General features: G+C 29.9%; 7 protein-coding genes, 1 non-coding gene and 1 pseudogene across 13 annotated transcripts in view; 7 read left to right on the top strand and 2 right to left on the bottom strand.

Moving 5' to 3' along the window:
* The window catches only part of LOC137821222 (4/1 protein short form protein), a 4,597-nt gene extending 497 nt beyond the window's left edge, over positions 1–4,100 (top strand). Inside the window, exons 4-8 of the mRNA XM_068625709.2 lie at positions 48–125; positions 242–315; positions 1,361–1,494; positions 1,620–1,715; positions 1,837–4,100. Of these exons, the coding sequence (XP_068481810.2) occupies positions 48–125; positions 242–315; positions 1,361–1,494; positions 1,620–1,715; positions 1,837–1,985 (531 nt within the window). The 3' untranslated portion in view covers positions 1,986–4,100. The remainder of the gene's footprint in view (positions 1–47; positions 126–241; positions 316–1,360; positions 1,495–1,619; positions 1,716–1,836) is intronic.
* Positions 4,101–35,110: 31,010 nt separating this feature from the next.
* LOC137821678 (protein SMAX1-LIKE 4) lies at positions 35,111–39,670 on the top strand. Its single transcript, XM_068626387.2, has 3 exons — positions 35,111–36,669; positions 37,331–37,541; positions 37,954–39,670. The coding sequence occupies exons 1-3, from the start codon at positions 35,396–35,398 to the stop codon at positions 39,544–39,546; spliced, it is 3,078 nt and encodes a 1,025-aa protein (XP_068482488.2). The 5' UTR covers positions 35,111–35,395; the 3' UTR covers positions 39,547–39,670.
* Positions 39,671–44,940: 5,270 nt separating this feature from the next.
* On the bottom strand, positions 44,941–60,244 carry LOC137820278 (protein TRANSPARENT TESTA 9). Of its 3 annotated transcripts, none has more exons than XM_068624262.2 (21): positions 59,938–60,244; positions 58,990–59,041; positions 58,827–58,903; positions 58,617–58,750; positions 58,410–58,506; positions 58,201–58,258; positions 57,177–57,285; positions 56,907–57,030; positions 56,638–56,824; positions 56,169–56,491; positions 55,803–55,891; positions 55,657–55,727; positions 53,431–53,541; positions 52,147–52,212; positions 50,805–50,942; positions 50,106–50,211; positions 49,947–50,018; positions 49,784–49,842; positions 49,503–49,662; positions 45,817–45,983; positions 44,941–45,566 (listed from the first exon to the last, which is right to left on the bottom strand). In XM_068624262.2, the coding sequence occupies exons 1-21, from the start codon at positions 59,988–59,990 to the stop codon at positions 45,231–45,233; spliced, it is 2,589 nt and encodes an 862-aa protein (XP_068480363.1). In that variant the 5' UTR covers positions 59,991–60,244; the 3' UTR covers positions 44,941–45,230. The 3 variants fall into 3 exon arrangements, 2 of the variants coding, with proteins under 2 accessions (XP_068480363.1, XP_090151206.1); XM_090295080.1 differs by having other exon boundaries at positions 56,169–56,357; positions 59,938–60,212; XR_016515480.1 differs by lacking the exon at positions 49,503–49,662 and having other exon boundaries at positions 59,938–60,234.
* Positions 60,245–64,004: 3,760 nt separating this feature from the next.
* LOC137821196 (uncharacterized) lies at positions 64,005–64,590 on the top strand. The gene is made up of 3 exons (XR_016515851.1): positions 64,005–64,136; positions 64,224–64,284; positions 64,459–64,590. It is a non-coding gene; the product is annotated as an uncharacterized LOC137821196 (transcript).
* Positions 64,591–65,049: 459 nt separating this feature from the next.
* Positions 65,050–72,557, top strand: LOC150025301 (uncharacterized). The gene is made up of 6 exons (XM_090295902.1): positions 65,050–68,571; positions 68,659–68,864; positions 69,064–69,237; positions 69,528–69,578; positions 70,353–70,526; positions 72,246–72,557. The coding sequence occupies exons 3-6, from the start codon at positions 69,106–69,108 to the stop codon at positions 72,252–72,254; spliced, it is 366 nt and encodes a 121-aa protein (XP_090152028.1). The 5' UTR covers positions 65,050–68,571; positions 68,659–68,864; positions 69,064–69,105; the 3' UTR covers positions 72,255–72,557.
* On the top strand, positions 65,174–67,960 carry LOC150025302 (pentatricopeptide repeat-containing protein At2g13600 pseudogene; annotated as a pseudogene). The gene has a single exon (XR_016515850.1). The product of XR_016515850.1 is annotated as a pentatricopeptide repeat-containing protein At2g13600 pseudogene (transcript).
* A 10,211-nt stretch (positions 72,558–82,768) lies between the features above and the next one.
* LOC137822581 (uncharacterized) lies at positions 82,769–83,410 on the top strand. Its single transcript, XM_068627490.2, has one exon. The coding sequence runs from the start codon at positions 82,918–82,920 to the stop codon at positions 83,119–83,121; it is 204 nt and encodes a 67-aa protein (XP_068483591.1). The 5' UTR covers positions 82,769–82,917; the 3' UTR covers positions 83,122–83,410.
* An 11,041-nt stretch (positions 83,411–94,451) lies between these two features.
* On the bottom strand, positions 94,452–97,305 carry LOC137820191 (large ribosomal subunit protein uL30w). The gene is made up of 7 exons (XM_068624113.2): positions 97,168–97,305; positions 96,833–97,013; positions 96,648–96,745; positions 96,479–96,536; positions 95,189–95,268; positions 95,004–95,106; positions 94,452–94,916 (listed from the first exon to the last, which is right to left on the bottom strand). The coding sequence occupies exons 2-7, from the start codon at positions 97,010–97,012 to the stop codon at positions 94,701–94,703; spliced, it is 735 nt and encodes a 244-aa protein (XP_068480214.1). The 5' UTR covers position 97,013; positions 97,168–97,305; the 3' UTR covers positions 94,452–94,700.
* Positions 97,306–115,141: 17,836 nt separating this feature from the next.
* Positions 115,142–139,887, top strand: ACA8 (autoinhibited Ca2+ -ATPase). 3 transcript variants are annotated; one of them, XM_068625664.2, is made up of 35 exons: positions 115,142–115,318; positions 115,416–115,510; positions 118,600–118,788; positions 122,958–123,074; positions 123,157–123,199; positions 126,133–126,245; positions 126,335–126,466; positions 126,579–126,668; positions 127,353–127,422; positions 127,652–127,722; positions 127,825–127,908; positions 127,996–128,073; positions 128,150–128,221; positions 129,518–129,601; positions 129,681–129,763; positions 129,859–129,967; positions 130,081–130,136; positions 130,519–130,561; positions 130,647–130,730; positions 131,057–131,188; positions 131,273–131,338; positions 131,441–131,539; positions 131,742–131,852; positions 132,409–132,579; positions 132,947–133,006; positions 134,390–134,554; positions 134,652–134,768; positions 135,026–135,124; positions 135,343–135,480; positions 135,604–135,704; positions 136,457–136,502; positions 136,647–136,781; positions 138,950–139,057; positions 139,144–139,235; positions 139,426–139,887. In XM_068625664.2, exons 3-35 carry the CDS (start codon positions 118,618–118,620, stop codon positions 139,532–139,534), a joined length of 3,249 nt encoding a protein of 1,082 aa, XP_068481765.1. In that variant the 5' UTR covers positions 115,142–115,318; positions 115,416–115,510; positions 118,600–118,617; the 3' UTR covers positions 139,535–139,887. The 3 variants fall into 3 exon arrangements, with proteins under 3 accessions (XP_068481765.1, XP_068481763.1, XP_068481764.1); XM_068625662.2 differs by lacking the exons at positions 115,142–115,318; positions 115,416–115,510 and adding an exon at positions 117,178–117,289; XM_068625663.2 differs by lacking the exons at positions 115,142–115,318; positions 115,416–115,510 and adding an exon at positions 117,892–118,044.
* The last annotated feature ends 4,292 nt before the right edge of the window (positions 139,888–144,179 follow it).

Below are 144,179 nucleotides of genomic sequence, written 5' to 3'. Positions count from 1 at the left end.
TTTTCTGAAATTTTTTATTTAAAATTGAGCATGTTGTGACGCTACAGCTTGATTACCGTACAAAATGCCTGAATTTGAAAGAAGAATTGGAGAGAGCGAAAAATGAAGTTTCGCTTAAAGAAGACGTGAGTTGCTTCCGAGTTTTTGTTTTTATCTTCTGCTCTGTGATTTGATTGTGAAAGAGAATATTAGCAACGCGGTTGTGTGATATGTTATGGTTCGGATTTTGTGTTTGGAGCAGGGACATAGGAAGGATACGGAATTGCTTAAGCGAGAATACGAACAACAAATTGCGTGTTTGGAAGCTCAAGTTAAGTGAGTATATTTTGCAGATTCAGTAAAATTTTAATGGTTAGTCAATTATTTTTTCAAAGATATATTAGTCCGTGAAGGATGAAAAATTACATATATGGTATCTATATTTCCATGTTGAAGCGGGATTTGATATACTCATGCAATAAATAAATTACAATCATTAAATAGAGTATATGAAGTTTCATTTTTAATTCGTTTTATTTATACATGTTTAATAGATATTAATATTTTAAGATACTTCACCAACACACTCAATGGACTATCAAAACATATAAACACTAATACTTTTATTTATTTCCCTCGTCAAATATATATGATAAAATATTCAACCTTTAAATCATTTATATGCAAAAAAAAAAGTTATTAACCCTAAACCACGTAAGTATTTGATATAGAAATATATAATTATTGTTGCTTCATAAACTAAAGGGTAAAATTGTTCTTTATGAATTATTTTAAAAAGTACAGAAATTGATAGTGTTATTCTTATGTGTAAATAATAAAAAGTAATGCATAACAATAATAATTTATAATTCTCATTTGGACAATATCTGAAAATATGATTTTAATTTAGATTTTTACAATTATAATTATATACTTATTATATTTTTAATTTTTAATATATTATTAGAAATCGAATCATTGTATCATATAGGCTTATCATATCCGAGCACAAATAAGTCATATTTGGCGTACATCGAATTTATCCAAATAAAATATGCATTGTTTGATCTTCACATCCAATGATTCTAATTTGCTGACGTATAAGTGAGTGAAATTTTTGTCTTCAAATTGAGAAGTTGCAAAGTCGTAAGACAATCGAACATGGTTAATTGTCGAACTCAAATTATTCATAGAGATTCACGACATCATTGATATGGGGATTAATTTAACTGAATAAATGCACATACGTGGCCTTAGATATAATTTGCAGTGTTCAGGGACTATATACTTTCAACCACTAATTTATTTATTCGGAAAAATATGCCAATCACTGAACTTAAATGTTTTGTTCTGTTGATGGTCATTGGGTGACCTCTTTCAGGGAATCTCTACATGAGAAAGCAACATATGAAGCAACTATAAGCCAACTCCATGGAGATTTAGCTGCACATAAAAGTCATATGCAGGTTCTAGCAATGAGATTGGACCAACTGCATGTTGAAGTGGAATCAAAATGTAAGGCATTTTGTTTACCAGTAAAATGCATGGATTTTCTTTGCCTCAAGTTTCTGATATATCTTTATGTTAGGTCATGTGGGCTGAAGATTTGTTTGTTTTGCTCATCATTAATCATCTGACAGATAATTCTGAGGTTCAGGACTTGAAGGAATGTCTTTCGGTTGAACAGGAAGAAAAAAACGAATTAAACAGAAAAATCCAAAATCTGGAAAAGGAATGTAAGGCTGATTTTATTCCCATGTCTGTATTCTGTTCAATAGCAATTTATTGTTATATTTTGAGCATAGTTTCGTCTTATTATTCCTAAAAATAAATGGGAAGCTTTTCTGAACCCTGCAGTACTGATTTGTAAAGGAAAGCTGGTGGACCAGCAGCAAGAAATGACCGCAAATTGGCATGTAGAAACGCTTAAACAGAAAATCATGAAACTGAGAAAGGAAAACGAGGTCCTGAAAAGAAAGTTATCCCATTCAGAGGAGGGCATGTAATGTAGGGAAACTGAAGCTAACGAGCAACTTTGAGTTCACAAGGACAAGGTATCTGATGCTAATTGGGTACCGTACTTTCTAAGTAACAAAGATTTACTCTTAGGGTTTCACAATTAATATATAGGAAAAATAAAAAAACTATTTTTTTGTTTTATGAGTTCAACTCAAGGCTAGTCGAGAGGTCAATACGATTAATCGTACTTGTCAAATCTCAATATAGTTAACCTAAAATTTGATTAATTTTAACATAATTAAATTGTGAAAGCTTAAAACCACTGAGTAAGTTAAGATAGTCTCTAACTAATTAATGTAAGTGCTTAGTGATCATTAAATTTCTTAACAAAATTTTATGTTTTAAAAAAATTAAATTATATTTTAGAGAGATTTATAAAATAATAAATTGGACTTGATTCTTTGTATTTGAAAAGAAAAATTATGGAAATAATTTATTTTGTGGTACAACCAATAAAATTCTTATTAAACAATGTGCAAAGTTTTTATATTTTGCTAGAGCGCAGTGTAATTTGGAGTTAAATATTGAATAAAAGTTAATAAAATAAATAATATATAAAGAAAAAATTCAGTAATTAATCATTTTATTTTTTTAAGTTGAAAGTATGTTATGTTATAATAAACAGTTAAGCAATTCTTCATATAACAAAATGTGTTGTCTTTTATTAATAATTGTAAAATATTTGTTCTTGTTTTATACATATGGGAAAAATAGTATCATTACAAATAATAAAATGAAATTATAATTATAAATAAAGCAAATATGAGGAGATAACAATTTTCATATGAATAATATCTTAATTTTTTTTTCTTTAATTCACGATAGAATGTTATAACATGTACATACTTGATTATATCAATTTAACTATGTCATTTTCTTTTCATGTACTCAAGATCTATGCAATTTGTTTTGAAAAAAGTATTGATTTGACAGAAAAAATATAATATTTCAAAAATGATATTACGAATAATATAATTCATAAAGTTCAAATATATCTACCTTAATTTCTACGGTAACTTTTTGACATTACTGGGAGAAGGCATAGTCCATATATCACATCAAGAAATTAACCCTATGATCGATGTTTGACAATTGACACGATGGATGATGTGAGGTTTGTGAAGAAAACTCACAAAAACATTTTGGGAATATGATGGTCGATGTTCAGTGTGTGTCACGACCCAAAGCAGCATATGCATAAAAGTGTCATCTTAATGGGTGTCAAAAGCTGAGGCCCAAAGCAGAAGTTTTATCACCACACCAAACTGAAGCCCAGAAAAGTTCGTAACTTCTTCTCAGGTATACTACACCAACTGCTATTGCAAACATTTCTAATTAATTAGGTTTTGGAATTTTAGGTATTCAGATTAAATCATGCTTCAGATGTACATTTAAAACTACACCTGAGTAAATGATGTACATTGAAGGAGTTTAGTTCCATGTCTCACTGCATATTAATATTTTTTAAGTTACACTCAGACACAATATCCAAAAAGTCCCAACTGCTATGGGAACAGGGTTTATTTATAATTGAGTATTACAAAATTCAACTTTATACATGCTCTTAAACCTATGCCATAACAGGAGGAATATTTCATTAGAACCTAAGCCTAGTATTTTATTACTTTTTTCATGTTTGTGATTATAATCATTTTAACAAGTTTAGAAAGTTTTATTATTATTTTTCTTTCTTAAACATCTATGCAAAAGAGAGTAACTTCCCCCTAGTTTCTTATGGATACAAAGTTAAGTATATATAAGCTTAGAAGTTGGTTTCATTCCAAATTGCAGGTTTGTTTTCTCCTGTATATAAAATACCAAAAATAACGAAAACACACCCTTGCCTACTTGGAATATCCTTTCGTATGAGAAGACAAACCCAAAAGAAGTATACACAATTTTATAATCTTACCATAATTAATGAAATTTTAAGTAATTATTGTAATCAAAATAAAAGCATGTGTTTATTTTTTTAACATGGCTACATATCTTTCCTCTATTATTATTGAACTGTGAAAAAAGAGAATCTAAATTGGCACCGTGCCCATCCATCCGAATAGACGACGACAACGATAACAGTTGTCATGGTTACTGTTGTGTCGATTATTAACGCTGCAAAACGTACGTTTGAAGACAGACACAGCAGATTTGGAGCAATCACTAAAACCATTATTGCTGTTCACTCTTCCTTTTAGCCTTGATTATCCACAGTTAATGTGGCTTAAGACTAATGCACGTGCCCTTGTTGTTGATTGTGCATTAATTAACCATTCTTAAAATTTGCCACTGTTCTCACAGTCAAAGTGTGGGAAAGTGGTGGCACAAGGGCTGAGTGAGAATGAATGAATGAATGAATAAAGAAAGAGAAATATAGAAGGTGATGAAGCAAAGGAATTCCTTCATTCCTACCAAAAAAGAATAAACAAAGTCGATATGAAAGGGTGTTAAAGCAACCCATGCATGCCCACCAACTCAGCTGCAATGATGGCACTAAGAGTGGAAGTGGAGTCTTTTAAAAGGGAAAAAGCTTCTATCATTAATTCAATACCATCTCTGCTTTCTTAAATTTTTCATGCAAATCAGAAAGCAGACACCATTATTCATATTATATGCTTCTTCAAATATTTCCCCATTCACCAACAACCCTAGTTGCTTGGTTTAAACCACAGATTTTTTCTTCTTCCTTTTTATCTCTTTTCTATAGTTAAATAAAACTATTATTGCATACCCAACTAGCAATATTTGTTCACTTGATTAATCCATTTGGGGATGATGAAGTGGTGGTAGCTAGCTAGTTGTAGTTCCATAACTTCTATGGTAATTTTTTACCTTGTCAAGCTTATGAAATAAAGTGATTCTTCTAATTCGTGAACGACTCCAAAATCACTTTTATTCCTCGAAAGAGTATATTCGTCTAGAAATGTTTATTTGCTTGTGAAATTAAACATTTTCCAATTGAAAGTTAGAAACTAATTTCTGAAAGTACTGATATTTATTTGGAAGAACCATTATTCTAACAGTTCAACATACAAATGGTTTTGACAACAGAGAAACAGAACTGAATGACCAATCTGAAACTTGCAGCAGCAAAAGAAGCTGGTTTCTTTTAAAGGAGAAACATCTGAGTTAAAAGAAGTTTATAAACGGAAGATAAACCTAATGAACACTGATGAGTTAATGACAGTAATTTTTTTATTAACAAAAATAAATAAATAAATATCAACCATTTCATTTCAAATGTGTTACAATCCTTATCAAAAAATAATCCTTGATCACCTCCAAAACTGGATAAAAACCTCATTCAAACAAGTAATAAACACATCTGACTAAACTGATACACACACCTACTATAACGTAATAGATGAAGTAAACCTAATGAAGAGTGATGAATTAATGGCAGTGTAAGTTGTGAATACGAGGATGTTAAGGCAAAAAGAAATGGTTTGGTGAGGAATGTAGGTTTTAAAGATGACGATAGGAGCAAAAAGTGTGAAAGTAGAATCTAGTCCTATCTCTTGAGAGAAGTGATGGGTTTGGCACTGCAAAGAGAATCCATGTTGGGGAGAACTTGAAAAGGCGAGCCACAAGGAGGGGTTGGTGTCGGGCACGCCTTCTTCAAACTTCAAAGGAAAACTTGTTTCTTTCTTCTCTCTTTCTTCATGCATCAGACATACCCAAATTTTTAGTGGGCGGTGACCATTGGCTTCATTCCCTTTGGCGTTTTCCCATGTTCCCTTAAGTCAGACCTTATTCTCTTCTTCTCTCTCTCCAAAATATGTTTCAGTGTGCATGCAGTGATCTTTCGGGTATTAACACTCAATTCTATGACATCTACACCAAAACCTTCCCTTCCTATCACCCCTTTTGCCCATTCTTTCATTTTATCTGCGTAAATATCATGCATGCGCATATCTATGATGCATAAAGAAGGATCAGAGAGCTAGAATATTGAGTTTTCTTACATATATGTATTCATATATATAGTATAGGGTATTATTAAAGACATCAAAATGTGAAGATACGAAAGGCTTTTTCCTGATTTGATCCTCAAACCAATGATTTAAATAATTACACAGCATTTGTTATTACTGAATAAAGCGGGTTCAAAAAAAGGTGTAAAAGGGAAATGAAACTTTTTGACCATAATAGTGGGTGTGTACACCTTCAACTTTATGTTGTTAATCTCACAAAATATTGTGGCTGCTAAGCTTTTGCCTCGAAGTTATTATATTGCGTACATAAAAGTGCTGCTTGTTGATCAGGTCCATAACGACTCAAATGGATCCTTTTTTCTTTTCAAGGCTAAGACTACACTGCACTTTATGTGGACCATTTTTTTAAGCATTTTAATTTGTACTCACCAGATTGAGACTTCAAAATAACAGTAACTAAACTCCGAGGCACAATGAACTGTTCTTTTCAAACTTCAAGTTTTTCGCTTAAAGGGAGTTTCACACCTTTCTCACACACCCAGTTGCATTGCACATTGCAAAATCCAATTGCATCTTATCAAAACTTGAGCTTCCTCTCCTCACACCTTCCCCATTTTGGCATCAAATCAAGAAACGATGCATGTTAGCATGAGGAAAAAGCAAAAGGGGTTTTGTGAAATTGTGCAACCACTTTTTTTTTTCTTCTGCAATTTTATTACATGATTGAAAGAATAGGTACTATCAGAGCCTGTTTGGAACACAATTGGGTTTATAACATTGATTTTTACGTTTATTTGTTATGATTATTCTTTTGAAATAATAACTTTAAAAGTTGAACTTTTTATATATATATTTTTAATGTAATTCAGTATTTAGTTCTTGATAGTGGGTGTTGAATACCTCATGGGAGATCACTTTTGATTCTCATGATGAAATATATTTGGGCAGTTCTTAACAGTGACTTTTGTTCCACCAATTATGATGCCTATGATGTATGTGTATCCACCAGCTGTACATGTCTAAAGGAGCATAGTTTCAAAAGTATGAAAAATATGACTCAAATTATAAATGCTAAATAGTTTAATTTCTGTTAAATTAATGGTTTTAAATTTCTTATTGTTTAAGTTCTTTACAATCTTGTTCCAAAATAATATCCAAGTACATTTGAAAAGAAAATAAAAGTGTTTTTAAAGTTTTATATTTATGTGCCTCTCGACCCGTTCACAACAAGTAGTGGAAAGTCAGGTTAAAAATTTTAAATTCTAAATCCTAAACCTAAACTCTAAACTTTAGGGTTTAAGGGTTATTTGTTTGTTGTATTAATTAGGATGAGAGTTATTTGTGAGTTTTTGGTTGTTTTTAGGAGATGTTTCTTTTAAATTGCATTTGTTTTTGCTTGCAGTTGGAAGGTAGTTAGGGCCTTATGAGGGATGATGTTATTATGGTTTGGTGTGAGCCTATCTTCTTATATTCTGTATGTTCTATGTTAATTAGGGGTTGAACAGTTTGACCTTGGTGTTTTCTTTTGTATAATGATTGGGATATTACTGAAGTCTCTCATTTTATTTTATTTATTCTCTGTTGATAAAAAAATAAAAAAGTTCCAATTCTAAAATAATTGCAAATATAACTATTTCGGTATGCCTAATATATTCCTACATTATTTAGGAGTCGATATCAAAGACAATTTATACACACATTCCTCTTCTATTTTTTTGACACGTGAAAAAAATAGTGATGGAAGCATACAATATCTCAGATGTGGTGATTGAACCTAATGATGTTATTTCAATGGGCTTGAGGTCAAAACATTGACATTGTTTATGAGAGTCGAAAACGCGTTTCCTTAGCCCTCAACTACGAGACATGTTTTAGTACATCCAATATAGTCTTACATTACTTAGAAATCGAGACCAATAACAAATTTTTATACACCTTCATCTCTTAACATTTAAATGTGTCTTTTAAGAATAAAACCATGACGGAACTTCAGACTCTAAAGCGATCAATACCTGAAAATGTAATGATTGACCATACCATAATGATATTTGGACCATCCTTGAAGTGATTTTCCCATTTATTTATTTTTTATTACTGATAAAAAGAATAACGATATTGTCTCAACAAAATTAAAATTAGAATAAAAACTAAGAATATAACTAGTTTTAATTCCGATTTCTCAATCCTTTGGACCCGTATAAAAGAAATTGGTTAACCCTTAATCATCACATAAAACTAATATTCCATCATATCGAAATTCTAAAAAACGATAGTCTACTAGCCAACCGACATAAACACCCAAAACAAAACTGTAGAGAAGTTTTAAGAAAAACAATTGCAAAAGACCTGCATAAACTGTTTTTGAAAATCTTAACGAATGTGTTACGTAAACTTAACCCTATGCATGATTTAGATGGTTGGAGAAAGCATAAAAAAGATGATTGAGTTAGAATGGAGAAAAGTGAGAGACAAATTGAAACTTACATCAAGTCTCAATTGTTGTCTATGTCAGTGAGTTGAAATAGTTGCAGACATTCATTTGTACCATTGCTTACATATTCTTATTCTCTCTGTCCTATTCATATATTGAATTCAAGTGAATAATATATACGGAATCTTTCAGAGATTTCATTCTCATCCTCAACACACTTTTTCTCTTCTCCATTCTTCATACTTTCCTTTCACAATTTTCATTCAGAGATCAAAACAAAGTTACAGTCTAACATTTGTGGCACATTTCACCATTTCTTAAAACTTCTCCTAATTTGGTTCTTCAGCTACAAACGGATAAGCTCATATGTCTTTCAACACATGCATTCTAGGGTTTCTTACTTAGTACGAAAATCATAAAGTTGAAACTAATTTTAGAAAAAAAAAATTAGTTACTATAGTGATTAAATTAGAGACATTTTAGATAAAAAAAAATGTTTGGTTTTTAAATTAATTTATATTATTGTTAAATAGTTTCTAAATTGATATCTAATTAATAACCAAGTTTTTCTACCAAATTTAGAATCTAAATAATTGGTAGTTAAAACCTTGGTAAACTAATTAGATATCAATTTAGAAACGATTTAGCAAGAATATAAACTAATTTAGAAACCAAACATTTTTTTTAGTTTCTAAAATGGTATCTAATTTAGTCATTATTAGCAACTAATTATTTTTTATTTCTAAAATTAATTTCTATTTCATGATTTTCTTGTAATGATCCGTCGTGGAATTATTTTATTTTCCTCAAAAGAAACTTTCTAACTATATATTATATATATATATTAGCTGGTTAAAACCAGAATCCATTAATTTGTTGATTAATATTTTTAATTAGATCAATTAAAATGACCATTATCATGTTAAATTACTTCATTATAATTAATAATTAACATTTAATTTTTCGTTGTTAATGATTTAATTTATAATATTATTTTATAGTTACATCTTTCAAATAATATAATATATAAAAAATTAATCTTTTAATTTCTTTTTTTTAAGAATTTTCTCCATCCTGCCTTTAAAATTCAAAATAGATTAACGAGTTTAAAATACCAACTCAACTCACTACTAAGAGAATAATAATCCTTTGTCATTCCTTAATATTGACGTATGTATGTTTTCTTAAATTTGATTAGGGCTCTTTCTATAAGTATTAGTATAAGAATAATAACTTCTACACAATAATGTAATATTGTAAAGAAATTAGTTTATATCATCTTCCATTTACAATTTTGTTAGTTTTTTTTTTTAACAATTATTTAGATTCTAAATTTTGTAACACAACTAATTAGATATCAATTTAGAAACCATTTAACAATAATAAAAACTAATTTAGAAACCATTTTTTTAATTCTAAAATGATCTCTATTTTAATTACTATTGCATCTAATTATTTTTTGTTTTTAAAATTGATTTTCTTGTAGAGATATTTTAGAATTTTTTTTCTTTTAAATGTATTCATTGCACATGAATAAAAAAAATGTCAAACTAAATGATCCCAATTTAATTTCTTTTCCATCATTTTATAATTATCTTTCAAAATTGAACTTCTTTAAAAATAAAACGATTGTCTTCAAATTTTTGCCTAAACTTAATGGCACATAGTTAAAAGATGACTTTTTGTTTTACTTTTACTAATGTATAAGTAGTATATTCCCTTTTTCATTGCTGATAAAAAAAAAAAAAATTCCTTTTTCATTTATTTTTTTACATTGATTGATAAGCAAGTATCTTCCTTCTTTAAATATTGATTTTGAATGTCCCTTGTCACTATTTTAATGCTTTTAACATTACATGTTTAATAGCCATTAAAAGTTAATATTGAATATAGGGAATAACAAAGTGTGTGCCTTATGTATAGTGAAAGAAGAAGAGACACAACACCTTTTGTGGGTTGGGCTTACAACAATTACACAATCATATATCTCAACATTTTCACCAATTTCAAATGTCTCACCTAAATAATAAAGAAAATACGATATGGAAAACAATGTAAACAGTGTTAATGAGAGGAATTTGGGAGCGTAATGTTTAGAGACTAAAAATATTATTGATAAATAATTTTTAAATTAGTATTTAATTAGTTAGCAAAGTTTTAACTACCAACTTTAGAATCTAAGGTAGCTAAAACCTTGATAGCCAATTAGATATCAATTTATAAACTATTTATCAATAGTAGAAGTTAATTTAGATATCAATAATTTTTTTAGTTTATAAAATAGTATCTAATTTACTCAATATAACAACTAATTATTTTTTGTCTCAAAGATTGATTTCTATGTAATGATTTTTTAGTAGTGATAGTATTACTTGTTGAAATGAGATTGTTATACAAGTTCAGGAACTTCAACAAATATTTTTTTTTTACAAACATTTGTGTCAGCCCAAAGTCCACGTACATCTTAAATATTTTTTTATTATTTTTCAAAATTCCTTTTTTGTGTCGTTCATGTAGATGGTAGTGCGTCCCCATCTACATCGGTATGACCCAGACAATTTCATTGCTTTTCGTAGGTTTATCGTGCGCTTGGCTCACACAAATAACTTCCATTTTAAAAACGACGCGAATAAACTTTGCTTCCAAAGGTTTAACGTCAATTGCTTAACCCATACAACCTCAACGTTTAGTCATCAATTTTTTCATATTCGTGTTCGTTTTTTGCCAACGATAATGCATGATTTTCGTGTACTAATTGGAAAAATTGAAAAACCACTAAAAGAAAATCATTAAAAAAAAACTAATTTTAAAGATCAAAATAATTAATTACTATTTGACTTAATTATACCATTTATAAACTAAAAATTTATTAATATCTAAGGTAGTTTCTATTATTAATAAAAGTTTAGAAAATAATTTTTAAATTGATATCAAATTATCAAGATTTTAACTACTTACTATCTAAATTAATCTTTTAGAGACTAATTGATACCCCTCCACTCCATAGGTCCTTCTCACACAATTAAAATAGGTGACATGTACATAAAATAATGACAGAAATATGTGAGAATATATTATAATTATAATTTATAATTAAATTATTAAAATATATAAGTCTTTTCCTCCTTCTGAATTAAGTTTGACCATGAATTGGGTTGTCCACCTATTATTCTTGTCTCATATGCTAGCTCATTCATCTTTACATCCTTTCACAAAAAAATCATCAATCATTCTCATTGTCCTTCTTCAACGTTTTAGTATTTCTAGATGAGAGTGTTTCTTGTCATAGCAACGCAATCCTTGTCCTCACACTAAGAACTTGTTCTCACAAAAGCTGCTTATCCCGTTGGAACTATGTTCATATTATTCCTTTTTTTTTCTTAACTTTTGTGGTAGTAATTTTAATTAATGTGTACAGTCGGAACCGAAACCGGACGAAAACCCAGAAGTTTCGTTACTCAGTTCTGATCGAACGACATGTCCAAAATGTATTAAGACCAAAAGAGGATTAACGAGCCTAAGTACGAAAACACTAGGTAATATGTTCTTAATCTTAATCCAAATCTTAATTCAGCCCAATAATATGAATTCATGATAAACATATAAAATAGTCACAACTTTTGAAAAAAAGATATGTCATTATCGCGTATTAATTACATCAAACATCAAATACCGAATACTTACTTGAGCGTTGGAGCACTTGTAGGTGTCCTCTGACAAAGAGCCTACGAAGAAAGGAGAGCTTGACTGGAATAAATAAGCAACATTAGAGAAAGATGAAGTGAAGCAGTTAATTAGAAAAGAGAAAAAACAAGTAATATGACCGATCAAAGCTATAGCAGGTAGAAGTTCTCTTAGTCTTATTTTCTTACTAGAACATAACGTTCTTGTATTGATTCTACACTTGAATTAAGTACATATAACAAGTACTTATCTCAATCTATCAACGACTAATTTTCTTGTAATTACCGTTTATTTCAGAGATTTTTATACATATGAAGTTTCTCCTTAAAAAGATTATTTTTTTATATACGAATACAAAATTTCACTAACACCTTGTTCATTCCTATTAAGTATATTCCTACTTAAAACATGTGTTCTAACCACGTACTAAGGTTCATTCTCATACCTTATAGTTCAAATTTGTTTGCAGACAGTGTTTTATGCTAACTAACATATAAACCCTTGGTGGGTGCAATCTCTCCAATACCAATAGATTATAAAAGCTATTACAGGTCATTTTTTCATGTTACTTGAATGAATTTATTAAACCCTATGGTAACTATCAGAGAAGATTTACAAACTGTTTCACATATACAAAAAGTGCTTCCCAGATCTAATCTAAAAGAGGGCAAATGAGAAAAAGAAAAGAAAAGAAAAAACATAGGAAATAATTGAAAAAAAAATTATCAACAAAAAATAATATATACATATGAACCACTTTAGGATGATCCAACTTATATACAGAAAATTAAAACTAACATACATTTAGGTATGTATAAGGGTTGAACCACCCCTTAACTGGTTCCTATTATTCAATCCTCATTGCTGATAAAAAATTAAAACTAACATACAACACAACACCTTTTAAACAACTACACACCAAACCCCACCCAACTAACACAAGCGCAAACAAATTAAATAAAAAAAAAGGAAATTCAAAGAATTAACACACCAATCAAGATATCAAGATAAGAGAAACATGCAGATCAAAATTTAGAATAATAGGAAGGTTGGTGAATGGTCATTTAAAACTGGCCATGAAGACATGATGATTATATATGCAAGAAGAAGAAAGCAGGTAAGAGATTGGTCTATTCAAAATCCAGCATTGAGTGAACACAAACACATTATTTCTGAAGAGTGTTTGGTGCATCTAACCTCAGGATATATGTATTTTTTTCTTTTTGAAAGGTCTATTTTCATCCCAGTAAAGGCAGATGCAGAGTTTGTTTGTTGTGAGTAGTCTCTGACATATTTTATAGAGTTGTTTGTTTTGTTGTGTTGCTCTTATTATATCCATGCTGTGCCAATGTGTCTATCAATCATGTTATGCACAACTGAGCCCAGAGAATGCTTTTTGTACATCAATTATCACCACACTGCATACTTCTTTCTCAGACCATCTTTGTGCTACAATTTTCTTTATGCATCTGTCAGACCAAAAGCTTCCACAACTCTTAACCCTAAACACAATTTAACTCTCTCTCTGCTTTCATTCTTTCCTTTCACTATAATCACATTACTTCAACTTTTTTTTAATCTAATTGTTAAAAATATAAACTACCCCTTAAAAAATACAGAAAATAAAAGACAAAGACAAAGACAATTTTATTTTTTGAAGTTGTATATCACTGTTAGGTTAATTTCTTAAGCTAAGGAAAACTTAAATAAGCTTTTGAATTTTTGTAGGGTTTCACTAAGTTCTTACAATTATCGGTTTATTTCTTGATAAAATTGGATAGAGTTGGGTCCATTATGTCTTTATATAGATGTCATAATTTGAAAACTTTTGAAGATGCAGAACTTTGTGTAAAACAATAACATTAGAACCAATATGTGTGGCACTTTGATAGACATGTAGGTAATTTTTGATTGGTCGGTGCTCATATCATTACAAGAAAATCATAAAATGAAAACCAATTTTTATAGAAAAAAAAAATAATTAGTTGTTATAGTGATTAAGTTAGAGACTGTTTTAGAAACTAAAATGAAATTGATTTTTAAATTAGTTTCTATTATTATTAAATGGTTTCTAAATTGGTGTCTAATTAACAGTCAAAATTTTTACTACCAAATTTAGAATCTAAATAATTGGTAGCAACAACTTTGATTGTTAATTAAACACCAATTTAAAAACCATTTAACAATAATAGAAACTAATTTAAAATTTAATTTTTTTTAATCTCTAGAATAGTCTATAATTTAGTTACTATAACAACTAATTATTTTTTGTCTCTAAACAAAATTTCTATTTCATGATTTTATTGTACATCCATAAAATTATGAGATTTGTTGTATTTGAAAAGTTACGTGTATGATGTTATATTTTATATAAGAGTTTGATCACTTCTTAAATAAATTATATATATATATTTTTGTTTTCCATAAAAAAAAATAGTTGATAGACCTGTAACATTTTTTTTATCGAAAATAAATGTTGGTTCAGCATAAGATAAATATTAATTTCTGATTCTTATTCTTTGGGGTGTGAGCCCTAATAATATGTTCCAATCAGAGATTCACACAAATGATTCATAACTACATTTTCAGCTGCAATGATAAAAGTCATTGGTTCTCACTGTAATTATATATCACTTTTATGTGCAGTGTGCTTTTTTTTTATTGTGATACTGGAAAAACGTGTTGATATGTTGATAAAACTACATTATATTACAGTTGGAAAAAATATTTTTTTTATTTAAAATAAAATGATTTTAAAATTGTATTAACGAAATCAAGTTGTTGTACACTATGTTATTTATTTCTACAGTATTTTATATAATTATTCTTTTGTTTATCTCTTTTTTCCTTCACTTGTTTAGGTGTATATTTGGCATTTCTCATTAGGCATAGCTAATGCAACTAAAATCTTTTATCAATATAATGAAACTTTAAGTTATATTTGATGACAGAAGATGCAACACAATATCCTTTTTAAGATATGATTTGTTGATTAAATAATGTTTTTACTTTCTCAAATTTACAGTATAAATTGAATTTTGTTCCTTAAATTTGAAAAAAAGAGGATAATTTTAAATATTTTAATTAAAAATAAATACAATTTTAAATCTTCAAATTTATGATTTAGGACTTAAAATAATTAAAAAAATATTTCCTCAAATTTAGTGTAAATACTATTGTTTGAAATTTGAGAAACTAAATATTTTTTAATTTAAGACACCAAAACTAAATTTACATCAAATTTTATATATAAGTATACTTTTCTGTTATTATACTATAAAAACAAAAATAATAATATTTGGATGCTTCACAAAAATAATCTGTGATTGAAAAGTAATTAATTATCATGTTATATAAAAGTATTTAAATTAAACTAATGTTTTTCCCATTCCATTTTTAAAAGCCTCTCCTTCTGTTCCCATAAAACCTCTAATCTATTGAAATTCAAAATAATTTATCTTAAATTTATACATTTTTTAAATTTATTTCTAATATTAATGCACATATTTCAAATTTTTGTTTAAAATTTTATGTTTTATTTTTAACCTCTTTCATTAATTATTAATATTATTTATTCATTTAATCTTTATTATTTATTTATATAAATAATCAAATTTAAACTCAAAACACTCTTTGTACAAGACAAAATTACACTCCCAGATAACCTAAAATATTAATCTTTTTTGCAAACTATTTATTAAACTTGGAAAATAAACCAAAGTTTTAATATGGACCTTGTATAAAAATTGTAGCTTAGGGTGATGTGAAGCATACAACATATATCCATTAACAAAAAAATATATGCTTTTTATAGTTTTATTTTATATGAAAAAGAAAATAGAAAAGGGAAAAGTATTAAGGTGTGTATCTCATCAAGGAATTAGAACCATCCATTCTTTCTATTGATATTTTTAGATAACTTTTTTAATTAATTATCATGACTTTTGATATTTATGTATATATTTTGAGGTAAAAGGGTGTATAAAAAAGATAAAGGAAGAGAGTGATGAGATTTTTATAGGGATTAGTGAGGCATTTCCCTTTTCTGTGTGTTTGGTTCACTTTCTTTACTTTACTGTCACCACTTTAATCACTCTCTTAGAATTCAGTAACAAAAGCTTCTTCCTCTTTTTTCCTTTACCTCAGCTTTTACTCTTCATTCATCTCTCTGTTTCTACAACAACCACTGTTTAAATCTTCATTTCAATTATGGATTAATGCAATTATTTATTTTTCTTATTTGTTATGCTTTTATAATTTTTATCTACTATTATTTATTCTTTTTTAAAGGGTATTACTTGAGAAAATAAATAAATAAAAACATTTTTTGTTCAAAAGTTACAGCACTCTTTCTCATTTATTATTCATTGTAGTTCAACTTGGCTTTTCTCATTTATTGTTGATTAATAACTTAGTTAGGTATAGAAAACTTAGTGTGTAAGTAAATATATTGACTTTAGGAGTGATTGATATATATATTTTTTTCTCAGTATAAACACTGCAAGAAAATTATTAATTAGAAATCACTTTTAAGACAAAAAATAATTAATTGTTATATTAACTAAATTAGAGATATTTTAAAGACTAAATAAACTTTTGATTTCTAAATTAGTTTATATTATTGTTAAATAGTTTCTAAATTGATATCTAATTAGCTACCAAGATTTTAACTACTAATTATTTATATTTTAAATTTAGTAACAAAAACATTGATCGCTAAATAGATACTAATTTAGAAACTATTTAACAATAATAGAAAATAATTTAGAAACTATATTTTTTTTAGTTTTTAAAGTAGTTTCTATTTTAGTCAATATATTAACTAATTGTTTTTTGTCTAAATGAATTTTTATTTAATAATTTTCTTATAGTGAATCTTATATTGTCATATAATAAATACACAAAGTTACATTAAATTTTAAAAAACAATACAATCATAATCATGTATTAAAAAATATATTATTGTTATTATTAATACACTACATACAAAGATTATTTCAATAAATAAATTTTAGATAAATAAAAAATAATATAATAAAAATCCTAACACACAGACCTTAAAATACATTTATTTTTGCTAGTGTAAAAAGAATATTTCATAAGATTTCTACACACTTTTATGAAAAAAAAAGTGAAAAACCTAATTAAAAAATTATTCGTTGAAATGTTAGGTCCTAAATTTGATTTTTAAAAAGGTTAAATAGGGGTGAAATTTAAAAGGGTTAAATTTGTTTTTCTGTTATTTCTGTATTATAACACGAAATTGATTTTTGTCTTGATTCAAACTTTAAACCATATAGATGCTTGTAGCATAGAAATGATTGAAATATGTTCTTTTGTGGGTGAAATTAATTCAATTTGAGGTTTCACTTCATCAACCCATTGAAAGTATTTATAGTAAACATCAGTCTGCAATTAAAACAATAACGAATTTAAAAAAAAATTAACAATCATTTCAGATATAGAATGATTCATTCCAATATTTTGATATTATAGATACCTGAATGATTTAAAGTTTGAACCAGAAACGAATATCAATTTCATATTATAATACAAGGACAAAAAATATATTTAATCCTTTTTAAAATACCCATATAAAAGAAATCTAACATTCTCAAGCTACTATTTTTAAGAAACTTAGTGCTTTATCTGATAAGAAGATAAGTGAAAGGAGTTATATAAGATTAATTGTTTATCACACAATCCTGGTTAGATAAATTTTAAGAAATATGTAGATAATGTAAAAGAACTCCAAAAGAAATGGATTATTTGTACATGACTAACTTCAGAAACATACACAAATCTAAATCCCAAAACATGTATTGATTAAAGAAATTATCAATTATATATATACTCACAACAGATTATATTATTATACACCGACTTAATAGCAAAACAATTTCGAATACATATGCTAATTACGTGTTTTCATTTTCTTTTGACTTAGGGGATGCATATTAGCAGGTGTTTATGCCTCGCTTATGTTACTTTTTATTGAAACTGTTTGTTATTTTTGGGCAAATTTTATTTGGATCTTGTGGATCATATGTAATGTGATTAGATCTTATATTGAAATATCCTTAAATATTTTTATTTATTTATTTTATTATTGATAAAAAATAAATCATTATAAAAAAATTATTAAATAATAACTAATTATAAAGACAAAAAAATTTATTGATTAAGTTAAATATTATTTTATAAACTAAAAAATTATTACTATTTAGAATAATTTTTATTATTAATAAAATTTATAAAATAAATTTTAAATTGATATCTAACATTAGTTACCAAAATTTTAACTATTAACTATCTTAAATTCTAAATTAACCATTAATAGTTAGTAGTTAAATTACCAAGGTTTCAACTTGGCTTTCTCATTTATTATTGATTAATAACTTAGTTAGGTCTAGAAAACTTACCGTGTAAGTAAATATATTGACTTTAGGAGTGGTAGATATATTTTTTTCTCATGTTCAAGAATCATGTTATTTTGCCATATAATAAATAAACAAAGTTACATAAAGTTTTAAAAAACAATACAACATAATCATATATGTATTAAAAAATAACAGAAATTATTTCAATAAATAAATTTTAGAAAAGTAAAAAATAATATAAAGAATTTTGTAAATAGGAGTACTAGAATACTCTAAGTATAAAATTGCATAATCAAATAATCCTAAATATTACATAATTTTGTATCTATACTTTGGCTTTACAACTTCAGATCTACTTTGTACAAAAATTTCATTCTACACAACTTCATATCTACTTTGTACAAAAATTTCATTCTACACAAGATTTTACCTAAACTGTAAGTTAAGTCATAACAGATATGTCTAAACTAATTGAAACATAAAAAATATAACACAATTTTTTCGTAACACAAATAAAAGTGAAAGACTTGAGTTAAGTCTCAAATCACCCGTACTAAACTTATCACACAAATAATATATTTAGAGATAAAAAAATTATTAATATCTAAATTAATTTTTATTATTGATAAATAATTTTTAAATTGATATATAATTAATTATCAATATTCTAACTATTAACTTTAAAATCTAAATAATTAATAGTTAATTATATACCATTACATATTGGATGCACATGACCTTGATAAAATGTAAAAGTAGAAGAAGCCATGTTTTAAACGTGTTTGCTACACTTGTAAACAATAGATGCCTACTGGTTTCAACACAAATAGCAAATACTTGAAAACCTTTTTTAAGCATATTATCTATTGAAGCCATTTATTTAGTAAAATGTATCAACATAATGAATTCTTAATTATAATATCTAACAATTAATGAATTTAGAAATACTACAAAATTTCAATTTAAATTAGAAATTGTAGTCCACTCCAATTTGGGCCACAATCAAATTCCAACTTCGTGCCACTTTCTGCGAAATCTTTCGTCTTTTAATTTTCAGAACTTGGATCTCAGAATTGCCACCCCAACTCTTTAAACAGATACAAAGAGTTGTGATTTATTTTATTTAAACTCTACATAATACAATTACTTTTTTATTTACAGAATAAATTACTTTCCCGCAAAAATAAAAACTCTACATAATAAAATTACTTTTTTATTTACAGAATAAATTACTTTCTCATTTTTTTTAGGGATGAAGTATTTGTATTATGATGTGATCATATCTATATCCCCTTTGTCATGTCTATATCATTCTGATTGATGTTTTGTAGAGTATGTTGGATACTCAGTTGGTTGATGTTTGTAAAGTATGTTGGATATCCAGTTGGTTGAGTGTTAAGAAGTTTAGTATGAAAGTTTTTTTATATCAAGGTTGGTATACCTTTAAAATGTCTCATTTTATTTATTTATTCTTTAGTGATAAAAAAAAAATTTCCTTCAAAATTTATATGCGCATTGCACATATCTAATAACAATATAATAAACTTATATTATTATTCTTATTATTAAAGTTTTAGGTCAATATTTTAAAATTATATATTTATTAATTTATGAATTAAAAATATTTTAAATTTCTATATTAAGAGAAAATATTAATTTCATTTTTTAGATTTTAAAAAATTTAATCTCATCCTTTTTTTTTTAAATTCAATTTGATCATAATTTTTTATAAAATAGTTTAATATGTTCAACATTGACGTCAGATTGTATGTTAGTCCGACATAAATTTCGAGTTTTACGTTAGGCCCCTAATAGTCCAACGTAAAACTATTTAAATTAGGGATCTCGACTTCTTCTTCCTCGTAATTCTGATACGATTTATCCCACTTCCTTCTTGTTTTCTTTCTTTGATGGCAATTGCAAGGAATGTTAGCGTACATTTTTTATGTCATTTTTGTAGTAACTAAATGAAGGAAATAAGAGAAGACAAAAGATTGTAGCAACTGATTGAATGTAATTGCACAAAATTGCAAAATTGATCTTATTCATTTTGATTCACTCAATCATATATATAATAATTACAATTACTGGAAGCTATGAACTAGAAATACTAACAGACCTGTAAATTGACTATTAATGCAATATAACGGTAAAATAGTTTAAGGGTAATAAAATCTGAATTAATAACCAACATCCTCCCTTAATTCTGATTTTGGAACAACCTTTCCAATTTGAGTCATGATATTGTTTTTCTCAATCGCCATCAATTCTTCATTCATAGCCATTTGCCATTTGGTGTGTTGAATGACATCGGCAAGTCTGACAGGTTCTGATTCTGCAAGAGAAGCAAAGTGAACCAAATCTCCATTGTCATCAACTTCATCATCAAGATTTACTTTGCAATCTTGAAGATGTACAGGTTGTCGTTGTTGCCTTCTTGGTCACTCCATCATAGTTGCAATTGGAGTTGCAACTTCAGGTTGAATTACAACTTCAGGTTGAACTGCATGTGCTTCAAGAGTGACTCTATCTTCCACATCATCGTTCAAAACATAAATATATCGTTTTTTCGAATCCATTTCAGCTGTTGCATTCCATTGTCATTCCTCATCTTCGGCAAATGTAACATCACGACTAACAATCACCTTCTTTGTCATTGGATTGTACAATTTGTATCCCCCATGCTTATATCCAATGAAAATGGTCTTCACTGCCTTATCATCCAACTTTGATCTTGTTGCATTGGGAACATGAGCATAAGTAATTGCACATTGGGTTTGAATCCACTCCATGCCTCAATCGGAGTTGTGTTAGGAACACTCCGAGTGGGTGATCTGTTTATCAAATATACCGCACATGTTACGGCTTCAGCCCAAAAATAATTTGGCATACCTTTCGCTTTAAGCATGCTCCTCGCCATGTCCATGATTATTCTATTCTTTCTCTCAGCAACTCCATTGTGTTGAGATGTGTAGGGGCAAGTTATGTTATGTTGCAACCCAAGTTCTTCACAGTGCCTCTTGAATTCATTAGACTTGTACTCACCTCCTCCATCACTATGCACCATCTTAATTTTTCTGTCACTCTCTCTTTCAACAAATGCTTTAAATATTTTAAAGCAGTGGAATACCTCATCCTTGCTTTTCAATACATAAATCCAGGTTTTCCTTGAAAAATCATCAATAAAGGTTAAAAAATACTTATTACCTCCAACTGATGATATGTTCATCGGGCCACAAACATTTGTATGAACAAGCTCCAAAGGAAATTTTGCACGTCAAGACTCCTTAACAAATGATGTTCTGTTATTCTTTCAAAAAATGCAAGCCTCACACAATTGATCAGGGTGATGAATATGGGGTAAACCATTCACTAAATTTCTTTTGGAAAGATTTTCCAAACTCTAAAAATTTAAATGCCCAAAGCGTAAATGCCATAACCACGATTCATTATTCACTATTGCATTCAAGCACTTGAAATCACCCATTTGAATATCTACTGGAAACATACGATTTTTTGATAAAAAGGTTTTAAGAATCAAATTACCTTTTTTTTTATCAAAAATTGATAATTTATTTTCAACTGTGCATCTCATAACTCATGATAATTAAACAAAACTATCATTTGCACACACCACCGATTGTAATTTTTTCCATCAAGGATAGAGAATGATAATTGGGTAGAGTTCATGGTAACAGACTAGCTCTGATAACAGTTGTAGTAACTAAATGAAGGAAATAAGAGAAGACAAAAGATTGTAGCAACTGATTGAATGTAATTGCACAAAATTGCAAAACTGATCTTATTCATTTTAATTCACTCAATCATATATATAATAATTACAATTACTGGAAGCTATAAACTAGAAATACTAACAGACCTGTAAATTGACCATTAATGCAATATAACGGTAAAATAGTTTAAGGGTAATAAAATATGAATTAATAATAATAAAATCTGAATTAATAACCAACAATTTTTGTGATATGAATCAATGGTTGTAGGTGTTTCATAGTGATGGACAATTTTCTCTTATTACATTTAAACTTTTTGTGCTTCCAAGTGTATATAGGGTTACACATGTTTATGGGTAAGGAGGTGCGTTGGAAATTCAACATCGACTAGAAATAAGACCAATTTACAATTTATAAGTGAATTACAAACTAAGTTTTTTTATGATGAGTTATACTTAAACTCACTTCTTAATATAACTTTTTTTTTTCATTCAAGTAATGATTTGTGCCATTTTTAAATAAAATTTTTATTATTTTTTTTGTATAAATCTTGTCCATTAATTGCATAAAAAAAAAGTACTTGTGTGAGATACAAGTGAATGGTTAGTAAAAGAAAATTATGTTTTAGAAATTTAAACCAATACAAAATGCAACCTAAATACTTATTATTTTTTAAAAAATAATTATCTACTATATGAAATATCTCATCATCAGAATAGATGATACAAGAAAATGATTGAATATTAATTAATTTAATAATAAAAAATAATTAGTTATTGATTAAATAAAATATTATTTTATAGATCAAGAAATAATTAGTATTTAAAATAAATAATATTACATATCAATTTGAAAACTATTTTATAATTTTTTATAGGTTTAATTATCTTTTTCGTCCCTATATTTATAGCTATAGTCAATTTGGTACAGTGGTTTTTAAAAAATTCAATTTGGTCCCTAAGTTTTTTAAAATGTATTCAAAATGGTCCTTTCGGTTAAATATCACCAAACGACATTAAGTGGTGCTTACGTGGCAGACACGTGTAAATTACGTGGATGGTGCTTACATTACTTTAGTGAATACTGAATTAGGGTTTAGGTTATTCAAATTGGGGATTTCGAATTTCTGATTTAGGGTTTCTAATAGGAGGATTGCTCTCTCGTTGGATTCTGTGGTATGCTTCCCTACTTCGATTTCATTCGGAGGTGTGCTCCCCTCGATTTTGTGGTGCGAGTGAATTCGGAGGTGCAATCTTGTAGTTTGTGATTCATTCGTGGGTGTAGTTCCGTTTGTGGTGGAAATGTGTGCATATAGATCTGCATTTGTATCATCATGTAGCTGTATCATCAAGTGAAGAAAATCTGTTTGTGCTTTATCTTCTAATGTATTACATATCTTTTGTATTACTTTTACATATTTTACCTTTATATTATTATAACATCACAATTTTCCTTTATTTATTTAGTCTTTGATGAGATTGGCTTCTGCTAATTGCTCTGAATTTTCTTGCTGTGTTGTCCAAATCAGAGTTCTTAATTGTCCACGTAACTTACACGTGTCTGCCACATAAACACCATTTAACGTCGTTTGGTGATATTTAACATAAAGGACCATTTTGAATACATTTTAAAAAACTTAGGGACCAAATTGAATTTTTTAAAAACCACAATACCAAATTGACTATTGACTATAAATATAGGGACGGAAAAGGTAATTAAACCTTTTTTATAATAAAAATTATTTTAAATATTAATATTTTTTAATTTATAAAATAATATCTAATTTATTTAATATAATAAATAATTATTTTTTATTTTTAAATTATTTAATATTTAATAATTTTAAATAATTATTTTTTATTTTTAAATTATTTAATATTTAATAATTTTAAATAATTATTTTTTATTTTTAAATTATTTAATATTTAATAAATTTTTTTACAAGTGAAAAATATAGAAATTAAAGAATTTTATTTAGAGAGAAAGCATTGTCTCTCTACCTATCTGAAAAAGAAAAACTTTAGGAGTCCATGTATGTATTGTGGTCACTACATGTTTAGGAAAAGGGCCCACACTTTGGTCATTGTTACTTTTTACGAGTTTGTTTGTAAACAACACAAAACTGTTACTGTCAATAAAATAAATGAAAAAAATAAGAGTTTTTTTTTTATTTATAATTTTTTTTATTTATTTTTTAGTTTACATAAATTTTTATTTATTTATCATATTTTATTAACTTTTTATTTTTTCACTTATTATTTTTTAGTTTCTGTACTTATTTTTCTACTGTTAATGTTTCATTACATAATATTATATATAAAAATTACATATAATAAAATTGTAAAGAAGATTAATGTGACAATAATTAAATTATGAAATTAAAAATTTATTTTTTAAAAATAAATAAATAAATATTTAATTTAATTAATATTCATAAGATCCACTAGTTCAAATATATATATATATATATATATATAAATTTTAAAAAAATAAAAGTATTAAAAAATTTCTTCATCAATTAATTTTCATTTACTATAATTTATATAATTATTTTTTTGTACTGGTGAGAGTCGTACGACCGATGCCATGTCTCGGCCCATCAACGGATCGTCCGACATCACAAATTCAATTACGCTTAAGCAGAGTTAGTAAAGCTAATCATCAATCAAGAACTAGGTAATACACTTCTAAACATGACTCATGCTCTCTAATCTGGCTCAACAAGAAATGCCCACTAAAATAATATAAATAGCACAAATTCATATAACTAGGTACGTCATTGAACAATACTTAGATAACCGAGTGTCAAATACTAAAACTAACTTAAGCGTCGGAGTGCCTTCTGTAGGTACCATTCGAGTCTGAGCTAGGAGAAGACATAGAGGTGGAACATGTAAAGGAGAGGAAGGAGCTTCCAAGGGGAGGAATCGAAGTGCAATCCGACCGACCAAGGGAGTGGAAGAGCAACTTCAATAGTTCTCTAGGACCCAATCCCGTTCGAGAACAATTGGCGCCCACCGTGGGGCTGAGAGAATTTGTGTTAAGAAGAAAGTAGATGGTATCAACCCGAAACATGGCTAGCAAGAGAATGTCCGAAGCTGAGCAGATGACACTGTTAATGTCTTTGCAGAGGGAGATGGTTGAGATGAGAAGAAGGAATGGTGAAGCCGCTCGAAAGAATGAGAATGAGATCCTAGCTCTCCGAAAGGAGAATGAAAAGATGAAAAGGAAGCTCAGTGGATGGAGACTGTCTGTTGGACTGACTAACCTTGTCGGTAGGTCCTTCACCACCCCCACCGGCTTTAAGACAGTTGAGGAGCCGAAGGACAAGATCCACACCCAAGAGGTGGATGAGAGTCCTACCCGAACAAGTTGACCCCAACGACTGGAACCCTCGATTCGGTCCGTCGACATCCTTTTACCGATTCCATAATTGAGGTACCACTTCCAGACAAGTGGAAAGGCTTTAACAGGTAGCGGTACGATGGCACAACCGACTTGGATCGAGCACATGGATGTGTACGCCACGCATATGAGCCTTTACACCTCGGAAGACGCGGTCCTCTGCCGAGTGTTCCCCACGTTGTTGAAGGGAGGAACCTTGAGTTGGTTTACCAAACTCCCTCTCAACTCTGTTGATAGCTTCACAACGTTGTTGTCCATGTTTGAGACATAGTTTTCCACCAGTCGACTGCACCACCTTACCTCTATCTCCCTGGTTGGTATCCGACAGGAGAAGGGAAAGTCCCTAAGGAAGTTCATTGACAGGTTCGAAAAAGTAGCTATAAGCATCCAAAACCTGAGCCCTGATGTGCCATGCACCACATGCTAACGGCCTTGCGACCGATACTGTTAATAACCTTTGCATGCAGCCTTCCACCAACCTAGATGAGCTTAGGAGAAGAGCCGCCAAGTTCATGCAGTTGGAGGAGCTGAGAGAGTTCCGCAACCAGGCCCGAGTGGAGGCCAGTGGAGAAAAAGGAAGGAGGAGAAAGAGCGCCAAGGCTGATCATCTTTTGGTCGAGGAGATAGACGCAAAGACAACCGGGGGAGCCGGTTCACAAGGTATACCCCCTTGACCACCGACAGGGGAAGGATCCTGGACGAAGCCCTAAATGTCGAGTTGATTCCACCACCAATGAAGGCTACAAGCCCTGACAATGCCGACTGTACCCGCAGGTGTCGGTACCATCAGAATAGTGGGCACACCACCGAAGAGTGTCAGGTCCTGAAAGATAAGATTGAAGAAATTATCTTGGTCAAACACCTACACCGATTTTTTCAAGGGGGGCGAAGTGCAAAGCGGTCCCCCGAATGGATGAACTAGCAAAACAGAGGGACTACTCCCCTCCAAGGGCACGAGAAGATGACTACCGACCCGAGCGTCGATAAAGAAGAGATGACCCTCCAAGAAGAGGAGAACCCCCAAGAAGGAACGAGAAAAGAGGTGACCGAGAGGTCATCAACACGATAGTTGGGAGATTTGCTGGCGAAGGCAGCTCCAACAATGTCTGAAAGAAGCACCTAAGAGCAATGCATCAGGTGAACACGATGTCACTCCGACTAAGGATGTCACCCATCACCTTCACCGACGAAGACTTTAGGGGTGTCGACCCTTCGCAGGACGACCCCATGGTGGTATCGGTCGACATCGACAGATTCACCATCATGAAAACGTGGATAGACCAGGGAAGTTCGGTGGATATCCTCTACTGGAAAACTTTCAAACAAATGAGGATACCCGAGGCAGAGATGACACCGTATGACGATCATGTGGTCAACTTCTCGGGTGAGAGGGTTAGTACTAGAGGCTACATCGAACTCTACTACCTTCAACAAGGGAAAGACAAGCAAAACATTCAAGATTCTATAATTTGTGATCGACACCAACACCTCATACAACATCCTGTTGGGACGACCGTCCATTAACCAGCTGAGAGCAATCGTCTTAACATCCCACCTAGCGATGAAGTTCATGTCGATGTTGAGAGACATTCTGACGGTGCATGTAGATGAGAAGCTTGCGCGGAAATGTTCATCAATATAATTAAAAAAATGTATAGTGCATGTCTTTCATTTACTATGCCTCATCTTTAAACATTAGGCAAAAAAATGAAGCATACAATAACTAAACCTATATGGAGAGAGAACACCAATACACACTCTTGATACTCTCAAACTTTTATAGTATGAACTGATTTGTGTTTAAATGTCTTAATAACCTATTTTTAGAGGTTAGTGAAACTTAAACTTCTTTAATTGAAACCAATGTAGATTCGAATAAGATCCAATTGGTAAAAAGTTTATTGTGTCATCTTTCTTCTTCTATTATTCTTTTTTTATTATTTTTTGTTACTCAAAATTTATTAACTTTATTTTTCAAAAGCTATTTCTTCTTAGTCAAATATTATTAACTTTGTTTCTCAAAACTTGTTGTTTGAATTATAAATAAAAAAATCAAATTTAAAAATATATTTTTTAATATGTCATTTCATCATTTTATGGATAATATAATTAAATTTTTTAAAATTTCATTTTTTTTTATGTAATTGTTATGATTCTTGTGAAAATGATTTGTAAACATTGACAAACAATTCTTTTATTTATTTATTATTTTCTTTATTTGTAAATTTTTATTTAGATTATTAAAGAATTTTCTTACAATGAAAAAACACAATCCTCTTACCTAGCTTTAAAATCTAAAGCATCAATGTTATCCAAGTGAATTTCTATACCATCATTTCCTGTTAATATTTTTTTTGAAAATATTATGAAGTGGACTTTAAGTCGTGCGTGGGACAACATATTACGAGTGATCCGATAACAGGTGACAAGATAGACCCAACAAACACTCGCTAGGATAGGCTTTAAAATGACTCCGATATCATATTATGAAGTGGACTTTAAACCTAACCCAACTCCATAAAACCGGCTCATAGGGTGAGGTTTGCACTCACTTTTACAATGAAATATTCTTATCTCTAGTCGATGTGGGATATACAACAAAAAATATTCTTTCATTGCTGCTTCCTTAACTACCATAGGTTCCTCTACCCACTGAACCCATGATACCCCTTTGATTTCATTTTAGTGCTTCTCCATTTCACCATTAAGTGAAAATATTTTGAATTTGAATCCCCTGATGTAGCCATTTAGCTATAGATTTCTGTTTCATAATCATTTCTTGTTTATAGTATAAGAGTTTAAGGTTAGCTAGGAGCTCTATCCTTTCAAATTTCCAACCTCCTCTGTGATATTCATCGACTCTAAAGTAAATCTTACCACTAAAAAAAATCATTAAATAAAAACCAATTTTAAAGACAAAAAATAATTAATCTAATTTAGAAACTAAAAAATTATCGGTATCTAAAGTAATTTCTAAATTTATAAACTAGTTTCAAAATTGGTATTTAATTAACTACAAAGATTTTACCTAACAATAATCAATAGGTGAAACCTGGGTAGCTGATTAGATAATTAACTTTTTACATACCAATTTAGAAACTACTTTAAATACTAATAATTTTTTTAGTTTCTAAAATAGTATATAATTTTATCAATGTAGTGATTAATTATTTTTTGTTTAAAATTTTTCAAGAAGTGTACCGTTATTAAGTTATAAGCTGATCAATTTGACCATTATATCACTTCTAATCAACATTCAATAGGAATGGATGAAAATTTAACAAACCAGGAGAAAAGTATTGAAGAGATGAAACAATTTCTAAAACCTTAAACCCACATTTAGAAAATATTATTTTTACTTTTGAAAAAGTGGGTTAAAATAGCTTAGTTAATCATTTAAAATTGATTTCAATCTCCTGTATCCAAATAAATTTTATTTTAAGGTTTAAGTTTAAAAATCAAAACCTTAAAACACAAACCCAACCTTAATTTTGGAGCCATTATAAACTAGTTTGTATTGGAAACCTACTAACCAACTTGTATCCTTGCACAATGTCACCATCTTGAAAAAAAGAATAAACATCTAAGAATGAATGACAATTCAACATGTTATTAAAAAACCTATTTCTTATTTCCTTTTTAGCTCATCAACACCCAAAAAGAAAATGATCACAAACATTTTTTTGTGTGTGGTAGGATCATATGCCTTTTTTGGGTATGATCGCTTCTCTTTTTGGAACATAAAAATATTGAGTATGACCACTTTTCTAAATTTCCCTCTTTCTTTGACCGTTCTTATATATCTCTTATGCTTCCAATAACATTCATAATTTTTGAGTCGTTGTACTACAAATTCTAAATCATAGTTAACAAACACAATGAAAAACGAGTTTTGTGTAGTGCCACACCTTTATGAAAAGAAGTAATGTATTTGAGCCACGAGGAAATTTGAAGCACAAAGCATCCATTCCAATAACCATTTTATTAATTACCATTATCATATTCATGGTTTAAAAGAAAAAAAGCATTAATTTTTTTTATTCAGAAAAAAATAAATAAATTAAAAGAAATACTTTAAAAGTGTCTCAACCTTTTTTTTCAATAAACACATACAGAAAGTATTCTAATAACCATTTTGTTAATTATCATTATCGTATCCATGACTTAAAAGAAACATTGATTTTTTTTTATCAGCAAAGAATAATTGAATTAAAGGAACACTTTCAGAGATGTTTTAATCTTTTTACAGTAAACACGTAGAAAAAGAAGCATCGATGATGATAAAGATTTTTGTAAACTTAATTATTAAAGCATGAGTTTAATCCTATAATGGTTAAGAAAGTGAATCGAAATAGGGATATTTAAAATTTGTTTAGTTAAGAAATAGGTGGAGGTAGGTTTAGAAAGCACATTGTCCAAGGAGAAGGAGAAGGAGAAGGTAGCTAGGGTTTGGAATATGCAAATGAGAGTGGAAAAGCAAAAGAGTAGTGAATGAGAGAATAGTGTGTGTTTCTGGGGACATTTATTGTATAAAGTAGCATGCTACCTCTTCTTTTCACCTCCCCAAAAATCTTTCATTCTAACTTTTTGAGTGAGGTGTGACTGGGAAATTCCTCAGTTTTGAAGAATAAGAATTTCCGAAAATCAAAGACTCTCATTGCAAACTTTGTGGGTTCCACACCCTACATTCCCTCTTTTCTTCCTTTCTTTCTTTCTTTTAAATTCCCACTCAGAAACCTATGAATGAATGAATGAATAGTTATGAATCATTTTTTTTATCCAATAGTACTTGTTTGTGCATTATCCTCCGTATACCAACCTTTTTGCTACATGATCAGTGATCATAGAGCCCCCATTAATACCTACCTTTCTCATTTCTATACAATTCATTTATATCTCATCAAACTTTTCCAACTCAGATCAATTGCTAAAGGAATCAAATCCAATGAGTGTTCTTAGTTCACTCAGGGGACCCAATAGGTGAATCAAATTAACTTGTACTTTCACAAATCATACTTCTTACATATTCATCATACTACATCTTAATCATTTTACTCATTGGTGTTGCAAGAGTTTTTTATATGTACATGTTGTTTCAAGTTTTCTTTTTCAATAGTTGGATCTCACATCAGTTAAAAGTATAATAAAATGTCTAAAAGTCTATTAATTTTTTAAGACTAATTAAACAAATTTCTTTCTCAGTGACATTTGTTCATACATATTCTTGTGAAGATTCGTTTGATCATAGGTACCATTGCTGCTATCTGCTACCTTCTGTCATTCAAAAGATGAAATGAAAAAGAAACTTACACCTAATTAACGTCTTTTAATTCTTCCTTTTCAGTTAAATTAATTACCAAAATAAGAGTATAATCTCATTCTGCGCATGTATATGAAGATACAGTATATTCATACTTTATTTTATGGAGCTCTTCAATAATGGACACAATATTTTGAAGAAGAAAAAAATCTGACTGAAACATTTTATAAGCATTTTCATAAGACTCTCATTCATACCAACTAACTTTCCAACCATTATTCTCTTCAAAAATTATTCTTTATTAAAAGGGTATTTTGTTCACAATTATACCCACTTTATGTTTGGATTCTTACAAGTTTAAATAAGGGATCATATTAATATAAGAAATCAAATCGTGCTTATTAATTCCACCCTTCTTGATATTTGAGCTTCTTAATCATTCTTTTTTATCAGATTTGTTCTTTTGACTAATGCATCCTAAAGATTATCCTGCTACTACTCTAATTATAAACAGAAAAGTATTGTTGACACATTGACACTGTTTATAATAATATAATAATATTTTTAAATTAAGGGTGTTAATATATCAGTATCTAATAATAACCCTAAACCCCAAAGAATGAAGTGATCAATATTGATTATACTCATCAGAATCACTGAGTTTTAAGTTTCTGATTCATTTAGATTATTAACTCTTATAAAATGAATCATTCACTTTAAAGAGTAAAGCAGTGAATAGTTGCTTAATGTCAAGATCAACTGCAGTGAAAACAGGTTCATAATTTACCATATAAATGTACATGCATTTAATCATAGTTTAATTAATAGTTAATTTTGTAATTATTAGTTATAACTTTTCACTTTACCTTTAGGGAGAATTTGACAATTGTGTTGACAGAAATTGAATTTTATATAAGCATCATTTAAGCATGTCTTTAATTTTGTTGTTTTGTTTGTTGTTTGTAATCATAGTTTAAGATAAGTGTTCCCACCAGCTGTAAATAAGTGCTGGGGTATACAAAACTTGGTGGAGCCGTTTATGCTAAATGTCTTCATGTGCTACTTTTATTTTCCTTTGTGGTCCCCTTTTTTCACACAATATTCAAGTTGTGAAGTTGTAAGTTTTGGAATTTTTTGGTTTTTTAATCCAAGTTTGTGATTAAAACTGATCCACTTCACATTTGTCTTACACTTCTCTTGAAGTAAAACATGTTTTGTTACGTAAGTGGGCCTGATCTGTCTGAGTTAATGAAGCCTCAGAGTTTTCACTTTCCTTCTTTGTTGAAAATATGTTAGGGAATATGCTAACCAAATCATTTGATCAGTCCATAGATGTAGCAGGATTCATTAGATCACAATGAAAAAAACTGCACATTCACAAACAATGAATGCATGCATAAAGGGATCCTTTTCTTCCAAGTAGAGAAATCCTATTGTCTTCACCACTTTTCAAACTTTCAAATATAATGTTCCAATGATTTGGGCACTCCCTTCCAATCAAAACCACATCCTTTTTAAAGGGTTGGGGGCATTGATGACCCCAAAATGAGCCAGACTCTGATTATATATCTACTTAGGGTGCTTCATTTTGAATAATATGAAAAGGATAAAAAGAGTGCTCAAAGAACAAACATACATGCCCCCACCTGATCACATCTTATGATATAGCTCATTTGTTTTAGCTTTTTTATCTTTTCACAGTAAGCTATCTGATCATACATATGCACCATTCAATCATGAGAGAAGTGTAAAAACGACAACAGACATTAAACTCAAAAGGGCATGTTAATTAGATCATCTATTCCATAAATAAGCTTTTCAGAAAAGTAATATGCTGTAGCATTGAATTTGACTGCAAAAGAGGGCCTAATTAGTTTTACTTAATCTCTCAAAAGTTTAAACGTCACAGGAACTGCTCAGTTGCATATATTTCTTCTGATATCTAATACTTTTTTAGAATTATTCTCTGTTCAATCATCCCTATGGTACTTCTTTTGTTTGATAGCTTTAGTATAATTTGAGTGTTCTTTCCACACCCTTTCAACTGAAGCACTTCCTTTGTTACATAGGGCATTAATTAAGTAGCAGATTCTTTTTTGGCTCTTTTAATGCACTGGAGAATAAGAAAGGTGCATAATGAGAATATATGTTTATTCTATATCTTTTTTCTCTCCTTTAGTTACCTTTAATTCTCCAAATATACCTTAAACTCTTAAACAGATCCTAACCTTGGAAACCACGCTATATATATACTTCCAAAATCAAGCTCTCTCCACAGGAGTTAATTTTTTATCTTCCCATTTTCTCTTAAAAAAGTGTTAAATTTAAAAGTAAAGTTTCATAATGATCAAATTCTGATCATGCTTCGAATCTTGCAAGGTCAGATTAATGTGACTACGTGAGGACCCATATGCTTTCCTTATTATTCAGCTGGTCAAAGAACTGTCTAATCGTTAGTAAAACTTCATATTAAGTGTATATGAGTACAGATAGAAAGGTATATAAGAAACTGATCAATTATAGCAACCATGTCATTAACTAGACTCTGTATCTTTGTCCTTAGTTTCACTTTCTTGCTTTAATTTAATTACCAACTTTGGTTTTCTTCATTACTGAAGTTAATTACATACATATTCCAATGAAACAAAATTTATCTGCATTATAATTAAGGCTATGTGTTTAAGTATGAAACTTAATTAAGTAATTATATGCATGCTTTGTACTATCTCAAGATCTCAAGAGATCCTAGTTACCTTTCATGCATCTCGACGAGAATCTGTTATAATGAGGATAAAATAAATATTCTTTCTCACACCCCAAAAAAAAGAATGAAGAAAAGCAAGAGATGAGGGTAATATACACTTAAAGAAATAGTAAATATGTATAATGTTGAAGTAATACTAAAGGGTAAAAACATGTTAGGAAAGTAGTCAAAAAAGTTACATATATAGCTGAAAGTTGATAATAAAACTCTTACAGAAATGTTTTCTGGCTTCCAAGAAAAAACAAATGAAGCCTCAGTGTTTGTATAATCGAAATGGGAACACAAATGAGTATGCATAATAACAGTATATTTCAGTTCTGCTTCCTTTTTTTGGTAACACAAAAGGTTTTTTTAAGTGGGTTGTTGGAAATTAGATGAGATTAATAGAAAAAGGTGATTGCAGTGTGCAGGAGGAGAGAGGAGAGAGACTGAAAAAGATCCAATAATGCTGTGAAGGATAGCAGACAGAGAGTTGCTTTTCGGGTACTTGGGGAATAAAATGCTGTCTCTCTACGAGGATTGGCGTGAAGAGAGAGAGTGCTCCTTTTATTTTACTACTATCTCTTTTCACAACATGCTCAATCAAATTCTAACTTTACATATTCATATATAAATGACAGAAAAAAAGATTATATGATGAAATATACTACATACTTGTATAACAACTGCATAGATTTAGATGACATATCAGAAAATGAAATGATTATTAATGTGATGAAAAGAAATGGTAGCTTAGTTTTGTAAGAACATTACATGAAATATGAACTATATATATATAATCTATAACTTTCTTTTCAGTTTTTATCTCTTTTCACCTTCCCAACTTTCTCCTTTAGTACTTTTTTTGAATTTCTGCTGGGGTTGTCTGGCTATTCAAAGGATGATGTGGAAGGAGGAAAGCTTTGTGACTCCAAGTAAGAATTTTGAACTGTGGGACCCTTGTACTCTCTAGCTTCTTACGCAACCTCATTTGCACAAAGACTACACATTGCACAAGAAAGAACATGTTAGTTTTTTTTAAGTATGCTATCATCTAATTAATCAATGGAATCAAATAGTTTCTCCACCCCTTTGTAATATGATCAACATGCATGCATATTGCGGTTGCAGCTATAGCAGATGACTGCACTCTACAGCTTTTCACCCTTTTATATGCATGACTTAAACAGCTAAAATTCAGCAACACTATATGTGCATTGGGCCAATGGTAATTTTTTGGGGTCCAAAAGAGTGTACTGTTACAAAACCGACATTCCAATTAAGAATAAGAGAATAAAAAACTGGTGCTCAAAAAATCAGAAAACACCTCATTACATGAATAACACATTTAGATTAGTATGGATGGACTGCACCTTTAACTGTAAACTGGAGAGAGAAAGAGGAAATAAAAAAGCCAAGAAAAAGCTGCTGCTTTAAGCTAAAACCGAAAGAGAATTAAGCAAAAGGAAAAGGAAAAAAAAAATATATAATATAATGAATAATGAGTGACAAGAAGTATAGTAGTATAAAGAAGCAATGAGGCCTAGTGTGGTGTTTCTAAAACTTAACCAGTTGCTCTCTCTCTCTTTCTCTCATTCTCTCATTCATTCTCATCTTTCAGAACTAGCTTTGAGTTAGTTCGAGGTTCCTCTGATCAGAAGAGGAGTAGCAGGAGGTAGGTTTTTTGTTAGGCCAAAACAGAAAGGAGGGGTGTTGGTGGTGGTGTTTGGAGAGAAATAGAAAGATAAGAGAAAGGGAAGAAGTGTGGTTGTGAAGAAAAGGTTTTGACACAAAGGGGGTGGTGTGGGGGAGGGGTTTTATTCAAGTGATGCGCTCAGGAGCTTGTACATTGCAACAGACCCTCACAGCGGAGGCTGCTTCAGTGTTGAAGCACTCTCTTGGGTTGGCACGCAGAAGGGGCCATGCACAGGTCACCCCTCTGCATGTGGCTGCAACTTTGCTGAGCCTAAGAGCCAGTTCCTTGAGAAGGGCTTGTCTCAAATCTCAGCCACACCAAACATCACACCCTCTTCAGTGCAGAGCCCTTGAGCTCTGCTTCAATGTGGCCCTCAACAGGCTCCCAACAACACCTGCTCCCTTGCTCCACACACAGCCTTCTCTCTCCAATGCTCTCATTGCTGCACTCAAGAGAGCACAGGCTCACCAGAGAAGAGGCTGCATTGAGCAGCAGCAGCAGCAGCCACTTCTCACCATCAAGGTGGAGCTTGAACAGCTCATTATATCTATCCTTGATGACCCTAGCGTTAGCAGGGTTATGAGAGAGGCTGGTTTCTCTAGCACTGCTGTTAAGACCAACATAGAGGACACTTCTTCAACACCTTCAGTTTTCCAGTGTTACAACACTTCTGGTGGTGTTTTCTCTTCTCCTTGTTCTCCTGCTCCCAGTGAGAACAACACAGCCAGTTCCTTCAGGCAGAACCATTTCTTGGCTTCTTACACTTCTCCTGAGTTCAGTGCTCCACTTCTGTTCTCTCCACAGAAGAAGGCCTCGGTGTTTCCCATCACTGAGTCACCACCACCCTCTTCCAAGGAGGATATCAAGGTGGTTATTGATGTCCTCTTGAGGAAGAAGAAGAAGAACACTGTGATAGTAGGTGACTCAGTGGCACTCACTGAAGGCCTTGTGGGAGAGCTAATGGGGAAGTTGGAAAGAGGAGATGTGCCTGATGAGTTGAAGTCAACACATTTCATCAAGTTTCAGCTTGCACCGGTTTCTCTGAGGTTCATGAAAAGGGAAGAAGTGGAGATGAGTCTCTCAGCACTGAAGAGGAAGGTGGATTCTGTTGCATCAGGAGGAGGAGCCATTTTCTATGTTGGAGACCTCAAGTGGACTGTGGAAGCAACAACTTCTAGTGAAAAGGAGGAAGGAGAAGTTTGTGGCTATAACCCAGTTGATCATCTACTTGCTGAAATAGGGAAGTTATTTTGTGATTCCAACACCAAGGTGTGGCTTATGGCCACAGCAAGTTATCAAACATACATGAGGTGCCAAATGAGGCAACCTCCTCTTGAGACTCAGTGGGCTCTTCAAGCTGTTCCTGTTCCATCAGGTGGACTTGGCTTGAGTCTCCATGCTTCCAGGTAATTATCTCTTGCTTAATCACTTTCATCAATTTAATACCAAAAACTCTAACTAATTGATATTTTCTTTAACAACTAGAGATTACATCATTCCATATATAAAAGTGAGTACAAACAACTTTAAGCTTAACTCAAGAGCAATACCAAAGTGAAGGAGAAAAGGAAAATTAAGTATACAATTAAAAGTTATTCAGTGATGATCATTCCTTAATTTGAGAGTTTAATTGGCTTTGCATTTGGTTGCTAAGTACGTACGGTCTCTGGACTATGCCAGAAGCCACTGTCAAAAGCATGGTTGGTTGGTAAGGTAGACGTGAAGCAGTGCCTTTCTGCTTCACTTTGTTTTGTCAGTAAACATAGAACCTCTTAGACATTACGGATTCACATGATATTGTGTAGAAGGAACCATATATACTTTACCAAAAGGAAAAGAAACAAGAAAGAAAGGGTTATATATATTCCTTATTGCAAACATTTCAGTTTCTCAAACATGATTTACAGTAACCTTTTGGAAGATAGCAAGAACGTGATAAAAAAAAATGTTACAAGAATATTAAAAAGTACACAAGCTGGCTTCTGATGCAGAATATATTCAAATCCCAAAAGTGTCTATTTGGTTACTATTGTTGAATGTTCATTGAATCTTGTGTACTAATTTCAGTGTTCACGATTCAAAGATGACAATCTCCCAGAATCCATCTTATATGCTGGAAACAAAGCTCTTCAGTAACAGCAAGGAGGAGCAGGATAAACTCAACTGCTGTGAAGAATGTGCCACCAATTATGAAAAAGAAGCTCAGTTGTTCAAACCAGGCCAGAAGAAACTGTTGCCTTCCTGGCTTCAGTCTCATACCACCGAAGCCCATCAAAAGGTAGCAAAACTTTTACTTTTTTCCCCTCTTGTACAAAAAAAAGAGACTAAAATTAACGCCTTAATCATTCATTAATACATTAAAACAAAGTTTACTTTACAAAATATTCCAATACTTGTGTCTTAATCTTCATCATTTATAACAAGTCTATTAATAAATACTTATTCATATTGAACTTATTAGTCTATTAGTTCCAAAATATGATAACAATTACATATTTTTCAGAAGTGTTTTAACAAATTCATGTCACAGGATTTAATAGCATATAAGTTTTTTTCTTAAACATCATAAATCTTCATTCAGACAGACACAAAATTATTGTATGAGAGATTGTGATTCAGTGAAATTATGCTATTTATTCTTGTTTGGGTTGGTTGAGAAAGTGGCTTATGAAGAAGTTCAATGTTTTCAGGATGAGTTGGTTCAGTTGAAAAGGAAATGGAACAGACTATGCCACTGTCTGCACCAGAGCAAACAGTCTGAAAACCATTGGAGCAACAGTTTACACGGCAATCAGAGTTCAAATGGGAAGATCTACCCTTACAACTCATCATATCCCTGGTGGCCAAACCAAGGCAGTGTCTTCACAGATTCAAGCTCAATATCTTTTGCTGATTCACCTGCCAAACCGGCTTATAGCTCCAACATTGTCCCTCGGTTTCGGCGCCAACAATCATGCACCATTGAGTTCAATTTCAGTGATGTGACTCAGAGAAAGCCATCCACAGCCTTGGATTCTCTCAAGGGCATGGAAGGTAATAATAACGAAGTAAAGATTACTCTTGCTCTTGGGAATTCAACATTCGGTGGTTCAGGGCAAACGGTGGAAAATATCATAACTACTGATAGAGCCCTGCGACAAGCTCATATTTGTAAGCTATTGCAGGAGAATGTGCCATGGCAATCTGAGACAGTTCCTTCCATAGCAGAGGCCTTGGTTGATTCCAAATCTGCAAAGCAAAGTGCCACTACTTGGTTGTTGTTGCAAGGAACTGACTCTATTGGGAAAACAAGGTTGGCGCGTGCCATTGCAGAATCAGTGTTTGGCTCAGTTTATGTGCTCCTTCACTTGGACATGCTGAAAAATTCAGCAACCCCATTTGCTGAAAGGGTGGCTGGAGCATTGAAAAGCCATGAGAAGCTTGTGATTCTTGTAGAAAATTTGGATTTTGCTGATGCCCAGTTCAGGAAGTTTCTTGCAGATGGGTTTGAAACTGGAAACTTTGGAAGTTTAAGTAGGAGTGAGGAGAGTTCAGGCCGAGCAGTGTTCATATTGACCAATGGTGACACCAGGGGCAATGAAGAGCAGAACAATAAGGAGTCAGTGATGAAGTTGGTGTTGCAGATAAGTGAAACCAAGCCTGATTTGGAGTCTTCATCATCACCTTGTTTGGGTCAGAAGAGAAGAGCTGAAGTGCTGGATTTATTTTCCAAGGTTAAGAATCCAAGGGTGGAGGAGAAGGAGGAGGGTAGGAAGGTGTTTTCTCGGCATTCAAGCTTCAACAATCTTGACCTGAACATGAAAGCTGATGAAGAGGATGATGTGGAAGAGAAAACAGGTGGAAGTAGTCCAATTTCAAGTGATTTGACAAGGGAAACTGTGGTGGATCCGTTGAGCTGGAATGGGGTTCTTGACTCAATTGAGAACAGGTTTGAGTTGAATGAAAGTCCAGAGAGGGAGAGGGAAGTGGGAGAGATGTTTGTGTCAAAGATGAAAGAGTCTTTTGAGGAGGTTTATGGGAAAGAATGTGTGGTGAAATTTACTGTAGAGAAGAGGGTGATAGATGAAATTGGTGTGGGGTGTGGAAATTTTACTAACAGCATGTTTGAGAAATGGCTGAAAGACATTTTTCAAAGCAGTTTACAGACAGTTAACTTTGGTGGGGAAGAGGGGGGTATAGGTTTTACACTTTGTTGGGGTGGTAAAGGTGATAGGACATGGGATAGTGGATTCATGGGTTCATGTTTGCCCAAGAATCTCAAAGTTAACTACTTCATGGATTGACTGACTTTGGATAGTGGGGGGGTTTCTTGTAAAATCATCCACAAGTTGTAAAATGCAAGTCATAGCCTTTGTGTAACCGCTAATTTTCATTATAGAATGTGTTTGTTTTTTCTTCTGTTTTCAACCACCTTGTTTAGCCACTTTCTTTTCATGTTTTTTCTTCAACCAGTCTTACGTTTATGCAGTACAAAATATCATGATGGAAACTACTTTTAAGACAATTATAAAGATCACATTCAATACCCTTTTAGAAGTAGGAAAGCTTTTTAGCACATAGACACTATTTTCATCTTGAATCCAATGGTTTCGTACTTTTATTCATCCATGTCTGTGGAGGAATATAGAAGGGCTCTGCAGTATTATTGTGTCTAGCTGTTTGATCCATGAATTGAAGATGTTGTTGAGTTCATGCTTTACTATTATGAGAAGAAGCATGTTTTGTTAACATGAATGAATTTGTAGTTTAAGGAGTGATGATGTGGTCAAAATAAGCAATGGAACACTTGTATCATATTGCAGATACTTGGACATGTCTCAGTAAGACACAGCTATATATATATATATATATATAAATGCAGACATGGCTCTTCTAAAATGAACCTATCTTAAATTTGCATTTTATATAATTTGAAATGTATTATTGTCTCAATTTCTTAAAATTTAATGTGGATGTAAATTTATTTGCTTATCTTAAGAGACCAGTTTTCTAAAGCTATAGTCCTCATGCTGCTGAATTAATCCCTCAATCCATGTTTAAAATTTTCAGGGGAGTATGAACATATTTTATCACATTTTTATTCTATAGTGTCATATAATATAAATTAAGTACTCAGAGTAAATCATATCAGCATTTAACCATAATATTAAGATTTTTTTTTAATTTTCATGACTGCAATTATGACCCTATTCTTCATTTTATCTACATTCTTTTACCATATCAGCTATCACAAAAAAATCACATAATCATAATTTAAAATCTTGCATCATGTGGTGATTTATATATCTATTTGTTTACATCAAACAATTTATCTATAATTTTATAGGTTCTGTTTTTTACATTTGATGAGAAAAGAGAAGTAAAGAGGGAGCAAATGGCGTGAAAGGAAAAACCAAAAAAACATGAAAGAGAAAACTACATATAACAACAATGAAACAACCATAAACAAAGATAATAGAGAGAAGAAGACAATGGACAGAAAAATACAAACAAAGAGAAAGACAACAACATAAAAAGAACTTTATATTTTCATAGAAGAAAAATAATACTTTGACATTCTTAAAAAAAATTATATCACTTTTTGTTGGAGAACTAAGAATAAGTAAACTTCGTCAATTTTATGGATTGAATTAGGTTTAAAATCAACTTCGTTATTCTAATAAGAGTTTGTTGGATTTATCGTGCCACCTCTATCGGACAGTTATCGAATCACTCATAATATATTGTAGAGTTGAATTAGACTTAAAGTTCACTTTGTAATAACTTTACAACCCACAATTTAATAATAAAATAATATATATTAAAATTAAAAAGAAAAACATTATTATGGTTTTGTTGGTTTGAATGGATGTCCTTGAATGAAAGGAAAAATAAGAATGGAGTAGAAGAAGAGATTGAGAGTTTGTGCTTCCATTGTTATTTGTTCAACATTATTTATGATTGCTTTGACCTTAAAGCTTGCATGATTGAACGGCGTAAGTGGGTCCTGTCTTCCCATCTCACAACACAATCATTCCTTTCATTCTCTTTTTTTATATTTCTTTACCCAAACCACTTCACTCTCTTCCTCTTTTCATTTTCTAAATCTTACCCTATCATACATCAATCATACATTTCCCTCACAATTATTTTAACAAACATATTTTAACACCACATTTTCTTCTACACCAAACATTCAACTTAACTAAATATATATATTCCCATCTCACAACACCATCCTATTTTACACTTCACAATGTTAATGTTAAGAAATATTCATATACATGATTTCATAGAAAAGTTGTACACTAAATTACTTTCATGTGACTAAAGTGAGTGCAAGCTGTGTATCATATAAAAGTAGATCACTCATACTTTTCTTCACATTAATAAAAGTAATCATTTCTTTACTTTTAAAAATTAGGATTAGTTAATCTTAACTAATTTTAAGAACCCAAATGTAAATATATGAGTCCTTTTTAATAGGAAGATGACTACAATTTTTTTTCTCAAGATTTTAAATTTAAGAATTAAATATGATTTAATGGTTAAATATATTTTTTGTTATTGTAATTTTGCTTAAAATTGGTTTTTTCAATTTTTTTAATATTTGTAAAAAAAATCTATTAAAATAATTTATTGTTCAGTTTTTTTTAATGTGAAATAAGATATTAAAATATTTTATGTTGATTTATCATTTAGATACGAAGGTTATTAGAAATATATATATATATATATATATATATATATATATAAAATTGACATGAGAGATTAAGGTAAGAATTTAATTATGATACTAAGTGTATACTATCAATCAAATAAATAATTATTACAAAAATAAATAATCCTAATTAGATAATAATATAAAGGTAAAATAAATGTAACTTTTAATCTGTAAATTAAACTACATAACCCAATTATTTCTATATGAATGAGGATGAAATGGCATTGGTTGGTAGTGACTTTGTTCTTTAACAATGGGGAAATAGTAAAACTTGTGATAGGGTTGAGTTTTTCCAAAAGCTCTTACTCAGATTTCATAATGACAAACTCCATTTTGGTATCTTTTTTGTGATGTTATGGGAGGGAAGGTACCTTCAAAGTTTTGGGTCCCTTTCTGATTGAATTAATAGTGCTCTAAAAGAGCTATTAATGGTGTTGTTCAGTTGGAAATAAAAGTGTTCAATCATATAATTCTTAATTTTATCCAATCATCACTGTTGAGAATGCAATTAATCAACAACCTTTTTAAAAGAATACAAGATGAATAATCTGAAAGCTATTAGCGCAATAAGATTGAAATCATTAGGGTTTGTAGTGTTGCTCTACTTTATTTTAAGTGATGTTTTATATTACTTTTTTATTAACACAAGATTTAGATAAGGGTAGAAACCCATTTAAAATTAAGCCAAATTATAAAAGTATATTTAGGACCCAAAGAGTTTTTTTAAAAGTTTAAACCTAAATCTTTCAATTGTGATGATGGGTAAAGTGGCTACCAAATGAAAATTAAAAGAAAAATACAAAATTTGATGTGTGAGTCATTTGTGTATTTAGTTCACAAATTGGGCTTGAAAATGTTTAGGGTTTGGAGAAGAGATACTGATCAGTATCACTATTTCCAACTTTGTTTTTTCCTTTGGCTTTTCATTATCTCATACAACAAGGTTTTGATATTCTATAATTAAAATTAGTAACTACTGTTTAAATAATTAAATGTGTAGTAAAACTAAGTTTGATTCTTCTTAAGTAATTAAAATATTGGATTTAAAAAAAAAAAAAATTCTTCACTAAAATAATTGTAACTGAATATCTCACGTCAACGAGAAATCATAACATTTCACATGATATAAATTTCACCTTATCAAATTAAGTTATATTTAAAGTTCACTTCTTAATAACTACTGTAAATATTTTCCACTCAAATGCATTTCTCTTTCATTAAGAATATTTGTATTATCCTAAGCTAAAGTGGTCACAAAACATGACAAAAGAAAAAACATGTCCAGGGACGATGTCTTTGTAAACAGAAAATTAGGAGTTAAAGAAGCCAAGCCTTCCCAGCTACAGTCTTAATGAGAATGCACAGTGGTGTATAGTACTATCAGCAAGAATCCAAATTGTGAGAAATGGTAGTGATACATGTTTTTATTTGTTAAATTTAATAAGAATTATAAAATTATGTGGGTTTTCATATTTTAATTAATAGAAGAAAGGAAACCAAGCTTAACACCCTTTTGTATTTTTATCTGTGCTAGCAAAATTATATTATTTTGATCTTATCTGATATAAGATTTAAGAGAGTTTCTGATAGCATAATAAAATATAAAATTATCTTGGAGGGTGAAGGTTTTTTCTTAATTATATACTTTAATTAGTATGCATTTGTCAGTGTATTGAAAAAATGAAGTTAAGATGAGAAGTTATGGAAATATTGAATTTATGTTTGGGTATTGGTATGTGCCCTGAAAGAGGAGGGCAAGAAGTCCTTGTGTTTCATGGATTACCCATCAATCATAGAATCATAGTGAGACTCCACAGAGTGGCTAGAAAGAAGCACCATCTTCATTCCCAATTCTATGGGGTCAAGGTGGGGACTACCAAGGAGGAGCTACTAATGATATTTCCCTAGAGTTAATATTTTCCATTTGAAAAGAACATTTATCAAGTGGAGAAAACAACAATGATACAAAAGGAGAAAAAAGTGGGTTTTGCTATTTAAAGAAAAAGAATGTGTACTGTCAGAGAATTTCTCCATCTGATGATACAGACACACGGTGTCGGCGTAATGAGTGCACAAAACTGTGTTGAATGTGAGAGATACATGATTGGAGTGCCAAAAACTTATTCTCACCTACAACATTTAACTCACACAACCTTTCCGCAATAAACCATACAAAGCTTTTTAACACACTCTAGTTTCATCGTTTTTAGTGATTTCCCACCTTCTCTTGATGCCTACCTAACTTTTTCCGACTCTTAGAACAAGGTAAATAAGTGCTATCAGAATTGTAATAAAGTACATTCCAATATAATCTGTTTAAGTGCATATTTTTAAAATAAATCTTGTTTAAACTGAGAGAAAAGACTTGATTCTATTTAATGATATGTGTCAAATCAAGAGTGTCATCTTCTGGAACAAAATAATTCAAGGTTAGTTTAATGAATATAAACATTTGTAGGGTGGTGATGAAATCCTTTTTCTGGGCTTCACGTGACTTTATTAGATTCATGAACTTCCATTACTACGCAATTTGTAATTTCAGCATAATGATACTGAAAACAGTGATTTGGGTTGGCTTCATAATGAGGAAAACATCCTTCTTTCCGACTCACTGAACTTCACCTTTCATTTTACCAAAACATAATAGTAAAATTTATTTGGCACTCCACCTTAAAAAATAATTATTTCTTAATGGCCAAAATAAATAGAACATTAGAATAAACAATTAAGACCCTTTCATTTAACAGTTTAATTTGTTAACTTTTCCTATTTTTGATGAAAAGAGATGAAAGAGAAGAGTAACAATTGAGTGAGTTGTATGACTAATTCTGGCAAAATGGAATTACATAAACTCATCCATGTATGACATTTGAATTCTTCATGTGAATTGATGAACCGGGTAGCCAAACATGTGATTGTTCCATACTCCATATAATTAACAATAAGTAGTGAAAATAAAGAAGGAAATAGAGAGTTATCAGGAGAAGGAATAAAACTTTCTTTACCGGGTTCCCTCAGATTTACATTTGTTACATAGCTTAGCAATAATGTAGAGAAAAAAAATATGGGGCCTAGGTTAGAGCTCCTAAAGAATGAAAGAGAGAATATAAACTTACAAATCAGGAATGGCTAGTATACAAAAAGAATGGCACTAACTCAATCTACAAATTTGGTATGTATTTTAGGAGGATATACAAAAAAGGGTGACCGACTTAATGATTTCCCACCCCACGAGTAGAAAGCAGCCTGTTATTGTAAATAAAGTCATACCGAATTGCGAGGTGTTGTATTTGAAGAGGTTGTGTTTGAAGAGGAAACCTCGTCTGCAAGACCTGATAAATCCAATGAGGTTTCAAGGTTGAGCAAAGGTTTTAGTCTTCTGTGAACCTCGTCATGCAGAAAATTAATCTCCTCAACTATCATGCATAAAGCAGACTTGCAAGACTCCTCTTCCCTGAAAGCCAATGTCCATCTTCCATCCACAAAAGCTTTTGTCTTTGATTTCCCGTGGGTATTGAACTTGGCAGGATCCAGAACAGGTAAAGAAGATGGTCGAATCCGCAGATGTAACCATCTTGGATGTTTATCATCAATCTTGGGCTAAAAAATGAGCACAGAAAATTATTATAAAACTATTATATACTAAGTAATCAAAGAACAAATGATTGTAAAATTATTATATACCAAGTAATCATAGTAAAAGTAATTGTAAAATTCGATTTTTCAAATTACATTCACTGTTCCATTGTATCAAACTAAACCAATAACATAAATTTGCACCGTAGTTGCCAGCTATCCAAACTACTTGATTCCAGATAAAAATGCTAAGGTAGAGGACAAATATACATACATTGCACCCAGCCAGAGGAGCAGCAACCCGAACAAGTCCAAAGGGCTTCTTTAGTGGCAACTCTTCTGCTAGTACAAGCCAACCAGACGTTCCTACAGAGATTGCTAGAAATGAAAAATGGCGCTCTTTGCCCCTCTCGAAAGCAATTCGACAGGGTACAGCATTAACTGCACATGGAAAATAAGAGCAATTTTACCAAAAACTAGTTGATTCTCAACCTACAATACGTATATGTAACTCTTCTAACAACATAATGGATTACAACTTTGGGTCAGGAACATATTCACAGACAATAAAATAAGAAATAGAGGAATACCGCCAATTTAGTCTGCTAAAGTTACAAAAATCACCAAACTGACCATACAAATTTTTTTGTTATCAACACAATTGTAAGTTTCTATAAATTTTGTCATCAAATTAACCTCTCAAAAGAACTTAACTGTCACAGGTTGTAATTAAGAAGGAAAGACTAGAGTAGTAAGAGATAAAAAAGAATCTTCGAGGGATTAATTTGATTACTAAATTTTTAATGACAAATGATAGATTACCAACTGAAATTGGTTTTTAATTACTGTTTATTATAATGTTTTAAAAACCGGATTGGTCATTGAACCGAGTAAGACACCGATTCAAGGTTTAATGGTTCAACCAGGATTGAATTGGGGTTGATTGAGTCAGTATTAATAAAATTATTTTAATAATTAAATATTCACAAAATACTAAAAGATATATATAATATAATAATTTTATGATGTTAAAAACTAGAATAATACATGATATAGATTCTTAATATTTAAAACACAAAAAAAGTTTAAATAAAATGTGTATATCATACTTAAACAGAAATTTAAATAATAAAAATCAATATTTATTAATAATAACGGGTTTATAATTAGAATAAAAAAGAAAATAACTAAAATTTGAGGATGATTTTTATTTTTTTGAGAAAAAAAAGGTTCATTATGATTTATTAATATTTTTTTGTTCAACCTGTTTTTCACGAGTTTTATGCACCACTACCAAACCGGGACTCTTTCTTCCTACACCTCCATACCTTCTTGTGCCACCCCATACTAAATATGAAAATACCATTCCACCCCCTTGGATTTGAAATAATAAGGCTATGGATTATGTAATCCGGATATATTCCGGATTACATAATCTGGAAGTCAATTTCATATTTAGAAAAGACTTCCGGATTATATAATCTGGAAGCTAATAACACATCTGAAAAAAAGCTTCCAGATTACATAATCCAGAAGCTAATCTTATGTATAGAAAAGACTTCCGGATTATGTAATCCGGAATATTGAAAAGGATATTTTTGGAATAAGAAAAATTTATGGGGGTGGCACAAGAAGGTATGGAGGTGCAGGAAGAAGCAGCCCCAAACAGGACATAGGCCCAGTTCCTGGTTAAACCAGCCAGTCCAGTCCGGTTCTGAGAACCACAATTTATTATGATTAAATACAAAATTTTACTGAAAGTATAGCACAAATGGTCCCAGAGTAGAGAAACAGGTACAGAGAGAATGAACCCTGAAAATTTATCAAATACACATAATAATTGTCTCCTGTCCCTTAACATCATACTAGGAATATGCTCAAAAGTCACCTTAATTACAGTCACCCTGTACCCTATTCTACTTTAGTCTCACATCAACCAAAATTATGATCAGAGTATAGTGTATAAGTGAAAAGCTCCCCTCCCCTTACAATCCGAATTTGAAGGATTAAGTTGGACTCAAATCTCAAATTCTAACACAGTATCATAACATTTCTTAGATCCATTGTCAGAACACCTACATTTGCCACACTACAGGCTACAAGTATTGGACATGAGAGTACAGGAAAGTCATCATATCATAATTGTAGTCACCCTTGCAACCTCCTTGAGAGTTGCTTTAATTACAACCTCAAGTGGTCGTTTAGTCCCAGATCAACTGGTGATGTAGCCAAAGTAGAACATAAAAATCAGAATTTAACATGGACCCACCTGCATTTGCAACACTCCAGAGAAGTCCAGGGTCTGAGGGAGAGAGGGTTTGGAAAATCACCTAAAGGCAGCCACCCTTTGCCTGCCTTAGTTGCAGCCTCTTAGGGAGTTGTCTAAATACCAATACCAAACTCAAGACTGGAGGCTTAATTTTCTATATCAACTAAAGATATGGCCAAATTATATTACATAAGTGGGCAACAACGTTCTCTTTACACCTCAATTTTGTGGGATTGAATTAGGCCCAGATTCTAAATTTTAAGATATCAAACTCAATTCTAGATTCATTGTTGGGACACCCACATTTGCCACAAAGAAGCCACCTTAATTGTGGTCAACCATAGGTTTCCCTAGTTGCAGCCTCTTTGGAGGTTGCCTTCATTTCAACAAGGGGTAGTGGTTTAGTTTCAGCATTAACTAGTCATATGTAGAGAATATAAATAGGGTGCAAACCACACTATAAAAATTGGGTTTATAGGATTGTATTAGGCCAAAATTCTAAGATAGTATTAGGATATAAGGAGAAGTAGAAGTTAATTAAGATAGTTTGGATATTAACGAATTAGTTAGTTGGTTTGAGATATAAACATGGAAAATCCTTTGTGAAGGTGAAACCCTTGGAGTGAGTAGATACTACTCTCCTATTTCTTGTTCTTTTCATTCTATTCAGTAAAAAAAAAATTGCTTTCTCATTTCAATTCTTGGTTCCTAAACAAATTGATCTAACTTGCTAGATTTTCAAGGGAGATAAAGTATTATAGATGGAGGAAGCACAAATTTGGGCCAAAGTTGCCAATGCTTGTGAGGGCAAATCCAATTGGGTGGATTGCTAGGACTGAAAAATTGAGGTACAAGAAATTCATTCATTCCATAAGTTGCAATATGCATTCATGAGCATGGAGGGCGTGGCAATGTTTTGGTTCTATTATTGGTGCCAAGTGAACCCAATTTGGGTTCGGAATCATTTGATCAAAAGATTTTGAGGTAGCTATGATAACCACCTCTTTGAAAGATTGACTACAAGAAACATACAAGTGTGTAATATAAAAATAGAAATATTGTCTCTTCATAAACCAAATATGGGAGTTGTTCTCTATATGAATTCTTTTTGAAAAAGTAATGAGTTCGGTAGTGTTATTACTATATGAAAATAATAGAAAGTAATTAATGATGACAATGATATGTATTTCAAGAATATCTTAGAGATGTTTCTAATTTGGATTTACACAATTGCAATAATATATTTATAATGTTTTATGAACTTTCATACACTTTTAAATATGTATCGTATCCTAATACTTTTAGAACAATCGTATCGTCGCATTGGATACACATATAGTATACGTACATCATATGATTTGAAAATTAGGATTTATGACATATAAGATATTTGTATGTTTTGGAACATTCAACATGGGTATCTAACAGTACTAGGTGTTTTAATGATAGCCCACATCATAAATATCTATCTGAAACTAGGAGCAGTTGGTTATCATATCATGTGTTTATCGCTGTATTAATATTAAGATCAGGACAGAATTTACACCGCTACCACGCCCCCCACCAAAACCCCAGGTTTTTCTCTCCTTTCTTCCTTTTGCCATTTATCTTTTTTATGTCAAAGTAATAACCTCTTTATATGTAAAATCAGATAAGGGAGAAAACAGAAAACTCCAGTTAGGAACATTTACCAAGGTTGACTTCTGTCCCTGGTTTAGGGCCTGACAAATCAAGTCCCGAAGTCTGGGCACGAGAATTTGCTGGGAGATCACCAGGAGGATAAATAAGAGGTTTCTCGGGCAAAGGTCTACCTAAAGTGAATATTTGAATTTGGTGCAGAACTACAAATACCTAAGACAGAGTGGGCACACAATTCAAGAAAAAACATAATTGAGAAAAGTTTGACAGTGTTAGCGTGTATGCAATTAGCTCACTTGTAAGAAAATAACAAGACAAAGAATAACGAGAAGACCTTTGCCAATTCATGCATCCTTTCTCCAGCAGCAAATGATGAGCCTTCAGGTGTATCTTCTGTATAAACAGAAACGTAAATTAAAGGCGTTCTTACAATTCTCCTCAAAGCACCAGCCAAAGGCAAAAAATGAATGTCGGAACAGCTAAAGGAACAAGCTTACCTTCTGAAGATAATATCTGAGTCGGAAAAAGTACACATTTTGGTTCTTTTGGAGGGTAAGACGACTCCATCGCTACAGGTAAACAATTACTTGGTTGAAGCACAAAAGTAAAACTCTTGAACATGGACATCCATTAAGCACAAGAATATACAAAAGTACCTCTTTTGCAATTTTTCCACTCATTGCAAAGAACAGTGATAAGAAGATCGGGCCAGAAACCTCTAACCTCCTTTACAAGAGCAGTAGCAGAATTCTTGTATGAAACCTGTATTTGGGAGGAAAATAGATGCAACAGCTATTAGGGATGCACATAGCAGCAATGACAATAACTAAATGAAAATATGGTAAATTCATGTCTATACCAATACATTTGATTAATTATTTTGCAAGTCATTGACACATGCGTCAATGAAAGCAATCCACCAACAAATAGAGTCACTCATTGACTACAAGTTAGCAAATTAAAGAAACTTCATTAACAACTTTAAAAACTTTATCCTTTTGGAATTTAGAAATAACCCCCATACCACTATATGAGGTCAACTATATAGATCACACATCGCCATTGGACTCCAATATATTTCTTCTATCATACACTTTAAAAGGGTATAATAATTCACCATCTCTAGAAACACATATTCATTGCAATAAAAGATTTTCTTCTCTTATCTCGTCTACACAAAAATAATCAAGTCTTTGCCAGTTATATATCTGGGAGAACATTAAATTGACAGTGAACTAAGATGTTCCATGTGTGCAAATCAGCCCCAGTCAAAAACTTCAATATACTAAGCACAGAGGTGGGGATCATACATATACAAATACACAATTATAGGCACATCCTACTTATGTTCTTACTTGCAGCAATTCCAGGTGATGACTATTGAATTCAGCTTCACTGTAAGGAAGCAACTGGCGTAAAAGCCAACCACCAACCCACAGTGTCTCTGCAGAAATATTAGAACGGCAAAAGAGGCTAACTAATGCATCGAGCACCTGGTAAAAGCACACACAATTTATGTATTAAATTATTGAACATAATGTGATAGAACTTGGTATTGCAGAAAAGATAAATATGGAGACCAACTCTGGAATTCAGATCTAGACTTGTAGAACAGCAAGAAAAAGACACGAACAGATAAAATTAATCCAAGAGTACTCATAACTAATCATTATAAGTTTAAGCATTCATCTATGCTGTCCAAACTAGACCAGACAATAGATCAGCCCATTTAACCCAAAAACTGACATTGAAAAAACAGTATAAACCTGGTTATTGTACAAACCAGTGAGTAAACTGGAAAAAGGGAAAAATTGGTTTGTTTTTTCAAATTAAAACTCGATATCACAATGATTAATACAATTCTTTTCCAATGTTATGACAATTGATAATTATTTTTATTTAATCTCTAATTCTAGCATCTAATAAATATATCATGTGCTATTGAACTTAAATACTGACATTTGATTTTATTACATGTTATATTTTGCATATTATATGTTTTTATCTATGACATTTGTGAGTGATGTTTGATTTTTAATATTACCAAGTTATCAACATATTATACATATCTAATGTCAATAAACACATCCTTGAGTTTTATTTCCCTTAAAATTGCAACAGCCTCCAAGGCAGGGTTTATTTATGCTATCTGTTGGGTCTTTGGTCAATGGCTGTTTCAAGTTGCTATTTTAATTTCAGAGAAACTGGTTTGTCTGTCTTTGCTGCATACATCAGTAAGCACTCTTTAAGGCTTCAAGCTGCTATTTTAACTGCAGAGACATTGGCTGTCTTTCTTTGCTGCATACCTCAGTAAGCGTTCTTTAAGGAGTAAGCACACTTTGAGCCTTAAAGCTTAACTTACCTAAACTTCTCTTTTATCTAAAAAATTCCCAAACTTAGCATGCTCTTTGTTGTAATTAATTTATTGTTTTAGAGAATATATTATCCTTACCCAGTGTACTTTACCTCCTTTCTCTCTAATATAATTCCTCTTCGATTTTAATTTTCTCTTTTAAGAAAATGATGACATCATTAAGTGAAAAGTCTACAAAAATTAGCCAGAATGCTAGTGCTACAGTTCCAATATCTTAAAAGAAAAGATGTACCAATTGCCAACCAATAAGGAGTCAAGGAATCTTTACATTTTAAAGATGAAACAATTACAACAAAGAACATAAACAAGATACAAACATGCACCTGAAATCTAGGCACACGAGGGCTTGTTACAAGATCAGAGCAGAGATAAGATAACCCATAAAGCTCCTGTAAACATCGGTAAACTAAAACTAAGAAAGCCAATATCAATAAAAGTAGCTTCTAAATATTAGTAAGAAAAACACAACACATAGCTTGCTCCACAAATACATAATAAAATTAAGTGAATCAAATATTAATCCAATTTAGATATAATCAGTTAAAAATTATCAAAATAAATTCAAAGTTTCAAATATCCATATGGTAAAATTTTATATTCAACCTATGATACATAGATACTCCCAATATGATGGCGCATACATACCAAAACCAATACTCATAATACACCTGCATTTGTGTTTTTCGTGTATCCTTTATTTTTGGATATTCACCATCCTTGAAGTACACACCAACCTCAAAATTATAATATACGGATTTGGGAGAGAGAAAACTTGAAACTTGGTCTAGGATAGGACAATCACGTGTAGATATTTCAGTTACACATATGAATATACATATTTTACTAATAACTAACATATATCCTTCTCCCAGTATTTAAAAAAAAAAGTCAGTATTTAAGTATTGTATCATATCATGAGATGCTTGATTCCAAACCCATGCAACATAGTATCCCACAAATCGGACAGGATATTTCGGTTTGTCCCAAGTTGACCCAAACGAAGTTATGTTTTGGTTCACCCGAACATAATATCCGATGCTTGATTCCGTACCCAAATCAGGGTATTTCAGTTGGTTCATACCTTACCAAGCGTCCTACATATTTTTCAAACTCGTACTTTAACAATTATGCAACAGTAAAAAAATTAAACTTAATGAAAAGCATAAATAGTTGAGGTCATTGACCAGCCATCCCCTATTCCCTCGAGGTGATAACAAAATTAATTATGGTCCCATGAGAAAAAAAAAATAATGAAACCACATGCATAACAGCAACGAGAACAAAATTTTACCAATTGCTCAAATTATTAACTAAACCAGAAAGGAAACTTAATTTAGAAAATTCCCGCATTCAATCAGTATTAAGACAGATATTGTTAATTATCCAAGTCCTATGACATTCCTGCCAGAGAAGACTAGACATGTAAATGTCCTCAATTAAACTAACTAAGAAACAAGCAATGGAAACCAGAAACAATCAGATGTTACATCTAATGACAGAGTCAGCTTGTAAAATTAATGAACTAAATAGAAAAGTATAGAAAGCCTACTTCAAGAAGGAGTTCAATAAAGGACAGCCACTAACACTTAAAACAGGAAACTGCAAACCTTAATCTTTTCAAGATAGGTATTGAGCTCACAGCCAATGCTATCCCTCATCGAGCTATTTTCAGAAGAAAAAAGTTGCTCTTCACCTGAAGCCTCGCCAACCAAAGCTTGCTGCAGAAATATACAGCAATTATGTAACATACAACAATAGACCAAATTCATCAAAAGTGGAAAGAAGCACCACTCCACTACATTACAACTAAGCCATTTCCCCCTCCAACCAAAATGAGCTCTATTTTAAAATGAATGAGAAAAACTAATAAACCATCTGAACATAACCTCATAGGTATACCAGTCAACTCCTCCACTATATTTATCATTGTTTCATCCAGCAACCAAAGATATTAGAACACTTTCGAATCAAAATTATTCAAACGTTACAAAGATCACGTTTTCACACATCATAACTTTATTCCCTCAAAACATAAGGTCCTTGTCATAAATTAATTCAGATAAATTCTAAACACAGGTGAATTGTATATTTTTCAAATTTTCAATTCCTCCTATCAACAAAAATTTACGTTTTGTTTGTTCTATTCTATCCACAAAAACAAATTTCTATTGTTCCTTTGCATGCTAAGCCTTGAACAAGGCCTTCTTCTCCAACACTTTAACTTCATTAATTGATTATCAAATCCAAGAATAGTAGGCATATTACTATGTGCCACGAAGATTCTAAACAGAAAGCCTTAACATCTTATTTTAGCAAACAATAGTTGAATAGTCAAGAAAGGAAACAAATGAGAAGTTAGTGATGATGAAGCAAGCTTTGGAAGCATATAGCTGACATTTAAATAGAAGTAAAATGTAAGTTTAGCAAGAGGTTCACTAACCCTAATTTTGACATGAAAATTGGAGATCGTACCATAAATCAACTCAAATGGCTTTAGTATTTTGGGTACATCATAGATCATACAAAGGAAGGAAGAAATAGATGGAGATGTAAATTCAAACAAGGTGAAAAGAAATTGAGTGTTTTGAGTTTATGGCAGAAAGATACCAATCTAGCTTAAGCAAAAGACTTAGAAGACAGCTATTGGACCTACAATGTTGTATGGCACAGAACCGTGAGCAGTAAAAAGTAAAAAGAACAAAATAAAGTCAACGCAACATAGATGCAAACATTGCATTACATGACTTGATGTACGAGACAAGATAAGATTATGGAGGAAGTGCACTTTACCTTCTGAAGAAAAATAAAGGTAAAAATTTTACCTTGGCTGATTCAGGCATGTGTGGAGAATGCTTGTTAGCATGGTTGTTAAACTCAAGTTTTTAATTCATTCGTGTTTATAAGTTTAGGAACCCAAAACACACTAACTCGTTTGTAAATTTGCATTATCATAAACTCAAGTGAAATCAGTGAACGCAGACTCAAACTCAGTGAACTTGCAAGTTAAGGACCAACTTTTGGAAGTCCAGATACATTTCAGAACTTGTACTGTCCTCTTGCCAAAAAAACGATGACGTTTTCATTCCAGTAAAGGCTCATCCTTCAAAGATTTGATTAAAACCCTAAGCTTCATAAATAAATTAAAAAAGTTCATCCTCCCACACCCTATGAAGCTGAAGCTGCTATTGCTGTTGATTCTCAGTCACCTCATTCATTTGCTGTTTGTGAACACAAAATACTTCTCGAGTCTCAAGTCAACAATTATTTGTGTAATTTTAAACTCTGAACAGTGAACCTTCCTGCATCACGAAGTTAGTTTCTGACTCAAGTTTGGACAAAATTACAAGTTGACTTTAAGGGCCCTGGATGTGTTTCACCTAAACTCGAGTTTAACAACCTTTGCTTGTACAAGCCATAATTAGGGAAGTAGATCATACAAAGGGTAGCCTAATTGCTAGAGGTAGGGACACCAGGAATCTAGTGGAAAAAGGCTAGATTATTGCCATGGATTTTGTAATTTTTTTAAATAATGGCACTAGAAGGTAAATTCAACACTCAAAAGTAATCATAAAGGAATGACACTAAGGAAAAAGCTAAGTATTTGGCATAAAATGCCACATTTAATAAAGCCAGAAAATTTTAAAATGTGGAAGGCATGACATCATCTACAGCAGCCACAACAATATAACATTGTGGCAAAATCTATTATAAAAATTTAAAGTGTGTATATCAATAATAGAAATTATACCTGAAGCACCATATTGACAAATGGAGTCAAAAGTCAACAGTTAAATGCTTATATATGAAGAATGGTCAAAATAGATGCAACATACCAATAACTGATTCTTGTGCTGTTTGCGTTGTGGAAGAATTCCAAGCTTATCTAGCATGGATTCATCAAGTTCTACAGAACAAGATATATTAAGAAAATAGAATTGAGGTTACAATGGTAAAGCAAACAGATATTCACTGGCACAACCTTTAGTTTGCAGTAAAGTGGCAAGCACACTCAAAGAACCCAAAACTTGTACATCATCCCCTTTAGTAACATATGCAAGCAAAACCTCCCTACATCAGTTACAGTTCATGAAGACAAAGAAAAGTCATCAGAACTGTGTTAGCAAAAGTTCAAGATCTATGATATTACATTTTATTTGATAGAATATATATTGCTCATTGTCACTTCAATTACTCAGTAAAAACTAAAGGAATGATAGTTTGAGCAGGCATGACAAGTTTAAAAATATTTCCGGATCCAAAGACAAGAAGAAATACAAACTGAACAGTTTTCAATCAGACATATAAAAAATCATTTTTAAACTCAGGTGAAAAGAATGGCCTTTACCTTAATGCCAAATTTGACCTGCTACAATTATTTTCTGACATAACACTTTCAGGGTATAAACCTGAAGAGCTAGAAGAGTTTGGCACATCCACTGTCAAGTATTCTGCTTTGCACTCTGCACTATTATCATCTGGTTTTTGGCTTACGGATGTAAAACCACAATCAGATGCATAGCCATTGACTTGACCCCTAGAAAATTTTGTAAAGGTTTCTGAGGGATAAAAAAGAGCAGCGACTATGGTATTTGCCAAATCTTTGATCTTGACTATCCTTAAGATGCAACAAAGTAAGTAGAGAGAAGTGACAACACCACTTTGCATGTCCTGGATTAATGTGCTACTAAGCATTAATACGAACATATGTATCATATTCAATCAAAATACATCTAATTAAAATCTTGCAGAGAACCTTGAAACATGCAAATGTTGACCAATGTAAACATACAAAGCAATAAAGTGAAGTTTCATACATTAGTGTCCACTATTCTCAGGGAAGGAAGAAGTAATGGAAACATCAGAAGCATCAAAATGCTGTCTGTTATTAGCCTCCCAACATCCGGAATCCCAGCAGAGATAACATCGCTGAAGTAATACAGGTTATCCTCAATTTCATCTACAACAGCAGTTATTGCAGAGGTTGAATCTGAGCCTGGATTTCTGTCTCAGTAACAATAATTTCTCAATAAGGAAACAAAGAAATCAGAAGTATGCCAAAGAGAAAGAAGCTATGATGTCTTACTTGAGTGTCTCAGACACCAGTCTATATAAATCCATACACTGATTCCTAAAAAACGACACCAGGTTTGAGAAGTGTTCTGTGCGAGGTGTGCTCGTTATATATCTATTAACAAATTCATCCCCAACTGAAAATTGTACAGACAATTGTCAGAAATATGTGTGTGTGTGTGTGTGTGTATATATATATATACTTTAGCATCATAACATAACTGAGTTCAGAAAAAAAAAATTGTGGGGGCAGAGGGAGGCCACGTAAAAAGGTAAATCTTACCATGATAAACATTAAGGGTCACAGTACGTACAGCAGTGCGAACCATGTTCTCCTCATGAAAGGCAAAGCGTATTGCTTCAACATACAGTGGAAATGAAACTACTTCCTCCTAAATGTAGAGAAAAGTTGAGTAAAATCATGTGGACACGTAACATACAGTGGAAATGAAACTACTTCATCCTAAATCTATAGAAAAGTAGAGTAAAATCATGTGGACACGTAGAAACAAAGGCAGAATAACCTTATATCTCCAACCCAGCAAAAAGATTATTGAAAAATGGTTACATTACTTAGTAGGATCCTGAATTATTTGGAAATTTTCAAGAAAGTCCCTAAACTAAATTTTGTAATTGGGTTGGGTCCTTGATCATGTCATTTTTTAATTAAGTCCATATGATTTTAAGCCTAAACTAATTTGTTAGTGGTTTTAAGCCTCCATAAACTAATCCCAAGGACATACATCTTTAGCTTGAGACGCAGTTAAAAAATACTAATCCCGAGGACTTATTTGAAATTTCCAAATAATTGAGTGACCAACTGAGTAATTTAACAAAAAAATCAACTAAGCTTGTAAGACAGGATAAAAACAGATAGTCAACTATGGATATATCCATAAAATTAATAATCACACAAGATTGACTGTTACAGATTACAGGAATACCAATTGGCAACAGGTTTCGGGTAAATCTATTTCACAAGGAATATCAGCCTCAATTGAAGAATATATCAAAGTTTTGCTGCATCTAAACAGTTTTTTTATCCTTCCTTTGATTTCCTCTATTTTATTACAAAAACTATCAACACAGAGAATCTGCCAGTACAATTAAACTTGTACTGTCCACCTTTCATAACCAACGGCTAGGAAAAGAAATCAAAACTTAGTCTCACCACCTTTTCCATTTTAAAGCCATAAATATGAGAGCAACTATCCAATAGTTATTCTAAGACCGTCTTACAAGTTTCACTTAAGCTAATATTATGAATCACTGGCAAAATAACTAGACCCAGAAAGCAGAATACTTACATTGCGAGTCTTCACAAGTAGAGAAATTGTATTCTTGTTCAATTTTCCACTTATTGCTCTTCAATGACCAGAAGACATTTAACCAAAGAACTAGTTAGCAAAAATATACAAAGGGGGTGAACAAAACTTATACAACACAACCCCAGAAAACAGATTTATGCAGTATAATCATAAATTTCCATTCACCAATAGGATGCATCAAAACAAACCTTAAAAAGGATATGTAGTATGACAATAGCTCTTCGTTCCGAAAATCAAAAGAATATGTAATTAGGTAATTCATATGTTCATTACTAAACATATAATCTGCAAAAGTTACAATAAACACAAACAATTAAGCCCAACAACATTGTTAACTCTAGCTGAGAAACTAATGTAACTGCAAAATAGGGCATTTAATTTGGCAATCAACTTACATATAGCATGTTCACTTCTTAGGTTCTGGATCATAATGCTCACTGTCTGCAATAACTGAAGTGGAATACTAATACTTTTACTGAGTTTAAGTATACGGACAAAGTCTCCCACAACTTGCTTTTCCATGAAGAATCTGCCACAAACCATGATATTAAATTGCCAGAACTAAACAAATTTTATTTAGTAACATAAGCACAAGTGAATCTCACTCAAAAAAAGTTGGGTCATGTTGGTCGCCATATGTTATCAACTCTGCAATAGATCTCAGTGCCTCGATAACAAAATCCTTCCACAATACACAATTTAAAAATAAGGGAAACCATGGAAAACGATCCAAAGAATGCTCTGAGCTTACAATGAAGTTATTGTTACCTTATTAACATCGTTAACTATTTGAACTTTCGTCAACTGATCAGTTAAGTACCTGAGCACCATCAGGCAGCAGGACAACACAATAAACAATCAGTGAAGTTCACCCCATCTTTTGCTATACTATCATTAAGAATATATATTAACAAAATGAACTGTAAGTCAACATTGTAAATCACAACTGGGGAGCAACACGACTCTTATCCTTTATACCATCTCACCTGATAAAATGGCAGTTATACACATTTTAACAGGGGAAAGATGATTCACAACTGGCAACATGGATACAAGGATAAGGGATTTCTTTTTGCAACAAAGAAACTAAGGCTCTAAATGATACCTATAGAACGCATAGTTTCATGCGTTTTGATAAGTGAAAATAAACAAAAGTGTTAGGACACATTCTCTACCGCCCTTTTAAATACACTCATCATTGTTAGCTAAAATTTATAATGAATCAAAAAAGTTGCATATGTAATAACTGAAAGCGGCCCTCACTTGTTGGTGTCTCTGTAATTTCAAACTAAGTTTAACCAATCACTATCACTCATGTCCAAACAAAACCTATTACGTATCTGGTTACCATAGCAAATGGAACTTTTTTGTTCTTCCTAGTCCCTCCCTTTCTCTTTCTCAGTCTATGTGGTGTCATGCACTAAATCAGATTCTACGTTGCGAGTATAATCCAAATCGACAAGCCAAACAGTCCATAAGTTAGGAAGAGCAGAAGCTTCAAAAACCGAAACTCTTCACTTCAATTCAACCACAAACAGAATAAAAAAGAAACAAAAATCTCAAACTCAGGTATCGGGAACAGAAAGAGAGGCATAATTGAATCATCGGACACCGGAAAGAGGAATGCAGATTTAATAATATTTAAATTTGTGTTGAACAATTACGCGCATTTCGAGAATTTGAGAACACGCAATTCACCGGATACGTAATGCAAACCTGAGATGATCCAAGGAAAAACGATCTCTGGATCTCCAGAAGGAAAACCACATGGTTGTGCGAATCACAGCACCGAATTGAGCTCACTGAAATTCATGCTGAATCGAATTCGAAACTGCTCGATCCTTCCGAGCAGCTTCTTGATATATACATATATAGAGAGAGAGAAGGAGTAGGGTTTTCGAAAGATCGCGATGACAGAGACTGTTACAGAACGAAGCAGGAACACTTGGCCTTAGATTAACAAACCAGGTAGAAGAATTTCAAGGAAAATTGAAAAGTGAAGCAATCTGTTGTAATTAAAAACGAAGAGGAACTCGCCACTTGCAAACCGGGATCTGCATTCGACCCAAGGCAGTTTCTTCCTACACCCCTATATTTTTCTTCCTGCACCCCCACAAGGTTGCACAAAGACAAAAGTGTCCCTATATAAATTGTACATTTATTTTTTTTTTATTCTGGATTATGAAATCCGGTAAATTTTTGGATTGACGCATCCGGTAATCTCCTGGATTGATGCTTCTGGTAGTACATGAATGATAGTGTTAATCCAAAATAAAAAATGCAAAACATCCATAATTGAAAAAACCATTCTAGATCCGTCAATCCGTAATTCAAAATATGCATTCGGGATTTAGAAATCTATAATTGAAAAAAATCATTCTGGATCCACCAATCCGTAATAGAAATTAGGCTTCCGGATTCAGCAATCCAGAATTCAATAATTTATGCAAACTTTGCTTCCGGAACACCCCCTCATCCGGAATGCAACATGATTCACTTCCAGATTGATGAATCCGTAGCACACTCCCAAATCCCGAAATTGTGGGATCAGTTTTGGAATTTACAAAATTGTGGGGGTGCAGGAAGAAAAATGTAGGGGTGCAGGAAGAAACTGTCTCGACCCAATTCATTGCATTATGTGGAGCCTTTTCCCATTTTCCGACTGCACCTCCTTAATTTCTAAAATGACCAAATTGTTCTTATAGGTTTTACATTTTTCTCTCTCTCCTTGTTCTGAAAATTTCATTCTACAAATATGGTTTCAGAAATTTTGGAAAGTGTGTTTTGGAAAATTTTCTGAATGAATAATACAGAAGTCACTTTAAATAAAGCACAATAGATTATCATTTTAAAAGTTGTGGAGGTGCAGGAAGAAAAAACCCATGTGAAGAGCTTAACTTTCACTTAGTAATGCAATGGGCCACTGCTATTTTAAAATGGGCCTAGTATCAAAAATGGGCCGCTTCTGATTTTGGCTTCTTACACCCCCTTTGATCCACGCTTGGGACAACTAACATTCATGGCTTACCGAGATTGGGATTAACATAAATGGTTAGACAATAAATATCCATATTATTCATATTTTGGATATTCATTGAGGTTACTTCTAGATTGTCTAATTTAAAAAATTCCTAAATTCTTGAATTCATAATGTTTTTGGATTAATTATTCTTTAAGAAAATTATGAATTGTCTAATCCAAAACATGTTTCCAAATTATGAATTTCATGAACATGTTTTGGATTAGACCTTCTAAAAAGTATATTTTATGTTTTATATTTATTATTCCAAAATAGTGTAGGATATATATGTTCCAAACAACTTATTACATAAGATTTTTATAATAGATAAGAGGAAAGTTGCCATTAAAATAGACTTGGAAGAGTAAAATAATACTTTAAAAAATTATGGAGGTGTTGGTAATAATTAAATGGACTTAGGTAGCAAAAACCTAATTATTTTTTGACAAACCAATTATTATGTGGTTGAATAATAAACTATCGTGACGGAGTTGATTTCACAAGCTATAAAAATAGTAAATTGTATAAAAAATTAATAAGTTGAATAATAAACAAACAAACAAAAATATTTATTTTTTAAACAAAAAAATATTAAGGTTAGGCATCACAGTACAACTTGACATTTCAGCTATGCTGACACCTCAAGTAACAATAATTATTTGTCATCACATGAAAAAAAAATATTATTAAAAAAAACTACAAAAATATGCGGGGATTAGACAAAACATATATGTTAATTAAAACGATACATAGATAGACTATATCTATTCATAAAGAATTCTAAAAACATACTAGATGGTAGCCTATTACACCAATGAAATGATTCTCTATAAATAAATCATAAATTAGCCAACTTATTAGTAGACGCATTTCCTTCACACACAAAATATGAGTAACTTTAAACCTGATTTTCTCACAGTAATTAAGACGTATTTCGTCGACTACGAAGCATCCAAGGAACACTAGTCCTAACAGTAAATGAAGCACAAACCAAAGAAGAATCACATTCCAACCAGACATTAGTAAGTTCCATTTTTTGAGTTTCCTCCATAACATGTATAACCTCATAAAATTCAGCAATCAAAACATTATGAACTTCAAAAAATGCAGAGAAAGCTCCAGTAAATTCCCCCATACTCCCATGAAAAATATCTCCACATTATATCCCATAACAACCTCATCAATGTTAATTTTAACCAAATCTGGTGAAGGAAACTCCCATCTAACAGGAAAAGGACGAAGAACTTTACTAGTACGAATATGAATACCAAAAAAACTTGATCTCGTTGAAATCCAATATATCATTATTCATTGAAGCTTTAGATGAATTTCCCGCTAGACAAGTTAAATATTTAATAACCGAAATATCTCTAAAAACATCAATCTTATCCTGAAAACGAGCATAATTCCTCACACGTCAAATAGAAAAAGTTATTACAACAAACTTAATCAATTTAACCAAAGGACTATCATTACTCTTGATAATCCCTCATACTTATTATAGAAATGAGCCGTAGGAACTCAACTTAAAAAACACGTATTAGAACATTCAAAAAATAAATGTTGAATAAATGAGTCATGCTTTTCCAAAAGCTTACACATAAAACATATGCAAACGTTTTAAATATATAATTATGAATTATTAAATATTTAGAAGAAGCTCTTAATTTTTTTTATCAAAACAATTTTATTTTCATACAACTTTTTTATTTTGGAATATCTTTTATTAGTATTATTTTGTAATTTCTTATTCATTGATTTATCAAATAGTTATGTCTTTGTTAGTTGAATTTTAGCCTGCTTCCTTATAAAAATAAAGCTTTTATATATTTTTTAGAAATTTTATTCGACTAATAATAAGACTCTGGTTAATTTAATGATGTATGGACTATAAAAAAAACTTCTACTGATCCTTCTTCCTATACACTTCCAAAAATTATTAAATAAAAAGAAATTTTAAAAACTAAAATAATTAATTATTATATTAATTAAATTATATATTATTATATAGTTTACTAATTTTTTTATATACAAATTAGTTTTTTATAAATAGTTTCTAAATTATAATCTAATTAATTATCTAGATTTTAATTATTAATTACCTAAATTTTAAAGTTAATATTTAAAATCTTATTAATAACTAATTATATATTAATTTAGAAATTATTTATTAATAATATTTTTTTTAAAAATTTTAAATTAATATTTAATTTAGTTAATATAATAATTATTTTTTTTTATTTTAAAAATATTTTTTGTTTAATAATTCTTTTTAGTGTTTCTACTTTTTTAAGTTGAAGGTAAGTCTTCTCTATAAGGGATTAGGCCTTTTGAGTAACATATAAAAATCAAATAAAAAACAAGTGAGCCAGATCAATGTAACAAGAACACGAAACTTTGATTTGTTTGTCTTTTACTAAAAACATTATAATTATTTTATGTTTTTATTTATTTTTAAACAGATTAAAAATTTCTTGATTTATTTTTAAACTTTTATTTGCCACTCTTTTCTTATTTTTTTAGTATTTAATTTTTTCACATTTTTTTAATTCTTTTCAAGTCAATTTTACTTTGTTTTTTTCAATTTTTTAATTTCTATGATGAAATTGAGTGTTGATAATCATAAACAATATTATCCTTTTATTTTTAAAAAATTAAACGTGGAGGTTCATCTTCCAATCCTTATATATCCATTCAAAATGATTTTGCATGAGCATTATATTAATCTAGCATATTCATAAAAATTGATAATTTATTTCATAAAGAAACTTTAATGGAAAATATTGCTTCCTCTAAGCAGTGCACGTGCAGGTCACGTGCCTCCTCTTTCTCTCACTCCGTTAGGGTTTTCGACCCATCGCAACCGCACCACCACCGGCCTCCTGCACTGATCAAGGTTCCTCTTCCTCTTCCTCTTCTTCTCTCATTTCATCTTTCTCACCAACACTCATTCTCTCTATTCACATCATGCTTTCCGATGCAGGATCGCGTGCGTACTGAAACTTACAGGGAAGCAATCATGACAGAGTTTCATTGCAGGCAAAGTAATTTTTCTGTTCCCTCTTTTCTATGCCGCCACTTGCTATCACTGCAATTTAATTCATATATTTTCTCTTTTTTTTATATACTCTGCAAATCGTCATTTCTGTTTCTTCAGATAACAATGCACTTTATGAATTAATAATTAATAATGCTGCATGTGTATGTACTATCTAAAGTTTCCAAGGGGATTCCCGACTACTAATGCCGCACCAGGAATAATTCTCGCATTACTGTACTCCACTCTAGGAGAAACCTGAAAACTCTACGACAAGATGGCAACTATATGGAGGCTCTCCGCCGCTCCATGCTGCTTTGGCCATGATTTACCTTGGAGCATGTTACGTAGCATGTTACCTGGCAACTCTATTTTTTTGAGTGGCAAGCCAATTCTCTATGTATATTTTGGCTACCTCACTTTGTGATTTGCATAAATTTTTATCTATTTTTTATAACCATCTCACATCAAAACTATGATCCTATGATTACATATATCTGTTGAGTTTCCACCATCCCACACAAAATGTAATATGTGGGATTTAGATGGCCTTGGGTTCTCTTACAACAATGGCTATTATTGGTTAGCTTTTTGTTATGGTTCTTTTCTCTCTCCTCTTTTTCTTTTTTCTCTTTAATAGAACACAATGTGTATATTATTCTAGGCATTTAGCAAATTCTACTTAGAAATTTGTTTGTTTTCTTTTTTTAACTTTATATTTTTTATTTAGAACAAGCTGTATAATTTTATATTCACCTTATGCTTTATGCAGGATGTTGAAATTGATGAAGAGGTGGATGTTATAATTTCGGAATGGATGGGCTATATGTCTTCAAAACTGTTAGTTGATGAAGGAAATGATTGAGATTTGAATTTGATTAGAAGAAAGACAAGATATGAAAGTGATGGTGAATTATTATAACTGTATTGCTCCAACTGTGAAGCAAGTAAAGCAAATGTCTTACATGCAACTATCTCAGAAGTTTTACGATGCTTTCAAGCAGTGTGGGACTTCCCTCAAATCCCCACTCATTGCTCGCAAACTTCATGCCCAACTCATACTCTCTGGCTTGGACACTTCCCTTTTCTTACTCAACAATCTACTGCACATGTACTCCAACTGCGCCATGCTAGAGGATGCTTTTCGTGTTTTTGGCCAGACCAGTCACGCCAACACCTTTACCTGGAACACCATGCTCCATGCACTCGTCCATTCTGGTCGGATGCGGGAAGCAAAGAACTTGTTCGATGAAATGCCGGTAAGAATGAGAGACTCTGTTTCTTGGACCACAATGATATCTGGTTATTGTCAAAATGGCTTCTCTGCTCATAGCATCAAAACTTTCAAGTCAATGCTTCGAGACTCTGATCATGAAATTCAAAACTTTGACCCCTTTTCCTATACTTGTACAATGAAGGCCTGTGCTTGCCTTGCCTCCACTCAGTTGGCTCTTCAGTTGCACGCCCATCTCATCAAGTTACATTTAGGAGCCCAAACTTGCATTCAGAACTCCCTTGTTGATATGTATATTAAGTGCGGAGCAATCTGTTTGGCTGAGACTGTTTTCCTTGACATTGAAAGCCCGAGTTTGTTTTGTTGGAACAGTATGATTTATGGATATTCTCAACTATATGGACCCTTTGAAGCTCTTCGAGCGTTCGCCCGAATGCCTCAACGTGACAACGTTTCATGGAACACACTGATATCAGTGTTCTCTCAACACGGCCTTGCAGTACGCTGTCTTAGTATGTTCGTGGAGATGTGCAATCTAGGTTTTAGACCCATTTTCATGACTTATGGTAGTGTACTCAGCGCATGTGCCAGCATTTCTGATCTACAATGGGGTGCCCATTTGCATGCTCGAATTCTTCGAATGGAACATAGCCTGGATGCATTTTTGGGAAGTGGTCTCATAGACATGTATGCCAAATGTGGATGCTTAGGACTGGCTAAACGTGTTTTTGACAGTGTAGGGGAACGTAATCAAGTTTCTTGGACTTGTTTGATTGCTGGGGTGGCACAGTTTGGACTTGGCGAAGATGCTTTGGCACTATTTAACCAAATGAGATTGGATTCTGTGGTGTTGGATGATTTCACTCTTGCCACAGTACTTGGGGTTTGTTCGGGTAAGAATTATGCTGCCCCTGGAGAGCTACTTCATGGATATTCAATAAAAAGTGGGATGGAATCCTCTGTTCCTGTAGGGAATGCAATCATTACAATGTATGCAAAGTGTGGTGATACTGAGAAAGCTGGTCTTGCATTTACATTGATGCCACTTAGAGATACCATATCATGGACAGCCATGATCAGTGCATTCTCTCAGAATGGAGACATTGACAGGGCACGCCAATGTTTTGATACTATGCCTGAGCGAAACGTCATAACTTGGAATTCCATGTTAAGCACATATTTTCAGCACGGCTTCACAGAAGAAGGGATGAAATTGTATGTTAGGATGAGAAGGAAAGCAGTCAAACCAGATTGGGTCACTTTTGCAACCTCTATCCGGGCTTGTGCTGACTTGGCAACTGTAAAACTTGGGACACAAGTCATATCTCATGCCATGAAGTTTGGGCTTAGTTTGGATGTTACAGTCGCAAATAGTATTGTCACTATGTATTCAAGATGTGGACTAATCAAAGAAGCACAAAAAGTTTTTGACTCAATACATGTGAAAGGCTTGATTTCCTGGAATTCCATGATGGCAGCCTTTGCTAAAAATGGTATAGGCAAGAAAGTAATTGAAACATTTGAGGATATGCTGAGGACAGGATGCAAACCTGACCATATAAGCTACGTTGCTGTTTTATCTGGGTGCAGCCACATGGGGCTTGTAGCGGAAGGGAAACATTATTATGATTCCATGACTCGAGTGTTTGGCATTTCTCCAACAAATGAGCACTTTGCTTGTATGGTAGATTTGCTTGGTCGAGCAGGGTTACTAGACCAAGCCAAGAATTTAATAGATGGAATGCCTTTTAAGCCAAATGCAACTGTTTGGAGTGCTCTACTAGGAGCGTGCCGAATCCATCATGATTCAAGACTAGCTGAAACTGCCATGAAGAAGTTGATGGAATTAAATGTTGAAGATTCTGGAGGTTATGTCCTTCTAGCAAATATATACGCAGAGTTAGGGGAGTTAGAAAATGTTGCTGATATGAGAAAGTTGATGAAAGTGAAAGGAATTCAGAAGAGTCCAGGTTGTAGTTGGATTGAGGTTGATAACGGGGTACATGTGTTCACTGTAGATGACACTAGTCATCCACAAATAAAGGATATTTATATAAAACTGGAGGAGATGATGAAGAAAGTAGAAGATACAGGAAGATATGTTGGTGTTGTCTCTTCTGCTCATAGGAGTAAAAAATACCATAGTGAAAAGCTTGCTTTTGCTTTTGGGTTGCTTAGTTTGCCATCTTGGATGCCTATATATGTAATGAAGAATCTTCGTGTTTGCAACGATTGTCACTTGGTAATAAAGTTGTTGTCTTTGGTCACCTCAAGGGAGCTTATAATGAGAGATCGATATCGATTTCATCATTTCAAGGATGGGTTTTGCTCCTGTGAAGACTTTTGGTAGTTGAAGTACACATTATTTTTTTCTTTACCTGCTTCCCCTCCCATTGCTTGTGGTATATACCTTTTTCCTTCTCAAAAGCCGGCAACCATTATTTGTAAAGAGTTTGTTCACTATACCAAAATTGTTAACTTTTTAACTATATTAAATAGCACTTTTGCATATAATTGCTAGCAATTTGACAGAAGAGAAATATATATGCTGCTTAACTTATCTTGTTTGAAAGTTGTGGATTGAATCAAGACGGAGCTAATTCCATAACTATTAAACTTTCTTTCCATATTGTTTAATAACACATCCCATGTGCTAGTAGAAAAGGGTACTGCTTTCAATATTTTGAATGTGGCGTTTTTTCTCAGTTAGATGTACTTGGTGCCTTATCTCTATATGTTCAAATCTCTTTTACTGTGTGCTGCTTGTATTTTGAGTTTGATAATGATAGGTTGACCGAACCCAAGATCTGTACACCCAATTTAGACTCATTGCCCAGTGGACAAAGGGCAAGTCATCAATTCCAATGAAAGTACAGACAAGAAATTTGATCGTAGGCCAAAAGTTGAATACTCCATAAAACCCCTGTTCAAGCCTTCCTTCTTCTCCATTTCTTTATTGTTGTAGTTGCTGCTATAGAAGTGGTGTCTGTGTTGGTAGGTGCTGTTAAAGAAGTATCATTAATAACAACAGGATTACTAGAATTAATCCCAGCATTGGAGGTACAGTTTTTGAACTTTGAACTGCACATTCTTTCTTTTAATTTCCTCATTTTAGTGACCTTGTCCCTTCTGTCATTTTCATTGCAGAGTTCTTGCCAAACTTACACACACTAGTCCTCACTAACAACAGAATTGTAAACTTGGTAGAGATTGATCCTTTAGCATCCATTCCAAAGCTGCAGTTCCTTAGTCTGCCGGACAACAATATTACGAATAAACCAAATTATAGGCTTTATGTTATTAACAAACTGAAATCCCTCCGGGTTTTAGATTTCAAGAAAGTGAAAAATAAGGTAATGCTTTTTTTCCCACTAACCGTAGTATTTTTATCGGGCTTGTTGTTTGAAATATGAAAGATAGAATCGCAAGGCTTTTGTATCTACCAATGTTATTAAAAAGGAGAAAGATTATAGTCAGGTCTATTTCTTATTTCCAATTGCATATGCCCTTCTATTATATTTCATTCTTTTTATGGTTTCTTTAAATTAATAGGAACTGTTGGAAGGCAAAAGCTTGTTTGCCTCGGAAGAAGTTATGGAAGAAATTAAAAGGACACCACCCAAACCATTTTCACCTGCTAAAACTCCAAATGTTTCAGAAGCAGCTGAGGAACAACAGACGCCCAAAGTGGTTGCTCCCACACCTGAGCAAATTACTGCTATCAAGGTACAATGATGATACTTGAACTCGTCATTTTATTTAAGGCCTATCACAGTAGGGCTGAACATGTCACATATCCAACATGCATTCATTCTCAATTCAGATCTACTATGTGTTCTCTCTTTCATCCGTTGATGCACTTTGCTAAATTGTAGATGAGAAGATTCCCTTCTTTCTTCTATCCATATCTTTACAGCAAACCATTGGAAGCTATTCCAAAAGTGCAAAGCAGAGGGGACACACTCTGATAACTGCTAAGTTTGGTTACCTGTGGTTTGACGTGTTTCTTTATGCAGGCTGCCATTGTGAATTCTCAGACTCTTGAGGAGGTTGCTAGACTTGAAAAGGTGCTTACTTTTCTAAATTAAACAATCTCTTATTGGATTTTAAATATTTGTTTCTGTCATACTCTTGCTTAACGTTATATTTAGATTATTGTAAATAATATGATAGGATAATTTGTAACTAATGACCTGCTAATAGAGGGATGATCTGCAGAAAGACTCTATGAAATGTGTCACATGTCACTAGAGCTTTAGAAACACTGACCAACACTCAGTTTTTTTGTCAATGTTGCTACTTGCTGGCATAGACTATGTAGATTGGATTATTTTCTGTGTGGGGTAGGTTGAATTGGGTTGACATAAGTTGAGGAGTTCCTCTTGGTTTTCTTTAGTGGTTTACAGAAGGAGAAGGGTAATTGTTTTTTTATCATTTGGTTTAGAGAGTCTTATTATGATATTTTGCTGGTTATTTGCTTGATTCATGATATTGTATCTTCAAACTGAAAAAATGTTGATTCGTCCTAATTTAAATTGAGAAGCAGTTGATTGACAGTGTTAAGACATACCATTCTTACACTGATGAATATCTTAAGTATGCTTTTTATTTGAACAACAATATAAGAATACAATTATATAGCCCTTAATTTAATATGTTCCAAAATTACATATCATGTTAATTTTAATGTATATAAATGTGATACTTATTAATTTCAACAATGGTGTAAACTAAGAATGGTTTTAACTGTTGTAAACTGATTTTTCCTCGTTTAATTATTTAATCTATTATGAAAAAGACTGTAATGATGCTGTACATCTAATCAGTGTACATGATTGCAGGCATTGAAGTCTGGCCAGCTTCCTGCAGATATAAAAGGCTTGAATGATAATATAGTGTTGGGTAATGTTGATGAAAAACCTGAAGATATGATTCATGATGACAGAGGTCAAGCTGATGGTGAATCCAATGATACACAAGAGCAGACAAATACTGATTCTACTTCAATTGAACAGGTATATGTCCACTCTGACGTGTTTATGACTTGTATTCTATATATTTGTTACAGTCGAGACATCATTATTGCTCTCTGATGCATGTTTATTCAGTTTATCCTATAGTTATCTATTGTGTTATACCCATGTCTTCATCAGAACTTTTTTTAGCATATAAGCAGTTGCTGCTCAATGTACTCGATCATTGTTTTATTTTAATAATTTAATTTTAACTAATTGTTAAAATGTATCAAAATGAACTTTTGCTGTGCGATTTACAGAGTCTGCAGATTCTTTCTCGTTTCTAATTCTTTTTACCCAGTTCCTACTGTCTGACTGGCATCTCTGGTCACTGTTGTCAGCCACCATGAGATTCTTTAGGCTGTTTCAGACCATCCCCTGATCGAGTCCCTTTTTCTTGCTATTTTTTTTGCCTGGGTCTCCTGTTTGGTTGGTGTTTTAACTTTACATGACATCTTTGCATTGTACCATGTCCTTATTTGAGGCTACGCACTAACTTAGCTGCTGTTTTATATGAACATTAGCATTTGTTGTTTTTTTTTTCCTGTAGTTGAGACGTTTGGAAATGTGATAAAGCTCGAGTGTGCCTCAGCTGAATTATATATATATATATGTGTGTGTGTCCATACACACATAGTTATTGACTATATTGGAAAAGATAGGTGTAATCAGTATACAACAGAAAACAACTTTTCTAGCATTCCCCCTCAGGCTGGACACATAAATCATCAAGCTTGGAACACATGAACTGGATCTGAAGTCGCCCAAAGACTTTGTTGAGATGTATGCAATTTGATAATTTGAACCATAGTTATTAAAATTGGTCTGGACTGGATGGTTCAACCAATCCAACTGGGAACCAGTCTAGTGTACTGTTACGAATCAAGAAAACGCACTCAAAGATAAACCAAGAACACCAGAATCTACTGAATAATTCTCTGTATTATTGATTCTGCACTATTCATTCAGGACACCCACAAAGGAAAAGATTATTCCTTTTACACAGGATTTCCCTGGCTACCAAACTGAATACACAAAACGTACCATTCACTAAACCGGTTGGTCTTTATTTAAAGACCACTAACCATACTAACCGCTATTAACTACTACTAACCACTACTAACTGCTACTAACCGCTACTAACCGACCTTTATTTTTTATTTTTCCTATAATAAACTTTCCAAATCCTATCCTTACTTTGTGTCATAACATTACTCCCCTCCGACCAAACAACCTTGTCCTCAAGGTTGGAACAGTGGAACCTTGATTCAGTGGCTCATCTTCAACCCCATGATCTTTATCTACACTTCATGAAAGTGTTATGATATTGTCTATCATAGGGAGGGAACCCATTGGCTACTGCATGCAAATTTAGGTTTGGAGGCTTAGGTGGTGGTGGGAATGAGAGGGGGTTTTGTATAAAAGTCTCTGCACCTAGTAAGTTGAAATTCCAAGATTCTAGCCACCTTCATTATCAAATATTGATCCCACAATGATTTCTTATGCTTATGAAGTAAATCTAAATTTGGGAAAAAGTTATGCTTGGCTGCATCTCCACCTTCAACTTTCTTACTGAATAGCTCTATAAATGGCCTCTCTAGAAAAAGATCATTACAGCACATAATCTTTACTTTCTTTATTGATGCATCCCCTTCTGCCCTTATCATTTCAGTTTCTCTTACAAATCTCACTTCATTTTTTGTTTTTGCTTCGCTGCAGAGGATGTGAATTTTCGTATTTCAGTGAGAGCATATTGCATTATGATCTTGTTCTTTTGAACAGAATCAATGGCCTTTTGTAATGTATCTTCATTTTTCTGCATGGCTGTGTCAATGTGAGCTTGAAGTGCTTCTAAAATTGAAGAATTCATTGTAGACTGAGATGAACGGGCTGTTGTGAGAAATATAATATATAAGTAGCAAACGAGTATAAAGTATATTTATAGACTTGAAAGAATCATGAGTGTACTAGTAACCACTTCAGTTACAAAAAGTGGTGCTGAGTTTCACAATTACATTATTCTGATTATAATTGTTCTAGATTTGTTGCAACATTACATTATTATCGTTATAATTGTTTTAGAGTTGTTACAACAGAATATATAATCAAGGGCAGCTTTTTCAGGAGGACCAAGTAGTACATATTATGTTAAATCTAAAGTCTTTTTTTTTTCTATCTTATTATTTTTCTTTTAAATGATCACTTATAATTTGGACCCAACTAACCTAAAATTATAAAAATAAGCATTTTTTTATAATTATGGTTTCCTTTAACTATAAATATCCCTTCCAAAAACATGTTCAGCATAAAAAAAACCAAAATTACAATTAATTTTATTTTAAACTAATAACATTATTTATCAATAAATTGTAATATAAACTACATTTTAACTTTTATTGCATAAAATAATTAAATTAATATACTTAATCATTATTTCAAATTATTAAATAAATTTAATTATGTATATTCTGTAATAAATAATTATATAAAGTTAATACTATTTTCGTGTATTAATATTATTCTTTTAATTTCCGTTTTTATATATAATAGTTTTAAAAATATTATTAATTAAATAAATAATAAATTTACATTCTCATTAAATGTCAATTAATAATTTATTCGATAAAGAAACTTTAAAAAATCTAAAAAAAGAAACTCATTAACTAAATTTTAACTAAATAATATAATGCGACCTATGTATAAATAACTTCATCCAAATCATATCCATTTAATAATTCAATTGTAATTTTTAATTATTTTAATGAATTATTGACCATAAAGAAATTATTTTGTATTTAAATAATTTCTTAATAATGATTAGATTCAATTTTTAATATATATTCACTAATTATTAATACATATATGAAATATTAATTTAACAAATTAAAAATTATTATTAATAATTTTAATATTAAATTAAACTTAATAAATAGTAAATATATATATATATATATATATATATATATATAATTCAACTTCAACTTTAAAATAATTATTTACAAAAAGTAGAGGTATAATAATTTTTTTCTTTTAAAATTTTTTAGTATGTATAATAACAAAAGATATAATTCAATACAAATAATTATGATTGATTCTTTTTGCATGAATGAAGTATGTTATGAAATTTCTTTTCAAGTGCTATAAAACTTACACCAGCAAATCATAGAGGTGTACCTAATAGTATGAAGGACTTTAGAATGTTGTTTTGAATCTTATATTGTAAATGATTGTATTTCTATAAGCTCTAATCATATATTATGAATGTTTTAAAAGTTGTATAGAAATATATAAAATTTGTGTTGTAGTTAGATGTATATTTGAGATATTACATTATGAATATATATCATGTTTTTAGTTATATCTTGAATCTCATTTATTAAGATCATAAATATGCATAACCAACCATAGGTAATATTACTAATTATGTGATATATCTAACCTTTATAAACTTGAAAAATCAACTACCAACTACGTAATCTATTATTAATTTTATAGAAAAAAATAATTAGTTATTGTATTTCTCTATTAAATAGTTTTCCTTCTTATAGTATGAATAATTGGTTATGTTCATCCCACTAAATCACACAATTGATAAAATTGTAAATCAAATATAAGTTAAGATTAATCACATCACTAAGTAAATTATTAACTATATTTTAAGTAATTTAAAATTTTAACATCCACGAAAAATATAAAAACGTATAATTTAAGAGTACTATATGAGTCCTAGTTAAAGAATATTTAGCAATATATAATATAAAAGATAAAACTCGGTATTAGTGAATCACTAGGGCTGATAGAAATAGCTCTCACACCTCGATAATAACCACATTTTCTAATGTATTATATTAAACCAATTAAACTAATATACTTAATCATATTTCAAATTATTAAAAAAATTTAATTACGTATATTATATAATAAATAATTATACAAAGTTAATACTATTTTCGTGTAATAATACTATTATTTTAATTTTCGTTTTTACACAAATAGATTTTAAAATATTATTAACTAAATAAATAACAAATTTACATTCTCTCATTAAATATCAATTGATAATTTATTTCATAAAAAAATATAATTTATTTAAGAAAGAAACTTTAAAAAAATCTCAAAAAAAATAACTCATGGCGATTAGGGTGGTTCTTCTGACGATGTTGTTCTCGTAGCTTCCGAAGCTCACTTTGGTGGAAAGCTTGCATCGTCTTCATGTCTTTTCGTATTTCAGTGAGAGCATCTTGCATCGTCGTCTCGTCCTTTTGAAGAGAATCAAAAGCCTTTTGTAATGTGTCTTCATTTTTCTGCATGGCTGTGTCAATGTGAACTTCCAGTGCTTCTAGAATTGAAGGATTCATTTTGTAGGCTGAGAAATAGTAGTAGGTGTAGTTGTTTGATGTTTGGGTAGTAGTAAATCTAGCTAGTAAATGTCTATCAAGTATTTATAGAGTTAAAAGAGCTATGATGTGTATCAGTAACAAATTCAGTTACAGTGGTGTTGAGTTTGACATCACATTGTTATAATTGTTTTAAAGTTGTTACAACAGAATATATAATTAAGTACAGATAATTGATATTCATAGTTATAATGGATACTAACTGCTTCAGTTTATTCAGGAGGACCACGTAGTACATATTATATTAAAACAAGAGTCTTTTTTTTTCTATATTATTATTTTTCTTTTAAATCATCACTTATAATTTGGGCTAAACCAACCTCTAAAATTACAAAAATAAACATTTTTCATAATTATTCTTTAACTATAAATATCCCTTCCAAAAACATGTTCAGCATAAGAAAATCCAAAATTATAATTAATTTTAGTTTAAACTAATAAAAAAAAATTATTTATCAATAAATTGTAATATAAAATAAATTTTAACTTTTTTTACATAAAATAATTAAATGAATATACTTGATCAACATTTCAAATGATTAAATAAATTTAATTATATGTACATTCTGTAATAAATAATTATTTAAAGTTAATAATATTTCATGTATTAATATTATTCTTTTAATTTCCGTTTTTACATATAATAGTTTTTAAAATATTATTAGTTAAATAAATAATAAATTTACACTCTCTCGTGTCAATTAATAATTTCTTTGATAAAGAAACTTTAAAAAAAATCTTAAATAGGAAACTCAGTAACTAAATTTTAACATAAATTAAAAAGCTCCCTTCAATGTTACTGTATATTAATTTTTTCTTTAATGAATAAATGTGACAATTATTAAAGATTAAATATATGCTTAATTATTCTTATGAACAAAACTAACTGAATTAAAGTTTTTGTTTAGATTTTTTTTAAGTAATGAGTGATTGTGGATTCGAACTTAGTAAAAGATAACTTTGAAGTTGTTTAATTAAAAAAAGTTAAAAAAAATTATTCTACTAAATTTTATAAAATGGAGTCCGTCTTTTTTGTCTGCTTTAAGTTTATGTCTTCAAAGTAATAAAAAATTACAACTTATTTATGCATAATTTATTCTCCCTATATTGGTACATATAAACATGAAAGTTGAAAAAACCATTTGCATAAATTTACCGACAATATTATTAAAATCAATATAAAGCTTACAATAAATTTTTCAATGATTATAATCTTAATCTAAAATTTTATATTAAAACAGATTTCTTTTACACAGAAACACAGAAATATATATAAAATATATATATATATATATATATCTAATTAGTTACACCAAATAAGTAGCTAACATTTTTATATTTAATTAGATATCAATTGAAAAAATATTTATTAATAATAAAATTATTTTAGATTTTAATAATTTTTTTAATCTCTAATTAATTTAGTTAATATAGTAACTATTTATTTATTTTTATATAATATTAGTTTTTATTTAATAATTTTTTATAATAATATCTTATTTAAAGATAAAGAAAATTAAGTTATCTACACATAATGAATTGCATAAGATTAAAAATAAGTGAGTTAGGAGAATGAGAAATAAAAAAATAAAAAAATACAAAAATACAAAATAGGAGATTTGAGAGATTAAACAAGTACAATGCACTATAATCAATAGGAAAGTTTTTAAATTTGTAAAAATATAATATGTTCTTATGTGAAAGAGAGAATATAATGTTGTGAAATCTTGTAACTGTAGTTTCAACTCCATAATGTAAAGATATAAAAAAATATAACTACTCAAAATATTCAAAAATACCTAATTAAAAAACTTTATATAAAAAAATAAAGAGAATAATTGTATTTCAATCACGTTAAACTTAACTTTTTTTTTAAGAAAGAAAGTTTTTATTTTCCCAGGATATTGTTTTTTTTAACTTATTTATGTTTAATGTAATCGAAGTACAAATATGCATGGTTTGATATAAAGCGAAATTATAAAAAGATATAATATATTTTAAATTGTTCAATATTTACATTTTAAATTGTAAATAAGCAAGTATTATAGAAAATATAAAACTTCGTTTAAAAGATAACATTTTTTATTATTATTTGGGCTTAGCTTTGTTACAGTGTGTGAAACGACTCTGCCCGCAATCACTTTATAACCAAAAACGACTTTTTCTTCTCAAAAAGTTAGTGTTAATGTATCTAGACATAATTTATCTCATCATTTATTTTCTCAAACTTTGTTTATTCATTAATTTCTGTTTTTTTTTAACTTGTTACAAAATAAGTTGTTAAATTTGCTCTCTTCAAACTTTGACTTTATGATCACACGTTGGATTATTAATGTTATTAATGTGTTAAGCAATCTACTAATGAAAGCTACGTTTTAGTTAGATTTCTTAACAAAAAAAATAGGTTTAATGCATAATTGTGGGTCATGCTTTTTTAATTAGTCCCACAAAATAAGTTTTTATTGTGATAGTGTCAAATTGAATTTGTTTTTAAGAGAATTATTAAGAAGTAAATTTTAAGTTTAATTCAACATCATAAAATCGATTTATAGGTGAGGTTTGCATCTATTTATATACTATAAAATATCATAATTCAACACATTTTCTTCACACCAAAGCTACTAACTTGTACGCCATACTATATATTATGAATTGTCCGATAACGGTCTGATAGTGAGTGGTGTAATAAATTCAACAAATAATCGCATAGACTCAAAATGACTCACGTATGATATTATTCAGAAGTAAACTTTACATTTAACTCAATCTTATAAAATCAACTTATAAGATAAGGTTTATCCTTAATTATATATAAAATGTTCGAATCCAACAATAATAAATGAATTATATATTTAAAATAAAAAATTATAAATGGAGTAATTATGTGACAATTTGTATAAATGGATATAAAAAAGTTGTGGGGCATTGGAAAGTAACAAGTTGAAATTTAAAAGCATGGAGAGTGTTTGAATTCAACTTTGTGCCTTACTAATATGACTGAATGAATGTACGAATAAAAACGTGATAAACATGATGTATCTATGTATTGCAGACATGTGCTAACATTTATGCCGTGGCAGTCACATGCATCATCATCATCTTTAACCTTAACAATTAAACAAGTTTAATATATTTACAGCAAAGTTGTAAATTTTAGTGTGACTTTGAAATTTACATTGAATAAAATGAAAAAAAAAATCAATTATTACATATAAAAGAAAATATAAATTACTATATATTAAGATTTTAAATAATTAAAAAATATTATAATAATTTATATACTAAATCTTCTTAATATATACACCTCGATACTATATTCTTATCTGTTGTATTGGACTATTTTTTATTATTAAAAAAAATAATTAAATTGACATATTTTTTAAAAATAAAAAATAATTAATTGTTATATTGATTAAACTTTATATTATTTTAGAAATTAAAAAAGTTAATAATATTTAAATAATTTTTATTATTGATAAATAATTTCTAAATTATTATTTAATTATCAACTACTTAATTAAATATTAATTTAAAAAATAGTTATTAATAATATAAATTAATTTAAATATTAATAATATTTTTAATATTTAAACTAATATTTAATTTCGTTAATATAATAACTAATATTTTTTATTTTTAAAATTGATTTTTATTTAATGTTTTTTTTTTTTTTTTATTACTTTTTTTATCTTTTGTATTGGACCATTTTTTTTTTCTTGGATATGAGTTTTTATATACTCTTATTTTCCTTTCACATATACATATAAAATCAATACAAAAATATAGGTTTTGGTGTCTTTTTCCTCTTTTCTTCTTCACAAAGTACTTTTTTTACATAATGATCTTTCCACAGTACAACACACACATTTCATATATATATATATATATATATATATATATATATATTAAATTAGTTATAAAAATAAGATTATCACGATAATAACAATGTAAGAGCAATATAGCGTAAAAAAAATGGTTATTAGAAGTTCTTAGAAGGATTACTTTTAGTTTTTTTTTTTTTTTCAAAATATGATCCTAATTCAACTGGATATAATATATGCTTTAATTTATTTTTTTAGATTTTATTATATCACATATTTTTTAGTTTTTACAAAAAAATATTTTAATATAAAAGTTTTATAAAATTTCAATTATAATATTTTTTCTAAAGTTGTTGAAAAAAAATATTTTTAAGATAAAAATAACTTGATATTCTTATAAATGTCGACATTCTTCAATGCAAAAAGTTTTATAAAATTATCATGTTAAGCTTATTTCCTATTATACTAGCTTCCAATAAAAAGGCCATTGTCTTTATCAATAGTGACAAAAGATTAAAATAATAAAAAAAAGATAAAAGAAGGTGAAGGAATAATTGAACAGTGAAAAGATAATGTAAGAACTCAGCATGAAGATTGCAGCATGCACACATAGTAGTCTCCAATTCCTATTTTTCTTACGTTTCTCTTTTCTCGTTATTTTATAATAAAAAACTATAATATTTTATTTTCTATAAAATTATAATTATTATTTAATCTTCTATTATTTTACACTGTTTATTCTTTTTCTTCTAATCACATTAATTTAATTAGAAATATTGTTTCTCTCTTTTGTAATTCCCCACTATTTAGTTGCCTAGTTGGAACCATCTTCACTGCTTTAACAGCCGTCGACACGTTTTTTTTTTAAAAAAATAGCCAATATTGATTTTCTAAAAGTGTAAAGCATGTTGAATGTCTTTTTTTTTAATGAAAAGTGGATTTTTAATAATAATTAATAATTTTGATATTTTTATGGTTTTAACTTCTACTCATTCTTAAAAAAATATTCCTCAAATAGTATACATATTAGAATTTATGTAAATTATTATTATATTTATGTTAGCATGAAGAATTTAATTGCCTACTATGCATATATCTTAAAAACATATTTTATTATAAACATTTTATTAATTTTTAACTTCATGTAAAATGAGAAACTTTATATTTTACGTAATAAATAAAAATTTATGATAAATATAAGTAGTGATAAACATCAAATAATAAAGAAATTAAAAAAAAACTTAAATAAAAAGGAGAAATGATATAAAATTGAAGGTTAAGATAAGTTATTCTATTAATAACAATAGTGTTGAGTTTGATTTTGATCTAATGGTTAAGTAATATTTAGGTTGGATTTGGTTTGTTTGTATAAGAGATACATTTAAGTGTCTCGTTTAATTCATTATTGATAAAAAAAATAACGTTTTAGAAATACATTCTTACTTTACAAATGTCTCCTTTAATTTATTATTGATAAAAAAAAAACTTTTTAGAAATGCATTCTTACTTTACAAAATATCAATAATATTGTATTTAAGATGACAACTAATGGTAAAGTAACAATAATGGTAGTTAAAAAGAAAAATGATATTATAAATAATTTGTAATAAAGATTATCAATTTGTATATCATACCTATTTTCTTGAAATTAGACTCAAGAAAATAAGTGATTTTATTTCATATTCATTTAAAATATTGTAAAAAGCATTTAATTATTGTATAAAAAACTATGCACTTATTTAAAACTCGACGTAATTAAAGTTAAGAATTAATCAATATACAAAATTAAATATTTACGATATTTATCTTTTAGTTGCATAATACATTTTAGTTATTTGTAAAATATTTTGGAAAACCTTTTGTGAACCTTTTGAAAAATATTTACTTAAACATTTGTACTGGACAGAGCGCTCAGAACTCAGTGCTTAGTGTTCAAGACTTGGTGCACAGGCAGGTCAGCTCAACTGTTGAGTCAGTAAAGTAGGTCAGGAGTTTGGTCCAGTTTTATTGGTAAGTTCGTTGGGCTGGTAGCACTCTTGACTAACCCTTTGAATATTGTTTAGATTCATAGTCACTCTTGGCTAACCCCTTTAGCATTATTTGAATCGCAATCCCTTGTAGCTAAAACGAGTATTATTTTGACACAATCATTCTTGACTAAAACTAAGTATTCTTTGAACTTAGTCACTTCTGCTTAAAATTGAGTATTCTTTTAATGTAGCCACTTCTATCTAAAGCAGTTATTCTTTGAACTTAACCACTATTGTCTAAATCTGAGTATTCTTTGAATTACAACAAATCATAACTTACAATCGAATATTCTTTGCCAAACTATCACTCCTAGTTAAGATATGTAAATTATGGTGATCAACATATCATAGAATTGCTCATTATAGAGTGATATCGTCTTTCAACATATACATGATTTATGTTGTTTTTGGCAGTTTGTTAAGTAAACATGAACAATGTTTTCTAAAAAAATTTGTGGGGGCATAGAAGATCTATACAAAGTTTCAGCACTATGAAATGTAGTCTTATTTTATTATTCTTAGTGAATGACTTTAAATAGGTGCCGAAGAATCTAGCCATTACAATTTTGTTTATGATCGTTTTAGTAGTTTTAGCTCACTTGAATATTTTCCTTTCATCCGATGAGCTTGATTGTGAAGGATGTATTAAATTCACTCCATGCATCATTTTCTTTTTTTTTACTTAACATCTCGATAGTTGAATGTATTTATATATTCTTGGACAATGTGGCTTTACTTAATTTTGTCAAAAACACAAAGTCGTATGAAACATATGATCTTTTCAAGGTTGACAATGCTAAAGTCAAAAAGTTGTTGCAGAAAAATAACTTTAAATGCATATCCAAGATATCATTGTGGTTAAACGAACCTTCTTAACAACATAGACTAATTAACTGCAACATAGGCTAATTATTTTTTTTGTTTATAAAATAATATTTAATTTAGTCAATATAATAACTAATTATATTTTGTCTCTAAAATTAGTTTCTATTTAATAATTTTCTTGTAATGTAATATTATTTTTATTAAATAAATTTTAATTAATTTGTAATATAAACATATTTATGCAAATAATGTACCAAAACCAATAATTTAATCAATATGTTGCCAAATTGTAAAAGTCCTTTTCATTATCTTTTGATCACTTGCCATATACCGTAAAAATCTTAAATTTTATATGAAATATTTCAAATATTATATTTAAGGTTTTCTTTAATGGTAGAAGATATGAAAAATCTTTACACAGGCAGTAAATGAAAATTATAGATTCCAAAACAAAACTATTTCATTGACACGTAAATTTGTTAGAAAAAGAAACAGTATTTCAGTAATAAAGAAACATGAAAATCATTTATTACATCATAAATGTAAACTAGTAGTTTATGTTGTAACTCTTCCATTTCAACACCCACTAAAATCACATGCAAATGAACAGAAGCATCTAAAACTTGGAAAAGAAAATTGAATTTTAACTTAAAAAAAATATTAAATAAAAAATAATATTAAAGACAAAAAATAATTAGTTACTGACTAAATTAAATATTATTTTAAAAAAAAGAAATTATTAATTTTTAAATTAAATTTTATTATTGATAAATAGTTTTTAAATTTATATTTAATTATTAAAAAATTTCTATCAATAATTGTTATAACTAATTAGATACTAATTTAAAATCTATTTATCAATCATAAAAACTAATTTAAAAATTAATAACTTTTTAATCTCTAAAACAATATCTAATTTAATAAGTAGATAAACTTTTGTAATTAATTAAATATTAATTTAAAAATTATTTATCAGTAATAAAAGTAATTTAAAAATTAAAAAATTTAATTTTTAAAATAATATCTAATTTAATTATTATGATAATTAATTTTTAATTTTTAAAATTAATTTTTATTTAATGATTTTTTAATAGTGTTTATAGAGTAGAATGGAGAATATTCTTTGTACCAACAACACACAAGGTTGTATAAATACGTGAAGATAGAGCAGTTCTTGACCCCAATGTTTCATCCTTTCACAATCTAAACCTCTTCCAGCTCCATCTTCTGAACCTACCGTTCAAAACCAAAAAGTTTCTGAGACAGAGAGAAAGCGAAAGACAGAGAAAAGGTTGGATCGAAAGGTGGCAGGAGAAAAATGTGGCACATGTTGGTGTTGGACGAGGAAGAGAAGGAACTGGGTCGGCAAGAAGCCCCAGGATCATGCCCTTATTGTGGTGGGAAGGTTGAAGCCATGGATGTTGAGATCCAGTGGAAATTTTGCTTCTTGCCCATGTGCTTCAAGATCAAGAGGAAGTTCTTTTGTACTTCCTGTGCCAGACGTTTAGAATTGTACTTTTGAACCACTTCTCATCATCATTATAAACATCATTTTATATAATACACATAACCTCTAGCTAGATTTTGGCCATGGAGAGACAAACAAAAACACCCTCTCTCTCTCTCTCTCTTTCTCTCTTTCTCCACCTTTATATCACAAGCTTTTCTTTTCACTGGTTGAATTTTGAGATTTTGACCAAGATTTGCATGTAAATGGATTGATTTATGTTTAATTGTGTACCCTCTTTCCCCTTCCTGTAAACTCATATTTATCCTGTTCAGCAATGAAGTTTAATTTTTTTCCTTCTTTATTTTGTTGTTTGGTTACTGTTTTTTTTTTCGATTGAAAACAAATGATCAGTGAAATGTTGTGTTAGTGATTGAAGTGGTTTCTCAGTTTATGTTGATGATGTTAGAACAGTGAGTTTTGGTAACTGAATAATTGGTTGATGAGTATTTTTCTTCCTTTTTCTTGGAGGAGACACTGATTAAAAATTGTTGATGAGTTTAATCTGAGGCAGAAAACATGTTTGGTTTTAAATTGAAAGACACTTTTCATATCTGTGTGTGAGGATTTGATTTGATGGCTCAACAGCTATGGTTCCTCCAATTGCTCTTAATTAAACTTTTATTTATTTATTGCTATTATTTTTTTTAATAGAATAATATTTTGAAAATGGAAGAAAACCGTAAATGGTATTTGAATGATAGTTGAATATTTAAAGCATTTGCAGAGAGTAGCAGTCATTTCCATAGGTCCATCATGTCTGCTGCTTCTGATCTCAGAGAGCATCTTCTGTAATGGATGAGACGCAATTTACGCCAATCGATTAGGGTTATAACACAATAATTAACAACGGCACCTAAACGTAAATAAACTTTTAATTTAACTCTAATCTAATCTAGTTTAGACTAATTAAGAAATGTAACGTTTTTAATGGACCAATATTTTTTTATTTGAGTAAATCAAATGATTTTTCTTTTATTAAAATAAAATAATTTTATAGACTAATTATCAAAATTAATATAATTTTAAAAATAATAAAATATATAAAGTTAGAAGAAAATCATTAAATAAAAATTAATTTTAGATATAAAAAATAATTAGTTGTTATAATGACTAAATTAGAGATATTGATTTCTAATTAAATAGTTTATAAATTAGTATCTACTTAGCTATCAAAGTTTCTGCTACCAAATTTATAATTTAAATAATTGGTAGTTAAAACTTTTGTAGCTAATTAGATACAAATTTAAAAATTATTTAACAATAATATAAATTAATTTAGAAATTAAAAATTATTTTAAACTCTAAAATATTTTTTAATAATTATTTTTAATTTTTAAAATTGGTTTTTATTTAATGATTTTTTTTAGTGTAAGTTATATAAATTGACACGATTTTATTTTAAAAAGATTATATGTTAAAATAAAACAATTTTAGTATATTTAAATTGAAATTAGATGAAATTTTTTTAGTATTATTAAATGTTAATTAAATTTGTGTTAGCTAAAATTTGATTAGACAAGATCATATTAAGATGACACTATTTACTTATTTTGATTTTTTTTAATTTTTTAATTTTAATAATTAATCTATAAAATTATCTTAATTTGATAAAAAAAATCCGAATCATAAATGCAGGTAGGTAGAGTGGGACTATTATTATTAGTTATAAAATAACATTTCTAAATCCTTATTGAAACGTACACTCTAAAATCTTAATTAAACTGAAAGAATTCTACATTGACTGATCTATGCATTCTATGTAAACATAAACAATATTTATTTTTATAGCAATTGTCTTACAATATATGTTAAGGATTGTTTTGATTAATTGATAATCTAAGAAGTTTTACATTAATGAAAATATTGATATTAAATTATATATTAGCGTATGGACGGACACATAATGATAATGTTTCTTATTTTATCTTTTGGATTAGTTTATTTAATAATAAATCATTGACATTTATTCCAAATTTATTTTGTATACTCAAAAGCTTTGTGGATAATCCTTTTTTTTGTTTGTATGATTAACGTCAACTTCATTGTATTATTTTAATTCACGATAAGAGAAAGTCACCCCACAAATTTATATGACTATAGAAATGTTTGACCCAAAGAATATATTTTGACTTGTTCGAGTTTATTGTTAATTTGTTGGATTTGGGTAACGAAAGTAGAAGAAATAAAAAAGATGTTTTTAAAATATTTAGGGTTAGACAGAAAAGGTAAATAAAATTTTTGTATGGGGCAAAAAACAAAAGAAAAAGGTAGACAAAATTATATAAATATTTCAAAATATAAAAATAAGAATAATTTAGTATTTAATTTTATTAAGTAACTTTCCTTTTCTTTTATCTTAACCTTTTTTTTATCTTTCCCTTTCTTATTCATTTTTTTTATACTTTCAAACGAACAAACATATTTAACTGATAAAATAGGTGGATTTCATAGTGCCATTTGTTTTTATATAAATTTCCATCCATATGCACACATTAGCTAGTAGAAGGATTTACTTTCAATTTTTTCCTTCTATACACTATACACTACAAAAACATCATTAAATATCAACTAATTTAAAAATACAAGATAATTAATTATTATATTAACTAAGTTAGATATTATCCATCTTTTTTCATACATTATGTGGCGTTTATTATCTGGAACATGTGTAGTAGGTGGATGAGAATTCAAGCTATGTTACAAAATTCACTAATAAGCCATTTCTTGCAGTTTAATTGTTCTCAATTAAGTCAAAAACAAAATAGTGTGTGAAAAAAACTATGGATTACTATTGTATGGAGTATATGCTGAGGATGCTAGGATAGATGTCGAGGAGGTTTCACATATGGCACAACTCAAAGCATGGAATTGCATGAAATATACTATGCCATGTTTTAATTATATTTTTTCAAATTGGTACTTATGTCCGATTCAGTGTTTGAAGTGCATCAGGCAGTACTTACGGGAGTAAAATTTGATTAATGAATTAGTGAGATGGTAAGAGTTTTTGTTGATGGTTTTATGTTCATTTATCTGCACTTGAACTGGTTGTGGGCTGTGAAAGGTAGGTTGCAGGTTGTTTTGAGAAACAGTCTTTTGGAGCGGTCAAGAAATGTGACTATGTGCAGAAGTTACTTGGCTTATTAGCATAGGGAAGCAATTGGTCTATCATTTTCTCTTGAAGAACCAACGCAAAGACACGCAAAGACACGGTCTGATGGTGTTGTTTTTTGTGGCTACCAAACATTGTCTCTGCAAACCTTTTATCGTCCACAACATGACCATGTGCTTCATCCACTAATTATGAGATTATTGATTTTGAATTGAAAAGCCAGAGAAATTATGTTGCTTAAATGGGATGTGCAATTAGATGCAGGGCAGATATTTGCATTGCTAGTACATAATTCTAATATATGCCTTTCAATATTTTTTTGCTCTGTTGAAAGATATTTTGTATTTACTCTTTTGTAAGGAAGAGAAAGGCCTTCTTGGGGGTTATATAGGTGCAAGTGTGTTGTATGGGTTGTTTATGTTGGTGAAACAAGTCCTATTAGGTTATTAAAGGTAGTTTTTTTTAATAGGGTTGGAGTATCCCTAAAATTCTCTCATTTATTAACTTTTTTTTCCAATAAAAAAGTTAGATACTATTTTATAAACATAAAAATTATTGGTATATAAAATAGTTTCTATTATTAATACAAATTTATAAAATAGTTTATAAATTGATATCTAACATTAGTTACAAAGATTTTAACTACTAATTACTTTAAATTCTAAATTAATCTTTAATTATAAATTAGTGATTACTTTAAAATCTAAAATAGTGTGTTTGTTGTATTAATAAATACTTTGAACACATTGGTATTCGTGCCCGACCTCCAACAAATGAAATTGTGTTACTTTTTAGAAGTTAGTATATATTAGGTCTTATGTGATCAAAATTTGATATAAAATACGTAAATTTGAATTTAGGAATGTCGATTTTGTTTAGACTAGATGATATTACAATAGTTTATAGAACACATGAGAAACCTATTTTATCAATTTCTACGATACATTAAGCTAAATGATATTGAAATAATTTATAGGTTTCGTTTAATTTTACTTATTACTCATGGATTTTATGTTTCAAAATTATTAACACTTGAAATTTGCAATACTTTTTTATATAATTCATTTCATTATATAATTTCCCATTAAGTTATATATTATCAATTTATGTTTTCATAGCGTCTATACAATAAATATCATATACACAAGTTGTTTAATTGAGACAAACAATAGAAAATAAATAATTTCTTTTAAAAAAATTGTGATATGACAACTACCGTAAATACAACCATCATCATATATAGAGATTACAACAATGTTTTTTTTTACTAACAATCATCGTTGTATGTGCTTGATATAACGATTTCAACCATAGTGAAAAGTTTTGTTTTCAACAACAGGTTAGAAATCATCATCAAAATTTGCAGAAACCATCGTTAAAAGCATATTTTGCAGTTGTGACATAATGTTATTATCATATTTTTATTTATTTATTTAAAATAAATTAAAATGGTAATTTTAATATTTCAAAAGTTTGAATTATTTTGTGTCCAATACTATTTACACTATTTTATTTTATTTTAAACTATAATATAAAAATGATTAATAAATTAAATAACTCTCCCTAGGCTTTAAATTCTTTATTTAAATTTTGAAATAAATAGTATTTATACTCATTATTTTGTTAAAAACATTGATAAAAAGAAAAATTTGAATACATTGTTTAAATTTGAATATTGGTAATAATAAGTAAAAGGTGAAATGGCAAGGCTTATTATTGTATGGAAGAATATGGTTAGTATTCCATACGTGTGCGTGTTCTTAAGGTCAACAAAAAGACCAGAGAAAATGACATTCAAGAAGACAGAAATAAGCAACTTTGCCTTTTCTTTCTTATCTGTAATAGTAATTTGGATGTTGAAGTAGGAGATTTCATGGTTTCTTCTAATGAATCTTCATTCAACCATTCATCAACCACGTGTGTCAACTTTTTTTTTTATCATATTTCTGAATTTTATTATTTATTTTATTGTTAAAAGTTTCAATCAAATCTTTTTATTTTAAAAAATAATTCTTTAGAAATATAACCAAGTTTCTCAATTTTTAAAAATGGCCTTTTCTATGTGGAGATTGATGGAATTAATTTTATAAATTTTCACTTTTATATATCATTTTTGGTTAACTTGTCAAATTTTAATTTTTTTATTAATAAAAAATAAATAAAATTAAATGAGACATTTCAGAGATATCCCATTTCTTATACGGATATTTTACTGGTATCCCTATCCTTATATAAAAAGTGATTAAGGTCAATTTAACCCACATCTGATCTAAAAATATGCTTTAAATTCTACAAATTCTCAAATCAATTCTCAAATAAAAAACATTTAAATTCTACAAATTCCCAAATCAATTCTAAAATGAAAAGCATGGTAAGCCATAATTTCAATAAACTTTACATAATTACAAGTAAATCACTTTTGATTCTAATTAGTTCAAGTAGTCTTAATAAATTAAATTATGGTACAATACAAAAGGCTTTTTATGGAAAGAACACCTAAAATTCAAACCACTTTTGCTCTATATTTTCTTCATGAGGGTCTCTTATCAGTGTACTCTTCTTCTACTTCAAAAACTAATTGATGCATATTTACATATTTTAACCATTAGAACTTCAAATATATAAGTTAAAAATTTCATATTGAATAATAAATGAAAAAAAAATAGTTGCATATATATAAAAAATCTACAACCACACATAACCTTATGATTTTGAGCTCAAAATAAATTGTGTTATGATTTTTTATATGAATTGTTCTTTGCTCATTAATATATTTTTTAGTTTAATTTAAAAAAAAACATTTAAAGAATAGTTTGATGTACTATTTAAACTTTTATGAAATCTGAAAAAAAATATTTACAAAATTATATTTTTTTCACTATTCTTCTTTGAAGGCATTTACTTTTTTTAAGTGAATTTTCATATTTCTAACATAAAAAAAACGAATAAAAGTTGTAAAATGTGTTGTTATAAAGTATCTACTTTTACAGATGATTTTCAAAAATAGTAACTAAATAACTAATTCATATTTATATCATTACTCGAAAATAGTAACTAAATAACTAATTCATTAGACGTTTTCTCTCTTTTTCCTCAATAATCATCTCGATTGTTTTTAATATATTATCACATTTTTTTATATATATTATTGTCTTTTATTTTACTTTATTGAAATTAGATCTAGTTTACTCTTCTATTCAATTTTTGCTGATTAAAAAAAACTATTCAATTCTTTTACCTTCGTTTTTAATATCTTTATATTATATGCATTACATTACAATTAATTTTTTTAATTAAGTCAACTTAATTAACTTTTATCTTTTTATTTTACAAAGTTCTTCTATTTTTTCAGTCAAAATTTCAAAATCCAAACCATTGAATTACTAAAATATATACATCCAGACACACACGTGTATATATATATATATATATATATAATTAATTAAAAATATATACATAGACACATATATATTAATAAAAATTCTGAAATGTTAATAATTTTAAAAATAAACTTTAATTCTTATAATAATCTCCAAGAAAATCATCAAATAGAAACCAATTTTTAGATACCAAAATAATTAGTTGTAAGAGTAATTAAATTAGTGATATTTTAGAAACTAAAAGAAATTGGTTTCTATATTAGTTTATCTTATTGTTAAATATTTTATAAATTGATATCTAATTAGCGATCAAGATTTTAGAGATCAAATTTAGAAACTAAATGATCAAATTTAGAAACTAAATAATTGGTAGTTAAAAACTTGGTTGCTAATTAGATACCAATTTAGAAATTATTTAACAATAATATAAACTATAATTTAAAAATTAATTTTTTTAATTTTTAAAATAATCTTAAATTTAGTTAATATTGCAGCTAATTATTTTAGTCTCTACAAATTGGTTTACGTTTAATGTTTTTCAAATTAGTTTATGTTTCTACAAATTAATTTATGTTTCATGTTTTTTTTAGTGAATAAATTAATTATGTTCATTTAAATCTATTATTTAAAAATATAATATAAGTTAAAATTGTAGAAAATTCTAGAAATTTAAATAATTATAAGTTGTTTAGATATTTAAAACATATTTTCAATAAAAGAAAGGTAGATTTTTTTTTTAAATTGCATAGTCTGTAATAAAAGTGAATATATTATAGTTGGACAGGTTCTTCCGGTGCAGGTGTTATCTGGTATATAGATTCTATTCATCCTTGCAAACTGTGACAAGAATAAACTTTCAAAACTAAACTCATCTTATACATAGGGAAATTACTTAATAAGAGTCTTAATTTATTTTCAATACCTGATAATTGACCTAGAAATCATGTTTAAGAAAGAACAGAAAGTGAGAAAGATTAAGAAGTGAAAACCCTAATTCATTGATCACTCTAGGGAAGAGTCGATCTTACAGAAGGAACGGGAGAAAGCCAATATATCATGAGGTGTTTCAGCTCTTTCTTTGTCACCACCAGTAACCCTTTTGCTCACTGTATCACCCTTTTCTTCCTTGTTACTGTTCTCTGATCCTGTTTTCATCTGTTCTTCCTTCTTCACCTCCTCTCTCTTCTCTTTATGTGCCTCCATAACTATAACCTCACTATTATGTCTATGGATGTTGGGTTGTGAAAGGACAATTTGTGACTGCACATGTCAAATCTTTGAACTTCACCACCACAATTTATGGGTACCCCATCACAATGGGACAACAACGTACTTATCTTTTGAGTTTTTAAAAGGATGGTTTGTGGTTACACTTGTTGTGTCTTGGAGCAGGAACTACTGCGTGTCATTCTCTGGTGGCATCTCACACTGAAAGTAACATGACAGGGGGCCTCAATCATACAAATTGGAAATGATAAGAATCACCAATTCATGCATGCCAAACCACAATTTATGTTCATACCAAAACCGACCTATATAAGTTATTTGGAAGAACAAAATTCATATTAGTGTTTTTATTAAAAAGATAAATTTAATTTTATAAAATATATTTATAAAATGAAATTTATATTTATTTAAATATTATATGGACTTTTAATGATTTTGATATTATATTAAAAAATATTACATTAACAAGTGGATTTTAAGTATAGTTTAACTTTATATAAAACAGATTTATAAAATAGTGTTTACACTCCACTTATATATTATACCTCTTTACGCTGAAATCTTTCAACTTGTGCGTGAGACTATATATTTATTAGTGAACTGATAACGATCTGATAGGGATAGTCTGATAAGTCCAACAAATCTTGTTAGGATATGTAAGGACCGAGAAAAATAGTTTTAGAATAGAATTGGTATAAATAAAACGACATATGAATATTTTATTATTAAAGTTAAAAGAGCATATATATAGAAATTTAGTTATTCAGGTTTCATTTTAAAATAATCATCATCTCCTTAAAAACTCTTTTTTTCTTTAAAATTCTAACATCCTCGCTCATCAGTTTGACAATCGGAATTTGTCATTGGACTCCTAGCAGTGAACTTTATAAGATTGCTCGATCAAAATCTTAGATAGAGTAAGTTCATTCTTGACTCATTTTCCTTTGAGTTAATTTTGATTTGGTTAAGTTTGCCTCTAGTTAATCTTGCATGTGATTGTTTTTCCTTAATCTGTGATGATCGTGTATTTACACGGGAGCAGATGATGTTACAAGTGATAGAGTTTCTCACTAAGAAGATTATGATGAAATTTTTTATTTTCTTTTGAATATTTGTTTTAATTTTATGTACATATTTAAAGTCCTATGAAAATGGATATGTTTTGAAACACTATATTAACGAATTGTAGACATATTTGTATTATGTTTATATATTTATTTTGATATTTCAAACAAATTATGATTATTAGATATGGGTAAAAATTTAAGGATGTTATGGGATAAGTTCTAAATGATTCTAATACCATATTAAAAAGTGAATTTTAAGTCTAACTCAACATTATAAAATCTGTTTATAAAGTAAAATTTGCACTTACTTAAAACTTAAATATTATGAAATGTTCTTATATCTATTCGATGTGAAATCTTCATCAATGATGTTTCACAACTTCAGAATAAGTGTGATTCAATATGAAGTAATAACTGTTATAATAATAAGTAAATTTTATAAAATTGAAAGTTCTGAATGTGTTTGCTTATTTTATTTTTATTTTTCTCAAAATGGTGTAGATTTTAAATAATATATCAAATCAAGAGGTGCAGATATTTTCCTGATTCCTACTGTATTTTAATCAAATGTTCTATTATTGCACACTAAATGAGAACCATATATGCTTTTGGACAATATCATATAAATTAACAATGATGTTAGCTTTTAAAATGCACTTGAATTAAAAGCAGAAGAAGAACAATTAAGTGATAATAATGTTTTGCCTATGATGACTATAGCGACTAATAGTTGACATAATAAGCATATAAAAGAATAGAAAGCAGAAATTTGCCTTCATAGATTAGATTTTAAGCAAAAAACTGAATTTGCAAGCAATTGACTTGCTGGTGAAAAGATAGGACCAACCGACACAGGTTGGACCATCCATATCTTTGTCATGTGATCTGTCACTAAACAAGTATCAGAAAAAAAAATACAGAAAGAATGTATGAAAGGAGGAAAAGCAGAAAACCAGATCATAAAAAATACCAATGAGTTGTCATCATGAGTAAGTGTAGGGCAGACATTTGGATTGGTATAATGACTCATCCCTCTCCTTTTATTACAATTTTATATATATATATATATATATATATATATATATATATATAATTTATTGAGATGTTCTCATAATCTATATAACATCACGAAGACGGAGATAAGTATAATCTCTAAAATGTAAGATATGACAATACAGATTTATATTTTATATAATTATAAATTATATAAATTGACAATAAAAATTTATGTGTACAAATATGTTTTATTTTATTTTTTTTTAAACATAAAGATGTTTTCATGACTGGTTCAACATAATTTGTTCCTTATTCTTATAATTACAATTAAAATTTATACAATAAATTTGAGTTTTTAGAAAATTAATGAATTTTAAAAAAAAAATTGTGTTACAATTGTATTAGAATTGTTATAAATTCAACAAATATTTTTTTTTAAATTGAACACTCCACCTATACATATCCTACAAGTGACATACGAGTATCGGTGTTCGATACGTATATCCGACACAGACACGTCATTTAAGATAAGTGTCTCAAGCTCACGGCTCATAACTTAAAAAGTAGGATTTATTTTGTTACAAGAAAACAAAATAGAAATTCAATAAAATCAACTAAATATATTATATATTATCTTGTTGAAAGGGATTTGTATGATTGAGGAATAAATTTAAAAGTAACACGGAAAATATGTATTCTCCATGACTTGTCAATTTCCATAAAATGTTTCATCCATGAATTAAAGTCTATCTTTATTTTTAAATAACTAAAATTGTAAATACTTCTATTAGTTATTATATTTATAAATATTTCAAACAATTACTTGTTTCAGTTGAGTGACCATATCAGTAAAAAAGTACATAAGATTTATCATTTTTCTTATTTGTAATAAAGTATAAGCACTTGGAGTGCTTCAACAAGTACATTAGTTACATTGATCAAAGTTATACAATCTCTATACTTTCAAACACAACAATTCCTATTTATGCCCCAATCATTTTATACAAAAAGTTGTTACCTATTTGTTCATGTTTATCCATGTGCAAGTGTTCTCTTTTGTAAATGTACCTATTATACTTTGTAGTACTAATAATGTTTAAGCTATTCTAAAAAGTTAGCAAGTTTTGTATAACGATTTGAGGTTGCAATCAACTGTTTGAGTGATGATATTGATATTTTATTTTTTTGGAGTTATGCAGGAATGATAATCTATTGAATGTTATAGGATTGAAACATCCTTTTTATATTTATTTAAAATAAAATTTATTTGATATTACAAATAATAAAAAATTACTATTCTACAATGGTTGGAGACGTAGCGTTAGTCATGTCCAACAATAAGATTGCACTTGTAGTGTCAGTCTTTTCTTTGACCAGTGAACACATTAATGAAATCATAAATTCTGAAAACTATGGGTTTGGTTGTCGTTATATCATAAATTAGATAATGATGTATTTTATTTTAATGTAATAATTATTTCTAAATTTCAAATGTTTTCAAGTTTAATCACCACTAAATGCAATGGAAAATCATTTTTAAAAACAAATAAACAAAAAAAATTGAAAACTCTAGATCAGATTATATATAAATTTAGGGTAATCTTCCGAAGAATAATAACAGGACTCTAATCTTTCGAATTTGCTCCAGAAATTGCCTAAACCCCGAATTGCACTATCAAGTATCAACCAAAATCTAATAACTAAGCAATGATGAATGAAATACCTCAATCAGCTAAACATTCAAAGTAATAAATGCACAAACAAAAAACAGTCTTGGCCTCAAAATTTATAGTAACAACCACATGACAACTAATTCATCCTTCTAATAAGCTCGTTTATGTAATCTTCCCTGTTGCCAGCGTCACCTCCTTCAACATAGTGATTTCTTTTCTTCTCCAAACCACCAAGGGGTGCTTTGAGCTTGAAAGGCCATAGAAAATTGTTTGCCTCCTTGAAGTGAGGTCCAACAGTCATGATCTCATGGATCAGATCTTCAATGCAAATGATCTCATGCTTCCCCAAAGTCTGGTATGAATATCAGGTCAGTGAAAAAACTGAGTAATACAACAAGCAATGAAAGTGTTTAAAGATGACTGTGTACTCCATACAGACCTGTTCAATAATAGAATTGTCAGTCAGAGCAATTCTCTGCTTGTTGACTTTTCCAAAGCCCCTCTTGTAGATCAATTCTTTTACACTCTTCAAATTAGGGTACCTGAAGTGGATTGGCAAATATTAAGAACCCATGGTGCAGGTACTGAACCATGATAATCAGAGGTGTTTGAAATTTTACATACCCGTACGTAACATATGGCTCTACCCTATGCAGCATATTCAAGGTTGCTTTGTTGACTTTAAGAAAGACGCCATTAAAAATCTGCAGACAAAATAAACACATCAATATAGCCATACTCCAACTTTGTTTAGAAATTCGGCAAACAGATAAGCTGGCCAGAATCAACATCAAAATTTAGGGAATAAGACGTAGTAAGGTAACCACTAAAGAGACCATATAAATGTCCAAATTAGGGAAATGGACATACAAAATTAATAGATTAGCAAAATATAACTCTAAAATCACATGTGTTTAAGTCAACATTTACAGTATAATTCAAAATATTTAGTGGATACCATAAACCTTCAAAATAAACAAATTAAATCTTACATCTTAAAAGTCAGCACATAAAGGTCCATGAAGAATAATTAGTGCCACTTGATAACTGAACAGCAACTAACAACACAACAAAAGAACCCACCCAATCGAAATGGTGCAGTGCATTACAACAGATAAAGAAGTAATATCTAGCACAAACTCACACCAACAGACTTTCACAAATGATTGAACATATTTCACAGCTCCGTTTCCCCAATTGGAGCACTGCTTCACAATGAAAGTGGTTTAGTACGATGATCAAAGTTCACCCTCACATAGTGAAAAGCTCGAAAAGGGTTTTGCAAACAGTGTTTGGTGGATGAAGAACTTCTTATAGGGTGCCTTGCAAGTAGCTTGATAGACAAAACCATAAGAACTTCTAATCTAATGATTCTGGCGAACCATGACTAACTTAGCAAGATCCATTCAAGAGGAATTACAGACTTGAATTATAAGCATTTAAGCCAGCAAAACGTGTAGAATTAGTATTTCTACAAGTCAAAAGTCCATTTTAAATGCTTCAACATTAAGCATGATATATGTAGAAGGATTAGTAGTTCAGTATATGACAAACCCACAAAATATAGGCTTTGTTAGAAAAAGAGCAACATGCATTTCCTTAGAAAGGCAACAAAAGAAACTCATTTAGAAAAATCACTATTGGCTCTTCTTGAGCTGCTTTGTCTAAGTTCACGGGGCAGCATTAAAAGATTCCTGCAATGTAACATACTTGCCCTCTCAAACACACAAACATCGAAAAGCTCAAATTACTATAGCATGTCTTAGACCAGGCATTTACACCCCTACTTTCTCCAACCAACGTGGTGTTACTTCTTATCAGCCACCGATTATGACCAAAACCAATAGCAGAAATTCACTAAGCGACCTCTAGTACAAATAATAAAAAAATCTAAATTTTGTAAATGAAAGCTACCTGTCTCAAACGGAGAAGCTGCAGAATCTTCCTTGTTTTGGGGTCCATGGCATTGATACTGGCATTTCAGAAACCTCATTATCAATAATAATAACAATAACAATAACAAAAATGAAAGAAATCAAAATATTGTAATGATATTTTAATATAGTAACAAATTAATAATTACCCACGAATCCTGATGATGAACAAGAGCTTTGTTTCGGGATCGACATAAAACCCTCCCTTAAGCTTGGCTTCACGCTTCAACCTAATTAGTTCCTTTTGCTGAAAACACACACTCACACAATTAGAAACGAAAAATATACTAAAAAACAATTTAATAATGCAATGATTTGAATTTGGCTTAATCACCTGCTCCTCGTATTCCTTTGCATACTGTTTGGCTCTGCTAAAAATCAACTTCCGTGTTTCGAACCTCTTCTTCTTTGCTGCTTCCAGGTTCTGCTTTTTGGCCAAAGCCCACTCCTCATTCCTTTTCTCCTTCTTCAACACCGATTCCGGAACCATGGCTTTTGCTTCCCCTTCGCCCATCCTTCACACAACAAGGTTTCAATTAATCACATGCGTATAGCTAACAGCAATCGAATGCAAATGCAAACAAATTCAAGCAATTTTGATCATTGATTCAGAATTAATCATTCATGATTCATCACATCACCAACAAACGAAAACATAGAGAGACTCACTCGATGTTCTGCTGCTTGCAACGGCCAAAGGGTCACTCAGCAGAGTTATCTCCGAGATTTATATATAACATAGGGTTTTCTCTCTTAGGTGCTGTGTTTACCTTTGTGGGCCTTTTCTTCTTTGCTGAATTATTGGGCTATTCTCCTTGGGCAATTACTTCCTCCACCTCATCAAATTTGAACCTACACCATTTTTGTGTGAATTGAAAAAAAAAAACTCTTAAATAAATTGGGAGTGTGAAAAAAAATACATTCCGGAACCCCTTTTTATTTAGATTTTTATAACACTTGTTTAGATTTCAGAATTTTTTTTTTCCAAAATACATTTTTAGATTTTATTTTCTGAAAAAAAAATCTCAAAACTTACTTTTTGCATTCTTAAATTACTTTTTCAAAATAAAATTTTGATTCTCGAATTTTATTCCAATATTTCATTTTGATAACATACTAATCTATTCCATTCCATAATATATTTTTAAATTCAGGAATTTCATTTCCAGACTGAGAATATTTTTGGAAATTTAAAAGTGCATAAGTGTGCAGGTTGAAAAAAGTTGGGTGGAAAAAGAATTTGTCTTCTCCTTTTTAATTATTGGGTTCATTCCTTTGTCAATTATTGGGCCTATTCCCTTCGTTAAACCCAAATCCCAATCTCTGATGCTAAAATAGCAGGATAAGAAAGTGAGAAATAAAAGTTTTTTTTTTTTAAAGTACTTTTTTTCTTTAGATATGTTATCATATATTCTTTAAAGGTGACTAGAAGTTTTTGTTTTTAGAAAGCTCATCAATTAAATAAGTATTTCAGAAATATTATAAATTTATGAGTTTAGACAAATTATCATTGTATTCATATATACTAAATAACTTGACAACAATAATACACATAATGAATATAGCTGATAAGTGTCTAATTTCAGTAATATTTCATATTAAAATATAGACACTTATGAGTATTAGTTGCTAAAATAAATATAAAATAATCTCTAATTTATGAATTTATATCTTTTTACATATTTTATGATTTATTTGAATAAGAACATCTTATTTCCAAATTTGGTGTTAAGTTCAGGGTTTCAGAGGAAAGAGTGAGATTATTGGTTAAAGAATAATAATATAAGCTAAAAGGAGGAAGTTGGAAGACCCCAAAATGCACAAGCGTACAAAACGCCCAACTCAGCATCAAAGCAACTCACTCAAGCGAGTTATATCCCGCTTGAGTGAAATAGCGTCAGAGACACAAACATTGGGTCTTTTTACGTTTTATTCGCCCAAACGAGTCCATCAGTGCCAAAAAATCACTTAACCCTAACAAATTAGGTTAAATATGGGGTTTGAGGCTCAACCCTAGTGTGCAAGATTGAGAAGAAAACATCATTGAGTAACTTGTAACCCAATTGGGAAAATAGAAGATGCTAGAAGATGTGTGGCTAATTCTACCATTTGGATTTTGAGAGTAATTTGTTCAATCTCTAATCAAAATACAAAAGAGTGAGAAAGATGAAACCCAATATCTGGGTTCAATATCCATTCTTAAGGACACATTATTACTTTAGACAACGCGGTGCACTTGCCATAAAAAGTCATCAAAAGTGCAAAAAAAAATAAGCATAAAAAAATAAAAAATAAAAATAAAGAAGATATGAAAGCTTTTAACAAGAATAAAATAGACATAAAATGTTGGTGAATAAATAAACAATGTATTCAATCATTTAGCTCAAAAAAAAGTTACCCTTACAATAATATGTTAGATGTTGTTTTTTAATTTTAAAAGATGTAGATCAAGTGGAGAATACTTGTGCAAAATGTTATGAAGTATTTTTATTTTTTTTCAACTAAATCATAGACTTTTAATACTTGTTAAAAAATTTCTTTAAATTTATCGAACTACATCAATAATTTTTTTTCATGGATAAACTTCAATCAAATATTTTGTCATAAATATTGTTATTTTTCTCGAGATATAGTATATTCTAAAAGTTATATTGATATTTATCATTCACATTTTCACACTAACTATTTTTATTTTTTTAATTATCAATATATGAAGTTTTTCTCAAGACTTATACAAGTTTTACTTCTATAAAATATTGTCACAGATATTGTCATTTTTCTTTAGATATATATTATACTCTAAAAACTATATTAAACTTCATTATTTACATTTTGTACAATAACTTTATTTTTTTCATTATTTCATTTGTACAATAACTTTATTTTTTTTATCTCATTAATATATATAAAGTTTCTTTTGGGACATATCATTATCTAAGATATCTTGATTTTTCAACACGTATTTACATTGATCAATGTTCTTCGAGTTAATGTCTCATATCATAACACTAAATTAACTGTTTGTTCTAACAAAATATTTGAGATTCGAACAAGGAGCAAGTTTTAAATCATCATAGAATAATCCAAACATAAACTTTGTTCCAATGAAATATTTGATATTCAAACAAGATAAAGTTTGAAATCATCATAGAATAATTCAAATGGGTAAACGTTTGTTTTTAATTGAATAGATGTTTGATGTTAGGAAGAAACAAATTATTGTGAATTGAAAGTGCAGAGTGAACAAAAAAACAAGTTGTTTCTAATTGTTAGAGAAAAAAAATCATTTGACCCTAGTTATTTTGATTAATGCTTATAAAACAATTAAGTATATTAAATATGACTATGTTTTATTTGTGAGACGCAAGATTCTTTTTAAGCATCGGATCATATAAGACATGTGTGTTTCATATGTCATGATATAACACCTTGGCGTCTTTGCTTATTTGACAAGCACAACTCCTAATAAGATATTACGAACATAGTATGCTAACATTCTTCACAAATAGTATTTATTTTTATGTGTATCCAAAGAATGTCTTCATCTTACAATGAGATCTTAAAAGCTCTTACAACATCAAATATTTATTGAAAGACACACTTAAAGTTGTTCCACGTCAACAAACATCTTGATGCACATTTTGTAAAACCTAAAAGGACTATTTGCTATGTTTGATGTCTAACATAGGTCTAGGTAATCACTTCAGTATTTAGGAAATTGCTTGAAGAAAAAAAGAAGCACTCAATTTTGCATGGAGCATATTGAATGCATCTCTTCATCTGAAGGTAGACGCAAGAAGAAGAAGAATAAAAAAACCTCTTTAAAATCTCAATGGCCATAAAAAGATAAGCAATTACTATTTTCTCAACTTTATATTTAAAAGAATCTTTCAAGTTGAAGAAAAAAAAAAGCAAAATATTATAGGTGAAAATTGCCATCAATTTAACTGCTCATACATTCCAAATTACCATATTGTCATAAATAAAACTTTTCATGACCAGTAGTAAAACGGGAAGAGAGTGCTTACATTTATATTAACTCTCTTTATGGCTAAACTATCATAGATGTTAACTCTATGATATTTTTTTATCACATCTTTATACAAACTTTGTTAGTTTAGCCATAAAGATGGGAATGTATATAAGAAAGTTCGGATATTGATTTTACTAGTCTTTCTTACAACACTCTTTCCCAATCCAACAAATTACACAATTATTTCAATGATAAGTGAATTTGATTTAAACTCAATTCTCATAAAAAATTTATATATTTCTTAAAGAATTATTACTTTAAGAATGTCTTAATTTCTTAGTAAATTTTGTCATCCAACCAACATTAAACCAACATTAAGGTCATATACTTAAACATTGACTGATATAGTGATGGATTATACCAAATTTTAACCTATGTCCTAATTTATAAAGAGATTTTCTACCATAATTAAAAAAATTACAAAATCATAATTTGAACATGTAAATCAAACAAACATAAAAAAAGAAAGTAAAAACAATTAAATGAATATTTTATTGAAAAAAATGTGTATTATATTTTAATATAGTAAAATGTAAGATTGTATGTAATAAATTATGAAAAGCAGAATTTTGAAGAAAAAACACACTTAGATTATGAAGACAAATAGAAATTTATAGGATTAAATATGTTTTCGTCTTGTATTATAACACACGAAATTGATTTTCGTTTTTACTCCAAACTTTAGATAATTCAAATGCTTGTAGTATGAAAATAATTAGAATAAATCACTCTATGTGGAATTGGTTCAATTTGAAATTCTCTTTCATCAACTTATTGAAAGTAGTTACATTGGATATTAGTTACAAATAAAACAATAATGAATTTCGAAAAAAAACTAACAATCATTTTGTGTTATACTTCATAGAAAAAAAAAATATTTAACCCAAATTTATATTATATTTGTAAAAACAAAATACCCAACAACATTTGAGATACTAATTGAAAATATAAAATATATGCATTTTACCTACATAAGTGGGTCGTAAGAGTTGCATGCATTAGGACAATAAGTTTCTAGAAAAAAGTTATGCATTAATTGTTCATTACTAGTACATTAGTCTTGATAATAAGTTACTTAATAAGTGTCATTATATTAATCACTATCTTCATATTCTAAAGTTAATTGGTTGAATTATAATATATATATATATATATATATATATATATATAACATTATATATGTTTAGATGGGTTTACACTTGTAGAAACAAAAGGCACAACAAGATTTAAGATTTGAAGATATTAATTTTGAACATAAAATACATGCATTTCATCCACTTATAAAGAGTGTGGAGTAGTCTCGATCATAGGAAAATTCATAGAAATTGCATAATAATTAATAAAAGAAAAATTGTAGATGATAGCATCACATAATGAAATTAATGTAGACAGGCACTTTAAAGTCGCACAATAAGTTTCCACCAAATTTCATACATTAATTATTGATTGGTAGTTGATTGAACTTTACCAAAAATTCCCTATATCATTAAAATAAATGTTATCATAGCCATCACTATTTTTATATTCTAAGTTGAGTCATATATATAAAAATATGATTGATTAAAGAAATAAAATAAATTAATTTCTTCATAAATTAATATTAACTTATATAATAAAAAATCTTTCACACATTTTGTTTTATTTTTATTTTCAATATAAGTTCATTTTAGCTTGTTAAACAATTAAATTAATTTTTTCTTTATCTTTTCTCTGACATTGTGTTTGTTTCTGAGGGTGATACTATAGTCGAAGATGGATGAGACAGTGACACCCCGTTTGCTTCAATGAACACTTGAGGGTGAAGGAGCGAAAGGAGAGAAAAGTGGAGGGAGTGGAGCGTGAATGAAGAGAAACAAGAAAGTGATAAGCTAAAAACCACGTCATGTCTTGTTTTAAATCTTTAAGTAATAATTTATTTATTTTGTATTTTATTTTAAATTTTATATCATTATATTTTTTTTAAAAGAAAATGTATTTTTTTTATCATTAAAATTGTGTCAATATCATATTCCATTTATTTTGATTTAAATTTTTATAATATTTAATAAATATTTGACAACCATTTTACCTTATTGTCATCTAAATTTAAAATCGTAAAATACAATTTAAATGTTTGTATTTATTAAATTTGATATTTTGTATATAGATTCTTACTAAGACCATTTCTATAAATTAAAACAAAAATAATACAACCCATGTTACTGCACTTGTATGCTAGCAACAAATTTTTTTTGAACAAAATATGTGAAGTTTGAATTTTGAGGGTAAAAATTGAAAAAAAAAATGAGTAAGAAAGAAGATATATTAGATGTACTACAATCATCGGGAAAAAACACTAAATATGGAAACAAATTAAACTTAAAAAATATTATAATTTAAAAACAAAAGTGAAAAATATAATCTTTTGGATCACTAAATAACAAAAAATAAAATAAAAGTTAGTAGTAAAATAAATAAATAAAAACCAAAATGAGAAACATCAAAATTTATAATATGCACACAACTCCACATGTAGCGATTTATTATTGATATTACTTTTTATAATAATAATTAATGCATGACCTTTATAAAATCTTTATATATGAGAAGTAATCACTTTAGGATTTTTTTTTATAAATTTAGTACAAAGCAAAGTAAAAAGACTTGAATTTTAATGTACTTTTCTGTTATCAAATTAGAAAACGGCACAAAGAAATTATTATTTCAGTGAAAGGGAGAAAATCCAGTAGGAAGAAAACAAACAAAGAAAAAAAATAAGTTTTCAAAACCAAATGATCATAAAAACAGTTTTATTTAGTAACTATTCAGAAAAATATGAAATGAATGAGATAATAAAATAATAAAATAAATATATTAATATAAGGATAAAATTGAGAAGTTAATGTTTACACTAAAAGAGAGAATCGTTACGGAACAAAGTGAGGAGAATTGGAGAAGATAGCACATTGGACGAAGAGTTACTAATCTAAATTCAGTCAATGGTCAAACTTCATGTGTTTGATGACCACGACAATTTCTTTTGAATTAATCCAATACAATTATGCATTTTATGTCAAACTATTAATAATAAAAATATAAATTAATTTAAGATTGGTAAAAAAAAGAAAAAAAGAGAGAAGTGTTTGTCATCATTGCGTGGACACTTTTTGCCTTCTATGAAATTTTAGGTTTCTAAATACACACTTACTGGTTAGATGTTGCAACGGTGAAGTCACCCACAAAGGTCAAATGATATGAATTCATGCATTGCAAGTATTTTTTTTGTGGGTTTGCAACGCGGTGAATTTTGAGTTCTCCTATTGTTGTCATAGTTGTGAGTCGATTTTGAAAAATAATTGAGGATGAGAGTACTTTTTTACATAAAAGAGTAAAGAAAAGAAAAAAAAAAGTGAGGAGGGAAGGTGTGTCTCCAAGAGTAAGGATGTGAGAGAAAGGAGTGAGACTTGAAATAAGTTAAATTTTTGATAAAAAAGAAAGTGTGAAGTTTTTTATAGAAAGGTTGAAAGAGGTTTGGTTTTTAGATAATAGAATTAAAAAATAAAAATGAATAAAAAAATGATAATAGTGTCAAAATAACAATAAAATGTTAAAAAAAACTTATTTTTGAAATATTAATATATAGATAAAATTAAAAAGTAAATTTGTAAACGAGAAGAATTCTCTATATAGTTATAGATGAATGATATTTTTTATCAGAATAATTTTATAATAATGTACTTTTTATTATAAACTTGAACAAAAATGTTTTTTTTTTGTCAATGGACAACCACAATATAACCCAGTGAAATCCTTTTTGCTATATAAAAGAAAACTATATATAATATAAAGTATTAAATTAATATATTGAAACACTGATATTATTGTATTAAGACTACGTGAGACCTGCTTTACATGTCCATAGTCAAACATTATTTACTCTTTCTCTTATAAGACCATATCATTCCGTAATGACCACGTAAATTTTATTTGTTATGGATAAGATTTTATTATTTTTTATTTATTCATTAGAAAAGTAAATTCGGAAACTTTTTCCTATGTATATTGATAGAGTAGTCCTTTCCCAATGTATTATTTTTAATATATTTTTTATTGGTTAAATATATTTCAAAATAATAAAATTACAATGAATAAAGAATAAAATTTATACAAAGATTAGTTTAGAACTAGAAGCAATCACCTTTGAAAGAGTGCGTAATAACTCACGTCGAAGATGAACGGAACTAATCGATCTGTTGTTAGTAAATAAAATTTTGATAATTAATAAATTTATATTGATAATAGAAACTACTTTAAATATACTAGCGGCACACGGCGCTCTCGCGCATGTGTATCCGATTTTTTATTTTATTTTTATATAATTAAATATAAAATTTAATCAAATTAAATAATATATTATTATTTGTGTTAATTTTTTATTATTTATATTTATATTTATTTTAATTAAATATGTTTAAAATAAGATAAATAAAAGAGATGAAATATGAATAAAATTAGCAATACACCATTTCAAAATGTCAACATTAGGGTTTTTGAATTTGAAGCATTGAGGAGATGGAAGACCTGGTGAATTGACGGTGATGAAATATTGAGGAGACGGAAGAACAACAATACAGTTTTGAATCTCAAAATTAGGATTTTGGAGACATTAACATGTTTTTATATTATTTCTTTCTCACAATTCTTTTATATATCACTCTATCAGAATCTCAAAATTAAGATTTTGGAGGATTTGAGAGACATATGTTTTTATATTATTTCTCTTTCACAGTTTTTTTATATATATCACTTTTTTGCCTAAAAACAAGAGTAATCGTCCATAAATCCACATTTCACCCCTCTCTCTCTCCACTCTTCCCTAATAGAAGGCACCAATCTCTCGTCAGTTAAGTGAGAACAAATAAAATATGCTTATTTAATAAATAATAATATCAGTTTAAAACAAAAAAAAGTAACCAATCTCTCCACTCTCCTGCCAGTTAGGTGATAACAAAAAATAAAATTAATCGTACTAATCTCTCCATTAAGTGAGAATAAATAAAATATTTTACTTCCAAATGATACTCACAACAAAAAATGTATCTTTAACAATAAAATATTTTCATCTATGACATCAAAATATATTAATTTTTTAAAATAATATTAATTATTTATTTTAAAACATTAATAATCAACACCCTTTTTAACACTACCTTAATAATGAACACCCTTTTTCTATAAAATCCCAAACTAACAGCGAATAAAAATAAATAAAAAAACAAATAATAAACTTGTATCTATTGATTTATTTGTTAAATTCTTTTTGTTTTAAAAAAATTAAAATCTACTAACCGCTTCTGTTATTACACAACAATTAAATATACACATTTTTATATTACAAAAATATTGAACAAAAACAATTTAAAAAATGAATGATCTCATTAGAACTCAAATCAACTCAAAGATAATGGTATTTTTAAAAAAGATTGGTATAGTTACGGATAAATAATAAATTATTATAAAAGGACGGAAAAAAAAAGATAGAAAGGGAAGAGGAGACAAAAATGTAAATAATAAATTATTATAAAAGAACGAATCGAAACAAAAAAAAATAGAAAGGGGAGTTGTTATGACATTAGTAAGCGGCAGAAGCGTGCACCGATTGGAGAGGAGTAGCGTGCACCAATGATCGAGTCACGAAGTTGCGTCTATCTCCCTTTCAATTAAGTGTCTGACTGAGTGATGATACCTCTAAATTGCATATGTTAAGCCTTCTTTCCAATAACTCCATCGGAACCATTCTTTGTCTTCGTCACTCTCCGTTGAGAGGAAACATACTAAAAAAAAGAATGAATATATAGAAGAACACTTCTCTTTCCTTCTTATTCTCCAAAAGTAAAAGTAATAATTTCTTTTGAGAAGGTTGGGTGTTAGTGACTTAAAATAAGGAGTTAAAGGATAAATGACTTAAAATAAGGAGTTAACAGTTAAAGAGGAATCGTGGATGTTAACTCAAGAAGTGGAGAGTTAAAATATTTATGAAAGAAGTTAAAAATAAGATGTTACATTTCAAAATTGTTGTCACTACTTTGGCCACTACTCACGGTTTCTAATATTTGTTTCTCTCTCATAATTTTAAAATAAATCATATCTTTCCATTCAAAACCGATAATCTATTTCAAATATTTTTATAAAGTAGAAAATGACGCAATAACCAAAATAATGAAATAAAACCAAATGTTAATCTAAGGATAAAATAGGAAAAAAATTTAGAGCAGTTAAGGAGGGAATCCCCTTTATATATAGGTATAGATATAGTTTTTATTTTATAACTATTTAACTTAAATAATATAATAATTATTATTTTTTTCTAAAATTAGTTATTATTTAATAATTTTTTAGTAAAAATTTAACTAGAAAACCAAAGAAAAATTCTTTAGTGAGAATAAAAATTTTATTTTATTTATATTTTATGGGTATAACTAGATTGTGAGTTAGGTTATGTAATAATAATCGATTTTATAAATTTTATAGTTAAGTCGTATTTATTTAGTTTTCCAGAAAATTTATTATAAAAAGTTTCCATAATTTTCCAAAGAAAGGCTTTAGAGAGAAGTTTAATTAACTGCTTTCGGCTACTAGCTATCAAATTCCAACTACCAACTAACTTTCTAGATTTTGTCAAACATGGATTTTATTAAATACAAGATTAATTTGGATTTTCTGTTTAAAACTTTGTTTTGAATAAAAGTATGTGAATATTTTTGCACCGAATTTAAATATAAGTTCGTTCAAATAAACGAATTTACAATTTTTTAATGGATTTTTAGTATTGTTTCTTTTATGTCTTTAAAATATATTGATTTTGATATGATTCAATTTTTTAAAATTAATGTATTTTAAAACATATTAAAATGATAATTAAAAAATAAATGAAATAAAATCTAAATTCAAATAAGCGTTATTTACAATAACCACCACTTTTGTTAAAGTAAAAAATTATGAGTAATGTGCTTTTGGGATTAGTTGAAATAAAATAAATTAAAGTAAGTTAAACTAATATTCCTTTTTGAAAGCTAAACTAACTGTACTTAAAAGTTTTGTGCAATTATATTCTTTCCTACTCTTACATTAATATTCTTAATTATTTGAAAAACACTAAACACAAATTACTATAAGTCTATTATGTATAATATTTTTAGATAAGATTGGTATCAATAATTGTATTTGAGGTATTGTTTTGAAAGTTAACGTTTCATCACAATTTTATTTTTAAAAGATATTTTAATAAATTAAAAAAAATTATTTAAACAAAAAATATTTTAATAAATTAAAAAAATATATATTTAAATCACGCGATGTAAGACTATATATTAATTGTACCGAAATAAAAAAAAAATATTTTTAGAAGAACTAAAAGAGAATATATTTGTTCTCTAAAGGAATTAGTATTCTAAAAGTTTATCTGACAAAAAGTCTCTGATGCCACCGAAAGAACTTTGGCAGCAAAATTTGTCAAAATAAAATCCAGAATGTCCATTCATTTAACCCATTCATAAGCTTTTTTCAGAAACAAAATCCGAAGGACATTGTCAATATTCATTTTCACCAGCTTCTTACTTTCAAAAAGTAGTCGTATAAACCAAAATAAAACTAATAATTTCTCATTTCTAATAAAATTCATGCTAACATATAAAGTTTACATGAAAAATAACATAAAAAAAATAAAAATAAAACAAAAACAAAGATTGAATCAAACTCATAAGAAAAAAAACCTTACAAAAGTAACATAAGCAAATATATTGAGAGTTTAAACCAAATTCTATTTTTTATAAATAATAAATTCTCACTTGTTTTATCTTTGAAGTCAAATTGCGGCGAAGAAGTAGGTGTTAGTAGGCTTCTTTTAAGTAAAAATAATTTTATTTTAAGAAAGATATGCAAGATTTGACACTAATGAATTATAACTAAAAGGATTATAATATTTTAAAAAATTAAAAATAAAGAGTTTTTAATTTTTTTTTTATGTTATATAATTTTTCATTTATTAAATATTTTTAACTCATATTTAGATTTTTAATATTATTGTTGACCTCTTAAAATTTTTAGGAAATCATGGTTTTGTGTATGTTTAAATTTAGAAAAAAAAAATGGCGGCGTAATTGCTTTCAAAGGTTTCATGTACTTTGATCATTCTTGAAATAGGTTTGATTTTACATTACTTCTTAATCTAATTTTGCTTTATTCTTTGAAACTAAACCATATGTAACCAATATTTAAAGTTAGTAATAAGAAAAAGACTATTTTAATTCTTATTAAGTTATAATATTTTTCTACGTTAATGTCATCACATTTCTCTATTCTCTTTCATCGTTATAAATTTATTTTCTTTTTGGGTATTTATTCTTCTATGCATAATTTCTTTCAGAATTTGATCACTACCTCTAATAATAGACAAGGACTTAAGGAAATAATAGACAAGACTTAAGGATTAGTTTCAAGTGAGAAGTTTTAATAAGAGTAAGTTCCTGTTTACTCTAAAGATTTTTCATTTTCTTTTGAATTTCTCATTAATTTTGCTGAGGTTAATTAAGAAAAGTGATCCTCTTGACTTGGTTAAGTTTATACTTAAATTTTTTGATGTTTGGATTTTCTGCTCCAGGTGTAACACCCCGGAAAATAACATCTAACTATTACAGGTTCTACATATTTCTATACAAGTTTAAAGTTTTTCAAAGCATTCCTAATACATGACTAAAACATATAGAAATACAAATATTTACAATATATGTTTCAAAATCAACACCTTAAAGCTCTTCAAACCTTCTTACATCTGTAAGATCATCTGCTCGTATACTAGTACAATCATCGCAGTTAAACACAACAAGAAAAGCAAGGGTAAGCTAGTGAAAATATAATTTTATAATATACACAATTAAATCAAAAGAGAAAACCAAATTACATGATCAATTTCTCAAATTATTCAATCTTCTTCAAATCTCAACCATAAAACAATCACATAGATCTCACATGGATTTACATATCCAGGATATTCAACAATTAAGTAAGTCTTACCAGAGACTAACACCTGATCCAAAGATTACTAGCGAATCCAATAGAAAGGATCAGGGTAAGTTCAATACAACCCAAGTCGTGCATCTTATATGTCATGGTGTACATGAACTCCCCATCAACTTCTCACCACCTGATATCTTAGTCTTTGTGACTTAGATCATCAGTGAAACTCGAAGATCTCTGTTACCACCACATAGGCATCAATACTTAATACACATACAAACATCAGTCCATATATTATCCCAAATGTATGAATTCAATTCCATTCCGTTTTCATCATACAATATCATTCAAAACATGATCCACAGTATTCAAAAGTCCAGTTAACTTAAAAAACAATACTTAAATACTAAACCATCAAATAATATTTTTTACAAGTTTAAATAATATATAAACAAATAACACAATATGTAAACACACAACATCCCTGTAAGAGAAATTGGATATTGAGACCACGTCCCTTCCACATTCAGATCTTCTATAGCTTCCCTTACCTTAATTGCTTGCTTTCCAATAAACTTCTAGAATTTTATTCCCCACAGTCTCGATAAGCTTCAAGATTTACGGGTCTAATGCAAGTTATGCAAACATAACAAAAATTCAGTATATAGTAGAATAAGTTGAGAGGATTAAACTTCTCAACTGACCCCACCGAGATTGATGACTAAATCCTAAGAAAAAATAGAGAACGTACTCTGTTTGAAAATCTGACCAGATAAAAATGTTCCTTAACTCGCAAGCTATAACGTGGTCGGATCATGTTCTAAAAGAGAACATGGAGAGAGAGAGAAAAAAAAAACCATGGTGAGGGGGGGGGGGGTTTAAGTAGTTATATTACTTGAGTTGAAAGTTATTTTAAAATAAAGAATTATAGGTAAGAGAAACTATTTGTTTTTTTTTTATAAAACGTTAGGATATATGACCTGGATGTGATTGTGACCTAGTCACAATATCTTAATTTCTATGTAGGAATTGTGTTTTGCTCGAAAACAATTTGAATGTTTGAAATTGAGTGAAAATGTTATTTGAGATTTTGGGCAATAAAAAATTGTTTTAAAATATTTTGAATATGAAACTGTTGTTGTTGAGATAGTAATATATAATGATTATATTATGCATGTTAAAATATATAATTTATTAAACTGAGTTTTGAACATGGTTTAGATGAGTAAAATTAGTTTCCTAAAGTGTTTCATATATTAATTTATGAGTTTGATGTGAATGAAAATATACCGAGTTTGAATGATAAAAGTTGAATTGAAAGAATTTAATGTGCTTCTTTATCTTTTTCATATTTTTTAAAGATTTTGTATTTATTTGTAAATTAAAAAAGTATGAAATATTTTTATTTATGACGGTTATTGCTAAATTTATCATTAAAAATATTATTTTTTATTACTGATTTGTCTTTAACCATAATAGAAAATAACATATGACGGTTAAAACATTATATGTCTGATAGTTAAAATATTATATGTCATAAAAAGTTATATTTTCTATAGCTAATGTAATTCTAAGTGTCATAAAATGTGTTACTTTCTATGATGATTAAAGATAAATCAATCATAGAAAAGTGAATTTTGACAGATCTTTTAGGTCTGTCATAAAAAAATTACTTTCTATGATGGTTATACAACCGTCACAGAAGATGGAGACTCTCTCGCCTTTATGACATTCTAAAACGATATAAAAAAATCTATTTTAATCGTCATAAAAGTATTTGTTGCATTAGTGAAATTGTGTAGTGGCTTCTACTATTATGATGATGATTGGAATAAACACTATGAATAATATATAACAAAAAAACTTATCAAACTCATTATTTTAAAAATTTTAAGTTGAAAATATTTTTGCATTTTCTTTCTTTTTTCTTTTTTTAATAATAATTTTTTCATGTGATGACAGATAATTGTTGTTATTTAAGGTGTCAGTCTAACCGAAATGTCAAGTTGCATAGTAATACCTAACATACAAAATTTTATAAAAAAAAATAACAACAAAACAAGAAACACAATAATAAGATGAAAGAAAATACTTTTACAATAAACACACATTAGAGTCTAATTCGTCTTAACATTATTGGACTTCTCTATGCTTTTTTTTTTTCAAGCATCTCACTAAACTCTTTAACAGACAATCTGTTACACATAATTAATCACCACAAAAATAATTTTATATCTTTTTATATAAATTGTTTCTAGATCATTTGATGTAAAATATTTTTCTCTTTAAAAAAACCCCAATAAATAAATAGTATTGTGAGAGTGTGTTGGAATGTCGCATATACCTTCCCCAATCTGGTTAACAATATTTTGAGTTTCAGAATTTCAATTTCAATCTTTCATTTTCTTTCATTTTCTGGATGTTGATGGTTCAGTCATCATCACACAAGAGAGACTATAGTTCCCTCATTTTGCTTTCTTTTCCAATCCCATGCCCTACCTCAGCACAATAATATTTAAAATAAGTGTTGTTTTAATTTTATTTGGGTTCATTAGTCAATTTCTTTATGTTTATTTTGAAGACTAAAAAGTGAATATACCTTTTTCTTAAGAAAAAGAAAAGGTTCACTTGGCTTATAAGTCTTCTATAATTTTTAATCTGTTCATAATTTTTGATTCGTCGGCAAATGAATCTGATTCCTTAATTGTGAAGGATTTGCTAACATTGACATGGATTGCCACAACAAATTTGTTCTTTGATTAGGGCAAAGTTGATTTCAATTCTCACTTTGTCAAAGAACATGTTAACCAATGCTATCATGACAATTATACAAGAAAATTTCTAAATGATTTTGTTTCGTAACTGTGTTAAATAATTAAGCTATGTTATTTACCTGTTAAACAAAATAGTAGATTGTTCTTATTTGATGAGACATTTATTTCGAGCAATTTTAACGGTTGAAAGAAATTTATTTTTTCTATCACAATTTCTTATCATTTCAGATTGATTGATGGATAAATTAAAGTGGTAAAGAAAAAGAAAGGTAAAGTGGTGATAATAACCATCCAATTATGGAGGAATTAAAGTTATGAAAGCATTCTCATAGAAATTATGACAAAGTAGTGGCTCTGATTTATGATTAACAATAAAAAAATTTAGATTAATATTAAAATAGGATATAATTTTCATTCCATTTAAAAAAGTAAATGTCAGTTAATTTTAAAATTTATAAAAAAAACTTAAATCACATATTTACAAAAAAAAAATTATTAAATAAAAAATCATTTTAAAAGATTAATCAATTAAATTATATATTATTTTATATATTAAAAAAATATTAGTATTTAAAATAGTTTATATTATTAATAAATTTATAAATTAGTTTTAAATTGATATTTAATTAACTATTTTAACTACTAACTCTAAATTTAAAGTAATTAATATCTAAATCTTTTAAAATTAATTTATAAATTTTATTAATAATGGAAACCATATATATATAATTTTTGTAATCTTTAATATAATATTTAATTTAATTTATATAATAATTAATTATTTTTGTTTTGTAAAATTGATATTTATTTAATGGTTGTGGTGTAATAATAGTGATGGGGAGAGTAATAAAATTGTTGAAGTAATATGTATTGGAGGTTAATAATTTGAAATAGTTTTCTCCCTCAAAATGATTTTTTTTTTTCAAATCACAAGAATTACGATTAGACAATTTTTTTTTATTACTTTTACTTTTCTAATTTAATAAATTAGGATTCCAAAAGTTCTAACATGGTTAAGCTGGTTTAACATAAAATAAACACGTAAGAAAATTAGCAATCAATTTTTATAGAGTATAGTAAGACAGTGATTTTCATAAATTGATTGGGCAGAAAAATATTTTAAGTATACGAAAAAAATACGTGATGAAATAAAACAGTTAAAAGAGAGATACAATAAATATAATACGAAGACAAAAGAAAAATTAAATTAAAATTCACCAATAATATAATTCTTTATATTATTCAAAGGTTATTGTAGTCATAAAATAGATAAGACAATAATTCAAAAATATAACTATAATTATATATTTCACATAAATTTTAAAACATCACTAAATACGATTTGAGGTAGTCTCCTTGATAGCTTCTTCAAACAATACTTTTCTCTATTACATTTTCACCATTACAAAATTATTATATAAAGACCAATTTTAAATATAAAAATAATTAATTATCATGTTAACTAAATTATATAATATTTTATAAATTAAAAAATTATTAATATTTAAATAATTAGTAACTAAAATTTTAATAACTAATTAAATATCAATTTATAAATTTAATTAATAATAAAAACTATTTTAAATTTATCTAAAATAATATATAATTTAATTAATAGTCACTAATTATTTGTTGTCTTTAAAGTTAATTTATATTTAATAATTTTCTTATAGTTACATTATATTAATATTAAATGACTTATAATAATTACTTTAAAATTATAATTACAATAGGTTTTATTATTTGACATATAAATGTAAAATTAAACTAAAAAAATCTAATAATTGTTTACTAAAAACACTTGTTACCAAAAGCATTAAACTCTTCTTTTCTTTTTAATCTAAAAGATGCCTTATTATTTCACATGCACCAATTGGAAAAAGACCCAGAAATGAAACACATGTCAGTTCAGAAATTGTGAACACCATGAAAAGTTGTGGTAGAGTCAATTTAAAGTTATAGATGTAGCTCATATGTGCATCGCAGATTCAACACTCTTCCGTTATTCCTCGTACGGTGTCAATGGCTATGCCATGCAACCAACCAGTCAAAATCACACCAGCTAGAAAAGAAAAGTGCCAACTCAAGGGGTGTGTCTTTTCCCAGAAAATCTTATGGAAATTTCACTTCAATAACTCTACCTTGCTTGATGCAGAGGCACATGGTGAACCTTGTTGGATGCTAAAGTAAGGAATAGATTCAAGAGACTAAAAAGATGAGTCCATAATATTATACACTGTTATTTTATTTTGTTGAAAGCATGCATGTGATTGTGATCGATTCAGAATGGTAAAATGCAACATGTCAGGATGGTAAAGTAACTTCAATGGATATAATACGAGCTTGACTTGTCTGAGAGAGGATATATAAGACTCAAGGAACAAAGTTCACTCGAAACTTCACCTTAAATCCACCTCATTTACTGTCTTTCCGGCAAGACAGCGATGGTTTGATAGCGATGGTTTGATAAAGATGACCTGTTAAGTCCAACAAACACTCACTAGTTTGATATCATATTAAGAAGTAGATTTTAAATCTAACCTAACTTTATAAAACCGACTTTTAGAGTAAGATTTGCACTTATATATTATAAAATGTCCTAATCTCTAATCGATGAGAGTGATTAATTTAAATAAAGTATTGGTATAGCAAGTTTGGTCAATAAAGTATGCAAGTTAAAATATAAAATACAGTCGCCATTAAATTAGAAAACTACCGTGTTCTAACTATAATTACTGTCAAAACTATGAATTTTCGCATCAAAGACTATTTGTTTTCCAAAGAAAAAGAGCTGTGTCCTCTTTCCATATACTTACGCAAGAGTTAACAAAGGTCAAACGTCAAAGACAAAGTTCCCTACTTTATTTTTCACTTTAACTCATCTATAAGTTAAGAATCAAGCCAGCTACCAGCCTCTACCTGCTATTCTCCTTCTATTTCATTCACTTGAACAACTATTGGCTGGTTTTCTACTTGTATATTCATGCATGCTCAAATTGCAATCAACTCTGCATAATTTGTATGTATCTATATCTTTGATGATTGAACAGAAGTTGGTTTCACAAAGAGATAGGTCATTTCTTATAAGTTATTATAATTCTTTTTTGCTGTTGCAGATATACACTATTAGAAAGTATTAGCCACTGACATTCATCATATCAGTGGAATCATAAAACTTGAGGAAAAAGAATCGGAACATCCTTCAGCAAAGGTAACAAATCTCTTGACCATTATATTGTCTGTGATCCATATATGCTAAAAGTAGTGTCTGTGATCCATATATTAGCAACTTTGTCTGTGATCAATATATTAGCAACTTTGTCTGTGATCAATATGTAGTTTCTGATCATTCTGGAATTTGTGATATCATGCTTGATTGAAAGTTGTGATTTTGCTATTAAAGGAAATGGAGGGTCTGTTCTTTGGAAATTTTACCAGAAGAAAAAGAAAAAGAATAGTGTAAAATGCTTTTGTTATTTTATTGGAATGATTGATATAGTGGTTTAGCATTAGGCAAATTTAGATACAAAGTTTTAAAAAAGTAATTCATTTTCTTAAACTACATGAAAAGCAATGGAACTAGTTCAAATTATTCTAATTCACATTCAATCAATAACAAAACAGTGAGAAGATGTTCACAGAAAAATTGGTATATCTGTCTACTGTATTTGAGTCAAATATGATATTTTCTTTAGTTAATTAAAATTATATATGTTTCTATTCTGTTCTTGCCATTTGATTTGAGTGAAAAATTTCATAAGTTTAGGGTTTTTTGCTCGTTGCATGAAGAAAAATAATTAAAAAAAAACTACATAAGTTTATTCATAAATTAATATTAACTCGGACAAAAATTAAAGAAACTGTTTATAAACTAACTAATTCTGATTTTATTTATAGAGATTTTTATAAAAAAAAATATGTCCAAATATAACTAAAGTTAAGAAAAGAAAAAAATTATTGGGATGTATGAGTATTTATTGAATCCATAACAAAATTGGTTATGCAACTTGAGTAAGTGCATGGTGATTATTAGGTCATTTTAGGTAATACTTATCATATTTTTAGAATGATATATGTGCAACTAAATTTGGCAAAAGGTGTCTTTCACAACATACTTCTTTTTCTTTTAGGTCGGTGTTGGGTTTTCTATGTTTAGTCATGTTATTACGTAGAAGAATTATATATATTAATTTTTGTAGAATCCACAAAAACTTGTACATGTTATATATCCTTCATACTTTATAGTAAAATTTAATATTTATCATTTTGTTTTTAGCATTGGAAAATCCATGTCACTTGATAGATAGAGGTTTAATAAGATATTTGTTAAATTTATTTAACTTATTAGTGATTTTTCAGTAATTTTAATCCATCAAATAATTAAATTATAACTATATATTATTAGTTTGTTTCATATCTTATAAAAAGTAAGTTATAACACGATGATAACAACCAAAAAACACGCCACTCCCTCATGTCATACCACGCGTTGACCCATTAATGCGTGTATATTCTATACCTTTAACTTTTCAACATTTTTATATTTAATATTTAACAAATATATTTATAAAAAATATTTATTTTAACATAAACCAATTTTAGAAATAAGGAAAAAAAAACTGTTATTTTTATTAAATTTCATAACCTGTCAAATATTTTAAATATTAAAAGCAAATATTTGTAAGTATGAACATTGACCTTTGAATTCAAATATCAACATTCAGCAGCACTTATCCGCGCATTAAAATTTGCAGTTAAAAGAAATAACATTCTTTTTTTTTTTTTTTCATTTATGAATTCAATGCTTTCTCCATAATTTACCCTGCACGCGTTTTTCTCCATGACTATGAGTTAACACAAGGCATGAAAAACACATGTGTGTCATAATGTGTGAGTCACACAAGTATATAAAGAATGGTGAGTGTTGGGTTAGGTCCTTCATTGATTTGCACTTTTTTGATCTTCAAGTTTTAATTCCTACCTCACAGAGGTGAGTTATCATATTTTATCTACAATTTTGTGTTCTTCAACAAAATAATTTTCCATTGTCTCTTTTTTCTGCTTCCATCATCATCATCATCTAGTTCATTCTTATTATATATATATCAGGTGCTTTTTGTTGTTCTAGCTAACACAGAATCTCTCTGTTTTTTATTTGTTTATTCACTGTACTTGGTCAATTGAATTTGATGCACAACACGTAAGTCTGCACCAGGCCACGTTGCGTTACTTTTTTACATGCATTCGCTGTGCACTTGCCACGCTACCTTGCACCTTTAACAGCTAGTCATAACCGTTTCTTACACTTTTTTTGTTATGTAAGTTTTTGTTTCTTGTATGTATTCTCAGTGTATGAGAAAATGCCGTTTCTTACACTTTTTTTTGTTATGAAGTTTTTGTCTCTTGTATTTTTAGGGTATGAGAAAGTGTTGCGTGCACTACAAGAGCAATTAATTATAATGATTTATTAAAAAAATTGTGTGTATTGAAAACTAACCCCAACCTCAATCAAAGTGTTTGGTTGTCCTCTTTTCTCAAATCACGGGAACGTGGACAACTGTCTCCAAAGCAATGCATCAATCTAAATAATTTATAATAATGAATGTGAAAAGAAAGGAAAAGAAAAGAAAAGAAAAAAAACACATAAACTTGACCTTCAGCTCAAGGAAGCATAATCAACCACGTTGCATTGTGCACACGGTTACGCAAAGGCTTAATGCTCATCCACTCTGAATCTTGAGAACTGTGAGTCGTAAGGAATATGAAGAATATGAACAGTTGCAATTTAATTCACTTTTAAGTTTTTTAGGTTTTCAGCATTTTTCACAAAAACAAAAAGCTGTTAGTACAGACTCATGGTTTTGGTGTGTGAGGGACAAAAGAGGAATTTTCGCTGAAGTTAAAGTACATTGTATAGTAGTGGTAGCAGTGGGTGAGACATTTCTAGAAATGATAAAATTTCAAAAGCCTTGTGATAGAGAACATTAATCCATAGTGCAATTGACCCGTGATAAAGAGATACCAACTAGAGAGCGTGTTAGTAAGCGGAGTGAGGATGGGGACTTTGAAATTTGAGACGTAGAAAGATAGTGAGAATAGTGATTTGCTGAAAAGTTAGTTGCGTTTTCCCAAATATGGTTATGTGTAATTGATGGAGGGAGATTGAGTTTCAGAGACTCTTTATTTTGTTTATTTCGTTTGAAAAATCTTGATCTGTCTGGTTTTGGAAAAGAGTGAAGTGGTTTGTTTATTGGTTTGGAGCCAAGCAGAGAAGTGACGGTGCCATCTCTCCTGCGACAGTTTTTTTTTTCAGGAACGATGAGTAGTTTCCTGAACGGTGCTTCTCCGATGCGGCAGGCGGCGGAGAGTGATATCGAGGCTGGTCCCGCCACTCGCCGCTCCATTGACCTCGACAGCGGAGATTTATCCGATCCGTTTGATATTGCCAGAACTAAGAACGCTTCCATTGAACGCCTCAGGCGGTGGAGGGTACGTCTTCTCTTCTGATTCATTTGCTTACTTTCTGATGTTCTTTGTTTGGCTTTAACTTCTGCTTGTACTTTGTTTTTTTTCTTCTGCCTGCTTCTATGTTTTTTAACTGTTTACGCAATGTATTCACTGCTCGATGAACTTCTGGTGGATTTAGGGGTTTGTAGAGTGGATGCTCTAGTTGTGCTTGCAATTGATTGACTGAGAGCGATTTTTGAGGATTTTTTTTGGAAATTTGGTGGTTGTAGATTAAGGCGGTGGAGTAGTGTAGTTATGTCTGAATGATGTTTCAAGATATATTGGAGGAAATAGTATTGGACTATTTGTTTCTCCTGGATGATGAGGAAAGTTAGTGGTGTGATATCAGCAAGAGGTTATTTAGAACTAAACTTGCAGTTCCCTAAGATATGTTGATATTTTTGTTCGCATTTTTGGTGATGCAAATTTTAGAGTAGAGATATCTTCTTGTTCTGCATGCCTTTGTATGGGGGTTTTGCAATGGCCTTTGAAGGTTACGAATCTTTGTTGCATTTTCTGTATAACAACACACGGAAAAGGAATAGAAGATGCTCAGAAGGGGCTTAAAAGAGCTCCCAAGTTCGGATAGTTATGTCATCTGGGAATTGTAATGCGAATTAGTGATTTGTTATTTGAGGGTGAAGCAGTTTGGAGGTCCATGTGCAGAAGTCAATCTTTCAGATTGAAAACTTAGCACCAATGCGGCAGAATATATTTGTGCTCACATATTTGATGTTGCATTAGTTAAATGTTAATACTCATCCATTAAGTGTCTCCCTAAGTCCTTCTGTGCAAATTTGTAACAAGCTTGGTAATCTTATTTCATTTATAATATATATCCTATTCTCAAATAGATTTATGTTTAGTTTTCCAAGCACTTGGATTGGGAAATTGAAATGTTAACCTATGAAATTGCTCTGAAGATTTTCTAAGAGAACATAAAATTTTCTGTTAGCAAAATTTTGAGAAATTCAGTAATATTTAGGAATCCCCTTAAATGCTGTCTCCCTTGATCAAAGCAATGAAACAGAAGAAGCAATATGTTTAATGCATACAAAGAGAACATTTAAAGTGCATCAGGACTAACAGCAGTCTATACGTTCCTCTCTTAACCGGTAGCACAATTCTACGTTCTTAATCCCCCTGGAAAATCTTAGTTCCAATTAGCAAAATTTTGGGATATATTCAGTCATACTCATGATTCTCTTTAAGTACAGTGTCTCCCTTCTGCAAAGCAATGAAAAGGAGGAAGCAATATGTTTCATGCATGCAAAGAGCATATTAAAGTGCATCAGGACTAACAGCGGCAGTCCATAAGTTTCTCCCATTACTGGCGTCACAATGCCAAGTTCTTAATCAGCCTGGACAAACTTGGTTTCAATTAGCCAATTTTTGGGGTATTCAGTAATACTCATGAATCACTTTAAATACAGTTTCACTTTCTGCAAAGGAATTAAGCAGAAGAAGCAATATGTTTCATGCATGCGAAGAGCATATTTAAGGTGCAGCAGGACTAACAGAAGCAGTCCATAAGTTTCTCTGGCGTCACTATTCTAAGTTCTTAATCTCCCTTGAGAAACTTGGCATCAATTAGCAAAATTTTGGGATATTCAGTAATACTCACGATTCTCTTTAAATACACTATCTTCCTTCTTCAAAGCAATGAAACACAAGAAGCAATATGTTTCATGCATGCAAGAGCATTTTAAGGTGCATGAGGACTACCAGAATCAGTCCTGGCATCACAATTGTTAGTTCTTAATCCCCCTTGAGATACTTGGTAGAAATATATTAACGGGGTCAGTTTAAGGCCAGTTTTTGAGCCTCTTATTTGTGTGCTGCTGACTCTTGGGATGTGTAGTGGAATTAAAAATTTGACTGAAGGATTGAGTTTCATTCATTCCATGTTTTATCACAACAGCTGAGGTGTGAAGAAGGGAAAGAGGGGAAGGGGTTCCTACAATTGCTTTAACTTAGTTGTGGTGGATGAAGAGGAAATGAACTGAATGGAGCCACTGTTCAATGGAAAATGATGAAAATGCATCAATTAGGAAGCTCCATTACCAATCAATGTTTTCCGTTTCCTTTTCTTTGCATTCAAGGATGCTGTGCTTGCCAAATTAATTTCATCCACTTGTAGTGGCCATGATAAATCCTGTGTCAATGAATGGTGGTTTAACATTCTTTTGATCTAAATACATTGTCTTTCTTCCACTGTTACCTTATTTCAGAAGAGCTATTTCCTTGAGTGGACTCTCTTGGATAATAGAAGACTCTAATCAAGGCTGAGTTTTAGGGATTGAATTATGTCTAATAGTGTTGAATTAGCGCACTAAATACTGAATGGTTTGCTGAGTTTCAATAGGTGATTCCTGCATGCAAAGTATGGATGGATAGAATGATTATTAGTGAAAGAAAAAGTAAGGGAAGCTTTTATATTTCAACGGTAATAGTTGAGTTTTATCCATTTAGTGTAGTGTATTGGATTGAGATTTTAAAAGACTATCTTGACATAAAAAATTCTTGTGGATTTGAATGTGATGATTTATCATTTTTTTAGAAGTACTTTTATGAATGAGATTTTTTTATTTGGATTTGAATGGATTTTATACAGTAAGAATTTAAAAGATCTGAAAGAATTTTATTGATTTATAATATTTGAAAAAGCTCAACGAATCTTTAGAAAACATTCAAAATTACAAAATTCAATATGCCAAGAAGAATCGTTTGATAAAAAGAGTGAAACAAATACAATTTTTTCAATCTTTTAATATCTATTTCATTATAGGTTCATTTCTCCTGTACTAGCCTTATATGTTTTGGCATCTTCTCGTTTCTGCTCTTGGATTTGAACTATAGATTCAAAATTATAGTCTTTGATATCAGTTGAAAATTTCTGCTCATGGATTTGAAATATATTTTTCGTGAAAAAGAGTAATGATGTGTTGCACATGGTCTATACTGCCTTCATGGAAGAGAGAAAGGATTATGTGTAATGGGAAAAAAAGTTTGACAATTGATAAAAGGGGAAGGGAGGATCTAGGAAAGTCTCAATGAATTGGGTGAGATTTTTTATGAATACAATATTTATACATTCTCCATAGAGGGGCTGCACATGAATGAATGTCTAGACTGCCTTCATCTAAGGGAGAATGGATTATGTATAATTGGAAAAAGAAGTTTGACAATTGACAAGGAATTGGTTGAGATTGTTTCATGGATATGATACTTATACATCCTAAAAAGTATGCCAAATCCATGAAAATCTTTCACAAAAAAGTAATTCATCAAAATTTGTATATTTTTGAATACTGGAAACTTTTTATAACTTGTAAAAAGTCTTAAATGAATACCGTGAGATTTTGTTGTTGTCCTAAAAAATTCTAATAGTTTTGATTGAATATCAAAAAATTATTTATATCATTTAAAAGTTTTAATTGAATACTATAAAACTTTTCTATATACAAAGTTAAAATCCTTTGAAATTCTAATCCAATACATCCCCTTCGAATGGAAGTTTATTCACGGGAATTTGAATTTGGGGATGCAATATTCTCATGTATGATACAAGTTTTGAAAAATGATTTGTGGTTATTATTGTGAGGGGTGGGAATGATATATTCCCATAAAAATGTGGAAAGTTATTATATAACGTAACGCAATGATGAATTTGGGACTAGGAGATTATTGCTTGAACAGCGAGAAGGCTGGGCCCCTTATACGTACCTTTTGAGAAAATTGTATTAAACATCATTAATGTATTTGTTTTGTTCAAACTTTTTAGTACTATCTGTCTACAACAATGCCAGGTGTTTTTTCTCGGTTGATAGTAAATGTTTGACATTTTTGTATTAGTTTGAAAAGCCTAGGTAAATAAGAAGCATGGGTTTGCTATTCTGAAATTGCAAAGTTACATGTACGGATATAACTTATGTTTCCAAAACTTATTATAAAAGAATGCATCTTCTCAAGCATACCACATTTAATTTGTAGTTTCATTTAGCTTTTTTGCAGTATGAATGTTGTTTTGTAATTTACTGTCGACTGTCAAGACCAATAGTTAGCTTCATTTTATTATTCTACATTTACTATTTTTAAGTCTGTTTATCTTATTTACACATAAGAAACCCTTTTGTTGTTATCTTTTTTAGCAAGCAGCGCTCGTGCTTAATGCTTCTCGTCGATTTCGTTATACCTTGGACTTGAAAAAAGAAGAAGAGAAGAAACAAATATTGAGAAAGATTAGGGCGCATGCACAAGCCATTAGAGTATGATTCCTTCAATTGGCTTTCTTTATTACGTTTACGCCAGGCATATGAAGTGTACTAATTATCCATTTTGCATTATTAGGCAGCTTATCTTTTCAAAGCAGCTGGTGGGGTGCCAGGAAATGGTGAGTAATTGAGTTATACTCAAATTTTTATTTGCCTATCTTTGCTGTCTTAATTAATTTGGTTTAATACAGTTATCCAGTAACATACAAGATAGTCATATTTTTATTTGTTTACTAGTTATCCAGTAACATACAAGATAGTCATATTTTTATTTGTTTACTAGTTATCCAGTAGTAACAATTTGGGGTATTTACCTATTTAAAGAAGTCTTTTGGATTGCTGCACTTTAAAGTCAACTACTTCCTAAGCAAAATTTGGGGAATGATAGACAATGCATTGTTACAACTCTAAATTTTAAAATACTCAATCGATATTGTATTATTTAATAAATAAGTTCATTCTACCGACCAAGTCTATATTTTATATTTCAATGTTACTTTTTCATCGTAGCATCTTTTAAATGAAGGTATCTTGTCAATCTCTAAGTATTTTTTTATGATTTACTGAATATTTATGTTGAAATTATGTGGCATTAAGTCTAAAGAGAGTACGAGAGATAAAAGGGAATGAAATATTGATTGAGATGTATAGATGACCTTGATACTCACAAAAGTAGAGTAATAAGCGCCCAAGCACTTGATGAACTCACTCCTTAAAAGCATCCGTGATATTCAATGTGGGTCTTAGACATCCCATGATACCCAAGTCACAATCATACCACCGACTAGCATCTATAATATTTAATGTGGGTCTTAGACATCCCATAATACCCAACTCCCAATCATATCAGTTCCTATGAGTCGACATCTCAACGATTCACACTCTACTACACTTTACTTTGTGATATTTCATTTCTTTCAACTTTCCTTGTGATAAAAAATTCCAAATGTAACCATTCCAAGACAATGACAAGTAGCTCTCATAGCAATTCACTCAAGTACTTGGAAAACCATTCCTTAAAAGCTAGTTGTTAAGGGAGAGAACTAATCATTTCAATACTCCTAATGAGCATCTCATACTATTTGATGTGAGTTTTAGGCACCTCATAATACCCAAGTCTCTATCAAGAGCAATAACCCTTATTTATGGTATTAAAAGACCCTCTTAATTAAGGAATTGAATCATGATAAAACCCCTCTACTAAGCCTAATTGATAACGAGGAAATGCGAAAACTAATCACTAATCTTTAAAGATAATCTAAGATACGGCAAAAAAACTTTATACAGTAAAATGCATACTATATTTTAACACAACTTCTCAAGCTAAAGCTTACTAAGTTTTAAGTCTGTTGCATCCCTTCTTTGTTTCTTTTCAATAATATGGTTGCTTTTCTAGTTAAAGAAATTCTATGATAAAACATCATAGAGATTAGACGAAACTTAGGTGATTGGTGAAATTGACTAGTATAGGACAAAGACCAACAGTAGTAGGGCGATCTTTTGGGACCACTAGGCTAAATATGTGACTACTGCTGTCCAAGGATTATTCACTGTGATTGGTGTTTGGAAAGAGCACTCTGGGTTAGACAGACTCAGACCAAACAGTGTCCGGGATAAAAGAAAGGGCTAGACAGCTTTCACCCTTCTCTTCCTCAAAGCTAGCATCATATGTCAAAGAACAAATCAGCTACCAAGAGAGTCAAATAGCCATAAGGGATGTAAGTAGGGAAAGAAGAGAGTCAGCAAAATTTATTAGAATCCCTTCTTTGCTGTTATGGTTCATGTAACTTCTAGGTGTGAAGTGAATCTCACCTAGATGCAAAATTTGATACCTTAAAAATATGGCTAAAAGAAGCTGACTCTTGGAATGGTACCAGTGAGGATTGAATCAGTGATTGTAGGACAGCAAATGGTTTTCATACCATAGACTACATGCTGAAGGAGATTGGTATATATATTTGAGCACTTTTGAAGGAGTTTCTACACTAATCCAGTGAATACTGCTAGGGTTGACCTTGGCATGAGAAACATATGGTAAAAGGGCCTTCATTCATAGCATGGCTGTTGCTGCATGCAAGGGAGATAATAGCAGCTGAGAAGAATGATGCATATGGACTTGTCTTGATTCTGATGTTCTTGAGATTTTTAGGATTAATAATTTGGTTGGTGAGATAATGAATGATGCAGATGGGTGTCTTATTAACACTGGTGATACCGAAATTTTCGGGAGTGGTGGATGGAGATTAATTGGTCTTGACATATAAATTGATAGGAATTTCTTTGGCAGAGGCAATGGTGGCCAAAAACATTTCCCAAAAAGTGCAAAAAGATGAGAAGAAGACGAGTTTTGAAATCAGAGTGGGATACCGCAAATAGAAAGAATCATGGAAATAAATTAGAATATCAAATATTGAGGAGGTGACTGGTGGGACAATGATGGGCAAGGTCATGGAGAATGTAACCTCTTCTATATATACCATTTTGAAATTAGGAGGTTCTAGGTATAGAGAAAGAGAGGTAAAAGAGAATGAATCACTGATTGATATGTATTTCAATGTCTTCATGTGTAAGTAACAGCTAGAGCACCTGTCCTTTTATGCTAATCCTAATCCTAATTAATCAAGCAAACAAATCATGATAAGATAAGAACATATAGTAACTAATGCTAAGCAACAACGAATAAGTAAACTACTTGAAGAAGATAATCTAAGATATGATAAGATTAAGATATTTTCCTATGCCCTAACTTCTACCAATTGAACAAAAGTTGCCTCCATTATGATCAGATTGGACACATGGATGCATGTGGCACATAGTGTTCACTATCTTGTTCATATTCCAAAATGTATATGTGCATTTGTGACATCCTTGTTGTATACGTTCATTCTCCTTTTTGCATTCATAACCTAATCGTGAATATGCTTCATGGTAGTTAGTTTTGTTGTTCCATGGAACTTTATTTAAATAACTTACTTTATTTTAACTAGTGTAATAGTAAGGTGTAGGCCACTTTTTTTTTTAAGTATTGATGGGTAATGCTTTAAATTGTTAGAACCTATTAAACCTCCTCCGACCCCCATTGCTGGTGAATTTCCAATTGGACAAGAGCAACTTGCTTCAATTTCGAGGGAGCATGACACTGCTGCCCTGCAACAATATGGAGGGGTATGTTTGCCAAGAATATTTTTTCTCCACTTGGTAATAGTATTGTTCAGTGTCATAAATTTCAAGTGTTGCTTTTGGATCATTATCAGGTTGTAGGACTATCAAATTTGTTGAAAACAAATTCAGAGAAGGGAATTCACGGTGATGATGCTGATTTACTAAAACGTAGGAATTCATTTGGTTCCAACAATTATCCTCGGAAGAAAGGAAGAGGTTTTCTGGTAATGACTTATTCAGAGTAATGAAATGCTTGATGATTTTGGGGTAGACAAGTTTCTTCTTCTTTGTGATTGGGATACTATAGTAACCTTTTTTTTTCTATGGTTTTTATAGATGTTTATGTGGGATGCTTGCAAGGACCTGACCTTGGTTATTTTAATGGTAGCTGCAGCAGCTTCACTGGCACTTGGGATAAAATCTGAGGTAAGATTGGCTGGTGAAGTTATGATGCAATTCTTTGTACTTGGTTGGGAGTGCTGAAAGTGGGTTTCTCTCATATTTACAAATACTATTCTCCAAATTTTGTATTGTTCTTTACTTTTTGCCATTTCTCTCCCACTAATTTGGACATTTTAATAAAATTATTATTCCTCAAACCTTACTCCTTCACATTTTGGCATTTTTGGATTTCTCTACAGCTATTTGATAGCAGCCTTTTCTGTTTTAATCTATTCTACATTTAGCATACAATGGTTTGATAGAGTGAGTGCTTTGGTCGTATTGGAATATTTTATACTATGTTTCATGCTCAAATATATAATCAAATAAATATTTAGGCTGATCTGAACAATGCATGCTATTATTTGAATCCATTATATTTAGGGGAAGAAAATCTTTCAATCTTTCAATTTGTGAGTCTTGTTTTGACTATATTTTGTTCTTTTGATGCTAATTATGTTGAATTAAAGTAAAATCCAAGAGTTTCAAGACTTAATATCTATATGCATTCTTTTAAATGTTATCTTGTACAATCAATTAATTTATATGGTCTTTTGCCCTACTTTCTTTATGTTTGGTCCTTCTCTTCATAATCTAGGATTAAGAGAACATTTTTGTGAATATTCAGATTTTTTTTGAATTCATTTTTTGACAAAAAAATTGTTGCAGGGTATTAAGGAAGGATGGTATGATGGGGGAAGCATTGCTTTTGCAGTTATTCTTGTTATTGTTGTTACAGGTATTATATTGGCTTTGTAAGGTATATAATACATGGTGTTAATTTACCTGCTTTTATGACTCTGTTGCAATTTCCTCTTCGATAAGCTTTTGGTGTAGTTCAAGTTCATGACCCACGCTGTCCATTCAGTCTTTTACTGTAGATGTTATTATAATTATAATTATAATAATGGTGTCTATTAATTTCTCCTTCAAATGACCAACCTCTTTCTTTTCTTGCTGTTTTGTAGCTATAAGTGATTATAAGCAGTCTCTTCAGTTTCGAGACCTAAATGAAGAGAAGAGAAATATACACCTGGAGGTTTGTTTGTTTCTTCAGTTAAACTTGAGTGTTGTATTACACATGTTTTAGAAATTTTGTTGCCATATTTTTAACCTTTTATTTGGATTTGTGCATGAGAAGGTTATTAGAGGTGGTAGAAGGGTTGAGATCTCTATATATGATATTGTTGTTGGAGATGTTATACCCCTAAATATTGGTAACCAGGTACTTGATTTTTTTCTGTTATTCTTTTCCTTATTATTCTTGTCGATTCCATTTTCTTTGCCATTAAGTTCTTTATACTTTTTCTAGGTCCCTGCTGATGGAATTCTGATCACTGGTCACTCTCTTGCAATTGATGAATCAAGTATGACTGGGGAGAGCAAAATTGTAAGTATTTATTTTTTATCTCCTACGGAGTTGGATTTTTTTTTTCTGCTTCATATTTGTTTTTTGCTTTTTGCAGGTCCATAAAGATTCCAAGGATCCTTTTCTGATGTCTGGATGTAAAGTTGCTGATGGCAGTGGCACAATGCTGGTAATTTAGACTTTGCCCTGTTTATTTTTGCAATTCAAGTGTGACATGATTTTAGTTTACATAATGAGGAGTTTTCAAAGGATAGTTGTTGAGGTAGTAATCAACACATAATAGTTACTTTGGTGGAGGTGTGGGTTGTAATTATATCAAGGACCAATAAAATATGCATTGATTGTGGAAGTGTTTCTTAATTGGATTTAAAACAGTTTATACATTCTTCATATACCCTCTTGCTGTCTATTTAGGATCCCTTTAATTGCTACACAAGAATTATAGGATTTAATCTGTGGTATCGAATTTCTCAACCATTTGAATAACTTTCTAGAATTACTCTTTCATTAATTTTTTGTCTAATTAAATATTGTGTATCCACTTATGTAACAGTTAGCAATTGTTCTATCCTCAGCAAAGTCTCTAAGAAATTAATTTGCTGCATGTATTGTTTATTGGCTAGAAAAAATATTAAGGTCATTAATATTTAAAGGGAATTTTGTAAAGAAAATTTTATGCAATAGGCAGTTTAGAGAGGGTTATGTGGGTGGTGACGCCAACATTACAATGATTTCCCAAAACTAGTGAAAGGGCTATTGCACATCAGCCTACCTGGGTGATGGGGTTGTGGAGCGTGGTGTGATGTTCGGATCCAATTGCAAGGTATGGGATTGAGTCCCACATCAGATAATTCCCAGAACTAGTTGGATGAAGTAGATAATTTCTTCTTTAATGAATTTCAACAATAGAATAAAACAAAAAGGCAAACTGTGTTTTTGTATTTTTCTTTGCATGTGACTTTCTCTATGTTTTCATCTAAACCTGAATTACTTGCCTAGCGAAAGACTCTAAGAAAGTTGAATATTCAATTAATGAATCCCATACCATGACTCTTACTACGTGAGCATTTCAAAATCCTATAGATATGGAATACTAAAAAATCATTTTTTTATCGTCATTTGGTAAATCAATTTACAAAGTATCATGACCTATTTTAGATTATAAACAATTGACGAAAGCTTTTTTGAAAAAAATCTTTCAAATACCACACGCGACCCTTGGCCTCTCCAATTACAAGGGCTAGCTTTTGTAGTGTGTTTCTTATCAAAAGGACCGTAGAGAATGTTACTATTTTTTTAAAAAAGATGTTGGTTGTTTGCTTGTATGCATACTATTATTAACAGGATTTTATTCCCCATGTTGAATATAGAATTTGGAGTCAATAAAATATAGATTTACTTTTACCAAATTTCTTTTAATTCAATATATTAATTTAACTTTTTCCTTGTTTATTATTTACCACAGGTTACTGGTGTTGGTACCAATACTGAATGGGGGCTTCTAATGGCTAGCATCTCAGAAGATACTGGCGAAGAAACACCATTGCAGGTCTTTTTCTTAGTTGTGATTTCTTATTGAGTTCTTCTATTTCTCATACTTTACTCATATATGCAAGTTTTCAATATAGGTTCGCTTAAATGGTGTAGCTACTTTCATTGGTATTGTTGGACTCTCTGTTGCTGTTGTCGTCCTGGTTGTGCTACTGGCTAGGTAACTTAGTTATTATCATATTGTTGCTATATATTTATGTGGTTTGTTGATAAGATTATAATCAGCATGCCTCTAAAGTTGAAATTTGTTGGCAGATATTTCTCTGGGCATACTGAAAACGCCGATGGTTCGCCTCAATTTAAAGCTGGCAAGACTAAAGTTGGTGATGCTGTTGATGGTGCAATTAAGATAGTAACTGTTGCGGTATGTGTGATGATAAATACTATATTACCAGAGCATGTTGATGCAATTGAAGATATCCATTATATTTCAGGCTTTAATATCTTTATAGTGATAATAACCCAATGAGTATATAGGTCACCATCGTCGTGGTTGCAGTTCCTGAGGGGCTCCCATTAGCAGTTACCTTAACGTAAGTCTGCTCATTTTGACCTGAGCTTATTAGTTTATACATTTGTTTTTGCTGTCATAATTCATGTTTTAACATTGTTGAAATTTTTTTCATTTTACTTTGATTTTATCACGTTTTCTTCCTTAGTTTTTGTTATTGCCATATATTAGTAAAAATCTGTCAGTGAATTGCACATTGGGTCCAATACAGAATCCATAGTTGATGCTTAGTTTTCCATTTTTCTAATCTTTTATTTTCGTAAGAGTCTAGCACTGATCTCTAATAAAAGAAAAAAAATTATGTTTGTTAATACGCCTCTTTCATATTATACAATTTTTTTTCTTTGGGTTCACTATCTAATCTTTGTACTTACACACCCTTTTCCATAAATTATGTTATATAGGCTGGCCTACTCGATGAGAAAAATGATGGCAGATAAAGCCTTGGTATGCCAATTGATGTTTGTACTTTTATTGAATTTTTACATAAATATATGTGAAACTGTGTTTAATATGACACATTGAATTGTAGGTAAGGAGGCTTTCTGCCTGTGAGACCATGGGCTCTGCCACAACCATATGTAGTGATAAGACTGGCACATTGACTATGAATGAGGTTAGTTGTGGCGCTGTATTTAAAATATTGATTTAAATAGTAATTTTTTATATCGAGTTACGTCAGCTTCTTGGAGAGAACTTCTTGCAATTGTTTATTGTTTTAATGGTTTTTATGCGAGCAAGCTTTTATTTGAGTAAGAATCCTTTGAGCTTTTTAAGATAAAGTAGGAGCTCAAAATATCAACTATTCTATTTCTATTCTACCAATGAGACATTTCTATTGGATAAATATAGATTTTTAGGAAGTTCGTTCTATTGGCCTTGTTTGGCATTTATGCATCAGATTTTCTTAATATGTTAACATTTTTCAATTCCATGAGACAGATGACTGTGGTTGAGGCTTATGCTGGGAGTAATAAAATTGATCCTCCTCACAAGTTGGAGAATTCTATGCTTCGCTCCCTGCTCATTGAGGGTATTGCACTGAACACTAACGGTAGTGTTTATGCTCCTGAGGTAACGAGGAAAGAAAAAGTATAATACATATTAACATAGACTTAGGTCGATCTACTACTCTCCACTGATTTTTTTCTCCAATAGGGTGCTAATGATGTTGAAGTTTCTGGATCACCAACAGAAAAGGCAATTTTACATTGGGGAATACAGGTGTGTTTTGGAAGTGCTGTCCTTTCTTTCCCCACCCCTCCTTTTCATTTTGTGTTAACATATGTGCTTATAACTAGTGATGATTGTTATACAAAATCTCAGCTTGGGATGAATTTTACGGCTGCTAGATCCGAATCATCAATTATACATGTTTTCCCATTCAATTCAGAGAAAAAAAGAGGCGGCGTTGCATTACAAACGGTACAATTTTATTGTCATTTTTATTCAATTATGCAGATATTTTACTTGTATTCTAGACTAACTGAAACATTGCTTGGTAGCTAATATATTGCTTAAGTGCTCCCTTTTATTTAATTAATCATTGCTGATAAAAAAAAATATATTGCTTAAAAGTATACCATATCTTTTAGCCAGGGCATCATAATTTTATGCATATATGCAGGCGGACTCTAACATCCATATACACTGGAAAGGTGCGGCCGAGATAGTCCTAGCCTGCTGTACAGGCTATATTGATGCAAATGACCAGCTGGTGGGGATGGATGAGGAGAAGGTTTGATTTGATAAACTTGTTACATGTTAACATCAGTTAAGGGCAGACGTTTCTTAGATTGTGTTCAGTTTTTTATTGGGAGGGAGGGGGACCGGGTATCTTGTCCAAATAGGAGATCATCTCAAACTACTATGTATAGTATTTTTTTTATCCAGCTGCCCCTCTTGCCAACTGGTTTTTCTCCTCTTTTGTTGGATTCAGTAGAGAATTGCTTTAGAAATAGATCACAGCCTTCTGATTTTTATTCACATCATTACATAATTTAATCCCCTATATTTTGGGGGGGATAAACAATTTATAGCAAATACCCAGAATTCCCTACCACTCAAGCAACGATACCTGAATATACAAGAAACTAATGTATTTAGAAAATAGAGGAAATGGGATATCTCAACTGATTCTATTATACAGTTTCTTCATGACTAGAGAATATTAAAGTTGTTTTATTTTATGTATGTTACATAAACAAAGCAAATAAAATTAATATATGAATTGTGTGGATGACTCTTGTTCATTAATATGCATGTGTATGTGTGTAATTTTTTTTGTCTTGCAGATGTCATTTTTCAAAAAGGCTATTGAAGACATGGCTGCTGATAGTCTACGTTGTGTGGCCATTGCATATAGATCATATGAAAAGAAAAAGGTTCCAACTAATGAAGAACTACTTGCTCACTGGTCTTTACCAGAGGATGATCTTAATTTACTGGCTATTGTTGGTATTAAGGTATGCATTTTGAAACCTTCCTATCATTGTCACCTTTGTTATATTTTTCTGTTTGTATTATGATATTATATCCCATAGTTTAGCTATGTAATTTAAGGTAAAGCTGTTTGGCCATATTATTTACAGGCTTCATACCCCATTTATTCCCACTTTGTTGCATACTTTGTATGTAGTAAAAGTTTTAATATTTTATTTATTATGTCTTTCTCCTTGCACTTTGATTTACTACATGGAAGTTCTTTTATGTATCTTAATGGAGAAACATTGGACGTGTTTGGTTTTTGACAGCATCAGACTTAAAATATTTTCCGCATGCTAAAATTCTGTTTCTGTATATTGTTATTGTTTTGTATGTATCAAAATTCAGGATCCTTGTCGACCTGGTGTCAAAGATGCAGTGCTACTTTGTCAAAAAGCTGGGGTTAAGGTATTTCATATAATTGATTTTGAAAGTTTTTTGTTGTAAAGTATAGATGCTTCCATTTGCTTTATGTATCTATTAATGATATATATTTGATACAATATACTTGGGTACATCATCAGTATGTGTGAGTGAAGTATCAAACCTATGAAATACCTATACTTCAATTTTCTTTGTGTATCTGATATTGATATTCTTGGATACTTTAGTGATATGTCGGTGAAGTATTCAAGCATTTTCAACATTTTATGAAAATTTAATCCATATAGGACTCTATAATAAAGAAACATACAAACATTGTCCTTTGATGAACCAAAATAGAAATTTTTCTCTTTATAAATGATGTCAAGAAATGAATGACATCGACAATACTAATCCTATGTATCTAAACATTAACAAAAGAAAGCTATTATTCTCAAAATTAATTTGAACCAAACATAAATAATAAACATAAAAGCATGTTGTCATGTCTAACTGACTAACCTTATCCCTAATCATAAACAAGGTGAAAAGAATTAAAATCTGGGCAGAATAGGCATGCTGATTTTAGGTACTTGGGTTACACACCATTTAAAAAAGGGAAGACATGAACAAGAAGATGAGAGAACAGATGTATGCTTCTGTCATTCGGAGACACAATGGAGGTTGTGCATTATGGCATGGTTCTGTTCATGGGAGATGGTTTGCACAGGGGTAGAAGAGTGGGTTTCAACTTAAACAAAAAGAAAATGTAACAGGGGGACAACTGTCCTTCCCTGACAGGGGGTGCTATTTGGTGACAGCCCCCACTCAACATGGATGTTGAGGAATGACACAGATGAAAACCAAAACAGGTGTTGCATACAGATGAATTGATGAAATGACAGAAGTACTATTGGCATTTGTAGTCACATTGTTGTAGCTAACGTCATTACAAACTTGCCATGACATTTATATGGCAGTTTTCATGAATCTGATCTGATCACACCACTTTGCCTTGTCTGCTATTTGACAACACAGTTAACACATTGTGTAGCATGGCTCTTGAATTTTAGTGTCATAGGCATCACCTTGTTATAGAAAAAAATAAAGACTAAACTTTTCTTAAATGGACTGAGTTACTAATTTTCTATCCTCTCAAGAAAAGATAAATCATTTTTTTTAGTGGCTACATAAATAAGTACAGATTTATGATCCTTGCAAAGGCATTGTGCCTACTGTACCATTTTCGCTCTGCCTGCACCAACCCAATATGTGTGTAATTGCTTTGAATTTTGAAGCCTTTAAGATTCCAAAGATCAACACTAGCTTTATTTGATTTCCTCCAATATCTAATTGAGCATTTAAATTAAGAAATGAAATATGCTTTGCTTTGATTTTTTATTTTTGTGGTTTGAATTTCTAATCAAGGTGAAAATGGTCACTGGTGACAATGTGAAAACTGCAAAAGCAATTGCTGTGGAATGTGGAATACTTGGTTCATTTGCTGATGCTACAGAACCAAACATCATTGAAGGAAAAACATTTCGTGGCTTGTCAGAAGCACAGAGAGATGAAATTGCTGATAGGATATCGGTAAAATCAAATTACTATTACGGCCTTGTTTTTGTGCTGTGCTCTTGTACTGGTATGTTCTTTGCAAATAACATTTATTGCAAATACTGTGTAACAGGTAATGGGACGGTCATCTCCCAATGACAAATTATTGCTAGTACAATCATTGAGGAGGAAGGGTCACGTTGTTGCTGTAACTGGTGATGGAACAAATGATGCTCCTGCCCTTCATGAGGTTTGCATAGTATTTACAATTTTTGTAGCTTATGTTTGTATTTTTTAGGCACGTGCTTGTATTGTTTGTAAGTATCCACTGCAATGATGAAATCGATAGTAATGGTTCATTTAGTTTGATAATGTGGCTGGTATGTCTATCTTATATTGTTGTATACTTGTAAAATTCCTGTTAGTGGTTACATTATGTCAGTTTTATTTTAATTTTAAAGTTTTGAACTATCATTCCAATGTAATTCTATATATTTTGTGATATAGGCCGATATAGGTCTTGCAATGGGTATCCAAGGTACAGAAGTTGCCAAAGAGAGCTCTGATATCATTATTTTGGATGACAATTTTGCTTCAGTTGTAAAGGTCAGTACTACACTACTTTGAGAGATTTTGATTTGTTCTTAGCAGTGATGTATATGTTAGCTCTTCACCTCTTGAAGGGCTGTTTTTCTGTCATCAGTAGTAGAAACGTACTTTATGGTTAACGATTGTATAATGAGATGTTTATTTTTATAGAATTGGGATGCACTAAATATTTGAAGCCCAACTGATAATTACATTGTGTTTCTCTATGATTGTAGGTTGTCAGATGGGGACGATCTGTCTATGCAAATATTCAGAAATTTATCCAGTTTCAGCTTACAGTAAATGTGGCCGCCTTAGTGATAAATGTTGTTGCTGCAATTTCTACTGGTGATGTTCCATTGAATGCTGTGCAGGTTGATTTTCTCTTTCTCTTTCTGGGTTATGCCCAGATATGAAGTTAGGATGACATTGAAAATCTCGGTTGATTTCTCTACAGCTTCTTTGGGTAAATCTAATCATGGTTGATTTCTCTACAGCTTCTTTGGGTAAATCTAATCATGGACACTCTGGGAGCACTAGCCCTGGCAACGGAACCACCAACTGATCACCTCATGGATCGATCTCCAGTTGGTCGAAGGTCAGATATATTATTTTTTGTGATTCTTATTGAGTACTTCAGATCATGGCATTTGTTTGAAAAATGTCAAAAATTTTATTACTGTATTATTACACAGTGCTTGGAAAATCAGGAAAAGTATCAAAACAGTTGGAAAACCAATTCTTTTTCTGATTTCTTATCTTTGGATTGTTTAAAAGAAGAAATATATTTAAAGAGAGGATAATATGCAAAACCAGGACGAGATATCACTTGAGGAATGCTAAAAGTGAATGTTAATCAATTGAAATACAGTCCACTCATTTTAAGCTATATGCAAAATCCTCTGAAACAAAATAAAAATAAAATAAGAGAGTTGTCAATAGCCATTAAGCTGTTAGTGAAGGCTGAATTTATGTAGGCATGCGTGGATCTGCAGAATGTGTTTGTGAAAAATGGGTTAACAATTTGCAGCTTTATTATCTAAACATGATTTTGGTCCTTCTTTCAGAAGAAAGAAATTTGAAGAGGATATTGCAAAAAACTAAAATTGAGATATCCATAAAAGAATTGAAAATCTGTTGAGTATTTCATGCTTTACAAAAGCTATTTGCAAATTCTGTGCAGAGCCCATTAGTTTTGTGTTTTGTATCGTTCTCTCATTACATGAGATCCAAATTCTTCTTTATTAGTTATGGGCCAATAGTTTATAGTTTTATTACCAAAACAATAGATGATGCCTATCTGCTTAATATTTGTGATAGAATTGACAAATTGTTTGCTTGCCTTTTCAGAGAGCCTCTCATAACAAATATTATGTGGAGGAATTTGCTGATACAGGTAAATTATCTTTCTCATTTATTAGTATCCCTTGTAGTTTTTGCGGATTTCACAAGCAACCAACTACAGGATTTTGAAGCATCAGGAAATAATACAAATTACTTATTTATTTTGTTGAAAGCAATAATTTTTGGAAATTTTCAGGCAATGTACCAAGTCTCTGTCTTGCTTGTACTCAATTTCCGAGGTAGAAGCATACTGGGTTTGAGCCATGACAACAATCAGCATGCAATTAAAGTGAAGAACACTTTGATATTTAACGCATTTGTTCTCTGTCAAGTAAGTCTTCATGACCTTGTAATGGGAAAATACAGATAGCTATGCTTATTGTCAATGTGCCTTACTATTTCAACCAACTAACTTGACAAACTATTGCAACTAACTGTTAGTAAGGGGTATCTATTTCACCTTGTCCTCGACCTCAAGATGGACAACTGGGGGCTTTGATGAAAATAAAGTCCCTGTGATGTTCTAACTGACTGAAGCATGATAACCAAGCCCACCTGACCTGATCACTGCCGCCAAAATTTGCTTTCACTCTTGCAGTGTCATAGACAAACTTGTGAGTTCCTTTCAGCAATGTTATTTGGCTATTAGTATTACACACAATATCAATACCTCTGCTTAAGAACTGCACTATAGCAAGTGGTATCATAGACCTGTCCCACTGGATAATGAAATCTGCCGGATGCTTTCATCTCTAAAATCCATTTTTTTGCCTCATCTTCTTTCCTCCCATCCACAAGCAAACCTTTCTGATTTTTAACATGGTTGCTATGCAAAAATCCATCCTTCTCCTTGGACAACTTTGCCTCTCCTATTCTGGGCCGAATCCAATTTGCACCTCATCCTTCAATAACTAGACAAATATAATAGTTTGGCGGTTCTTGTGACTAGGAGGTGAAAATGTTGATATATATGCACGGCTTGAGCAGTGTTGTCAATGGTGGAAAACCAATAATCTGCTATATCTTGAGTGGAAGTCACATAATAGTTGAAATATATGATAAATATGTCTTATAAAGTATTTAGGCTTAACTCAACCTTATAACAGGGTTGCACCTATTTATATACTATAATTTGGTCGATGTGGGATCATACTTCATGCTGATCCATGCTGATGGGCTCGATGGAGAGTTCAGCTAGATATTAGCATATGCTTGGATACTATCTTAGAAAGTAGATTTAGGTCTAATTTAACTTTATAAAATCACCTTGCAAGGTGAAGTTTACATCCACATTTATACTATAATTTGGTTAACAACACTGGGCCTGAGTACCAACCCTCCTTATGCTGTGTTTCCTTGGATGGAGATAAGAGGGAAAGAGTGGATTTAATTTTGGTGAACGGAAATAGAGTGAAAATAGGGTGGGAAAGAGTGGAAATAATTGGTTGGATGGAAATAGAGTAAAAATATGATTAATTTCATTGTCACTTTGCACTTTATTTCTCACTTTCTGCCTCATTTTTTTCTCTGCTTCCTTTCAACTATACTATTTAAATTTCTATTTTAGTTTTGATGTCTTTTCTTTCACCTTTCTATTTCCTTCAATTCAATTTGTTTTTCTTTACCAAACAGACTCAAAAGAGTTTCAATTGTGTGGATCTGGTTGTGGGGGGTTTGTTCAGCTGTTGACTTGCCCACTTCCATTGTTGAAATTATGTTGGGTGCTCGGGCAGAAAATGAGAGGGAATATACTTAGGGTATTGACAGTTGATGAAGTTGTCCTAGATAGAGAGAAAGTAATTCATATTCATGGTACATGTTTAGAGGATAAAATTATAAGGGAAATTATGGCGATAAGCTTATAACTTGGATATGTTATCAGTAATTTCTAGTACTAAACATTTTGAGTGATATAAAAATACCAAAAAACAGCTCTAAAAATTCTCTCGAAATAGCTTTTTGCCTAAAAATAATTTCTTTCGGGGGGGCTTCAAATATAGGAGGGCGTTAGGAGGCTGCTTTAGTGGCCTAAAGCTAGCCATACCCTGATATATGCTCTGATGTAATATTCATAATTGCATATTAGCTCTGGAGCTGTTGTTAGATACATGATTTTCGAAAGTGTTAGGAATTTTTTATAGTCACTTGGAAGCGTTTAACTTTTTGAGCTAAACTTATTCATACGTATTGATATGAAGTAACAGAACCAAAGTACTTCCATTCACAAAAGACTTCGGATGGCTTGCCTCCAATATATAGTTTTGCCGTTTTTGCTTGATTGTTACCTCATTGTTCCAGCAATTTTATTCTACTTCCTCTTATCAACATTGATGTTGGGTTCTTCCTCCATTTATCGCTACTAAATCGTTTTGATTGTGGAAATACATGGGATATGTTCCCAATTCATTTGCTTCTTATATTTGTGGTCAAGTTGTTTTTGTTCTTATTCTCTTGTATTTGACGAGTGACGAGAAAGACAAAATTCTTTCAAATCTGCAGATATTTAATGAGTTTAATGCTCGAAAGCCAGATGAATACAACATATTTAAAGGAGTGACGAGAAACTACCTCTTTATGGGTATAATTGGATTAACTCTTGTGCTTCAGGTTAGTCTTTAACACTCCTCTGGTAGTTTTAAGCCATGACTGTGAAAGGTGTCTAAGGGCGACATACAATTGCAACTGTTTTTCAGATTGTCATCATTGAATTTCTGGGCAAGTTTACAAAAACAGTGAGGTTAAATTGGAAGCAGTGGATCATCTGTGTCATTATTGGATTCATTAGGTCAGTTAATCATACGCCCTATCGAAATTTTATGCTTTTCTTTTCATGCTATCTTTTAAATAAGTTTTCAGAGTGAAAACTTGAAATGTTTAGAATTGATTGTTTAAATCTTGCCAAGCATTTTCTTGAAAGGCTTATTATGCAAGAGTGGTCACAGGATATCACCCCTTACACTCTTCATATTTTTCAGTTGGCCTCTTGCTGTGATTGGGAAATTGATACCAGTGCCAACTACTCCTATCAATAACGTTTTTTCGAAATGTGGAACTTCTAGAAGGAAGGAGCCCGAGGAATCTTAATTGATATGGTCTCTGCTTTTTCAAAGAATCTCATTCTGCTGTTTCTTTGGTTCTCTGACTGTCTGCATATAATGGAATGGATACTACACACGAAGAAGAAGTTTATCTTTCTACTGATCTAACATCATTTTATCTTGTTAATTTGGAATTAACTTATACCTAGGTTCTAACCAGAATACACCGAATCTCAGTCTTGGTTTATGTTAAATATACAAGCTTGACAAATGTTATTAATATTTTGCAGATTTGAGAGTTGTAAAGATATGAATGGTTTCAATTTGGTTGTTTGTTCTTGGTTATGTTTGGATTACAGTTTCTTCTGTTGATTCAGTAACAGTGTTTCTATTCATTCATTCCCTTCGAAGTTAATTATATAGTCTAATGAGAAACTGTATTTCTGTTAATTTCACCGGCTTGCGACTAAATAGTTTCTTGTATTAATTTATACGAATATCGACAAATGTGTGGTTGATGAAGGGTGTAAACTGTGCAAAATCTGAAAGTTAATCCGTTTCAATATTGACCAATTAGAAGCTATCTGAGTGGTGATTTTTGAAAATCTTGTTATGCTTCGTTTTTCTGTACTTGAAATCTCTGTAAAATCTTGTTATGCTTTGTTTTTCTATTCTGATTGGTACTTGAAATCTCTTTTGTTTTTTTGTTTTTCTATTCTGATTGGTATTTGAAATCTTTGTAAAATCTCGTTATGATTCTTTTTCTATTCTGATCTGATTGGTACTTGGAACAATGATACATTGTATTTTTTTTTCAAGTACTTGTTGAAAATTAGGATAAATAATTTGACAAAGTTCTTCGCTCTAACAGGATTTCTTTAACAGCTTGAAAAGTTGTTTGACAAATATATATATATATATATATATATATATATATATATTGATTATTGTAGATTTTAAATACAATGAACATTATGGAAGTGAAGGAAACCTCAATAAATATGAAATTTTTTTTTTTCTCTTAAAAATTTAAATAAAGTTACCAAAAATGATTAAAGTGCATTAATAAAAATATAGTTTATCTTCCAATACGAGGTTATTACATCGATAACAATCAGCATTAAGAACTTTTATTATTGTGAAGGTAAGATATGTGAATCTTCCTCACATCAGACTTTGTTTTTATTTTATTGTGTAGTATTGATACTTGTTAATATTTCAGATTGGATAATCCGTTATATATAACGAATTCCTTATATAACGGATCCATATATATATATATATTATTAAAAAAATAATATGGGATTATACAATTGACTATAATATCAGATTATACAAGATTTTACAATATAAATTTAATGCATATATTGAATTGAATAATTGAGAAGTTAAAATCAGATCCGAAATTATACATTTTGTATATAAATTAAATTTATGATTTAGATTGTATAATTTGATATATAATCTCAGATTTAATTTTAGCTTTCAATTATTTAATCTAAATGAAAGGTATACACAAATAGATATATTTAAAATCACATAGAGGTGTTGGAAGAACCAGTGAAATTTGTTTTGTGTAGGATAACATATTATGAGTGGTTCGAAAACGGTCTGATATCGGATGACCTGATAAGCTCACTAAACACTTGTTAGGATAGATTTTAAATGACTCTAATACCATATTATGAAGTGGATTTTAAACCTAACTCAAATGGAATGAAGTTTTCACTCAATTATATACAATACAATGAAATATCTTAATTGATTATCTTAATCTTTAATCGACGTAAACTTATGTAAGACCCTATTTTTGATAACCAATCCAATTCAGATAAAATAAGGGACAATTTAGTCATACACTGTGGACAATCTCACCACTGTCATTGTTTGAGATGATACAATTCATGATACAAAGAAAGTGAAACTTGGGACGAACCAATCAATTTCAAGTTTAGATCACCAAGTATATGTGTCAACAAGTTCATCCTCATCAATAACATATATCCATAAACCCTTATGGTTGCATAAAAGTTATTTAGATATACTAAAGTCAATGAACTGCATTCATAAAAGCAGCTACATCACAGTCACAACCCCAATGTACACGAGTCCCATCATTATTACAAGATAATTTATCATCAAACTTGTCTACTTGCATACTTAATTCAAACTTAAAAGAGGAACAACCTCTACCCAAGAATCATCTTATTATTCAACCATATGGTGGAGGGTAAGAAAAAATATAAGTTTAATTTAAATTTTCACTATACTTTATAGATAAATTGTGTTGAACTTCAGTGTTGTATGACCTTCTTTTGTACTTAGGCTTCATCATATATGTGTAAATTGCATCACAAGCTATTACAAAGACCACTAAACAACAATTTCTTCATTCATGGTTTACTTGGGAGTGATGAAAGACAATGAAAAAGATTATGACTTCAAACATTCTAAAGTAAGCAATTGATTTATGTTTATTGTTTGTCATGTTGGTCCAATTAAAGTTATTGATTGGTAATTATGGGGCGTGGGAGAGTTGCTTTATATATGACTATTCACAAGTTGCAATCCCACATGCACTTTTAGCTTATTTGTAAACACATTAGAAAGTTGGCAAAATAATGAGTTACCTTGGAAAGATGGATTAAGAAATTCCAAAAATACTTGACTTGTTGCAAGGTTAGAAGGACTCCAAAACCTTCTGACAAATTCTAAGACATTATTATGACTAATATAGTTCCTTCTCAAGGTGAAAAATTAATCCAAATGATGTAATTAGCACTTGATTTGAACTTGAATGGTTTTCATCATGTTTAATATTCATGCATTACTTTTCGATATAAACTATTAATATTTTGTCCTCATATAGATCATGGTACTATGTTACAAATATATTATATAATAATGTTAAACAAAATTCTAAATTTTAACATAGGCCAATAATATGATAAGAACCTCAATATTTTGGTGGTCTTATAACAAAACATTCTTTTTAAACACAAGCATATATAATAGACCAAATTTTCATGCAAATTAGATATTTTGAAGAAAGCATATGGTAAAACAAGAATTTTATTTAATAAAGGTTAAGTTAAGGTCTAGACTTTGTGTTTTTTAGAAATATAAACTTTACTTTAAGATATTAACTTTTATTTCAACTTTTATTAAGAACTTCCTTAAAATATCTTTTCAATTAATCAAAATACTATTTAAAATTTTTTAGTAACCTTATGAAGTTATTATAATTATATAGTCAACGTTTACAGCTGTATGTGTTTCCAACTTTTTTCGACTGACTTTTTTTTAAAGTAGATATAGTAAAGTGGGTTTAATTTACAATATATATACTTTTGATACAAGTATATATAATGTTTAAGTAAATAAATAAATAATAAAAAAGAGTGTAAATAAAATATTTAACTTTTTAAAAATATTAAATTCCAACTGCTGTTTACTTTGGCTACAACAACTGAGTAAATTTGCAAAACAAAACTAAATATATTTCAATTCAATAAAGACAACTCATAAATGACACAAAAATACTCATAAACACATATAAATAATTTAAAATAATTGTTTTAGATAAAAATAATATTAAATTTGAAACAAATACTTATGGGAATTGATTTTTAAAATTTCCCAAATGGACATTAAAAAATTAATGCCCGTTTTCTAACGTACTGTGTACCAGCGTTGACCAGATGTAAAGTCACCTTTGTTGAATTTTTTTTGTACGGAAAAAGGGGGAAATAAACAGTAAAGAATATTAGCTGTTTTATTTTGAATAAAAATAGCAAACTAGACTAAAGTCAGAGTAAATTAAAACAAAATAGAGAAAAGTCAAAGAAAGATAAAGTTGTACCAAAGTAATTTTATATTGAGATTTTATCACAGGATTTGCAAAATTTAAGATTTGGAAGCAACAAAAACATTGGATGACCTAGTACACCTACTAGACACCACAAACAAACAAAATTGTTACAATTTGTGGAATTGTTTTGTGTGTAACTCAACCACATAAGATTCTCCAAAACATTTTTTTAAAACAAATACAACTACTTAGACACAAATGCACATGTATTATCATTCTTTTATTTTTAAACATTTGCATCTTCACATATGCAATAGAATTAAACATGCCAATGCTTTTTTAATATTTTTTTTATTAAGGTATTTAGTTGAGAGGTTGATTAACTTTCAAGAATTTTAATACGAAAGTGTTTGTTGACTTCAAGTCTAAGAAATAATATCGTTAGGATTGATTATTGCATATGAGGTATTGTTCACTTTAGAGGTCAGTATTCCGTCATAGTTTTATTCTTAAAATTATTTTGATGAGTTGAAGGAGTATATACCTTACCTTTAACCTCGACTCCTGAACTATATGAGACTATATTAATTGTACTGGAAGACTAATATTTTTAATATATCTTCTTTTAAAAGTACAAAAAAATATATTATATGTGAATACTTAAAGTACTCCAACTTTTTTATAAAAAAATCATCAATAACTATATATAATTTATCAAAATTTAAATTAACATTCCTACAAAGACTATAAAGTCTTAGTATATATCATCAAATAGAAATCAACTTTTGGAAACCAAAATAATTAGTTGTAATAGTAACTAAACTAGAGATCATTTTAGAAACTAAAAAAAAAATAGTTTTTAAATGTTAAATGGTTTCTA

The sequence above is a fragment of the Phaseolus vulgaris genome, chromosome 9 (assembly GCF_051622355.1).
Source record: "Phaseolus vulgaris cultivar YP4 chromosome 9, ASM5162235v1, whole genome shotgun sequence".
Taxonomy (NCBI): Eukaryota; Viridiplantae; Streptophyta; class Magnoliopsida; order Fabales; family Fabaceae; genus Phaseolus; species Phaseolus vulgaris.
Note: the sequence above shows the minus strand (reverse complement) of the source record. Positions and strands in the feature narration are given on the sequence as shown.

Coding starts and splice junctions, on each gene's coding strand:
- LOC137820191 (XM_068624113.2), bottom strand. CDS start 97,012: ATGGGCGAAGGGGAAGCAAAAGCCATGGTTCCGGAATCGGTGTTGAAG. Junction 96,746..96,832: donor CAAAGGAATACGAGGAGCAG/GTGATTAAGCCA, acceptor GTGTGTTTTCAG/CAAAAGGAACTAATTAGGTT. Junction 94,917..95,003: donor ACAATTCTATTATTGAACAG/GTCTGTATGGAG, acceptor TATTCATACCAG/ACTTTGGGGAAGCATGAGAT.
- LOC150025301 (XM_090295902.1), top strand. CDS start 69,106: ATGGAAGAAATTAAAAGGACACCACCCAAACCATTTTCACCTGCTAAA. Junction 69,238..69,527: donor AGCAAATTACTGCTATCAAG/GTACAATGATGA, acceptor TTCTTTATGCAG/GCTGCCATTGTGAATTCTCA. Junction 69,579..70,352: donor AGGTTGCTAGACTTGAAAAG/GTGCTTACTTTT, acceptor ACATGATTGCAG/GCATTGAAGTCTGGCCAGCT.
- ACA8 (XM_068625664.2), top strand. CDS start 118,618: ATGAGTAGTTTCCTGAACGGTGCTTCTCCGATGCGGCAGGCGGCGGAG. Junction 123,200..126,132: donor TGGTGGGGTGCCAGGAAATG/GTGAGTAATTGA, acceptor TTAAATTGTTAG/AACCTATTAAACCTCCTCCG. Junction 129,764..129,858: donor CTGGTTGTGCTACTGGCTAG/GTAACTTAGTTA, acceptor ATTTGTTGGCAG/ATATTTCTCTGGGCATACTG.
- LOC137822581 (XM_068627490.2), top strand. CDS start 82,918: ATGTGGCACATGTTGGTGTTGGACGAGGAAGAGAAGGAACTGGGTCGG.
- LOC137820278 (XM_068624262.2), bottom strand. CDS start 59,990: ATGTGGTTTTCCTTCTGGAGATCCAGAGATCGTTTTTCCTTGGATCAT. Junction 56,825..56,906: donor CTGGTGTCTGAGACACTCAA/GTAAGACATCAT, acceptor TTACTGAGACAG/AAATCCAGGCTCAGATTCAA. Junction 49,843..49,946: donor TCAGATATTATCTTCAGAAG/GTAAGCTTGTTC, acceptor CTGTTTATACAG/AAGATACACCTGAAGGCTCA.
- LOC137821678 (XM_068626387.2), top strand. CDS start 35,396: ATGCGCTCAGGAGCTTGTACATTGCAACAGACCCTCACAGCGGAGGCT. Junction 36,670..37,330: donor TTGAGTCTCCATGCTTCCAG/GTAATTATCTCT, acceptor TACTAATTTCAG/TGTTCACGATTCAAAGATGA. Junction 37,542..37,953: donor CCACCGAAGCCCATCAAAAG/GTAGCAAAACTT, acceptor CAATGTTTTCAG/GATGAGTTGGTTCAGTTGAA.